This window comes from Equus przewalskii, chromosome 7 (genome assembly GCF_037783145.1).
Source record: "Equus przewalskii isolate Varuska chromosome 7, EquPr2, whole genome shotgun sequence".
Classification (NCBI taxonomy): Eukaryota; Metazoa; Chordata; class Mammalia; order Perissodactyla; family Equidae; genus Equus; species Equus przewalskii.
In genome coordinates, this window is record NC_091837.1 from 77,704,203 (window position 1) to 77,826,375 (window position 122,173).

At 42.9% G+C, this 122,173-nt stretch overlaps 1 protein-coding gene across 25 annotated transcripts; it reads left to right on the forward strand.

The window, feature by feature from the left end:
- The first annotated feature begins 5,681 nt into the window (after nucleotides 1-5,681).
- ZNF532 (zinc finger protein 532) lies at nucleotides 5,682-113,600 on the forward strand. Of its 25 annotated transcripts, none has more exons than XR_011542076.1 (12): nucleotides 6,431-6,658; nucleotides 8,197-8,278; nucleotides 8,363-8,472; nucleotides 53,056-55,418; nucleotides 66,401-66,582; nucleotides 70,723-70,899; nucleotides 76,785-76,947; nucleotides 80,660-80,941; nucleotides 103,716-103,805; nucleotides 104,797-107,543; nucleotides 109,586-109,733; nucleotides 111,613-113,600. XR_011542076.1 is itself a non-coding variant. In XM_070627776.1 (12 exons), the coding sequence occupies exons 4-12, from the start codon at nucleotides 53,073-53,075 to the stop codon at nucleotides 112,105-112,107; spliced, it is 3,996 nt and encodes a 1,331-aa protein (XP_070483877.1). In that variant the 5' UTR covers nucleotides 6,431-6,658; nucleotides 8,197-8,278; nucleotides 8,363-8,472; nucleotides 53,056-53,072; the 3' UTR covers nucleotides 112,108-113,600. The 25 variants fall into 25 exon arrangements, 22 of the variants coding, with proteins under 22 accessions (XP_070483893.1, XP_070483884.1, XP_070483886.1 ...); XM_070627776.1 differs by having other exon boundaries at nucleotides 107,431-107,543; XR_011542077.1 differs by having other exon boundaries at nucleotides 6,434-6,594.
- The last annotated feature ends 8,573 nt before the right edge of the window (nucleotides 113,601-122,173 follow it).

Below are 122,173 nucleotides of genomic sequence, written 5' to 3' on the forward strand. Positions count from 1 at the left end.
CCCTCTGCAAAATTTTTTATTTAGTTGTTCATAAAAAATCAGTTTTTTCAGATATGTCATCATTGGAACAGGATCAAGCATCTACCCTAGGCGGCGGCATGTTAGAAATAGCTGTTCTTTTCTTTCAACAGTAGAGCAATCCTCCCACATCGTGTAATTTATTCTAATACGTGTTTCTTCAAATCTACAGCAATATTTTCTAAGCATCTTCCAACTGTTTGCTGACAAATGAATGTATTTTATTTTGCAGTCTATTTTCTGGTTATTATTTTCATATTTTAACATTTTTTAATTTATATTTGTGTTTTCTACCTTTCCAGAAATAACTAAGGTCTCCCCAGTGATACGTGGCTTTTGGCCTTTTGGTCTTAAATAAATTTATTAAATTTAGCAAAAACTTTAAAGTATTTGACCATCTCTTATCTCTAAATGTCATTGAAAAAGAAAACCCCTATAGGCATGCAATCAATCTTGATGTTCTGAACACCTAATTTTGTTTTTCTTCTTCTCCCCAAAGCCCCCCAGTACTAAGTTGTATATTCTAGTTGTAGGTCCCTCTGGTTGTGCTATGTGGAACACCGCCTCAGTCTGGCCCGATGAGCGGTGCCACATCCGTGCCCAGGATCTGAACTGGCGAGACCCTGGGCCACCGAAGCAGGGCGTCTGAACTTAACCACTTGGCGCTGGGGCCGGCCCCCTGAACACCTAATTTTTAGGTGCCTTTCTGTATGTGATGGCACTGGGGAGACCTCAGTGAGCCAAAGTATTATTGTCCCTGACCTCACAAGTTTCTTGTCTCGTGGGGAGAGAGCCAAATACACTTCAAATCCCATGTGAAAAAGACAACTTAGGGACACGTGTCAGGGCCACCGGTACGCAGCTTGTATGTATGGGGGGAGGTCAGGGAAGGCTTGTCCAAATGCGTGACATAAATTTAGACCTAAAGATACATGAGAGTTAGTTAGAGGAAGAAGTGCAGGGAAGGGTGAGGAGAGTCTTCCAGAAAGAAGGAACAGCAGTGTGAAAACCTGAGTGAGAACAATCAGATCTCACTTGAAGAACAAAAAGTTCAACAAGACTGGATGTTGGAATGTGGGGAGGGAAGGGCAAGGGATGTGGACAGGCAAATGGTTGAATCATGGGAGAGCCTTCTAAGTCACTTTTACCGAGTCTGGACCTCATTCTAAGGCCAATGGAGAGATGTGGAAAGGTTTGAGGAGACAGGTGACAGGATGATACCTTTAGAAAAGTTTCTAGAGTTTTCAGTGCGGAGAATGTATTGAAAATTGGCCCGTTTGGAGAAATGGAGACCGGTTAGTGACCACTTCTAAACTGAGGTGATGTGCCAAAGGTTGACTCCGGGTGATGGATATGGAGAGAAGGGATTGGAATCAACAGATGGGAGACAGAATCCACAGCAGGTGGCAATGGAGTAGATGAGAGAATGGAGTCAAGGGAAATGGATCTGGTTTGGTGGGTGTCTGGGGCTGTTTCCTGGAAACAGGCTCTGGACACTCTGCAGATACACCTGTGAGGGAGTGAGGAGGGCAGGATTAGGCAGAAGAAGAGGCTGACCCACAATGCTATGTTGACTAAGGCCTCAGCCAACCCACAGGGAGCTCTGGAGCTGGGATGGCCCTTCAGAATTGGCTCAAATTAAGGCAAGAAGGCCAAGCTTTGTATCTCTACATCAGCAGACATCGGCTGCTCCCTGGGAGGGGGTATAAACTTGGATGAGACAGTTCCCAGGAACTGGCACAAGACAGCAGCCAACCTCATTTGCATGGAGGGACTCAGCTGTGAGTGGTGAGCAGCCAATAATCTCAGCAGCCATGGGATAGGGGTACACCTTGAAGAGAGGTTCTAGACAAAGCTCTATAGTATCCCCTATGGTGGCAAGAGATCTATGTTTACTTTGAGACATGCTTACTTTTAGGTGCCTGTGGGTTTATTATCCATTTCTTAGTTCACAAGGAACTAGTTCATTTCAACTATGGGATACACAAGGCATTGTGCTAACTGGTGTGGATGGTGGGGGTGCTGGGGGGGGGCGGCAGATGCAAAGAGGAAGATTCACATCCATAGTGCCCAGGGTGCCTCTGTACTGCAGGGGACCAATAAACTCCCTTCTTAGGCAGAACTAAGTCTCCATTTCCTGCGTATTCCCTTCCCCTTAAACGATTAAGCCTGATTGCTTTTCCTTTTCTCAGATAACTTTTTAGCTTTCTCTTCTTTCTCTTCCCTTCCTCTTGGATTTAGAGAGTAGGAAACAAGCCCAAATACCAGTTCCTTTCAAAGAAGCCCAGACGTAATGTAAAATTTAGAAAGAGTTAGAAAAATCTTAGAGTTCTTAACAGACCTTGTCCTTTGGCCCTGAAGATGATTCTTTGCTGGTAGCCCTACCCCATACTTCTGGCTCTTCTTTGATTCTCTTGAGTCCATGAAACACTTTCTTCAGTCCCTACCCTTCTCTTTCCTCGGGCAAGGCTGCCTTTCTAGCATTTAGACCTCAAGAGACAGTGAGAGATAAAATAAGTGGATCCATCCAGTAACCAGGACTTCGGAGCTCACTCAGATATCTAGGGGCCTCTGGAATAATGCCCAACTTCGAACAGTTAAATCAATTAAACAAGGAGGCCATTAGATTGAGGTGGCTGTAATGAGGTGGTGGCCTACATAAGCAAACCATAATCTAAGCCCGTAAATACCTCAAGGTTACGAATTTGAAACGCTATGGACAACCAATCACAAACAGCCAATTGGGCTTTAATCGACAGCCAATCAAATCATTTCCTTTCTTTGCTTGCGCCTTCTCTGTCTTTCCCCCTGGCTCCGGTAGGGGGAGCGCTCCCAACCGCTTCCGGTTTGGCGCTGCCCTATTCCATCCCAGTTTGCTCAAATAAACTCTTAAAACTTTTAATACGCCTCAGTTTATCTTTTAACAGAACACAACCCCCACCCCTTCAGGTCTCTGAGTAAAGGACCTTTGCAGACATTTCCAAACTGAGGATTGGAAAAGGGGAGGAGGCTTTGCTACAGAAAATCTGTGATGAAATCACTGACGAAGGATAAGGAGAATTGTTCCCTAGACCTCCCCATGGTCTATTTCTGGCAGGCTAATAATAATTTAAGTCTGGTTATGATTTCTTTCAGCATTTCTTTCATGTTGTCAGAAAAATACAAAAAAACCCATCTCATTCTATCAATATTTTGATGTTAAAAATAAAAGATTTTTTTCCTTTTCTGTGCTGGCCACTCAGCTACAGATCTTTAAATTACACTGCTAGTGTCGAACAGCGTAAAACTTCCTTTAAAAACAAGCCAACAAATTTAACATATTAAACTCCATAAACGCCTAGGCCTCGCTTAGTTTTCAGCTAAAAAATGTGTAGCTCAAGTCATGGGGCCCTCAGTTTAAGAGTGGTTTGCAAGGCCTTTTGATAGTGAGATAAAGAAAAGACTTTTCTTTTTGTTTTCCTTCTCCTTTCCCTCAAGGAGCACACCTTTTGTGTGCTCTGCCTAACAAAGGAATTTCCCAGTTTCATTGTGGAATTTGGAGGGAAAGTATGATGTGTAGACTGATAGCAATATGCGCCTGCAAAGCGGCTTCAAACCACAAAAGGATTAAAAAAAAAAAAAAGCTGGGATTTTGCAATACACTGATTGGAGGATAATGTAAGACATCGAGAGTTAGCAATAAAAACAGCAACAACAAAATCCCAAAGGATTTGGAATTCCTTTAGTTTCTATTTGGCATAAGAATAATATGATTTCTTTGTTCTGCGGTCTCTTATCTACAGCACTCAAATAATAGTTTATTTCATTCTTGCAGTTGAGTTACTTCTATTGTTGCCCAAAGCAGAGTGGGGCCCAAGATAGCCTTACATAGGTGGAATAATAGACTAAACTTTTGTATTGATTTTTTGCAAGAGGGGCAGTGTCATTTTTTTTTAAAAACTTACACTAAAAACTTTTTTTTCTGCTGTGAAATTCAGTGATTTCGCAGAATGGATTAAAATGGGTGCTGTACTTGTAACTATTGGTCTATCTGGCAAAGGGGTTTCTCCGAAATCTTTATAAAAATAGAACTGAGATAATTTGCAAGAAATTATTATCTTTTACTTTTCTGGTTGTTTATGGTTTTTAAAAGCAGATGCAATGTTATCTGTTGCCATTTGTACAAATGATGAATTGTGCTTTCAAACTAATTTCTTCCAGCCAAACCTTGACCAGAACACTGAGCTTTATACGAAGCTCTGCTCAAAAAGTATTTGGCATTATGAAGCCATGCGGCAGTTCCACCACCGAAGACTCTTTATGAGAAGCAATCCAGACTTGAGTTTTGGTAGTACAATTCTTGTGACCATTCAAACACTGCTGCCCTGTGCTTTCAACGCTTAAGAGAAGGGAATGGGGGAGGGGCAAGAGAGTATTTTAAGTAAACAAAGATTCGGAATCTAGGAAACCTAGGATTTACTACAGTATGTACAGTATGAAATTCCGTATATTGTAATGTGTGTAGCTTATCAAGATTTCAGATAAGCGGGTCCTTGTATACCGTTCAAAGCATGTAGTGTTTTTATATGCATATTAATAAAGGCCCACCTTTGGGAGAAGAAAAGGCCTCCTTTCAAATGAAATCAAGCCCAGGTACAGCTGAAACTCAACCCACAGAGTACCGGCACTGTTTTCAGGCTAAAGGATGAGAGTTTCAATTTCATTATCTTGTAACACTGATAAATGTGATGCCGTGGCTGGCAAAATTTGCAGATTACATAGGTCTTTCTAAACACATTTAAATAGATGTCCCAATTTATGTGCCCCTCCAACCAATTTGCTGGTTGAAATTAAAGACCAACAACTCTTCTGTGAGACAATCACTCGGTTCATTTACATGAAAAGTCTTAAATAGCAAAAAATTCTACTTCCAATTTACATCATACAGTGTCCCCATAACAGAGAACAATGGCTTCCTCAATGGAAGTTAATGCAAAGAAGAGGCACACTGAGATTTAAAAACTTTTCAGTATACTTTGCAAATATTAACCAATTAATCTAATTTAAAATAAAATACTCAGAAACGCTTCCTAGGCTGGGAGTTTTCACTGCTACTCCAGTAATACTAGAATCTTCAGAGTCCATTCAAACAGGAGTGAGCCTTTTTAAGAGGTTATGGTGACATTTTTGCAGATCCTTCCATTTTGTCCTATTTCCAGGGTAAGCACAATTAGCTTGACATGGGGTTTCTCTCTCGCTTTAAAAAACCTTTCAATGGAGCGCATGTCTGAATCATGTAGGAACCAGGACACAGGACTGGATAAATAGCATGCCTGATGTGGTTCTAATGTGTTGTCTCGCTCTCGGATGTGTTAACGATTATGCACCTTTGTGGTCCTTACGGGGTTTATAAATGTATCTTTCTGCATTCTGTAGGCTATGACCACCTGCTGTATGTACAATACGTGCTTGTTACATTTTTGTACACCATCTCCCTTCTTGAATTTAAAGACCTAGCTATTACATCTTGTTTACTCAATATCATTCCTCCATTTAAAAAAAAAAAAAAAACTACATGAACTGAACATGCCATGTTCCAATCTGGCCCCAGTGGCTTTTTCTCTGAAAGCAAAACGTGTGTCTTTTACACCAGGGCTTTCTCCCCACCCCAGGGGGTGTCTTCCATTCTTTTGTGGCTCAGTTTAAGGCGAAAAGGGCTCCAAACCACTAACTGCACAGAAGAGAGCCCCTTCTTCCACCTCCAGGGAGAATTTCAGATTAATTTCTCTGAAGATAGCGTGCTCTCCTCTTACTTATTTGCCACCATTACGAGGATAACAAAACACCACCTTGGCTTCAAGATCCTGGGTAGAGGCTCACGGGCTTTTTCAACCATCTTTGGCGAGGCCTTGCTTCCTTCCACTCGAGTAAGTTGCGGCTTGGGGCCATGGCAAGGACTGGGTGAGAGCCTGAAATGTCGTTGGAAAAAAAAGCAGCCCTCCCTCCATCCCCTCACCACCACCACCCCGCTCTCCGGGGCGAAGCTGCACTCCAGCAGCCCCATATGGGCGAGACTTGGCAGGGCTGCGGGGCGCCTCTTCCCTCCGCAGAGGCGGCTCCGGCCGCCCGTCCGCGCCCGCCGGCCGCGGGGCTTCGCGCTCTCGCCTCCCCGCTCCCCGGAGCCTCCCTTCCCCCACCGGCCGCCCCCTCCCCCTCGCCCGCGCTCCCTTTTGTTCGCTCGCCGCTCGGGCCGCGCCGCCGCCGCCCGGGCCCGCACCCGCAGCCGTAGGCCCCGGCGTGGCGGGCCACCGCCGCCGCCGCCGCGCGGCCTAGAGCGCGGCGCCCGGGGAGGCGCGGGGCCGGGCCGGGCGCACGGCGAGGCCGCGGCGGCGGCGGGGCGGCCCGGGAGCGGGGGCCGGGCGGCGGCGGCGGCGGCGGCGGCGAGGCCGCTCCACCGCACACGCACACACAGACCCCGGCCGCGGGAATGCAGCTGACACGCCCGTAACATGGAAGCCGCCGCCGCCGCCGCCGCCGCTCCGACGACAGCAGCAGCAGCCAGAGCAGCCGCAGCCGGCGGCGCCGCGCTGAACAAAGGTCATCCGAGCTGCGGCCCAGACGCCCGGGCTTGACCGCTGCGAAGGCCAACCCCGGGCCGGGGGTGGGTGCGCGCCGCCGGGCGGGGGGCGCGGGCGCCGGCGAGAGCGAGGGGCGCGGGCGGGGAGGGCGAGGCGGGGGCGCCGGCCCGGGCCCACCCGGGGTCGGGGCGAGCGCGGGAGGCTCAGGCCCCTTGGCCTGCCCGCCGTGGCCTGTCCCACCCCGGCCCGGGGGACTGCTGGCCTTCGCGCCCCGCCAGCTTCCGTGGGGGGCCGAGGACCAGCCGGTGTGCTAGGCCCCGCAGGTTCCGAGAGGGGGGCCACGTGAGCGCAGCAGCTCGCCTCTCCCCCCTCCAGCGCGGCCGCGCACAGAGAATTTTTCAAAGGCCTCTGTCCCCCTCTTTCCCACCGCCGCTTGACTTGCCCCCCCACCCCACCCCAGGCGTTCCCAGCTTTCTGCCCCGAGGGGAAGGGATTTGGACTGCTCCCCCCAGGTGCTTGAAAGAAGAGAAGGTCGGAGGAGGAGAAGACTGGGGGGGCTGGTGGTGGTGGTGGTGGTGGTGGTGGTGGTGGTGGTGGTGACAGGGCTCGGAGAGAGAGGAGAGGGACGGGAGGAGGGGGCTGGGTGGGGTGGGGGTGACAGGCAGAGAGGAGCCTGGTCAACAAGCCAGCAGCACTCTGCTAGGAGGCCGAGGCCGGCTCCTGCAGCCGACGCAGCCAGTGTGGAGACACATAGATTGCTTTCTTGGGGGCTCTTTGTCAGCCACCAACACAGAGAACACACACTGACACACACGTACACAAAGATCTGAGCCGGGTTGTGGGAGGTAAGTGGGGGAAGGAGAAGGAGGGGGAAACAGTGTCTGCGGTGGGCTTTGGGGTGGAGGGGAGGGGGGGATGGGCCCTGAGGGGCTCTGGGTGCTTGTGAGGTGAGCATTTCCAAGACTGTGTGCTTGTGTGGTCGGGGGCGACACACGATGACCTTCCCCTGCGCACGAAGACCTAACAGGGAAAAGCCACCCCCAGCGAGATCCCCCCTGTGCTGATGATTTTCAGGGACTTGTTGGCAACTCAGCGAGGGTTGCCATAGCTTTTTTATGTAGGGTGACCAGAACCGGCTGAAACTGGTTTGAGGCAGATCAGCTCCTGAACACAATGCAGTCACTGAGCTACTACAGTGGGATAGCAGCTTCCTCCCTTCATGGCAGCCAAAAGCAGAGGAGCTTGCAGGAAGGTACCATCCCAACACAGTATGTGAACGCACACTTAGACACCACACAGCACTGGTACGTGACTAATGGAGCCCTAAAAGATTCTGTGTAGAGAAGATGGAAAGAAATGTGCAGGTTTGCAAGGTCTGAGATTACTTGGGCTTTTCCTGCCTTTTTCTTTTGCTTAAAGGATGGACAAGGAGCTGAGATTTATGACCCTTATTAAAGAAAACAATGTGCCTTGCTAGGGTGGGGACACTTCGTTTATGCAGTCTCTCTTTCTCTCTCTCTCTGTTTTTAAGAAAACAAAACCAAAATGAACTGATGGCTTTGTGATGGTAGTTTGTTTGTTGCTGGAGAATGCTACTTTGCATGCTTTTTTTCTCTTTCAGGGTATGTTCTGTTTTGTGCTTTTCCTTTTAGAAGCTACTAAAGGGTGTTGGGGATACTTCTGACTATTATGAAGGCCAAAAGGTAACAATATTGTTCTAGGAAATGAGCATAAATGCATTCCAGTGATGCTGTAAGGCATACATGCTGTCTTTTTTTTCCTTGTAGGCCTGTTGACTGGGGCTGCTCTTAACCCTTTCATATTTGCAGAGAATGCAACCGTGTGACAGTAACTGAACATTGGTCCAAAGTCTTTCCAAAAGGTCAAGGTTCACAAGGTGAGAGAACGATATTTTGAGCATGAATTTAAGTATTTATTTGAAGCTCCATTCAGGTACAGACTGACAGTGGATTGGTACCCTGGAGGTAATATTGGGTTCAGGATGGAGAAGAAATACTCTCAATGTTATCCAAGTTTAATGGGATTAGAGTGACTTTATGATGGTATTGCTGTCAAGGCGAAATCAGAATGACTTCATTAAATCGCATATGTCGAGTCATTTGGAAGAGTCAGGCCTGGAAAGAAGCAAGTTTAAAGAATGGTAGGCGTCAGGGCCTTGTGGAGAATGCAGTGTTTTGCATAAGATTAAAGCAGTACACATGTAGCTTTTCCCCCTGATGATTACAAGAAAAGGAAGGACTTCACCGAATCGAGACAGCGTAGTCACCTTTTTAGGATTTGAGGAGTCTGCAGGTAGATTTCCCTTTTGTGCATTCACCACCTTTCTTTTGCCTTGCTCTCTGTGTTGACCTGAAAGGTTTTTCACTCCGAGTCAAGTGGTGGAATGGCTTTTATTGATTTTGGGGGCTGTTGACGGTGAGTTTGCCATTGGATTATTTGTGGCATACATTTTAATGTGGAATACTAATGCAATACCAGGAGGAAACCGGGTCGTCTGGCTTCATCTGTGAATAGATGCCAGTTAACTCAAAGCTTTACAGAGGGGATGATAGAAAAGTGTCGAACGCCTTAAAAGATTGTAGTTAGATGTGAGCTGGCATTTTTATGCACCCTCCAAAACCAGAGGCTTTAGCTGAACAGAGAGAAGAAAGCAGTAATGAGTTTAGGAAAGTGAAGAACAAAGGCAGTGGGAGCTGACAGGGGAACACTAAACATTTTGCCTTGGGGTTCCTTGTGAAAAAAACCAGCAACTTCCCTAAACAGGAAACCAGCCGCTCCAGAATCATCTCCAGGATGATCTCAACAACTCATGGAACGAGTTCTGTCTCCTGGTTTGGTAAAAGTACAGTCAAGAGGAGCTCATAGAAGACATGATTGAAAAGAAATGTCTCCCCTGCTTTGAAGGGGGGGTTTTCTTCTCTTTGCGTTCAGCAGAATGGTCTTTTCAGAAATGCCATGTATCTTAGAATCGGTTAAGTTGTGTGCTGGCAGTTGGTGGGCAGAGTAACTGAGTGAAGGGTGTCAAGTATGCAAGGGTTTTTATTGTTAGAAATATTTTCATGTGATTGCAGAGTGTCCACTGTTTGATAAAACTGGCAAAAGGGGAAGAAGAGTGCATGGTTAGCTCAGAATGCTCTGTGCAGTATTTAATAGAGATAAATGTAATTGTGGGCTGATAGACCAGTAAATAGCTTACATGATGGAACAAAGTTCTTTACAAATCACTGTGCTAAAATTGTTTTTCAATTCGACATCATTTTTGACTGCCAGAGGTTCTGTGTCTGAGTGTGGCGGAAATCTGCTTGCAAAGCAGATCCCAATCCATGTTGCATGATATGCTGCTCCTGCTTTTCTGGTGCCAACTAAAACTCCGATGGCTAATGTGATAAACCTTAATTAGCTTAAGACAGTAAGCTGTTTTATAATTTAGTCCTTCACTCCTGTCTTTAGAAAGTCAGTGATTTTTATTTAACTTTGACAGCCAATTCCTTGCAATGAATATTTCTTGATATGTTTAAAGCCCTTTGGGTAAGGCATTGCATGTCGCAGAATGTTCTGGTCTACTCTCTTGTGGTTTTTAGCTTTGTTACTTCCCCTCCCCCAGGGAGGCTCCTGGAAATAGCATTTGGTTTGCATTTAGGCCAGTCTTTCCAGCTGCAAATGCTGTTTGAGGTTGGAGAGCTGGTTCTCTAGGGCGGCAACCCGGGGCTCATCTTGGATTGAGGTTTGTCTCAGGTAGCAATCTCCTGCCGAGGTATAACAATGTAGCAGGCCCAGGTCTCCCGGAGAGCAACAGACAGTTTTCTGGGCTTGGGAATGAGAGTGTGGAGAATAAGCAACAGTGTTCTCTCTCCTGGAAGAGCCAGGAGGGAACACAGGGTGGCACCCACACTTGGGGCCAGGCCCTGTGTGTTGCTGTTGCCACTGCTGCTGTGCTGTGCGGACAGCCACGCCTGGAGCCTGGAGCCCAGCGCCTGGTCGGGATTGCCTGCGGCAGTCTTCAAGGAGGACAGGCAGGCCATCCGTTCTGGAGGGGCCTTGTGTGGGTTTGGCTGATGAGGGGGCACTGGAAAGAAAGTGTCACCGGCTGTTGAACCTTTGCTTGTTTTTATCATTTGTGTACGTAGACTCATTTTTTCCATGTTAAAAGAGCATTGGATCCAGGGCTGTTAGAACTCTGCCTCCTGGTTCAGGAGCACTTTTGCTTTCTCCCTGCCCCCCTTTTCTTACAAAGAGATTGCTTGCTCCCAGCCACCTTGACTCCTGTTTAAAGGAGGATCTAGGAAGGAGGGAGCTAACCTGTAAATGGAATTTTCTCCTTACACCTGTGATTAGGATGAGTTAGAATTTTAGGATTTGTAGTCTTCCATCCGCCTCTATTTCTTCCCTTGAAATGCTTTCTTGGGCTTGGCTGTGGAGTGCAGTGTGTCTTCCGGTGGTTTTTGAATAACCTTTCCCATATCCTTGGTAGAATTCCATCTAGCTGTTCACAGCTGGAGCAGAGGTTGCCCTGATGTGGATCCTCACAAAGGTTGCCAATACAGGGGAAACTGGAAGTATCTGGAAAAGATATGGGGTGCCCCCTCTCTTCCTGATCGTTAGAATACATAACAACAAAACAATAACAGCGACAGTAAACGTTAAGGAAATCCACACCTTTGTGTTAATTACATTTAGGGGATGATCTTTAACCAAGTCATGATTAAATAATTCACTTTTTAAAAAATTTTTAAATTTACAGACAGTGAAATTTATTCTGCGCTGTATTTCTCTGGGTTTTGACAAGTGTATAGCCCAGTGTATCCACCACCACTATCGACAGGGAATGGTTCCATCACCTCACGAACTTTCCTCCTGCTGTCCCTTGTGGTCAGCCTTTTCTCCCCACCCCAGCCCCCTGGCAGCCACTGATTTGTTCTATCCCTATATTTGTTTTTTTCCAGAACGTCATACAAATGGCTTCTTTCACTTAGCAAACTGCATTTGAGATTCATCCATATTGTCGTGTGTATCCATACTTGTGTTTCTTTTTTACGGCCCAGTTGAAGGCCACTATATGGATGTACCACAGTTTCTCCATTCACTGGCTGAAGGACGTTAGGGTTGTTTCCAGGTTTTGGTGATTGTTAATAAAAGCTGCTATAAACATTTGCGTACAGGTTTTTGTCTGAACGTAAGTTTTTATGTCTCTTTGGTAAATACTTAGGAGTGGGATGGCTGGGTCATTTGGTAAGTATGTAAGAATTAGAAGTGTGAATGAAAATAAATTCAGCTCGTCATAGCTCACAAAAGAAGATCTAGCCTTGTCAGCTGCAGTTGGACTTTCCAAGGGAGAGATTGTAGTGAACATTGTCTGAAGACACGTGAGAGACGATCGTGATAATAGACCACTCAGTAACGGGATGACATGCTTTATAACCCATAACTAATCGGAATTAGCGAAAAGTGGAAACAGGAAACTGCAAGTGGTAAAATATCCTTTATTTCTTACAGCAATTATTTTTCATCTCTTCAGGAACAGTTGGCAGTTTAATTTTTCAGTTATCTTCAGGTTCAGTAAAACACTGAACGATAATAGAATCAAAATTTTGGAAAGTGGCACCAAAGGTCTTTGTTGATCTTAGCTGCATAATCAACTTATTATTATAATTTGTCTGATTTATTGGCTACCAAAATATTGGTGAAGTTATTATTCAGCTTTTATGTCTTCTGAGGGTATGAAAACTTTTCAGCAATGTCAAAGCAATGAAGTAGGGAGATTTTGGAAGCAGGTTTTTCTTTCTTTCTTTTTTTTTTTTTTGAAGATTTTATTTTTTTTTCCTTTTTCTCCCCAAAGCCCCCCGGTACCTAGTTGTATATTCTTAGTTGTGGGTCCTTCTAGTTGTGGCATGTGGGATGCTGCCTCAGTGTGGCTTGATGAGCAGTGCCATGTCTGCGCCCGGGATTCGAGCCAACGAAACACTGGGCCGCCGCAGCGGAGCACACAAACTTAACCACTCGGCCACGGGGCCGGCCCCCAGGTTTTTCTTTTTTAGAGGATAAAGTAATAAAATAGCATTCAGGATTGGGAAGAACAAATAGACTAAGGTTATGGTGATGTAGAGGGAGGAGAGCCTGGGAAGTGGGGAGTGATGTTAATTTGGGGATTATTCTGTCCACTTAACAGACACTTACTGAGTAAGTTTACAAGCACCAGACCTTGTGCCTGGGCACTGGGGGTACGGAGGGAAAAGGAATCCAGAGAAGAAAATCTAGTGGGAAGGAGCCTACAGATGCTATGATAGGGATGGGACTAGGCCACCTAATGCCAAGTGTCGAGGGAGGAGCCCTTGAGGAGGTGGCTTCTGAGCTGAAGTGTGAAAAACCAGTAAGAATATGGAAGGCGGGCAAACACATGGGGGAAGAACCCAGAGTTGATGGAGCAGCGTATGGAAAGGCACTGAGAGAGCTTGCTGTTGCAAGTAGGGGTGCGAGAGTGGGGTGTGGGAGAATAGAAGATGAAGCTAGGAGGCTGTCAAGGGCAGACTTCTGAAGATCTTTCTATGTAGTTTGAGTGTGGGCAGCATAGGCAGAAAGACTGACTTTTAATGACAGAGATCCTGGGGCGCTACCGTGAGGATGGAATGGAGGCTGTTTGGGCTGGAGGCAGGGAGTTCAAATGAGGGGACCGCTGCAGCAAACCAGTAGAGAAGTGGAGGGCTTGATCCAAGGCATTGCAGTGGGGATGGAGTGATGGGCAGCTTCTGCTTAAGGGGTGGGTGTGTGTGGTCGTACCTTATTAGCTGTGGCGAATGGTGGAGAGGGAGGAGCAGAGAATGCCTCCAAGGTTGCTCACTGAGGTTTCTTGGCTGCTGGTGGTTTCTGTCTGTGATACTGCATTCAGAAGGCAGAATAGATTTGGCAGGTGGAGGTGGAGGGGCTTGATAACAGTGAGTTTGAGTTTGGGTTGAGCTGTCCAGGGAGGTGTCCTTCGCCTCCTGCATCTTTTTGGGTGGGAGGCTTAGATTGGGAGGCGTTAGCATAAAACAGAGATGGTAGAAGAAAATTGTAAAAAAGAACTGAATTTGGGATCCCCTAAGATAATGGTTTATATAGTAAAAACTATAAATGAAAGAGGGATGCTGAAGAACTTAAAATACATGCTTTAGAAAGTCAGATGGCAAAACATTTCCAGAAAGGTAGGAGGTGATGGTAGGAGCTAACACCTGCAGACACTGCACTCCAGTGGCGGGTATTTCCATATATTTAATACTGAAACAGTGAGATGAGCTGTATCCTAGTATCTCCATGGTGCAGGTGGGGAAACTGAGATAAAGATCCTGGCCAAGGTCTACCAGCTCATAAATGGTAGTAGAGGCAGAATTTCAAGTCCGCTTCTCACCACTGGGCTACTCTGCCTTGGCGGAGCACAGGTGGTGGACAAGGGGAAACCGTGGAAGGTGTTTAAGGGTGTGGAGGAGCCTGAGAGAAGCCACAAGTAGGTGCTAGACAGCAAGGCCCTGATGATACTCAGATTAGAAGTGGCAGTTGAAGACGGCCCAGGTGAGAATATGTAATGGAGACGTTTGAGACAGTCAAGGGCCCTTGTAATTAGCCAGCTTGTCCTGATTTCAGTCATCATGGAGGGAGGAGAGTCTGTATCTGCGCCAGCGATGGCGCTAGAAATAGCGTTTCGCAAAGACTTAAACATTTTTACTGGGCACTGGGGTGAGGACACAAATTGGAAGGGAGCAGGAACAAAGAGATGTCTTTGTTTTATTTATCCTTTAAAAAGGATGAGAAAATCAAAGTAAATTGAAAGTGGTGCTGAGAAACATTTTTTGTTCCAACGATAAATACAGTTGAAAGAATTCTTTGAGTCCCCTTCTGCGGACGGGAAGTTCTGAATTCTGCCCGCTTTACGATGAGGACGGAGAGCAGATTCTGCGTAGTCTAAATCTGGAGACTGGAGGAATTTTTAGACAAACTCTGAGTGGCCTTTTTAGCTGTCCCAAGGATTCCCTATTAAGTATCCTCTGGTCGATGGTCGTTGGGGTCTGAAAATGCAGGTTTTGTACCGTTTTGTTTTCGGTCAGATATTATTACAGCTTTACATAATTAGAGATTCCGGGCGTCCTGAAGGATTCACAGGGACCAAAGGATAAAATGAAGGTGGTAGTTCTTGAATGCTTCCTCAACTCAGCCTTTTCTTTTGGGGATACATACTCCTGCTTTTCAAAGGCTGACTCATGGGTCTGCTACTGGGTATTGATTTTGATAATTTTCTTCTGTGAGGAACAAATTCTTTCTAGGGATCTGAAGAATAAGAATTGTTGAAAAACTTATCAGATTAGAAAATTCAAAGACTACTGTTTTTTGTTTGTTTTTTTCAAAAAGATCACCTAGCTGGAAATACTTCAACTATTTATGGTTATCTCCTCATTTTCTACAGTGAGCCAAAATGGGAGAGAGGGGTCAGCAAGTACTTAATAGGTTTGGAACTAGAACCCAGCACTCGGACTCCTGGTCTATGGCTGTGTCCATCATTGCGTTCTCTCTGCCTTCCAAAATTTGTCGTGTGTGTTTTGATGCTGTATAAGCCAGCTCATATTTATAGTCCTTATACTACGTGAACCTGAAAACATGAGTTACTGCAGTTCAGCCTCACACAGTCCTCACTGATAAGCTGGTCCTTAGCAGTTGTGATGGTTTAATGTAGTAAGAGTGGGAGAGGTAGTTTGAGGTCTCTGGCTTGAGCGCTGGCTGTGCCTAGTGTTCTAGTTAAATCTGGGTGCTTAGGCCGTGGAGATTGTTACTTGCCTTTGCGTAGCTCTCAGTGTCCTGCCACGGACTAGCTGTGGGCCCTTGAACAAGTTACTGAAATTCTAAGCCATACTTGCTTGAGGGTGGTTATGAAGATTAAATGCACGGAAAGTGCTTAGCAGAGTGTCTGGTACGTGGTAAGTGCTCCCTGAAGTCTTAGCTACTCTGTTCCTTAGCCTTCCTGTTTCAAGAGAAGGGTCTTAGCCCTGACATTCTTTTTTCTGTCTTGGAGCGTGTTGTTTCTTCTGTCCTACCTTTTACCTCGTTTGTAAGGAGATTTTTTTTTGGCCGTGAAAACATACACAGTGAATGTCTCCTGCCTTGTCTGTAGGTTTTCCGTTACAGCTGCCCCGTATCTGGTTAAAAGTGGGTGAAATGTGGGCAAGCGGAGTGTGCTTGTTCCTACTTGGCTGTACTTCCATTTCTAGTTGGAAAATCTTGGATGAATTTGTAGTTATAATCTTGTGCTTCAACTGTCTTGGCTCCTAGAAAAATTTAGCCCAATCAGCAAGTGGCTGTAGTCTAGATTGTCTGTCTATTGGTGTAATTTATGGTGACCAGAGTTTTAAAAACAAATAACTTGATTGTGAAATATGGCCAGTTAGCTAAAGCCTCTGCTCTGTCGCTGTCCCCTGGCCGCTGCTTCCCACGCTTGCGTGACTGTGACCGGGTATTCATACCTTGCACACTGGGATTTGGTGACGGTACACTGTTGAGTGGGGAAGGAATCCAGGGATCTCTCTGTCTAGAACTGCTCTGTCCAGTGTGGTAGGCACCAGCCATACTCTGCTATTGAGCGCTGACCATGTGGCTAGTCCTGAGATGAGCTGTAAGCAGAAAGTACACACCGGGTTTTGAAGATTTACACACACACACACACACACACACAAAAGGATGTAAAATATCTCATTAATGGTTTTTTATATCGATTACATGTTGAAATGATGCTATTTTGGATATTTTGGTTAAATACCATTTAGTAAAATATATTTCACCCTCCCCCTTTTTTTGCCTTTTTAAATATGACTACAAAGGAATCTAAAACTCTGTATGTGGTTTTCATTCTATTTCTATTGGAGAGTGCTGGTCTGGAATGTTGCATGGACATCTAAATAGATTTAGCAGTGAAGTTTCTCTGGTGCCCTCCAGTATTCAGAGAACTGAGTTAGGGTCTCCTTGTTAGAGAAGCTCATTATCCCCTAGTTGGGACCTTTTTCTCTCCCAGGTGTTCCTAATTCATCTCTGGATTACAGGGTCTAGACAGCCATGCCAGATTGGTGTCTGCTGCAGAATGGAAAGGGAACCAGTATTTATTGCAAGTTTATTGTATGCTAGATGCTTTGCACTTACTGTCCTTTGTAAGGTGTAACTCACACTCCCAGTGAGAGAGGTGAAGTGACTGGCCGAGGATTGCACCACTCGTGAGTGAATGAGCCTAGATTTGGACCAGGGTCTCTCTGGCTTTGAAGTTGTTCCGTGGTTCTGCTGCTCCCTACGCTTTTCCCAAATAAGGGCTCCTGCTTGCTGCTGGTGCCCTGTACCTGTTGCCCAGAGTCCTACAACTGATTCTGGGTGCCCCTCTTGTCAAGAAGGCACTCTCATACTTCAATTCGCATACACATTGCCTGGGAGATCTTATTAAAATGCAGACAATGATTTAGTAGGGCTGCCTCCAAGATTCTGCATTTCTAACAAGCTCCCAGGTGATGGTGATGTGCCTGCTGGTCCATGGACCACACTTTGGGTAGCAAGGGTCTCTGCTGTTGCCCTTGGTTTTGGACCCGCTGCCTGTACTTCCTGAGCTATCTGATTGTCCAAGCCTTGTCCGACTCTACAGGGCCTCACCCTCTGGCTTTATGTAATGCCAGTGAGTTCAGATGGGGTCAGAACTGGGCCTTGGTCATAGATGCCCAGTTCTGGCATGAACACTGGTTTCTGGGTTCACGGGGCTCCTCAGTTTATTCCTCTTCCTGTATTACTTCAGCTTTATTATCTTGACCCCTTAACACCTATAGTCTAGGACAAGATAATTTTGATATTGAGATTAGATCTGGGAGGTACTTGGCAGAGGTACCCATTATAAGTCATTGTCATGAAGACTCGCAGGCCTTAAATCAACACTTAAGAGTGTCTGCCTGTTTGGTTCAGGGATTCAGCATCTAAGGAGAGATGAGGGCCCTGAGCTTTGGCCTGCTACTATTTCTGCCTCCACACCTGACCAGGAATTGGGGTGACTTTTCCTTAGAATGGGAGTTCTAATGAACCCCGTCACAGAGCAGAGTTGAAGAATGGCTAATCAACATCACATGCTTCCTCAGCACAGAATGAAGACAGCCACGTGCAGTCCCTGGATCCAGATGTCTGGGGAAGGTCACCCTGGGGCCTGGGCCAAACAAGAAATTGACTTTCAGGAAGGAGTTTGGTGTATTATGTGTTTGAACCGTAAGAGACTGGGCAAAACTTTAGTGTGTTTTTAAATTTGGGAATGCACGTTGATTAAATAAGCTGGAAGGATAAAATGATATCTGTTACATGTGACAGTTTACCATCCCCATCTTTCCACAAGAAAGCCCCATTTTATAGAAATCTTAGTTGAATTTTACATCTTATTGGACATTGGACGCTGAGAGTTGTGTAAAAATGAATCTGGCACGTTGGATGTTATTTATTGTCAGCTGAATCTGTCAGCTCCCTGTTTTGTGCAGCTTCCTGTGCCTGGCGTGGTGGGAGTATCTGCCCTGTGCCTGTGATTGTGGCTGTTGTGGAGTCAGATTGCTGGAACCAGGGTGGGGTGGGGCTGGGGGAATAGGGACAAGGCTGGGCCTTTAGGACGTGCAAGGCCGTGGGGCCAGCCCTGGAGAACGGGTTTGGAACTGTGGACGTTAATCTGAGTTGAAGGTTAATTCATAATGTAGTGGAGTAGTGAGTCAGAAGCTTTAATGGAGCATGCCAAGAGTCAGGGTAAGTGAGGAGTCAGAGACTAGGCTGATAGGCATGCGGAGAAGGCAAAGCAAAGGCCGATGGTCACAAGTCTAGTGAACTAGCAAGAAGCAGGAGAGCACAAGGAGGTGGAACAAATGGGTGTGTGGGAGTGCAGCACAGCAGGAATCGGGCATCATGAACGGTCTCTGTGCTCCCAGGAGAGGCCTAGGGAAGGGTTATGGAGTGAGTGAGTGAGGACAGTATGAGACACCAGTGCCAGTGATCACTGGAGACCTGAACCAGAACCAGCCTTACTGGCAGCCTTCATGGAGGATGGTGACTGAGGACACCTGTTGCTCAGGTGGCTGAGTGAGGAGTATGGATTGGGAGAAGCAGTAGCTCCTTGTAGGCAAGATTCACATGGGAAGGTGTTAAAACACTGGATTATTTGGGGTGTGTGGGGTTTACAGAACACATGAGCAAGACACAGTTGTTCCAACTAACACCGAAAGAAAGGGAGCTGATTATAAGGCCATAGCTGCTGCTAGGAGGACTGGAAACCAGGAACTCAGACGTCATCTTGCACTGAGCTTACTCTGTACTCTGTTCACGTCCACGTCCTCAGTGGTTTCTTCGTTCCTCTCCCTTGGTAGAACTAAATTCTCTTGCCTGTGCCCGTGGTGAATACGACTGTCCCCCAGCCCCTGTGTTTCCACGTCCTCATTTATACTACTGGTGGACATCGTCTGTATTTCTCAGTCCCATATCCAGGTCTCAAGACTAAAAATCTAACTTGTCCTGGTCTTGTCAGCTGTGGCTTGGAGGGCAGGGTTACTGCTGACCCTCAGTGGGTGACAGGAGTTGTCAGTGGGCTTGTGAAACACTGCCCTAGGGCTCTACTGCAATAGGTCATAAAGGCAAATGCCATACAGCCTCAGCTATCTCTGGTGTCCAGTCAAGGCATTCCTCATGTTACAACGTGGTGCCTTTTAGACAATGTCATTGTAAGAGCAAAACCTGGTGGCTGCCTTTGTTCAGACATCGGCAGAACCATTGAGTGAATGGGTAAAGGCCATGAGAAATGAGCTGTGCGTGTTTACTAGCTAAGTTTAACACGGTGTAGGCAAAAAGGAGGCAATGACAGGAGGGCTGCCTTTTTATAGAATGTGCTCTTCTTCATATATGAAAATGATGTTGTTGATCAACTGTTGGTGTTTTTCACTGGTAGGGATGGATTTTCATCCCATCTTTCGCCTGTTCTCCTTACAGCCTGGAGCACAGAGTTGCTGTATGATTACAGTGTTTTGGGAGTGCAGTCTCTAGCTTTGCCTTAATTTATTATTGTCAGAAAATAACTTACCCATAGGTAAATTGAATTTGTGTCCTTAATTTTTAGCACTATTTTCTGACATGCTCATTTGGATTCTAAGGGTAGAAGTGGGAGGAAGAATACAAAAAAGGAAAGATTGGATCTAAGTAGAGGTTCTGATAAAGATAAATTTTGGGGGGAATTGTGAAAAAGGAGAGGGATGGAGTTTGACAAAATGGGAAACTTGTTCTGAGGAGGGAAATAATGGGGAAGCTTAACACTTGGCACAGGAAGAAAACGTGTTCAGAGGATGCTGAGCATAGCTTTCTGGCTAGGACAGAGATTTTGAGCCAGGAAATGATGAAAAAAAGAGTTCCAAGGAGGATTAGCTGAAGGTTGACTTGGTCACTGTGGGAAAGTGCGGCTAAGGAAACTGTGTCTATTTGAAGCCACTTTTGATTTCTGAGTGGTTAGGCCACATAGCAACCCTGACAAGTGGGTGGCCTGAACCCGTTTGATGCCTGTGGACCTTGAGGCTCCGAGAGATGAACGGATAGGCCCAGGCTTGTGAACTTAGGAACAAATAAGTTGCCAGTCAGTGTTGGAGCTGGCATTCATACCTGGGTCTTTCTGACCTGAAGTCTACATCCTTTACCATTCCTCAGTATAATAGCCAAGGAGCCTGAGCTCTTTTGAGTGTAGAAATGGAATCTTTTCTCTATTTTCTATTTACTCAAAATCACAAAAACAATGGTTAGCTTTCAGTATTTGCTCCATAAATGCATAGCAACTGCTGAGTGTCTGAGTAATGCTTTGGACTGGGACACTGGAGGGAGGAAAGTTGGCCAAGTGGCTGGCGGAATTGTTCAAGCCTAATGTTTAGGTCTCATAGGTACACAGATGTGTATTTGAGGCTTCTCTCAGGTGGGTAGGTATATGTGTGTATGGATGTATGTTTGGGGCCCCTCATAGGTCTATATCTCTTTGGCAGAATGCAAGTCTGGTTTATCTGGCCTATGTTAATTTGGGAAAGATTAAACACATAGTTTAGCACTTGAGTAATAATTAGGCTTTAATGGTTTTGATTTAGATGACTCAATAGAATTTTAAAATTTTGGGGCTGGCTTGGTGGCGCAGCGGTTAGGTTTGCACCTTCCGCTTCTCGAGTCCCGGGGTTTGCCGGTTTGGGTCCCGGGTGTGGACCAAGGCACTGCTTGGCACGCCATGCTGTGGTAGGCGTCCCACATGTAGAGTAGAGGAAGATGGGCATGGATGTTGGCTCAGGGCCAGGCTTCCTCAGCAGAAAGGAGGAGGACTGGCAGTAGTTAGCTCAGGGCTAATCTTCCTCAAAAAAAAGAAAAAAGAAAAAAGAAAATTTTTTTGTTCCTCTAATTTTGAGCATTAGGATATTGTTGACTCCTGGTGGACTTTCAAATTTAGCTGTAACTTCTTTGGTTATGTGGTGCTCAAAAAATTTGTCCTTAGAGTCTGAATCTGCTCTGCTTCTTGGAAGACCTTGCTGGACTGCCTTTCTGCAAGAGGCACGTAGGTTAAGGATGCTCTTTATTATATCCCATGTACTTGTTGGGACATCTGACGGCGTCTTTCTTATCATCACCTTTTGGGGAGCATCAGTTATGGCTTAATTCCTTCTATGGCTTTCTCTATGCTAGAATCCTATTGCTGGTCTTGTTTTGATGTTATAATAACTCACGTTAATAAGTACTTCTCATATTCCAGATATTGTAGTAAGCACCTCCCTGATTGTTTTATTTAATCCTCACAATAGCTTCATGAGGTAGATCTTATCATCTCCATTTTACAGTAAAGAAAACAGGAGCTTAAAGAAGTTGAGTAACTTGTTCAGAAACTTGTAACTTTCAAAGGGAAGAGCCAGGACTCACTCCCATTTGTCTTACTCCAAAGCTCATGCTTTTAACCACTACAGTGTACTGTGGTTTATAGGTAGGTGTCCTTTCTACAGCTGGCTGGCGGCAGGCTCAAATATCTTTGTGGTTCAAAGCCACTGTTTCTGGGTCAACCAATATTTCTCCCATTGTCAGGATCCATGAGATGTTTCTTGCTTGCCCAATGACATGGATGTGACTGTGGCTCCTGAAAACAGGTACACTGTAAGAGTTACCTTGCTCCCTTTCCTGATTTTTCTTCCTTTACAGTACATGTGTGTGCCTACTTGTGTGCCTGTGCATTTTACACCACGAATAGCCTCCTTTCGGCAATACATGTAGAACCAGCCGGACAACGTGTTTATAACCATTTCTGTGGCACTGAAGTTAAGGCGGAGCCCCTTTAGAAAGACCTATTTATTATTTTTCCTCCATATTTGGAGATTCGTTCAGTCGTTCTTTCCTTAAGTCATCTTTGGTTGATGCGAACGTGCCCCTGGAGAGGAACTACCAAGAAAATCATGGAGTTAAGAGTTGTTCAGAAAAATGGGCAGGAAGCATCTGCCTCACACTCTACTCTAGAATGCACTCCTGGTTCCTGATACTGCCTCTCAAGGAGAATAATTACTTAAGCCTCGTTTCAAGTATGGCCCAGAGATGTCTTGCTCCGAAAGCCTCCAGCATCAAATGAGCTTGGGTTGCGCTCCCAACCCTGGATCCCCATAGTGAAGATTCACACTGGAAGTTCACATTCGCTCTTGAAAGTTCAGAGAAGCCTTGAGCGAGGAAAGCTCTGTGTGCGCGCGTGTGTGTGTGTGTGTGTGTGTGTATGTATGTGTGTTTAACCCAGCATTTCCCAAATTCCTAGACTGTAGAATCCCTTCTTCCCCCTTTTTGGTGGAAAGTTTGGTAAAAGGAGGAGCATTCCTGGGTGAACATCGTTCCAAGCTGTTGGTTGTCTCTGATGAAATTACTAATGAAAAATGAGAGAGGGCCTTGTGAGGAATATAAAGAAAGCTTCCTCCATTCTCCTTTTAATATAAAGTAGTGATTGATGAAATGATGTAATTCATTCTCTTTCTCTGTGTATTTCTATCTACTCCAGGAAGAGAACTGTTAAATGAGTTTGTTTTAAAAGTCAACAGCCAGTAGGCTTGCTGTGAAATGATAACCTTGGGAGATGCTCTCCATCATATTTCATGAGGGAAAGTAGTCCTACAGTTCATAATTCCAAAAGTGTTTGAAGTGAGATTGGTATCTGTGAGAATTGTTTAGTGATTAGGCGATGGCATCCTTTTGGAATATAAGAACAGTTGTGATGACCATGCAGGGAGCCCTGATGTCCACACCCTTCCTCCTTGGTGGGAGAAGGGGCAGGGGTGAGCTGGAGCAGTGACTGCCACCATCTCCATGCTAGGAGAAGGCTCTGGTGTGGATGACTGAGGGGAGGAGGTTTATCGTGATTTTAGGAGGATTGGGAGGAGGACAGGGTGATAAGCGGAAAGCCTCTGTTCACTTAGAGCAGGACTTTTCAGCCTCAGCACTACTGACCTGTGGGGCTACGTAATTCTTCGTTGTGGGGGCTGTCCTGTGCATTGTAGGATGTTTAGCAGCATCCCTGGCCTCTACTCACTAACCCACTGGATGCCAGTAGTGCCCCTCACCCCAACCAAGTTGTAACAGCGAAAAATGTCTCTAGACATTGCTAAATATCGGTGGTGGTGGAGGAGGAGGGGCAAAATTGCCCCACTTGGGAATCACTGACTTAAAGCCTTGTAGCAAGGATGATACTTCCAAACTTTGGGTAGTAAAAATTCCAAAAGAAAGACCTCGGAGGGAAGCAAGCAAGCGAGCGTCCTTGAGCTGTGAAAACCAGAGAAGTGCAAGATGCCTTCAGCTACGAGTTTTCTCTTCCATGTTTTCTAATGCTGGATGTCTCAAAAATGTTTGCAAATGTTTTATTTAGTATTTCAAATAAGAACAAATTGCTGGTAAAATGAATGAGAAGAAACAGCAAATAGAGCTGCTGGTTTCATTGGAGTGTTTCAGGGACAAAAGCTTCTGTGCAGGATTTAGGATTTATGTGCAGAAATTTAGAAGGCTTATTCAGATGACAAAGGAAAATTACTTTGAAGTTCTCCTTTCTATACTCAAAATATGACTCCTAATTTAGAAAATCTGTACTTTGCTTTAAGTTAGAATTGTAGAGATGCTACTAAAAAGCGTGGTATTCGTAAAATGCTAAAGGAATGCTTCTAAAGCATTTATGAGGTTTACTCCGAAACCAGGAAGCCTTTGTTTTTAATACTTAGATGGGTAAGTAAGTGATTTCTTAGTTTTGAAATACTGGAATTCACCAAACATGATTCATTTAAAAAAAAAAAGCAGTTTATATCTAACTAATAGTGGAGAAATTTAGAAGTTTTTTTCTTGCTTCCCATCATAAAACTATTTAAATAACCCACTTCAGGCAGAAGCTGTAATGAATTTTCCTGAAGTTTATTAATGGTGACAAGTTTAGCCCAGACCCTTTCAGTATTTCTATCAACTCATGGATGAATTAGTAAGTTGCTAGCACAAGGGCCTTTTATTTAAGAGAATGTATATCTAGTAGGAAATAGAGCTTTTACAAAAGTACCTTTGACAGAATTGGCAAGATTTATGATTTTTGATTATCCTTAAGTTCATAGGAAATTTAAACTTCTGTCTGCTTACCTGTAAATATGAAATTTTGAAAATGCAGACCTTACTTAGGTGGCTGAACTTTGAAAAACATTTTCCCCCTGTCCTCCATCCCCTGACCTTTCTAGATTCAAGCGTCAAAATGTTTGGTGTGCATCCTTCTAAGCCTTTCTATGAATCTTAAATATCTAGAAATTTTACATATTATATAAGTAAATGGAAAAATGTGATGTGCTTATTTTTTCTTTTTAATTTTAATTTAGTTTATGTATTGTTTTATAACGTGATTTTTTTCACGGAATAGTGTATCTTGATTGTTCCATATCAGTATCTATAACAGCTCTACCCCACTTTCAATGACTGTAATACTCCATCAAAAGGATGTACCATAAACAGTGTGAATGTATTTAACACTATTGAGCTGTATACTTAAACATGGTTAAGATGGTAAATTTTATGTATCTTTTACCACAATTGAAAAAAAAGGATGTACCATAATTGATTTAATCATTTCCCTATTGATGGATATTTACATTTTTTTCAGTATGGTCATGCGTTGCCTAACAATGGGGATACTTCTGAGAAATGTGTTGTTAGGTGATTTTGTTGTTGTGTGAATGTCATAGAGTGCACTTACCCAAAACTAGATGGCGTAGCCTGCTACACACCTAGGCTGTATGGTACTAATCTTAGGGGACCACCATCGTATGTACAGTCTGTTGTTGACCGAAACGTTGTTATGGGATGCATGTCTTTATCACAAATAACTGTGCAGCAGACATTTTTATACAGATACACCTCACTTTGGAAGATTTTATTTCTTTGGTTTAAAATACTGTGCCCTAAGATCAATGGCATATTGTCCAGAAACAACAAATAGGATCCTTGCCCTTTTTTTCTTTGGGAGTGACTAAGGAAAGAGCAGGTTTTTTTCTTTCTGGGCTTTAAGAATTTGTTGGTTGCGGGAGTGCTGTTGGAGAGTGAATCCATAGTAATCTCCTTAGCTGAAGGTTTCCTTTCATTAACTGTAAACTCAGTGGGTGTCGGGACAAGCCCTTGCCCTGAGCACCTTTTTACTGTCACATACCAGATATCAGCAGAGATGGTCAGCCTGGGTAGATTACCTGGTTCCCAAAGGTGAATTCTTGGAGGTGAAATGAAGGACACCTCCAGGGAGAACACACAACCAGATAACCGGGTTCTGATGGCTGGGTTAGGCGGCTTATTCCTTAACACAGCTGGTGGGGGTCGGGGAGGGGAGGCTGAAGAGGCCCTGGGCAGAGCCGAGCTGTTCGAGTATGTGTGCATAGTTTGGTGTTTGGTAAACTCTTACTTCTGTGTTTGAGTCCTTCTAGCAGAGCCATCATTTTGGAATGCTAGCCTGAGGGCTGTCCTGCCCTTTAAATTACGTTCTGCTTTCTAAAGAAAAATATGGGACAGGTATTTTTGGAAGCTTTGTATATTCAGTAAGTAGATATTCCACTGTTCAAGAACCTTAGCATTCATGGAAAGTCAGCACAATTCTTTTATTGATTCTAGAGCAAGAAAAAGAAAACCTTGGTTATGTGGCTCGACTGGAGTTGCTTCATTTGGGTGTGTTTGATGCAGGCTTAGTCGCAGGGTGATCCAGCACCCTGCGTCTCTTCTGCCTTGGGTCTTGTGCCTTGGGTCGGCCGAGATGATCTGGTGGGAGAAGAGGAAGATAAAGAAACTGTGGTCTGCTGCAGCAATGGGGGGGACCTGTCGCCTTCCACCCGGACCTCAGCAAAAACCCACAGAGCAAGGCCGAGCCCCCAGGCTTGAGCGCGCAGGAGTGTCTGTGTCATTCGGGACCAGCCAGCATAGCTTGTTGGGGTGAAAGTGTCCTCTTCCCAATCCTGGTCCCTCTGTGAATGCTGGAGACCACGCTGAGCTGGGGGCCGAGCTGTGGTCAGTCCCACTTCCTGAGGAAGTGAGTGAGGCGGCCAGCTTTGTGAAAGCTGCCTTACCCAGGAGTCCCACAGGGGCCAGAGGAGTAGAATCCCATGCAAATTGATTTTCCTTTGAGCAGCCCTTTGAAATTAAAGGAGCCCTTCACGAGTGATCTTTTTGTTAGATTACTGCTATGCTTTCAAAAATTCTTTCTTCCCGCTCCACTGTTCTAGTTGTCCTACTGTGGTTGGCCTCTACTCTGGGAAATCAGAACATTGAAAGAGCAGAACTTGATGTCTTTCTATACAGGGTTTTTTCTGGGATTATGCTCTGATATAAGTTGTGAAAACAATATATTTTAAAGGAATTTAGCCACTTGTATAAGAAAGCACAATCTTCATGGGATATTTAATTTTATACAAGCAGCTCAGGATAAAACTCCTAGGTAGTTCATTAATAGAGGAAAATGTGGGAAATTGGGCATTTTGGAACTTGCACGTGATTTTAGCAAACTACAAATGAAAATCAAATATAAACCAGTTAACACCATGTGAATGTGTTCACTTCGAATGTACCCTATCACGGGTCAATATCACGTATTTTCTGCTTTTGTACATATGAAATCAAATAGTTTCATTTTGTTTTCTTTTTAAAAATGAGAATGTATATGATTCAGACTTTTCTTTCTCTTTTCCCCCATCTTCAGCATATTGTGGACCATATTTTCTCTTTCCTCGATTTTCCTTTCCTTCTTCCCAAGAATTTAGGTAACGCATAAAAGTAAAAGCCCTGAGCTTAGCTGGTAGAAGTGAATAAACTCTTCCTAGGCTCCCTGTTTGCAGATAGCTGCCGCACATAAAGAGGGGTGCTTGTTCAGGGCATACCTTACGTCCACTGGAGTGTCTTTTTTTTTTTTTTTTGGAAGATTAGCCCTAAGCTAACGTCTGCTGCCAATCCTCCTCTTTTTGCTGAGGAAGACTGGCCGTGCCCATCTTCCTCTACTTTATATGTGGGATGCCTACCAAAGCATGGCTTGCCAAGTGCTGCCATGTCCACACCAGGGATCTGAACCGGCGAACCCCGGGCCACCGAAGCAGAACGTGCACACTTAACCACTGCGCCACTGGACTGGCCCCAAGGGAGTGTCTTTCTTGAGCTGTATAGCATATATCTGTGTTGTATCTTTCACTTTTTCTTCATATTACTTTTACTTGCCTCTTCACATATATCTTTTACTTTTTTCTGTAAAATACAGTTGTTGAGAAAACAGCACTCACATTAACTTGTACATTCTACTTAAAAGGACATTTTTCCAGAAGTGAAGCAGGTGCTTAAGAAATATAAACTCCTAAGTAAAATTAAGTGCTCTTGTCAGTACCTAACTGTTACAACCTGGGCTTGTCCAAACATTTGCCTTCCTTCCAGCCAGAGGGCAGTTACTGTGTCCAGGGCTCGTTTCTTCTCTGCTCTTTTTCACTGGAAGGGTGGTTATTATTCTTCAACGACTTCTAGTTATTTTTTTGATCTTTAACTCTACCTGGTATCTGGTTGCTAAAATCCCCGTGGCTCTGAATTTCTCTGTTAAAGGAATTCTTTTCTCCTTCCCTTCCTCTCTTTTTTGAGAAATTTATGAAAAGCATAACATGAGTTACATAGCAAATGCAGTTGGCTCTCCATATCTGCGTGTTCTGCACGCTCTGATTCAACCAGCCATGGGTAGAAAGGCCTACAATTCTTGCGTCTGTACTGAACATGTACAGGCTTTTTTTCTTGTTATCACCTAAACAATACAGCATAATGACTATTTACATAGGATTGACATTGTATGAGGTATTATAAATAATCTAGAGATGATTTAAAGTGTACAGGAGGATGTGCAAAGTTATATGCAAATACTATGCCATTTTATATAAGGGACTTGAGCATCCTCGGATTTTGGTATCCGGGGGAGTCCTGGAACCAATCCCACTTGGACACTGGATACCGAGAGAGGGTTGGCTGTATGACCTGTATTCTCACCAGCCACTGTTTTAACTGTGAATGTCTCTTCCTATGCATGTTCTGTCTGCCTCTCCTTCTCTCTGTTCCACCCTTCTTTTCTCCTCCTTCCCTCCTCTTCCTCTTTCTCTTTCCTCAGACCTCTCCCTCCTAGTGGGTAAATGGCTCCTTCCTTTCTTTCTAGAGGGACCTGGCACCTTTGTACTTATGAACATTTAAAAATCACCAGATAAAACATTATGCTTTATAAATGGGGTTAAAAGTTCTCTTATACTTGGTTTTCGTTTGTGTTTTTGCATGTGTTTTAAGACTTTTTACTTAAAATAAGAATTTATTTGTAACATGTTTAACTCAAGGTACCTTAGAAGGTTGACTTGCTACCTGATTTGTCTTTCTGACCAAGCCTTTTTTTTTTTCTGAGGAAGATTAGCCCTGAGCTAACATCTGCTGCCAGTCCTCCTCTTTTTGCTGAGGAAGACTGGCCCTGAGCTAACATCCGTGCCTGTCGTCTTCTACTTTATATGTAGGACGCCTACCACAGCATGGCTTGATAAGCAGTGTATAGGTGCTAACCTGGGATCCGAACCCACGAACCCTGGGCCACCAAAGTGGAATGTGCGCACTTAACCACTGAGCCACCGGGCTGGCCCCTGACCAAACCTTTGTTTATTGTTGACCATACCATTTTCCTTCTCATGCCAGCATGATATGATATTAAGTGCGAGCCTAAACCAGTTTGCCTCTCTCCTGAAGCTTGATGAACTTCTGGGTTCACGCTTTCCTTGAGTTGGGGGAAGTAGTTTATTGTTTAGGTAAGATTTCCTTCAGGCTAAGATCTCTTAGGAAAATGAAAGTAAAAGACTAGTGAAACATCAGGCATGTGGATAAATATAGATCAATGTTATCCATAGGCAAGCGTAGTTTACTGTGAAATCAAGAGTATGTAGTCTGTTGATGGAATGACAGGAGTTGTACTTTGAGACATGTTAAATGTGGTGGTTATGATTTAAGAGCATGAGTAAATGATTTTAATGTCTCTGTTTCCCTCGTCGTTCATTTCATCATGAGTTAAAAATATATCTTCAGAATTTTAAAGCAAATGGGTGAAACTCAACACTGTATGTCTTAAAGGTTATTTTTTGAAGTGTTCTTAGTGTTGCAAGAATTCTTGAAGAAAAGTCTATCTTGTGGTTCCTTGCTTTGGCAAAATCTCTTTGGAAAATATCAAAATCTAAAAAGGAGACTCTTGAACAACTGTATGTGTTGAATTAACATGGACGCATGTCTGTGACATGATGGAAACATGCATAGACATGGAAAGATGTCTGTGATATGTTGAATGTAAAAAAGCCTTTTATGTTAAAATTATGCATGTGCATATGTATTTATGCTTATGCATGCATTCAGAAGTCTGTAGCCCAGATGATGTCAGAGCTCATCTCTGACGAGTGGGCCTCCTGGAGACTTTTGCTTTCTGTTACTTATATTCTGGGTTTTAGAGCATTGGCAAAGAGCATATACTATTCTTAAAATGAAAGTGTTTTAAAAATCCAGGAATGAAGGAGAGTGAGTTTGAATAAATGGTAGCTTGTTGGCTAAATAAAGCTCTTTTTGAAGATGCTTCCTGGGCATTCAAGTTAAGAGTGATCTTAATGGAATGTTCACATGGAGATTTTGAATCTAAGGGATTATATTGGCTAGAAGGTCCCTTGGGTGTATGAAAGAGACAGAGGAGGTGGGAAGCCGTTCCTGCAGCAAAACTCATCCAGGAGAACTCAAGGTTCTGTTCTTGGTGGACGGAGTGGTGGCATTCCTGCCCTGTCGTTTCTGCAGTGCTCAATACACAGAAAGTCTTAAGGAATGCTTGTCAGTAAACTGAGAGCGAGGTGGTCATTCCAGGTTATCAGATCGGCGACTTCTGATTTGTACTTCAAAGAAAGAAAGAATAATTAGGAGTTTCTGTGAGTTACTTTAGACATTTATGAATCTTTTCCTATTATGGAGTAAGTTAATGGTTAGCTTTCAGAAATGAGATAATTGGGAAGCTGTACACATTTTTGGATGTAAGTGCTGATTATTTAATATATTAGAACTGCTTCAAGAGCTGGCTTACCTGTGAAATGGCTGGCTTCAGTATTCTGTTTATCTTTAAAGGGTTTGCCTTTTGCTTCTCATGTCTATAAGCCAGAGAGAGCAATGACTGTGTGGGGTAGAATGGTGGCACGTTTTTACTGAACCGTGGATCAGCTGGGTGCCTCCAGAATATCCTGATCTTTCAGGAAAACCCTTAAAATCTTCACCAGGTCTATTGTGGCTCTTTCCTCGTCCTGTGTTTACTGTCATTGTTAGTGAGATAGAAGAACCATTTCCTCTGATCCCAAACTCAAACCACTTAGAGAAAAAAAAGAGATGCTCCATTACCCATCTCTGTCTTGCCGGTACTTTCTTAGTAGATTGCTGTTGTCTTCTTGTTCTTACAGTCCATCGTTTGTTTTATCATTCTCAGCACTTTTGCAAAGAAGCATAACTATGTGATTTCCATCATAGAAAGCTGTTCCTCTGTTTAGGAAGGGTTTAAATCATAAAGTACATGAGGATAATATTCTTACTAGTCAAATCCCGTAAACCGTGGTCATTCTGGGTGTTAATTTCTGAGGCTTTAGGAGTATTGACCTCCTTATTCTTCCTCAGGAATTAATTCATCATTTGCCTTTTCTTCAGTTTGATCCTCCTTTTACCACTTCATTTCCATGGAACTTAACGTATTCTTCATTTTTCAGATGCTCCTTGGCATTTTAGGAACAGAACTAGCCTATCAATTTTTTCTAGATATCCTGGCAGTTCTATCTAGGTTAATATTGTGCCTGACCTGGAATATCCTACAAGTTAAGGTTTGGAGGGCTATTGGAATAGTAAGAGATGCACTGTGGGACTTGGAGAGCAGTGACTATCCCACAGAAAAGGCCAAAAGAAATTGTGCCCACATGTTCCTCCTCTTCCCCCACATCCCTGTGTCCCAGGGCCAATGAGCAGAGGCTCTAATTGGGCTTTGCTGTGTAAATTGTCACTGAAGTTTGACACAAATTGGCTTGCCCCACTTGGATTGTTTAACAGGGTGCCCCTCATAGCCAGTATTGGTGGCGGCCTACACAGGAGTAGACATCTTTTCTGCTTTCTGTGGGGGTGTCTGCAAATGAAGAGACTTACTTCTTTTTTTCTTTTTTTGCTGAGGAAGATTCGCCCTGAGCTAACATCTGTGCCAGTCTTCCTCTATTTTGTATGTGGGTTGCTGGCACAGCATGGCTGCCTATGAGTGATGTATGTCTGCACCCGGGAACTGAATCTGGGCTGCTGATGTGGAGCTTGCTGAACTTAACCACTAGGCCACAGGGCTGGCCCTGAGACTCACTTCCTTAAGGCAGCATTTCCCAAAAGGCACAGAATACCTCTGAGATGCTCTTAGAAGAGAAAAAGGGTCCAGAGGTCAAATAGAGTTGGTAAACATTTCATGATTTGTGATTCAGAATGCACATTACTATATTATAGATCTCAAAAGGGAGTGGGGATAAAGATTTGGGGAAGTCTTGTGGTAAAGGAACAAGTTTAAACTTTGTTTAGCCATTTGACCCTGGAATCTTCCTTCCCTCCTAATATCTGTAAACAGAACACGTTTTGGGAAACAGTGATGTGGAGATGACTTGGTGTGTTGGTGCTCCCTCTCGCCAGCTCAGCGGTCTGTTGCATGTGCCTCTTCTCAGCCCCACCAGTGACGTCATATTAGTTGCCTGAAATGTATCATGGTGGGAATATTTAAATCATGGAAATAGGTAAATGCTGAAAGTAGGGCTCCCCATCCCTCTGACTGCTGGTTGTTAAAGGTTGCTCTTTAAAGGCTGATATTGATCAGCCCATTTCCTTAAAGATGTTGCAAAAGGATACCGGATATTAGAATACGTTTCTAAAGATTTTATTTTTCCTTTTTCTCCCCAAAGCCCCCCAGTACATAGTTGTGTATTTTTAGTTGTGGGTCCTTCCAGTTGTGGCATTTGAGATGCCACCTCAGCACGGCTTGATGAGCGGTGCTGTGTCTGCGCCCAGGATTTGAACCAGTGAAATCCTGGACTGCTGGAGTGCGTGAACTTAACCACTCGGCCATGGGGCCGGCCCCTAGAATACATTTCTGAAATCTTTAATTTTTGATTCATTGTAACTTGTCCTCCCTGGTTTTTTTTTTCCTTGAGGAAGATTTGCCCTGAGCTAACATCTACTGCCAATCCTCCTCTTTTTTGCTGAGGAAGACTGGCTCTGAGCTAACATCTGTGCCCATCTTCCTCTGTTTTGTGGGACGCCTGCCACAGCATGGCTTGCCAAGCAGTGGATAGGTCCACACCTGGGATTTGAACCAGCGAACCCCAGGCCACCAAAGCAGAACATGTGAACTTAACCACTGTGCCACTGGGCAAGGCCCTGTCCTCCCTGTTGAGTGCAGCAGGTTTTTTAAAAATTGTGGTAAAACATACATAATGATAGTTTTCGTTTTAACCATTTCTGAGTATACAATTCAGCGACATTAAATACATCACCTTCAACAAAACTTTTTTGTCACCCTCAGCAAAATCTGTGAACCAATAACTCCCCCTACCCACCTCCCCCAGCCCCTGGTAACCTCTATTCTGCTTTCCTTCTCTGTGAATTCTCCTCTTCTAGGCACCTCAGGGAAGTGTAAAGCAGGGCAGTTTTCTGTGGCGTGGCTGCTGTGACCCCGTGGATCCCTGGCGTGTGGGGTGGGAAGCTGGGGGCAGAGGGTTGCAGCCCACGCCTGGGACATCCCCAGTCAGATGCATCTAAGTGGATACCTTTGTATTCCTTCCCTCTGCACAGTTTTTGGTCCTTATTCACGTGTCTTTTTCCTATAAACTGCCTTAAATCCTTCCATAGAGATATTACATAAATAAAACAACAACACATGATGTACATAAATATTGAAAAGACTGGTAAATTGGGTGGATTGAAGCAGGTTGGGATTAATCAGAGAGACGTGTCTTCAGGAGCCTTTGAACAGGAAGCAGATGGACTAGGCTGAGGAATAGAGCGCGGGAAGACAGACAGCAGAAGAGCACGTCGCACGCTGGGGGACAGGATCCCAGCCCCCTGTGACCTCGCGTTGCGCATTTTAAAATGGGCAGTGTGCATAGCTGTGGACATAAAAGGCCACACGGGCTACATTCTTCAAAGGGCCCTGGTTTTGTTCTGGGATCAAGTCTTAAGTCGTAAGCCTTTTTCTTTTTTCGTTTTATTTCTCCCCCCCAGGGCTTGAACAGAAACACAAAAAATTCTTTGGGTTGGAATTTCTCTTTGTTACTGGTCCTGGTCTAAGGGGGAATTGTTATTAACATTTCATAGTGCTGCTCTTAGATTTGGTAAGTGTGATGGAACGGTTCAGCTGTTTTTGAATTAAATAATTTTACAGGCTCTGTAGTTTTCTGGAATATAGATAATCTAAAAGTAGTTGAATGCTGAAAGCTTTTCTTTCTCATCCCCGCTTTTTTCTTCCCTTTATTTTAGATATTACTGAGCAACAGGGTCTGCTGAGTGCATTGAGGTTGGGAAAAAGAGAGCTAAAAAAGAAAAATACGTTTAAAAATTCGGAGTATTCATGAAACCTAATTTTGCAATAATAAATGACTATTTCTGAGTTTTCAGTTATGTAACATTTTCTGACAAATAATGGAATTTGCTGTATTTCACTGTAAACAATTTTGAAACTACACGAAATGCAGTAACACCCTAAGGGTTACAATTAGTGAATGGTTTTCTTACTGTGACAGATTTGCATTTGCATTAGGAAAAGCCATGAGTATGTTTTATGCATTTTTGGAGAAATGAGGCTTGAGGAACAGAGTTAATTTTGAGTTGTTTACATTGAGGAAAGAGATGTGAAGTTAAGATTATTACTTAACTCTTTTTAACAATTTTAATTTTTTGTCAAAGTAATACATGTACATAGATTTAAAAAAAGCAGACAGTATTTTCCAGTCCGCATCCCTGTAAGCACTTAATTTCAACTCTCTGATCTGTTTTTCCATTATTGACTTCTTATTTCTAACCAGCAGACTTACGCTGCTGAATTGGGGCTTCTTCATTTTGGATATTACCTCCTGCCTGTCTTTTCTGATAGAGGTAACCGAGCCTGGCTGTGGAGGCAGAAGGTCTAAGTTCTTGTCTGTCCTCTGCCATTTACTGGCCATATGTCCTTGAGCAAAACATTTAAACTTTCTCTGCCTAATATATGTAAAACAGGACTAATAATAATAATAATGGCTCCCAGGCCTGCTCTTAATGTTGCAGGGCCTGGGGCGAGAGTACAAATGGAGACCAGATGGCTAAATATTTAAAAGCTATAATAAAATATTTAAAAGATATATTTAAATATTTAGAAGGTATATACCATATGCCTAAATATTTAAAAGGTTTAAATCAAGCTGTATCTATCGCTCGGCCCCTGTTCCCACCCAGGGCCTTGAAGCCTCCTCTTAAGGGGTCTCCCTCAAGACCCACATCTGAAGAGGTCCTCAGCCTTGGACCCGCCCTGTGAGCTGAGTGACAGCAGGAGTCTGCTTGGGCAGGCTTGCTGGAAGCTGGGCCTGGACCCACTGAACCCAGCCACAGACCGAGCAGCTCAAGCTTCCCAGGCAGCCTGCATGGGTGCAGTCTCCATCCAGGATAGTTTTCTTGAACTTCCCCACGCCTAACTTGTCTGACTGGAGATTTCCAGGCAGTTGTAAGCACCTCCCTAAACCCGTACCTTCCATGCAAGGGGCAGTCAGGGTGCAGGCTGTGATCCCCTTATGCCACCTCCCATGTCACCTGTCTCCTTCCCATAATTCCCATTCACTCAACCAGTTTCCAAAATTAAGAAAAAATCCCCAAACAGAACTTTTCTATGAGATTGAAAATTTAAAAAAACATTCTCTGTGTTTTAGTACTTTAGATAAAGATTTAGTACTTTACATAAAGATAAAGTTGTCTAAACACAGACCCAGGGCCGAGGCTCCTTTGGTCTGGAGGCACAGGGCCCGAGTGCCCACTGGCTGTCTGGGGTCTCACGCAACATGTGAAACTCAGAACAGGGCCCACGGCGCAGGGAGCCACACGCTGTTTGCGGTGCATCTCACATTCTTGGAGTTCTGCAGTTTTGCTGTGTGTGGACTTTTTTCATTTGATGTGTTAGGCTGTCAGAGGTAGAGGGTTGCCAGATTTAGCAAACAAAAAAATACAAGATGCCCAGATAAACAGTGGAACATACTTCTACGAAAAGATTAATCGTTGTTTATCTGAAATTCAGATTTAACTGGGCGTCCTGTATTTTCTCTGGCAGCCCTGTGAAGGCCCTTTCAATCCCAGACTTGGCTCCTTTAGTCTTGGGAGATATTCCTGTATTTTTTCTTTGATAATATCCTCTCTGTGTTTTCTGAACACTCTTCTTAGTCGGATGTTGGACCAACTGGATTGAACTTTTTATTTTTGTGCCTTTTCTCTCCCATTGTCCGGATCTCTTTTCTAGTTCTATTTTCTGGGAGATATCCTGATTTCCTTGACTATTTTTTTTCACCTGTTTTCTCTTTTATTTCAGCTGTTAGTATTTATTATTTCTAAAAGCTCCTCCTTGTTCTTTGAGTGCTTCTCCATAACTTCCTGTTCTTTTTTCTCTGAAGATACTATTTCTGTATATTTATATATATTCTTCCACTCTTGGCAGAGTTTCTGTCCTCTTTTCTTTATTTTACTCTTTTGTTTATTTTGTTCTATTTCATGCTGGAAGCTTTCTGCAGATCTGGCGATCCTATTTGAGGATGAGGCTGTGAAAAGCTGGTCAGAAGCTCTGCTTGCACAGGTGAGACCCGTCTTTGGGGGGCTTTTCTGTGGTTATTTGTGGCGCCGCACTCTCCGTTGAAGGATTCTGCAAACCAGCATCTGGAGTCTTTCCACTGGAGCTTTCGTTTCTTAGGAGACTCGCTTAATCTCCTGCCTGGGGAATAAACTTGGCTTGTAGCCTCAGGAGTGGAGGAAACGGAAGGCCAGGCTTTCCGCTCATACCTCACCATGGAGGCTCGGAGCTCGGGCCTCGCTGGCTTGGGTGCCCCAGAGAATTTCCTTCTTGCCCTTGCTGAGCTGTCCCTATGTACTGACTGCCCTCCGTCCCCGTCCTCAGCCCCTCCCCACTCCTCCTTCCGTCTTTGGTGTCTCCTTTGCTGATGCCAAGGCCTGAGCTCCCTTCAGGTTCCTAGGACTAACCGTCCTCCCTCTGCACGGCAGCCTCGCCTCCTGCAAGCTCCTGGGACGTAACTTCTCCACCTGCTGAGCCAGCTGCCGCTCCACCGTCCTCTTCCTTTTCCCAAAACTTTATTGGTGTCTTACGTTGGCTTTGACTTCGTTCTCACTGCCCCGTCCTTGTGGGCATATAATATATATGCATATTTTTGGTAGCAGCTTTGTTGAGGGGCAGTTCACCCTTGTATAGCGCAGTGGTGTTTAGTCTGTTCACAGAGTTGTGTAACCACATGCACTGTCAATTTAGGACCTTTCCTCACCTCCAAAAGCAACCCCGTCCTTTCAGCTATCACTCCCCACTTCTCCCAACCCCCCAGCCCTAAGCAACCACGAATCTGCTTTCTGTCTCTCTTTTTGCCTATTTTTGTCTTTTTAAAAATAATGTTACTGTCCTATTTGTAGGATTTCAGGAGGGAAGGGAAAAACTCCTGAATTCAGTCAACATTCTTTTGTGGGAAGTTCTTGCCATGTATAAAATATTAAAATCCAAAAAATCTGCCTGTTTGTCTATTTTTGCATTTCGAGGATTAAGTACCCTTTGACAGACATGGGAATTTTACTCCGTATTTTCTCTCTCTCTTTTTGCTTTTTTATTCCCTTGTTTAATGTCTTCGTTGACCTGAACTTCTGATATTTTTGAGCTTGGAATTGCCAAGCTGAGATCGGTGGCCTTGATGTCCTCTTGGCTTCTAGCAATTTTCAGGTGTCTGAAGAGTGATTGTACAAGGGTAGCTGACTTGGGAGCTGGAAGCCACCTTTGAATCCAAGCCCCCAAGTGTCCTGTTGGTTGAGGAAGTGGGGGCTGTGTGTTTGTGAGAGTAGATAGAACTTGAGTCACTTAATAGATCTTACTCTCATGCATGTACTGTTTGGTCAATACCTGCCTTGAGAGAGCGTCGCTCTGGACAGTTTTAGAAAATGGACTTTTGGGCTCTGACTGAACCAGGCAGAGAGAGAAGACGAACACACAGACAGCAGCATCTGTTACAGATGATGATGAGTACACCTGTAGGAGTGGAGTCCCAAGTTAGCATGGCCTTAGGGATGTCCTGAGTGGACACTAATCTCTTCTTTTATTGATTTATTTATTTTTTGAAGATTTTATTTTTTCCCCCTTTATCTCCCCAAAGCCCCCCCCCCCCAGTACATAGTTGTATATTCTTGGTTCTGGGTCCTTCTAGTTGTAGCATGTGGGACACTGCCTCAGCATGGTTTGATGAGCAGTGCTATGTCCGTGCCCAGGATTCGAACCAACGAAACACTGGGCCACCTGCAGCGGAGCGCGTGAACTTAGCCACTCAGCCATGGGACCAGCCCACTAATCTCTTCTTGTAGATGCTGCCGGGGAGTCCTGTCCCCATCTCTTATGAACCTCCAGGATTCCTGTGTTGGCTCTGCACCTCACCCCTGGCTTTGACAGCCTGCCAGGCTGTGGTACTCTCCTTTCCTACCGCCAAGGTTGCCTCCATTCGTCTTTCCCTGAAGAAGGGGCACCCACTCAACTTTCCAGAGAACTAGGTGGCTCTGGGTAGTCAGCTCTGCACATGATGAGGACTTCTTGGTCCACTTTTGCTTTGACTTGTCTTTAAGCCTGGTCTCTCCCTTCCTGTTTTTCCTCTCGCTTCTCTTAGAGTGTTGGTTTAGGACTTGGGTACTGCTCCTCTGGATGGGGGCTCATGGCTAGGAGGATTATGTTGAGGGCTGCTCGCGTGGCTTTCATCCACCCATGTCATATTGTGGCTGCTCATGTGGCGCTCAGCCCTCTGTGGGGCCCAGTCTGTGAGCCGGCGCCCTGTGCAGCTGTCAGTCAGTGTGTGAACATGGTCTAGAGGTGTGGGTTGGGCCAGGGTTAGGCACTGAGCAGTAGAGATCGCAGCCAGGCCTTGGTTATGCTTGACTGGGAAGACAGTTTCGAAAGTAAGAGGAAGCGTCCTGGGACAGTCAGAGAGACATATTGAGGTATTGTGCTTTGTGAGTTGAAATTTTGCTGCCCTTGAAGAGAGAACTGCATTCTTTCCCATGTATAAACTCCAGGTGACCCTACCCAATGGCTGATACCTAGAGTAGGACTGGAGGCACATTCACCTTCGGAAAAAGGTCATACATTTTGAAATGATAGGAGATGTAAGGAACCAGAGCAATCACTGTATGAAGTGCCCAAGAATGCCCCTCTTTGTCCTTTTCCTCCAATCAAACCATCTTCACCTTAAGACTACTTTACTTTCTCATCTCAAAAATATTTATTCAGTTCTCCTTTTTTTACTATTTTGTTTTTTTATTCTAACAAATCAAAGAGTGGAAGAAATAGTATTTTAATGCCTATGTGTTTGGTGCTTTCCCTGTAATTTGTTTTCATATATATAACAACCCTGTAATATGACTGTTATTATCAGTTCCCATTTTAAGGATGAGGAAATTGAGGCTCTTCCTTCAGAAAAACCCGAGGAAGAGGTTCTTTATACTTGGCTAATGGAGTTGGCTGATGGAGGGTGTGTGTGTGTGTGTGTGTGTGTGTGGCAGGCATGCTAGGTCCAGGAATAGCATGGCCCAAGAAGGAAAGGTACATCTGCACAAGATACTTGCAGGACTGCAGCAGAGCAGGTTGGGCTCTGATTGGAAGGGTCTTTGGTGTCAGGCCAAGGAGTTTGGACTTAATTTGCAAGGTGATTTGAGGATTTTTAATAGACGGGAGTGACATATGAATAAAATGGTGTTTTAAAAAGATAAATCTGTCAGTTCTGAATGAATGAGAGGATGGAGAAACGGAGAATGGGGTGTTGTATTTGTCTAGATAGAAGATAGTGCTGTTGAGTTGATTCCAACTCCTAGCAACCCTGTGGACAGCAGAGCGGAACCCTGCCCACTCGTTTTTGCATCATCCTCTCACCCTCTGGCGCTGTATCAGACACTGCTTTCCTGCTATTCACAGGGTTTTCATGGCCACTTTTTTCAGAGGTGGGTATCCATGTCCTCCTTCTTAGTCTGGAAACTCTGCTGAAACCTCTCCACCATGGGGGACCCTGCTGTTATTTGAAATGCTGGGGGCATAGCTTTCAGCATCACAGCAACACGTAGCTGCCACAGTATGACAACCAACAGATGAGTATTGTGGTTCCCTCACTGGAAAATGAACCTGGGTTGTGGCAGTGAGAGAGCCAAATCTTAACCACCAGACCACCAGGGCTGGCTAGATGGAAGATGAAATGGTCCAAAACTAGAGTGACAGGGATTATAAAGAAGATGGATGTAACATTGCCAAGGAAAATGGACAGGACTTGGTGAGAGAGAAGAATTAGAGGTGAAATTCTTAGTTTGGGTACTTGAGAGAATAACAGTACAAAGAGGAAGTCTGATTTTGAGGAGTGATGGCAAATTCACTTGAAGATATTTGAAGTGATTATGGGATATCTGATTGTAAATATCCCCCAGGACTTTTACTAGATATCTCATGAAAAACAAAAATCAAGTTACATTTGGGGACAGTTCAACTAATTACTTTTTATTCCTCTGTGTATCTTCACTTAGTAATAGCAGGTAGCATTTTTGCTTTTATTTTTTTACATACTCTTCATAGAAAAATTAAATGTGTATAGCTAAGATGATAGATTGTATATATGTATTTTATCACAATTTTAAAAAACATATTACCTTGCTCTGTTTTCCCGTGTGTGGGTCATTAATTACATTGGCTTTTCGATATATGTGGATTTTAGTGTATGATTGGGAAATTATACTGCATATAATTTATTTAAAGGGAAACAGTAGTTCCCATTTATGGTTGTTAATTTTGGGAATGGCAAAACCCATATTGCTATTGTATTATGGAAGGAAAGACTGGCCTTGTTAGAAGATACTTGAAGGATGGCAAGAGGAGTAAATGATTCATTTCTTTCTGTGGTACTGTACAGCCAAATCTTTAAGAGGGACCTGCTTTTTATAGGATGTTGTCTCATATATTAAACTATCAGTGTTCCAGTTGTCATGTTGCCCACCACTGGGCAGAAAGAGAAACCAAATAAATCATTTATCATCTCTGGCCACGGATTGGGGCTGACTGTAGTAGTGGAAGATCATCTCAATCATTTTGTGTGCAGAAAGCATGGAGAACGCAAACTTTTGGAAATTCTATTTCTAATAAACTTTGGTTTAAAAGTTGCTAAGTCATTTTGATTAGTCTGTGACTGACCTTGAGTGAGCTTATTGGTAAGAGGTTCAAATGGAAAATTAATCTCCACGTATACAGAGTAGAGATTGTTACTGAAACATTTTAGGAATTATTTCTGTTTATAACACCATGCGCCAACATTTTTGGAAGTAAAAGGATTGTCGTACCCATCTTCTGCTCATCCCAGCTCCCCTCTTTGCATGTTACTACTCCTCCACTCTCTGAACTAGTCATTATCTCTGTCTTACTCACTTAAAAAAAAAACTAGAGTCCGTGCTTTATTTAGATTTCCTCAGTTTTTACGAAATGTTCTTTTTCTGTCCCAGGGTCCCATCCAGGCTGTCCCCTTACATGCAGTCATCAAGTCTCCTCGGGCTCCTCTTGGCTGTGACCCTTTCTCAGACTTCCCTTGTCTTTCATGGCGTTGACAGTTTTGAGGAGTACTGGTCAGACACTGTAGAATGTCCCGCCATTGGGCCTTGTCTGATGTTTTCCTCGTGGTTAGGCTGGGGTAGTTAATGGGTTTCTGGGATAATGTGCCGTTCTCATCACATCAGGGGGACGTCCTATCCATATGACCTACTACTGTTGATGTTGACCTTGGTCACCTGGCTCAGAGCATGTTTGTCAAGCTTTTCCACTGGAAAGTTACTCTTTTCTCTCCCCTTTCCACACTCTCTTCTTTGGAAGAAAGTCGCTTAACAAGTGGAGAGTTCTTCACCTCCGTAGGGGCAGGGTATCTCCATAAGTTATTTGGAATTCTTCTGCACAGCAGATTTGTCTGCTTTTCCTCATTTATTTATTCAGTCATTTCAGTTATTTGTGTCAGTACGTACTCATGGATATTTATCTTATACTTTGGGTTATAATCCAGTAGTTTTATTTGTTGCTCAGTTGTGCCAGCTGGGCCATTGGGAGCTCTTTCAGCTGCCCTTTCTGTCCCTTTGGCATGCCCCATCAATGTCGTTTCTTTTGTTTGGAGCACTTTCTTGCTTTCTGGTGCTCCAAGATGCTTTAGGCTCATTTTGTGCATTTTCTGCCCAGTCCTAGAATCGGCCATTTCTCCAAGGAGCCGTGCTTCCTCTTAGAGGAGGATGGTGTTAGCTAGTGCTGGGTGTCCTTACGTTTGGTCTTTGCCAGGCATCGCACCAGTTCTGGGTTCACCTTCTCACAGACTCACTTTTCTTCTTTTTCCTGTTGAGTCTTTCCGCAAGATTGCCTAGATTTGGTTTTTATAGCTGTCAGATTTTTAGAAGACTAGATCAATAAAAAATTATTGTTCCTTAGATGGGGAATTAAGCTGCTTTGTTACGCAGTCTGAATTCCAGTATTGACACTGCGTAGGAATCTGGCTATAGATTGAATTTGGGTCAATAGTATTTTTGGTCTGTGATTCATATCTTTTATTACAATTTCCAAGAATTTTACAGATTTATGAACCTTAGGGAGATACTTAAAAACTTATTAAAATTAAATTTTGAGCATTTGGTTTCATCAAGGCAAAATAAACAGATGAAACAAAATGGACTCAGGAACTAGAGATTTGCATTTATTGTTCCTACTTTAAGGATCAGCTTAGATCGTAGAGAACGCCACGGGTAGTGAGATAGTAAAATGAAAGAGATTAATTGAAGTGTAGGCAGCTGGAGCAATATAAAATTCACATCTTCAGGATATAATTTCTTCCCTATATTTGTCCTTTATGGGAAACCCTAAATCAGAACCACTTTCTTGCCTTTAAGTGTGGGTAAACTGTAGGCTGAAACGAATATACTTCTTGTCTCAACACAGGTAGAGGTAGACGTTATTTTTTTTTCTGTTCTCCACATCACATTAATTATTGATTGGTTTTTTTTAATTAACTAAGACTCAAAACTTAGAGTTTTATATAATTCTCAGAGCTCCCCTGGGGAAAACTTACCTGCAAGGGTTCTGAGGGTTTGGAGAAGCACGGCTCTCAGGTCTCACCTTTTTTTTTTTTTTTGGCGAGGGCCGGGGTGGGGGTGGGGGGGGGAGATTAGCCCTGAGCTAACATCTGTTGCCAATCCTCCTCTTTTTGCTAAGGAAGACTGGCCCTGAGCTAACATCCGTGCCCATCTTCCTCTACTTTATACATGGGACACCTACCACAGCATGGCTTTTGCCAAGCGGTACCATCCCCCGATCCGGGATCCGAATCTGCGAACCCCGGGCCAACGAAGTACAATGTGCGAACTTAACTGCTGTGCCACCAGGCAGCCCCAGGTCTCACCTTCTCTGACCTTCTGCCCATCTACGAGGAGGGAGCCCGGCTTCTTCAGGGCACAGAGGAGCTGGAGTCCTTTCAGATAGGATGGCCACGGTTGCTGCTGCTGCTGCTGCTTGTGGGAAGTTTGCACATTGCAGAGAGCTGTGTCCATGCAAATTTGTAATTTGGTTGTGATTTGGGGGCTGCAGAAATCAGCTGGGCTCAGGTGGGGATGTTGCCGCTGTGCCTCTGGTCTGGGCGTCTTCCATGTCCTCCGTGGTTCTGACCTGATGGGTCATTTGTGCCTCAGCCTCTAACTCTGATCCTGACCGAGGCTCACAGCTCAGCCTGTATGGGTTTTGGGTTGGACCTCCCGCCCCGGCCCCTCAGCACCAGCCCTCCCTCCTGAGAGTGCTGCCCACCAGGCTTCCTGCCTTCTCTTGCTCAAATCTGGGTCCTCTGTGATGGGGAAGGTCAGGGATCCAGACCGTTCTCTGCAGTGTGGTCTTGACTGTTGGGCCAGGTAGGCCTCCTGCCTGGCAGTGGGATGAAAACAGTAGGAACATTCCTTGAAATTCTCTGACCACTGGCCATTCCTCGTTTGAATTTTACGCTTTCTGTGCGATGCGTTTGATTATGACAGCGTTCCCTCTAAAGATCACTCTTCCCGTCTCATATCCCTGGGGTTGGGTGTATGCTGTTAGCCTCATTTTTTAGGTGGAAGTTTTTCTGACACAGAGAAGCTAGAGAGCAAAGGGAGCGTGGGTGCTGGTGTGGAACAGCGCCGGAACGGGTGTTGTGCCCTCCCACCTGTTGTTTGCGTGTCGTGTAGCTGGGACATTAAAAGCTCATTCTCTTCGCTATGGTTTGTCTATAGAAACTAGTTTACTTTAGGGAGCTGTGTGGATGGGTTTTGTGTGTTCTTGCTTATTAGTTAAGTGACAAGAGTGTCGCTCGGTAAGTTATTTCATAAAACTGCAGAAAGTGCTAAATAGGAAATTCACCGTCCCCCTCCATGCGTTCATTCATCATGCAGTGGACAGATATTTCTTTTACAACTAGTAAGCAAACCATATGGGAAAAAGTTTAAGCTTTTTAATAATAACATAGAAATTGGTATATAGTAAGCCATCTTTTTGTCACCTTAGATGTTAGCTAATTAATATTTAAAAGTTGAGTGCTAGGATACGCTTTAAAGGAACTCTAGTGCATAATGTCAGCCACAGAAATTGGTGCAGCCTTTTGGGAAATCGTTTTGGCGTTTGTATTCATGGATCAGAAAAAATGAGTTGTGGTTAGGTCAAAATTTGGAAACTATTGCATCCCTCTTTTTGGAGATTTATAATATTCATCAGCATAATAGAGGCTGTCCTGTCCTCCCAAAAGAAATCTGTTCAAGGTAGAAAAATCCAGCATTTACTGATGTATTTCAGTCTTGTGTTTGTGGAAAGCCTAATAGACCCTACAGAACTAGTGTGTGTGTTTCGTAGTGTCTCTGTAAAATGCTGCCTGAGGGTTTTAGTGTTTGCCTAGAGAAGGAGGATGTCAGTGACATAACACAGACAGGACGTGGGGGAGAAACAGGTTGGGAAGGAACACGAGGGCTTTAGTTTAAGTTTGACGTACAGTTGGGAGAGCCAAATAAAATATAAAACCGGCAGTTGGAAAAGTGGCTCTTAGGGCTGAGTGTAGACATGTGTGAGTTCTGTGAATATAAGCAATTGTCGTGGTCACAGGAGTTGCTGAGTTGCCTTTGAACAAAGCTGGATGAGAGAGTCTGAAGGGACCCCTGAGGGGAGGAGGGGAAGAGCAGGGAGTTGGCAGGAGCGGTGGGCTCCGGGTCGTGCTGCGGGGTCCACGAGAGAGGCAGGGCGGCTGGAAAATGCAGCTCTGCTGACAGGCCAGCGGGAAAGGACCAGGCACGGAGAACAGTCGTGGACCGCTCAGGGAGCCTTCTAGCCAGGAGGCGCTTGCTGTCTTTCACTTTGTGATGACAGCATGCATCTTCATTTACCTTTTTATTTTGAAATAATTTTAATTTATAGAAAAGTTGCAAAACCAATACAGAGAGTTTCCATGTACCCTTTACCCAACTTTCCCTAACCACCTTGCAGAATTATAGCACACTTATCAAAACTCAGAAATTATCGTTGGTGTAGTACTACTTACCAGATTACAGACTTTACAGTCAACGCTGTGTCTTCCGAAGTTCCTTTGTTAGTGCCTTTCCTCCCTGCCCTCTTCAGCATGGTCATGTTATTCTCCTGTAACACAGTTAGGTTCTTTCTTAGAATTGGTCTTTCATTTTGGGTCTCCCTTCATTTCTGGTTGCTTTTTTTTTTTTTTTTAAATTATGTGCAGTAAAATTCCCTGGGTTTTGACAACTGCATAGAAGTGTGTATCTGCCCCCCACAATTTTGATACAGAACGGTTCCATCAGCCCCTGAATCCCTTCCCACAGCCTGGATTTGAGCAGAGGCTTCAGGAGCATGGATTGCACGGCACGGGGAGCGGGAACTTGCAGGATTTGTCCCAGTGATGGAGAACTCAACTGTGAAGGCAGCATGCTGAGGAGAGAGAGCACCAAGGGTAGAGTCGCTAGATTACCGTTGGGGAGGTCTCTTTATGCCGGCATCTAGAGGTGATGGGAGTGACCAAAGCACAGGAGAGGGGCCTCCAGCTCACAGCGGAGATTTGGCTTGGAAAGGCAAGATCTGAAGGCAGGAAGGGCGTGGGGAGAGGTCTGGGCTGATGCCTGTTATCTTTGAAGTTGACTGCAGAGAGCAAAAGGCGTGGCGGAGGGGAGAGGGAAGGTTAGAAACAGCCTCTGTCCCCTGGCAGGGTGGGAGTTAATCAGGGAAAGAGGATTGTGGAGCTAAGTGATATGGGGGTTGTGGGGGCTGGAGAGCCGGGTTTGCTGCAGTCTTCTCCCGAGGATCTCTCAGCAGCTGCAGACCCTGAGTGGGAAAGCAGAGGAGCTCTTTATGGCTGAGCTTTCCTTTGACCTCTGAGTGCTTGGAGCTAGGGGATGACCTTCCTTAGAGAGGGGGTGACGTGAGAAGTAGGCCAAGAATTGCAAGTTGAGCTTCTGGAAAGGCTGAGGTTTGTAGGACTGTTTGCTTATGTGGAGGGCACGCTCCCTTGGCTTCTCCTGAAGGGGAGGGGGAGAGTGGGTGGGGGGGGGAGGCTGGGGAGGCGCCTGTTTGTACAGCCTCAAGGGAAAAGTGGAGAATAAGCCCAGGGAAGGGCTGGCCGGTTTTATTCTTGTTTCCAAGGTTATGTCCTGCTTACGTGACTTTGTGTTTATATTTCCAGAAGCAGCTTGAACTTTCACATCTGTTACATACGCATTCATGCGTTGCTTGAGGACTGGATACTTCTGAAAAGTGCATCTGTCAGGGGACTTCGTCACTGTGTGAACATCTTAGAGTGTGCTTACACAAATCTAGGTGGCCTAGCCTGCTGCACACCTAGACTGTGTGGTAGTCATAGGAGCACCAGCATATGTGCGGTCCGTCGTTGACTGAAATATCCTTAGGCGGTGCATGACTGTATTTCAGATCAGGAATATTAGGTATTAACTGAAGAAGAAAGACTGCCTTGGCCAAGGTGTCTGTAAATCGATAATTGATGCCATTAGGATTTAGTGAAACAAGTAAATATCTAGATGGGATAAGAGCAACTGTATTTACTAATTTCTTGGTAACTCATACAGGATTAACAAAACATGTATTCTGCTCTTTCCACCCTACGTATGAACTGTCCTTTCACACACTGTGTGTTACCCTGGTGTGGGCTGTCTAGTGAAGAAAGTTCTTCTGCGCTCAGCGGGCAGCATCGTCAGGGCCCCCCAGAGAGCAGTGCTGAAAGGTGGGAGGGCCCGGCCGCTGGGCAGCTTAGTGATGCTGCGTGTCACACTGCTCCCTGTGGCTGGAAAGGAACCTTTAGACGTACAAGGTGCGCTGGCCTGTTGTCAGGATTCACTCAGGGTCTGATTAGTGTGGAAGATGAAGATAAAATGAGCAGTTTTCTTTGGCATTTTGTCACTTGCGTGGGGCCTTCTGATGGCATGTGATTCTTAAGAGGTTCCTTCCGTAGCAGCATTGATTGTTGTTTATTTTTCCTCATGGTGAAACACACATAGACGTTCACATATATATGTATGTGTGTGTGGTGGTGGTATTTTTTTAAACCTAAGTGCTGCCACTTTTGGAGCTGGGTCTCCTCCTTTCCCCTTCCTAGAGAGAAGCTCGGGGCAGAGTTCTTAACAGCTGCTCCAGAGATGCAGCTGATCGGATTTTTTTTTGAACTCCACGAAACTGACATCTGTTCCCAGCTGGTTTCAGAAAACTGAAGAAGCCAGTTTCCCCGTTTGGGGGAAAAAGATGTGATTTCTTTTCTTTTCTTTTTTGATTGAAGAGATGTAACGATAGGAGAGCCCTGAAAAATCCTAAAGATGAAAAAGGGATTGGTGATGGAGGAAGAGCCAAAAGTTTGTGTAATGGTAGAATGGGAAAAGCATTTGAACGTAGAAGGCCGGGCTGGCCCGGTGGTGTAGGAGTTAAGTTCGTATGCTCTGCTTCGGCAGCCTGGGGATCGCTGGTTCAAGTCCCTGGTGCAGAGCTGGCACTGCTTGTCAAGCCATGCTATGGCAGGCGTCCCACACATAAAATAGAGAAAGATTCGCTCAGGGCCAATCTTCCTCAGCAAAAAGTGGAGGATTGGCAGTGGATGTTAGCTCAGGGCTAATCTTCCTCAAAAAAAAAAAAAAGAAAAGTACAAGGCCAAAAGAAACCAATCCTTCTGTCTTTCCTTAAAGACATATAGAAATTGGGAATGCTGGTTCATTTTCTATGAGGAACAAATTAAATGTGAAACATTGTGTAGTATAAATGTATGTTATAAGAACATTTTATATTTGAAAGAAAGATAAGGATAGAAACGTGAATTAGATTCGTTAATCTGTTGAATCATTTCTTTAAAAAGAGCTTCAATGGCCAGATAGTGCTAGAAAATAATGATAAAATATAGTCTCAAAAGAGAGTAACAGACCTTGTATTATTACAGAAGTTTTATGGAACATTTGTAGAATACCATCAAGGTGGTCAATAGCTTTTGATTTGTTTTTCTTTAGGATTATTAAGATTTAGAGTTTATTGATTTTCATTTAAGAAAATGTTAGTTTCTCCATTTACATGGGGAACCTGATGTGTTTTCCCCGCTCAGACTGACCTTTGCATGTTGGGTTTGGAGGCAGAACCGTGGCTGGGTTTGGGCATGTCTCTCTCACTTGGGGGTTGTTTGAGATTGGCGTTCAATGGTTTAGTGACGTCTGAGCCTTTTATGCTGTCACTCTCCAGCTGGAGATGGGGAGACGGCTCCGTGAGGAGCGGCTGCTTTAATTACAGGGTCTAAGAAGTATGATTAAGGGGTGAATAGTTTTTTCTTAAGTGTTTCTTTTGACTTGGTAACTTTTGACTTTTGCCAGCAGAGATGAAATAGCTCTCTATAATTTTAAGCGGCTTTGGTAGGAAAGGAAGTGTTTTATCTGTGTCATAGGAGGGAATAAAATGATAACGTGACAAACTTGAGTTCTTTTAATTTCCTTTTTTGTAAACAGGCCTGGCATTTTCCCCCAGATATTTTCAGTGTCTTTGGGTGAAAGAACATTCTACGTTAAGCACAAATGCCATTAGTGAATTTCAGGTTATTTATATGGCGTTTAGTTTAAGTTAGAAGACTGTTAATGCCTTTGAAGTAAGGTGTGTTTTATGGAATAAATGAAATGGAAGACGTTCTTACCATAACGAAAGCTAATTCTGTTTGAAAATCAAGCTGTTGAGGGAAAAGGAAGCTAAAATGAGATCTTTTTATATTATCTTTTAAAAGAGAAGACAGATTTATTTTTGTAATATTTTTAGGCAAAAGAATCTATTTTTAAAACAGTAGTACTTAGGAATTGGGGTGAAAAATGAAGGAAACTGTCAAATATAAACATTTCTCTTTGTACTTGATATAGATGAGAAATGAAGTGGGAGTTAGACAGTTTTTCCCCCCAAGTGGAAAATTTGCTCTTGCCTTCCAGAATGTGGGAAGGGAGAGGGTAATAGGACAGTGTGATTGTGGGTATGAAAACATTTCCATAAACCAAAAAGAAGTGTGGCGTTACAGAGAGCGGTATTTATTACATTAATTATACAAGCCCGGGGAGGAGGATTCCCCCCCCCCCCGACCAGCCGCTCGGTGGTCTCGGCTTTCCGACAGCGCACTGTGCTTTCACGGCTGTTGCGCCACTGTGCATTTTCAACTTACGGTCAGGATCGTTTCCGCTGAACCGGGAGGGCTGACTCATAGTTTTCTAAAACACTGCTAATTCACTCTTACCTCTTCGAAATGTCCGGTTATTTCAGCCCTGGGTTCACCCTCAAGAGAAAGTATAAATCTTAGGTGATGCAGAGAAGTGGGAGAGCAGGGTGTGTGGCTAGATTTCTACAGAGAAGAGTTGCTCCTGCATCGGGAATGTCTTCTCAACTCTTGGAGGTTCCTCTCTGGGGTTTTCCAAGCCTTAACTCTGCTTTAGTAGTGTGGATAGGAGAAGATACGGGCGGTCTCCACCATTGACTAAATGATTTAATGCTGCTGCTGTATGTGAGCACCTGTGCGTTGATAAGTCACGCAGCTCCCGGCTACGTGTAAACAGGAGAAGACAGTAAAAATTCTCTGTTGATCTTCCACGTATTCGTAACACCTGCCAGTTGCACTGCTGGTCTGAACTGCCAGTCACTCAACAAGTTTTGTTTTGTGTGGTGGTCTTTTGTCATTTCTTGTGCTTGTGTCCTGGGCCTACCACCTGTATTTGAATCGTCTTATGTTCCTTTTCTTTCTGAACCAGCTGCCCTCTGGGATGAACGATGTGAAACCGGATGATGTCTTTTGCTCGTCTCCATTGTAAGGAGAGGGCAGATGATGTAAGTCCCATGTAGCTGTGAAGAAGGGATGGAGGGACTTAGGCGGAGCCCAGTTACCACTGGGGACTTCCAGAGCCTGGGTCTAAACTTTGGATAAGTGGTGGCATTAAAAAAACCACCTTTCAGGGGCTGGCCGGGTGGCACAGCAGTTAAGTTCGCACGTTCCGCTTCGGCAGCCCAGGGTTCACCGATTCAGATCCCGGGTTGAAACATGGCACCGCTTGGCAAGCCATGCTGTGGTAGGCGTCCCACATATAAAGTGAAGGAAGATGGGCACGGATGTTAGCTCAGGGCCAGTCTTCCTTAGCAAAAGGAGGAGGATTGGCAGCAGTTAGCTCAGGGCTAATCTTCCTTAAGAAAAAAAAAGAAAACTTCCAAGCCCTTTCTACTCTGGTGGGGGAGTTTGGGGGGTAGTTCATGGTTCCATGTCTTGAGTTCTCTAAAAATGGTGATCTGTCTACAAACTTGGATCAACATGGTTGGTAAAGATAGATCATAGGGTTGAATGCTTTGCTAATGGTGGTTTTATTGAGTGTTCTTTTGTAACTGCAACATGATACTTGAAAATAAAAGTGGTGACATTCAGGGATTATTCCTAAGTGGGTGGACTCTAAAGTGGATATATTATCTGACAGATGGATTTTTCATTCTCCATATTTTACAGTTTAAATGTTCAATTTCATTTCTTGGCCGGGGGTGGGGGCAGATATTTTTCTTTTTCTTTTTTTTTAAGATTGACACCTAAGCTAACATCTGTTGCCAATCTTCTTTTCTTTCTTCTTCTTCTCCCAGTACATAGTTGTATATCTTGCCCCCCAGTACATAGTTGTATATTCTAGTTGGGAGTTCCTCTGGTTGTGCTGTGTGGGACGCCGCCTCAGCATGGCCTGATGAGTGGTGCCATGTCCATGCCCAGGATCCAAACCGGTAAAACCCTGGGCTGCCGAAGTGGAGCATGAACTTAACCACTCAGCCACAGGGCCGGCCCCTCAATTTCATTTTAAAAAGAAAATCATAATCACAAACTTTTGCACTAGGTATGACTTCTCGTAGATATTTTCACATCGACGTCAGCTTAGAAGTGTTGATTTTTGTTTCGTCTGCTTTTTTTGTCTTGGCTGTAGTTTGGTGTTGGGGGTACACTGTTCCTGTCATGTCCTGCAGGCATCTGTCTGAGAAAACAGTGGACCACGGAGTCTTTTCTGTAAGCTCAGCAAACCATCTAGAGAAAAGTATGCGGGACTTCTTTAGACTTGTATTAACTGAGACATATGTGAATGGAAGGCGATTTATTCTTCAGCTCCCATTGAACCATAGTGTTTATTTCATCTTCAACAATAGTTTTTCCCACCAAATTCTTAGAAGAGTTTGGACGTATCCCAGAGGGAGTGAATATGTTGAGAGTGTCTTAGCAGCTGCTGATGGATTTGTAGTTTCTGTGAGTTTTCACAGGTATGGCTATTGTTGCCTGAGTAAAAATTCTACCTTGACCCTTGTATAGTTTCTTTTACTAGGAATGCCTGATCTTTTGCAGATTGTACCAGGAAAAAAGTCATTAAATACTTCAATAAAATGTGGAAGACAACTTCTCAGTGATTTAAAGCAGGTTTAAAGGAGGAAGGACATGGTAAATGTTGAAGAGCAGAGTCTAGGAATATGTATCTACAGATCACTTAGGCTAATTCTTCCATTGAAAGTTGCCCAAATGCGCTGAAACCTCGTCCCTTCTGACACTGATTGTTGCTTCCTAATCTCCTTACTTCCCTATTTTTCATTCTCCCTTTTCCCTTCCTTCTCCCCTTCTCTTCCTGGCTGCTGGCCTCCGTCTGCCACAGAAGGAAGGAACAGGCCCAGAGAGATTCCCTCACTTCCTGAGGGTCTCAGAGCTAGCGAGTGCCAGAGCTGGGTCTAGGCCCATCCTTCTGTTATAAAGCCAGTGTTCTGATCCCTGACTTGTGGTGTGTTAGTTATTTGGCATTTATGGTGTAGAGGAGGGTGAGACATTGCCCGTCTTCAGGCAGCTGACAGGCTAGTAGGGAAGAAGAGACAAGTACACACACATGGTAGCTCATGCTAGAAAATAAGAAAATCATAAGGTGGAGTGCTCTGGGGGTCCAGGGAGGAGAAAGATCTCTCTCACAGTGGAGGTTTTATCTGATCCTGACAATCACTTGTCCTCTGCACGTGGGATGAAGGGCCCTTTTTAAAGACCCCAAGCCTTTCATGTGTTTCTACGTCGTTCATCTTTAGTAATGGCTGTGACCGTCCATTTTCCTAAAACCCTCCATCTTCCTACCATCCGGGGTTTTGTGGACATTAATGGGAGCACTTCTTCGTCAAGTGTTATCCACCGTGATCCAGCCCAGGTGTAAGAGAGAGGACCTTCTTTCTCGCGGGCTCTGTCACGTCCTTGGGTCCATGTTGTCACACGTGAGGAGTGATTCCACGGAAGGGCCTGTCTCAGCTGCCGCAGCTACGTGCACAGCTCTGTTGGATGAGTGGTAGTTAGGAAACAGCTGTGTGTTACCTTAACCACTAAACCACTGAACCAGGAGGAAAACGGAGGGGATGCTGTACTTTTCTGCCGGGAGAGTATTTTTTAACCTAACATAATAAAATTAGGATTAGATAAAAACTGATGGAATCAGCTGATGGAATCAGTTACTTAGGGGTTTTTTTAAATCTTAGGTAGATCTTTATTAGCTGTAGATATCCTTTGGTGGATTGGAATACTCATTTTTTCTATGGTTGAAATGAAATCTGTAGTTGGTTTTTTGATTGTAATGTATTTCTTTTAATGTGATACCCCAAATCTGATGTTGAGTATAATAGTGATAATTTTGCCAGTAGAATTAAATGCTGTCAAGATCAAAATATGTTTGGAAGTAGCTTTTTATGAAGACAGTATCATGAACCCAGTGATAAATGACATATTTTCTAGTTGTTACACCAAAACCTGCTTTTCATACTGTAACAGTTTTGAGCAACTCCATTTGTGTTAGAGAGGTGCCACGCGGGTAATGCTGCACAGCGTTTTGAAGGAATTACCTTGAAGCTATAATTATCAAGGCTTTATCTGTCTTCACTTTGACTCAGAGTTCTGTGGTTATAATAAGTGCAGTTATTGACTTCTTTCTTGGTGATCATCACTATGTTCATGTAAATCCTAGAGGGATATTTGTCTCATCATTACAAAATGTTAATTGCTGATGGAATTATTTTCTGTTTGTTTAACAGAACATCTGATCAAATTCATGACCATGGGGGATATGAAGACCCCGGACTTTGATGACCTCCTGGCAGCATTTGACATCCCAGATATGGTCGATCCCAAAGCAGCTATTGAGTCTGGACACGATGACCAGGAAAGCCACATCAAGCAGAACGCTCATGGAGATGACGACTCCCACACACCATCCTCTTCTGACGTTGGCGTCAGTGTTATTGTGAAGAATGTTCGGAACATTGATTCCTCCGAGGGCACGGAGAAAGATGGCCACAATCCCACAGGCAATGGCTTACATAATGGGTTTCTCACAGCGTCTTCTCTTGACAGTTATAGTAAAGATGGATCGAAGTCCTTGAAAGGAGATGTGCCTACCTCAGAGGTGACTTTAAAAGACTCAACTTTCAGCCAGTTTAGCCCCATTTCAAGTGCTGAGGAGTTTGATGACGATGAGAAGATAGAGGTGGATGACCCCCCTGATAAAGAGGACTTGCGTTCAAGTTTTAGATCGAATGTGTTGACCGGGTCAGTGCCCCAACAGGACTATGAGAAACTAAAAGCACTTGGAGGGGAAAATTTAAGCAAAACTGGAATCTCTACTTCAGGCAATATAGATAAAAGCAAAGTTGTGAAGAGAGAAACAGAAACAAATTCTATAAATCTGAGTGTTTATGAACCTTTTAAAGTCAGAAAAGTGGAGGATAAATTGAAGGAAAACTCTGAAAAGGTGCTTGAAAACAGGGTCCACGAGGGGAAGCTGAGCTCCGAGAAGAATGACACCACCCTTGGTGGGGTCGCGCCATCAAGGACAAAGCCATCCTCCAAGCTTTCCTCATGTATAGCTGCCATTGCAGCACTGAGTGCTAAAAAGGCTGCTTCAGACTCCTGTAAAGACCCGGTGACCAATTCACGGGAATCCTCTCCGTTACCAAAAGAAGTAAATGATAGTCCTAGAGCCATTGAGAAGTCTCCTGAATCCCAGAGTCTCATCGATGGGACGAAAAAAGCATCCCTGAAGCAGCCAGATAGTCCCAGGAGCATTTCAAGTGAAAACAGTAGCAAGGGATCGCCGTCCTCTCCCGCAGGATCAACACCAGCAATTCCCAAAGTCCGCATAAAAACCATTAAGACGTCTTCTGGGGAAATAAAGAGAACCGTGACAAGGGTATTGCCAGAAGTTGATCTTGACTCTGGGAAAAAGCCTTCTGAGCAGACGGGGTCCATGATGGCGTCTGTGACGTCACTTCTGTCGTCTCCAACGTCGGCTGCCGTCCTTTCCTCCCCCCCTAGAGCGCCCCTCCAGTCGGCTGTCGTCACCAACGCAGTTGCCCCTGCAGAGCTGACCCCCAAACAGGTGACCATCAAGCCTGTGGCAACTGCCTTCCTCCCAGTGTCGGCCGTGAAGACGGCGGGATCTCAAGTCATTAATTTGAAGCTCGCTAACAACACGACGGTCAAAGCCACGGTCATATCTGCTGCCTCTGTGCAGAGTGCCAGCAGTGCCATCATTAAAGCTGCCAATGCTATCCAGCAGCAAACTGTCGTGGTGCCGGCATCCAGCCTGGCCAATGCCAAACTCGTGCCAAAGACTGTGCACCTCGCCAACCTTAACCTTCTGCCTCAGGGCGCCCAGGCCACCTCTGAGCTCCGCCAAGTGCTAACCAAACCTCAGCAGCAAATAAAGCAGGCAATAATCAATGCAGCAGCCTCACAACCACCCAAAAAGGTGTCTCGAGTCCAGGTGGTGTCCTCCTTGCAGAGTTCTGTGGTGGAAGCTTTCAACAAGGTGCTGAGTAGCGTCAACCCAGTCCCAGTTTACATCCCCAACCTCAGTCCCCCTGCCAACGCGGGCATCACGTTACCGACCCGCGGGTACAAGTGCTTGGAGTGCGGCGACTCCTTCGCTCTGGAGAAGAGCCTGACTCAACACTACGACAGACGCAGCGTGCGCATTGAAGTAACGTGCAACCACTGTACCAAGAACCTCGTTTTTTACAACAAGTGCAGTCTCCTTTCCCACGCCCGTGGGCACAAGGAAAAGGGAGTCGTGATGCAGTGCTCCCACTTGATTTTAAAGCCAGTCCCAGCAGATCAAATGATTGTTTCTCCGTCAAGCAATACTTCGGCTTCATCTTCCGCTCTTCCGAGCTCTGTGGGAGCCAGCACACACACTGTCACAAAAATTCAGTCTGGCATAACGGGGACAGTCATATCGGCTCCTTCCAGCACACCCATCATTCCAGCTATGCCTCTAGATGAAGACCCATCCAAGCTCTGCAGGCATAGTCTGAAATGTTTGGAGTGTAATGAAGTTTTCCAGGATGAGACGTCACTGGCTACTCATTTCCAGCAGGCTGCAGACACGAGTGGACAAGTAGAGTATCACTTACGTTTCAGTGTTTTGGTGGTGAATCTGTAGACATGTGTGCTCTCTTTGATGCCCTTGATTTTAGCAGTGGGAGCTCAGTTAAATGGGGGGATATGTGTGTGTGTGTCTCTCTCACATATGAGAGAGCAATGATTGTTTTCATAGAATAGAACAATGTTGAAACATGAGTCTTACTTAAAAAACAACTTTTGGAGAAGGTGATTCTTTTAGACAGAAAGAAACTGTGAGTTATGGCACCTTAGATTTAGGGTAAGTAGAGTTCTTAATTGCCGGATCATTGGAATATATGTCAGAAGTCTGAGATCTAGCTAATTACAGCATCATCTCGTTGCATTAAGTGTTCAAGTCAGGCTGCATCACCAACGTTCTTGAGTTATTAGCGACAATTTTGAGATTTTAAAAATTCCTGTTGTTATTGATAATTACTGTTCTTTATAGTTAAACACACCTAATTGGTACCCACTTTTATGACTTGCGTGCTTGCTTAAGATGTCGGTCCAGGAGTATTTTCAGTAATGTTCTTTACTGTGATGAATTTAAGCTACAATTGGAAAACCCATCTCCATTTAAAGAGAATTTTTGTTTTTTGGGGTGAAGTGTAGGTTGATGTTGGGGAAATACATTTCACAGTGGGCATCAGTAAGCGCTTCTATTTCTATCATCTGCTTCTCTCCACAAGGCAGTTTTTGGCCAGGGAGTAAATGTGTTCTACTAATATAGGATGCCTATCATTTGGAAGTAACTGGACATGTTGAATGATACTAATTCAGGCTAGAGAGACCACATGATTTATCGTCCAAACCAGAAAACGTGTGAAATTGGAAAGGGGCACTACTTTGAGCTAATATACTCTGGCTCAAACTTCTGTTTTATGAAGCCCCAGGGGTAAACTGATCTTTCCTTTATTTGCCTCCAGTATCTTGTTAAGTAGGAGGTTTATGCTCTGCTTCAGACGTCTAGAACTGTCACCGTGATCAGTTAGTTCCCCAAGGGCGACTACTGAATTATGTTCTTTGAAGATTTTGAGTTTGGGGAATAAAAGATCAAGAATACCTCACTATTGTTTTTCTCTGGGTTTTCAGTTTAGTGGAAATGCAAATGATAAAGAGTTTTGGGAGCATTCTTGCCTCACTGGATGTGAGATGTTCTGTTGGCTTGGAAAGTAGAACACTCAAGGAGAGAGAAGGGGCTGGCTGGTTCAAGAAGCCAGTGATTGGCATAGCTCTTCCAGCGTCTGCTAGTGATAGTGTGTGGGTTCTGTCTGGGTCCCTTCTTATCTTGTCACCCGTCCATCAAAAGGGTAGTATTTCATTCCCTCTTAAAAGGATGCAGTTGGAAAAAAAGCCATTTCTTGCCTTCTGTTTGTTCTCTGGGCTTGTTTCTATACCTGCTGGTATTTTGGGGCGGGGGGTGGTGGTGGTAGACTGTGTCCTGGCTTTGGTGTTCTCACCACCCGCTCCTGGCTCACGTGTGCTGGTCGGTATCTGGCATCTGGCTGCCCTCAGATACGTCTGTGCTCTTTGAAATCCCATCTTCTCTAGGAAGGAAGAAGGACATGGGTGGAAAGGTAGGAATTTTCTTTCTTCCCTGTATTCTGGTTTTTGTTTTCTGTTAACCTTTTAGGCTCAGCAGCCAAACTTGGGTCCACCAAGGGCGAAGCTCTTCCCCGCAGGGAGGCCGATTAGCATCTCTTGTTGTGTGTGCACTTGCTTTGCCTTGATCTTTTGTATTTTGCTGGGACAAGTATATAGCGAGACTCACCTTTTTCCTCTGAAAGAATGTACCTTAACTTTGGGGCCAAATAGACACTAAGCCGCACATTCACCCTCTATTTTATTTCCTATCTGAGTGTCCACTCAGCTCGCTGAGAAGAGTATATTCATGGAGCTTCGGCTGCCCGCATAGCCAGACACCACCAGGCTGGCAACAGAAACAGGCCCCATGGTATGCCCTTCCTGTTGCTCATTTCCCCTTCTCTTAGTGAAATCCTTGCCCAGAACACCCCCCTCCGCAATTTCCCATTCCTCTCGCACTGACCCAGAGGGTTCTGGTGCAGACCCAGGTGGGCAGGCTGGCCTCTGGCTCAGCAGCCCAGGCTGCACATGGTCAGAGGAGAGGCTGCCACTTCTTCAGCTCTCTCAGTTTAGTTAACCCCCCGCAAGGCTCTTCCACCGTCCCAGAGGCCGGTAGGATCCTTATGGCTATCGCTGTGCTAGCCTCATATGTAGTGGAAGCCAGAGTGGTCCTCCCTGACGGTCCTCACCTGGCGTGGCATCAGGTAGTGGTGGGAGTGGGAGGTGGGGCTGAAGACAGGAGGGACAGAAGAGAAGAGGAAAAATTCTTCATCTTCTCGAGTTTGCCCTTCACACGACCGTTGGCCAGTTTACAATTTGTGAACTTAAATTTGATTGAGGAAAAAACCCACCTTTATAAACTATTTCCTCTCTGAGAATGGCATTTATAAAATTTATAAGTTTATAAAATTTAGAAGTTGAACTAATGCCACCTCAGGTACCAGATTCTTTCCGTAGCCCCTTCTTTCCTCTGTAGTCCCCTGCATTCCATGTATTTAAAACTTCTACTTTACAGTTCTCCTTTGTCTTCCACATTTTTGCTAATTCCCTGGCGAACTGAGAAAAAGTAGACCACCTCGAATTTGTAACATCCGGCTCTGGCTGTTCTTTCTAGAGTGGGAACCCAGGGCCGTTGAAGCCCTTCCTGGCTTTTCTGAGGTCTGCCCAGGACAGGGGGACAGGGTTCCTAGTCTGCACAGTCTTAGAGAAGCATCCACAACGGATTCCTGAGTTGACCTTGCTGCTGAAGGTCAATACTGAAGGTTAAAGGATGTGACCTCAGGACCTTAGCAAGACTGACAGGTCCACCACCGCTTGCTCATTGCCTTTCAGCTTTTGCATTTACGAGGCCCAGAGGAAGGCGTATTACTGCACTGCGGCAGGACTGCTCTCCCCTTCCTTCCTCCTGCCCACCTGCTACTTGCAGTTACCATGATAATTTTAAATTGACCTGATAACGCTGGAAGTGTCCGGTGCTGATGTTCTGGGTCTTCCTTCTCAAATCATTCAACTTTTAAAATTAAACTTTTTATTTGGAGATAATTTTAGATTCGTGTAGGAAATAATACATAGAAATCCTGTGCACCCTTTACCCAGTTTCCTCAATGTAACGTCTTGCAAAACTGGAACAGTGTCATAACCAGGATGTTGACATTGATGCAGTCAATATATAGAACATTTCCATCACCACAAGCGTCGCTCATAGTGCCTTCTTAGAACCACCTCCACCTCCTTCTCACCCCACCCCTGGCAACCACTAATCTGTTCTCCATTCCTATAACTTGTCATTTCAGGAATGTTATATAAATGGAATCATACCATGTATAACCTTTGAGATTGGCTTTTTTCACTCAGCATGTAACTGCCTGAGATTCATCCAGGTCCTTGCGTATATCAGTGGTTTGTTCCTTTTTATTGCTGAGTAGTATTCCATTGTATGGTTGTACTACAGGCTGTTTAACCATTCAGTCGTTGAAGGATGTCTGCATTGTCTTCAGTTTGGGACTATCATGCATCACGCTGTTATAAACATTTGTGTACAGGTTTTTGTGTGAACGTGTTTTTATTTCTCAGGGATAAATGCCCAGGTGTGCAATTGCTGGCTCATATGGTAGTTGCATACTTATATTCTTAAACTCCTTTCCAGAGTGGCTCTGCAGTTTTCCATTCCACTAGTAATATATGAGTGATCCAGCTTCTCTGCGTTCTCGCCAGCCTTTGGTGGTGGTGTCATTTTTTGTTTTAGCCATTCTCAGGTGTGTGGTGATACCTTGTGGTTTTAATTTGTGTTTCCCCAACAGCTGATGATGTTGGACGTCTTTTCACATGTTCATTTGCCACCTGTACATCCTTTTTGGTGAAACATTGCTTTATGTCTCCTGCCCATTTCCTAATTCGATTTTTTTTTTTCACTTTTGAGTTTTAAGTGTTCTTGATATATTCTAGATACTAGTCCTTTGTTGGATATGTGGTTGCAAGTCTTTTCTCCCAGTCTGTGGCTTGTCTTTTCATCTCTTAACAGGTCTTTGGCAGAGCAAAAAAAATTTTGGTGAAGTCCAGTTTATCAGTTTACCCTGTTATATCTTGTGCTTTTGGTGTCATGTCTAAGAGCTCTTTCCTCTAGATCCTGAAAACGTTTTCCTATGTTTTTTCTAAAAGGTTTATAGTTTTATGGTTTACATTTTGGGTTAATTTTTGTATAAGGTGTGAGACTTGGGTTGAAGTTTATTATTATTTTTTTTTGCCGTGCACATCCACTTCCTCCAACACCGTTTGTCCAAAAGGCTGTCTTTCCTCCATTGAGTTGCCTTTGTCAAATATCAGGTGGGCGTATTTGTGTGGGGCTATTTCTGGGTTCTCTGTTCTGTTCCATTGATCTGCATGTCCACCTGCTCAAGTACCACACATCTTGATTACTGTAACTCTGGAATGTCTTGAAATCTGGTAGACCAATTCCTCCAACTTTATTCTTTTTTTTTTTCTTTCCCACATGATATGCTTTCCTTCACTTCAAGAGTGTTATTTTGGGTATTTGAAGAAGCAAGATGGAATGTCAACATTTGCCAGTTTGATTAAGAAAGCTTGTATTCTTTTTTTTTTTTTTAAAATTGGCACCTGGGCTAACAACTGTTGCCAATTTTTTTTCTGCTTTATCTCCTCAAACCCCCCCTGTACATAGTTGTATATCTTAGTTGCCAGTCCTAGTTGTGGGATGTGGGATGCCACCTCAACATGGCCTGATGAGCGGTGCCATGTCCACGCCCAGGATCTGAACCCTGGGCCGCCTCAGCGGAGTGGGCAAACTTAACCACTCGGCCACGGAGCCGGCCCCCAACTTTATTCTTTTTTCTCAAAATTGTTTTTAGCTATTCTAATTCCTTTCCATAAAAATTTTAGAATAGTTTTGTCTGTATCTACTAAAAGTCTTACTAGGATTTTGATAGGGATTACATTAAACTTTGTATTAATTTGGGGGAGAATTGATATCTTTATGTTGAGTGTTTATTTCATTAACACAGAATGTCTGTTTATTTAGATCTTCTTTTCTCATTTTGTAGTTTTCACCATAGAAGTTTGGTATATATTTTGTTAGCTAACTCTCCCCTCTCCTCCCTTCCTTTTTGTCCTTTCTAGCAGTTGTAGATGATATTGTATTTTTCAGTCTTCACATGTTCATTCCTCATATATAGCAATACAGTTAATTTTTGTGTATTTATCATGTATCCCTTGACTTTATTAAACTCATTTATTGGATTTAGGGTTTTTTGGTTGGTGGATTATGTTGATTTTTTCAGATGTTGAACCAGCCTTGCATCTCTGGAATGAATCCTACTTTATCCGACTGTATAATCTTTTTTTTTTTTTTCCTAAGGAAGATTCATGCTGAGCTAACATCTGTTGCCAATCTTCCTCTTTTTTTGCTTGAGGAAGATTGGCCCTGAGCTAACATGTGTGCCAGTCCTCCCCTACTTTATATGTGGGTTGCCACCATAGCATGGCCATCCAGTGGTATAGGTCCATACCTGTGATCTGAACCCACAAACCTGGGCCGCTGAAGCAGAGTGTGTGAATTTAACCACTATGCCACAGGCTGGTCCCTGTGTAATCTTTTTATACTTTGTGAATTATATTTGCTCATATTTTATTAAGGAGTTTAGTATCTATATTCATACAGGTTTCTTTTTTTTGTACTGTCTTTGGTTTTAGGTAGATTAATGGTAGCTTTCTATAATGAATGAGAAGTGTTCCTTCCTTTTCTATTTGCTGGAAGAGACTGTATAATTGGTGTTAGTGTATCTTTAAGTGTTTGGTAGCATTCTCCAGTGAAACCATCTGGGCCTGGCGAGTTCTTTAAACACCCGCTAGGCTGGTGGAGGGACTCATCATTTGGTAGAGGTGAAAGTCCCACTTCTCTGCTGGCCTCTGACACCGGTTGGGCAGGGGTGTTGGGACACGTTATTACATCCTGTAGGGGGTGGAGATCTGGGCTCCACTCAGACTTGGCATGGTTGGCGTGGGGCCAGCGTTTCCTATGGTGTTTGGTTCGCTCGAGTAGAGCAGTAATTGTCTACGAGTTTTCTCTTTTGCTGGCCTCCCCCTTTCCTGGTCCTTTGGCTGGAGATAGCGGGCTTCTGTTGGGGAAGCTTGTCTACCCATGGGCGTTTCTGGGTTGCCAGTTTCTTCAGCTCCAAATTTGGGCTGTATGAGGCAAAAAGAGATCCAGAGAACTCATCGCTGTGTCGTTCCTGAGGTCCCTAGGCAGCCTGCCCTCCTCTCTCTACCTTTCAGGCCCTTTTTATGTTTGTTTTATATATAGCACTCAGGATTTTTAGTTGTACTTCGTGGGAGGAATAGGGAAAGGTACTTCTTTTCCATTTTCCTGGAAGTAAAAGCTTCATGCTGCTTGTTTACACACCTGAGTGTAGCTGTTCTTTCTTCAAGGAGAGATTCCCTGATTATACTGCCAGCCTCTTCCTGAGGCTTCCAGCCTGTGCATCTCAGTTGTTTCTGGAACTAGGCTTCCTGGGAGCACAGTGTTCCTGTGGCTGCCCGAGTCCTCTCCTTGTCTCCTTTCCCGCCCAGTGCAAATGTCCTTTTTCTTAGCCCCGCCTGTAAAAGCTGTTAGGAATGGGGTGAGACTCTTCTTTTCCCTTTCACATCAGTTGAGTCCAGCCTCCTAAGGCCTCAGCCTTTCTCTTGAGAGCAACCTTTTCTTGGTTTAGGCCAGTCACCATCTTCCTTCTCCTTTTGTTTTTCATTTTCTCCCCATTTATATCTTGACTCCTGTTTATGGTTCGAATGGATGCATTTCTAAGTTTTCCAAGGCTGCGTGTTTGAACCCAGCAAAGGATCTCTTTTTCTGTTAAGACCGTCTGCGGCTGTGCCGCTGCATCTCTTTCTATCACCCCATAAATGCATGTTTAGCTTCTTGAGACTTTGCCAGTATGTGATGGGATAAAGTAAGGTTTTGGTGGCTTTTGCTGAAGTCTACCTTGCCAGTTACTCCTCCTGTTAGAAATGTTCTGTGGACAGTCTATACAAAAGTGACAATTGTCACAGAGAGTCAAAGTGCCACTTCCTTGTTAACTGGCCCCGTGCTCAGCAGTCTACCCAGTGCAGGTCTCTGGAAGAAGCTTGGAATACATGGGCTTAAGGCTCTCTTCATCCTGCACTCCCCAAGCCTGAATCCGAGTCATGGAGTTCTGTCACACTCTGCTGCGTGATATGGGAGAGGACCCTGGGCCTGCTTAGGCTCAGGTCAGACTGCCCTGCCTGATCTGCCCACCCCGCAGAGGAATGAGCAGCTCAGGGAGAGGGTGGATGGCAGAGCATCTTTAATGGGTCATTCACCTTCCCAGCCACACAGGGCCAAGCAGTGCAATAAAAATGGAGCACGTGGGACTTTTCACGCCAGTAAATCTGCCCTGGCTGTGGGTTTGTATTCCAACCTCTCTGCTTAATAATCCCTGCTTTGGGGCACATTGAGAAAAGGAGTAGATGGAGGGGCTGGAGAAGCTTTCCTCCTCTCCATGAAGTATTTAATAATTGATATTTAAATGTATCGGAATGTCATTGCTTCACCTCTTAGTAAAATCATGACTAAATTTAGCCAATTCAGGTTGGAAGTGCACGCTGTAACCTCTTAATTGGTAAAATCAGTCTTCTTCCTGTAGAATCTCCGTCAGCCATATAGATTCAGAGAATGTTACAGATCCTTTGGTCAACCCCTTTATTTTACAACTGAAGAAACAGTTAGAGGCAGACTCAGGACTCAGGGCAGGGTTTCTTTTCTGCTGGTTCATTATTCTTTCCAGTTTGTCAGCTGACATCCTAAGATACAGACGCATAGGATTTTGCAGTTGCAGGGAGCTCAGACTCGTGTGAGAATGGACCCCAGAGTTGCAGCCAGCTCAGCTGCAGCAGTGCAGATAAGGTGGCTTACCTGCAGGCCTCCTCACCTTTAGGGATTGCTGATTCAGTTTAATTTTAGGAACTTTCTGGGCATCGTTAACACAACATACCAAGTATATTAAGTTATTTTGAGCGGCCCCAGCCAGCTTTCAGCTCTAGCCATACTCTGCTCAAGCAGCTTCTTCTGGAAACCATGGAGCCCACCTCACTTCTCTCACCCACCCGAAATATTATTAGCTGGAATATTATTATCCTCTCATTCAAAGAGAGAAATGTGGGAGTAAATACAGTCTGTGCGCATGAATATATTAAACTAAAGATAAGATCTTTATCCAACGTGATTCCCCAATGACTGAATTCTCTCATTTCAGTAATTGCAAAATATGGAAGGTTGTTGTTTTTGGGCTGTAGCTGAAACTGACTCCCGCTTTCTGGGTGGGTGAGATGCCTCAGCCAATGGAAATGGCTGAGTGTGAAATTGTATAGCTGGTCAGTGGTTGGGGGTGGGTGGGGCGGGGAGGGGAAAGGCTCCAGAGCCCCGCAGGGCCATAGAGGACCTCCCTGCCACACAGAACTCTTCTCCTCTCCAAGAACTGGCATGAGAGAGGTTGGTAATGAAATATTGGTGTTTAGGTGACCCTGTTACTCTAAGACATTTTTCATAGTCTTTGCAATGAGAGATTTCTTTCGTAAAGAATACCTGATAAAATCTCTTCTTAATTGAATAATTTTGATACTTATTTGAGTTAACCTGGTAGTAACAAAGCCCCTTCACCCACCAACATGTCCGTAATTCTTTATATAGTTAAAACATAACAGACAGGAAGGAAGGAAGAGTATATAAGTAATTCATTGTGAATTTTATATGTATCATGAAGGATATTTGTTAACATAGCTTGTTGAGAGATAAGGTGAAAATTTTTTCAGCTTTTAGGGAACACGTACTCTGTCTCCTTTTCCGATTTTCTTTTTAATTTTTGTTGCTGTTTTTGCTTATTATAAAAGTGGTATAACCACATTAGATAAAAGAGAAGCTGTAGAGGGAGGGGAAATCGTCACCTATAATCTGAACACAGTGGTCATCACTGGCCTTCGGGTGTGTTTGCGGCTGGTTCTCCCCTGTGTAAGTGTGTGTGTTCATCCTTACAACCCCGACCCCGCTCCTCTCTCGGCCCCTCCATCACAGAGCCCAGCTCCAATGCTGGTTCTTCCACTTCATCACTCTGGGGCCTTGGCAAGGTTCTTAACTTCTCTAAAACCTCATTTCCTCATCTGTAAAATGGAGATAATACTACCTACTTAATAGATTATTGTGAGAATTAAGTGAGATGATCTACTGAAATTTATTCGTTTATTAAAAGTAAGTAGTTCACCACTTGGCTCCTGGTGGAGCAGTGCCAATACATAGATATATATACACTATAAATAAAATGTTTTTAACTTTAGTAGTATGGAAAATAGTGGTTTTATTCCTAAGTAAGTGCAAGATATTTTAAGATGCCTGTGAAAATTCAGATATAATTCACTGCCTGGAATTAATGACTATGTGGTGAAAGTAAACAGAGAACTTTAGTTCAAAGAAACAGACGATTACCTGTGATAATGTAGATGTCAACAGGATCTTATAATTAATGAATCTGTTGATTGGTTTTCCTTGCTGTGGCTTGCTTTAACCTCTGGAATATGTGTTATTAGAAAAGGAATGCTATTTTTTAATGATGCTAACCTCATCAAAGCTGCCTGTAATGTTCTTATTTTGTGATTGTAATAAACATTTTATGGGATAAAATTTGTATTTTAGTCCTTTCAGGAGAAAACCAAGGCAGAATTTTCAAGTGAGTTTCAGATTTTTTTTAGTCTAAGTTGCTCAGAAATTTAAACCTTAATTTTTGGGCTTTATTCAGAAGCTAAAAGAATAAGAAGACTTTTTAAAATTTTGTAGTTCTGTTGTCAATATAAAAGATCATTTTAAATCTTATCTAGAGTCTATATTTTGAGGCTTTCTTTAACTGACTTTAATACGAATCATACATTTTAGAAGCTAGTAGGTATTTGTTGCATGAAAGTCCACAGAGTGTTCAAACACATTTTATCTTGTGCTGTGTTAGGTTTAGTTTTGGAATGGAAGTAATAAGTCCTCAGTTTATATTTACTTTAAGTGTTTTGTTTTTGTGTTTTAAAAATATGCCACGTTCAGTGCTTTCATGTTAGAGGCTGAAAAATAGTGCGTTTCAGTTTTTGCTGGTGAGTTAATGATGGAGAGCCTTTGCCAAAGAGGATTTCAGTCTTAATTTTATTTTATATGTGATTAGATTTTAAGCTCTATAAAGTTTCAATTTAATGTCTAAATTTATGTATCTGAACTGGAGTTCATTGGTTTTAATTATAAATCATATAATGGCCATTTCATCCATTTAAAGACTAATTTAAGTGCAAAAAAGAACAACTAATTGCTGTGGCCATTCTTTTGCATTCCAGTATTTCAGATTTCGGATGACTGAAGTGACTGGAAAAGGAAACTAGATTCGCCTCTAATTAATTTTTAGTATTTTGAAGAAAGTTTTTTCTGAGTTCTGGGAACTGTGACTGCTGTCAAGGTAGATGCCCATAAACTTGTAATTATACATTAAAATTGACTTGCTAATGTAATTTGCAGGAATTCCTCTTCTGATACCTCTTTTTGATTAAACGAAATGCAAAAGGTAGCAAAATTGGAACTCTACCTGAAGCTGACATTGTCTTTACCTAATCCTTGAGGATGAGCCTGAGTATATAGTTCATGTTATTTTTATTTCACAGGGTAAGGAGTGTCACATGGAACATTTAACTTTCAAGTTTGCTTTTTCCTTAGGATTAGAATCAATTATAGTAGTATTTGAAGTCACAATGTATAGTTATTTTGAGGTTTCTTAACGAAGAGTCTTTGCGTATTAGAAAATAACTTCGTAGGACCAACCCTGTTTCCCGCTTTGGTTTATTTAGAAGACTTGCACCATCTGCCAGATGCTGCTTCCCAACCAGTGCAGTTACGCATCCCACCAGAGAATCCATCAGCACAAATCTCCCTACACCTGCCCTGAGTGCGGGGCCATCTGCAGGTCGGTGCACTTCCAGACCCACGTCACCAAGAACTGTCTGCACTACACGAGGAGAGTTGGGTTTCGGTCAGTATATCCTTCCCCTGCGTGCAAGTAAAACTTGTTCACTTCGAACCACACGTTGTTTTGAATGGTCTGTGCACAGTCTTAAGGGCAATACAGTGATACCTCGATTAACAGATCTCTGGGAACGTAGGTCGTCTGTGGCAGAGTTGGTCTGTTTGTATACCTGTGGTCCACACAAAGCTGAGGGCAAATGGAGCCCGTCTTTCTAGGCAAAACTGTGCACATGGCAATGTTTGGCTTTGATGAACTGTTAGAGCTTTTTCTTTCTGCCCCCTTTCTAGCAATCTCCTGTTGTCATGCTCTCTGAATTTTAACCCTTGTAAGGATACCATGCATTTCTGTACCTCTTAATACTTCTCTAATCAAACAGAAAGGGTGCAATGCTTGCTTTTTTTGGTCATGTTGAAGCATCAAGTGTGTGTCCTTATCTAACTTCGCTCTTTGTGCAAGAGTCTTCCTCCCCAAATAACCTGCCCTTATTCCTTCTCCATCACCTGTGTCCAGGCTTCTCCCTCGTCTCTACACGTCTTAAGTATGACCCCTTTTACTGCTCTCTAAGAGTCTCAGATGTGTCTTTTACACTATCTGGGAAATCTAATGTTTGTTTAGCTAGAACTGACGATGGTGTTCTTGAACTTTATCCTCCACTTTGTGACCATTTGAAATGCATTCTTATGCCTTTTATCTTTTGACCCAATGACAGTCCACCAAGAAAACATGTCATTGGTACGTAGTGTCTTTGTTAATAGAGGTATTACTGTATTGTATATTTATCTTAAAATAAGTGTTTGGTTGCTTGGTAACTTTAATGTTAGACTATTAATACACAGTAATTTTTTTTTTTAGCTGTAACACAGTTATGATGTTTTGTAAAAATGAGGTCCAGTTGGTATGATTTGATGGTTTTATGTCATTTAAATTTAGATTATGGCATCACCAATTCCAAGGCGGCTCTGTCCCTTTTTGTAACACTAAGAAAGATTTATTTCACATCTTTATCTCACGCGTCCAAATCTGTGATGCACAAATGCTTAACGGATTGGGATCTCCCCTAGTAGAAAACTTTTGGTTTGGAAATTAAGAAACCAGTTTTTTGTACCAGTTCTGTTAATTGGATGGTAATTCATGTGTTCTCTGTGCCATGGTGCCTTGTCTATAAAAGAGTGTGATGCCTATTTCCTTCTCCACTGGGATGGTACAGAGTAAAACAGGATAATCAGAATGCATGCTCCTAGTGCTTAGGAGGAAACTTACACACGTTGAAGGTGCCTTTGATTTCATAAAATACATACACAATGATGCTTTGGTTCTTAGCCCATATTTTGAAACTGTTATTACTAGATTCTTTGTTTATAATAGAAAGCAGTTCTACAGCATTTTCTGAGTGCAATTCTTTTAACTGATGCCAAACTTTCCTCAAATGTTTACTTTATTTTTCTGATATAATGAAAGTAAACTTAGGTTGGAATGAATAAAGGAATTAAGACTTCTGCAATTCTAGCTGTTCACGGTCTTTTCTAAATTAAAACTGAAACTCTGCAGGCCAGCTAAAGTAATCAGCTCACTTGGAAAAGCCCATCCCTTGCTTTCTTTTTTTTTTTTTTGGCTCCATTCACGGACTTGCCTAAATTTGGTGCTTTGAATTTTTACTGAAATTTTTGTGTTTAGAATAGATTTTTTTCCTGTGGGCTTGAGACTTAAAAGAGCTATAAAAATAATGTGTTTGTGTATTTTGAAGTTTAGTTCGTGTTTACCTTTTTACACGATAGAAAAAAATTTGGCCATAATGTTTTTTCCTCCTGTTTCAAATAATGGTCCAGTCTGATTTTTAACTGGGCCCCAGCAGCCTGTGGGCCTTGTAGGTCTTCCCTTCCTTTCGGGGGCTTTAGTTTTTTCAATTTTTTCTTTTTCTTTTTTTTCTTTATTTTTGAGCCGGAGTGTCCCTCTAGCATTGCCCCCATGTCTTACTCTGTCTCTTCCTTAGTCAGTGTACCTCTTTCTCTTCGTGATCATATTGCATCTCCCAGATGTTGAGGGATCACTTCTAGCTTCTGGTTAATTTGGTGAAAGTCAAATATTTCTCTGAAGTTTCCTGCTTCGCAATCCCATTTTATCTGCATCTAGAAAGGATTATAGGATGGCTGGTATACCGCGAACATGTTTTTAAAAATTAAAAAAAACACTTGATCGGTACCCATAACACAAAAGACTTCAGGTATATTAAATACTTATTAATAGACTGGGGTTTTAGTAGCATTAGGATGCTGTGTGAACCCTTCAAATTCTGCCTTCTAATGTCTGTCTTATTTGCATTCTCTATGGACTTCTGTTGCTCCTGAACTTTTTTTTCCACTTGTAGGCAGATCTTTTACAACTTTCTCTTAAGTTCTTTTCAGACTCTCTGCTTTCTTTCATCACCTTCAGGAGGGTTTTCCCTTGGCCTCTGTGATGCACTTTGCACCCAGTAGCCCCCTCCTTCATCAACTGTAGATGCTTTGACTTCCTGTTTATTTTCTTTAGGATTTCATCTTCCTCACACTGCAGGCAACTTCAGACAAGTAGCTCTTTGTTTCTTTTTGCCCTTCTTGGTCTTTTGCCCTTTGACCCTTGGTGGGGAAAGTCTTTTGTTTATAATTTGTGATAGAGAAGGTCCTTCCGTTTGGTTAGTAGCTCATCTATTTTTGTTTTATGTAATCTTCCTCTTTCATAGGGATCATACGCTTGTAGAGTTGGGAAGGGCTAAGATCTTGTCCAATTCTTCTCATTTTACAAATGAGAAATCAGACCAGAGAGGATCAGTAAACCTGTTCACTGTGCTTGGGGGGCTTTATTGCCTAAAATAAGAGTTCAGGTAGTAGGATAGAGGAGCTTTCCTTATTTATTCTCCGATTGTTATTTAGTGTTTTTAAAGTACATGCTGCTGAACATTATGCTTTAAGTCATTTAAAATGCTAATGCATTAATTATGATTTTTATAAAAGCTTCCAAAGCTTAATGTGGCGTGCTTTATAGAACATATAATTCAGAGCATGCCGCTCCCGCATGACTTTGAAAGCATCTGCATGTTGGAAGAGAGGCTCTAAGAATAGAAGTACCCTAGATTAACACAGAAGTCATTGAACACCGCCTCCTGGAAGGTGGTCCCTGTCTGTAGGCTTCCTCCCCAGGGCAAATCTCACATTCACATCCAGGAACACATCTGTCAGCTGTTTGAAAAGTGCATCTCTAGAGTCTATGGAGAGACGACTCACAAAGAGTTTTCAGGTGTGACAAAGGACAACTAGGTCATCAAATGGATGGGTTATAAGTGTTGTTGGGAGTCCTCGCATGAGAAAGATGAAGTTGGGGAGAAATGCATCTTGAGTTTTAAAGTTTGTTTCTATAGGACTAGATTTGAGCAAGGAATGAGCTAACGATCAAATTCTTAGAAATTCAAGAAGTAAAGAGGTTAGCTAGAGAGGCAGTTGATTTAGAGATGTTGATTTTTCAGAAGCTTATAATTCATGTCATTTCTTAAGTAAACATAAGCATACTTAATTTATTTTCCAGGAGATGCACACCCTAGGTGGTTGACCTTCTCTTCCCTATGGGCCCCCATAACTTCCAGAGACATTAACTGCCTCAGTGTATACCAGGAAACAGTTGTCATGACTTTGGAGCTAGTACTCAGTTGTTCCTCTCCGCCCCTCTGTTGATGACATGTAGGATTAGATAGCGAAGATTTCTTCTACTGGAAATGCCATTGGGTATCGGGGAGGGGTTGGAACCTCAGAATCCAGCATGCAGTCATCTTCTCCAAAGCCAGGAGTCATCGGGTCTTGCTGTGTTCCCAGTCTTGATGTGGCCCCCCATGATCCACTGGTCTCTCCACAGTCTGGCGTCTGGACATTCATTCCTAGAAACTTTAAAGATGCTCAAAAAACAGACCATTTGAGTTATTTTTCTTCCTCATGATCTTCCTTCTTAAATATGTAAAAATAATCTAATCTGTTATAAATAGAAGACAAAAACATACTTCTGAAAAGCCACTAGAAACCCAAAAAGGCTGTTAATATGCGTTCACTTGACTCAAGTTTTACACAGTTAAGCTACACGTTGAATGGTCTGGCGCTAACAACTGTGTGTTTGTTTTTCTAACAGATGCGTCCATTGCAACGTTGTGTACTCTGACGTGGCTGCGCTGAAGTCTCACATTCAAGGCTCTCACTGTGAAGTCTTCTACAAGTGTCCTATTTGTCCAATGGCGTTTAAGTCTGCCCCAAGTACACATTCCCATGCCTACACACAGCATCCTGGCATCAAGATAGGAGAACCAAAGTAAGTCCTACTGCCTTCTGACCTGGACTCCACCACTGTCTTAGGAATTTAGACGAGGTAGTAGCTCTGTGGAATAAACTTTAAGATAGGGAAAACTAAGCTGCTGTGCAGATTTTGATGCTCTTTGAAGTACAGCTCGTAGCTACCTAAAGCTTTCAGTTCTTTCCGAGTGAAGTCGTCCCAAAAATGTCACTTCTTTATGCTTTGGTTATCAATTTTACTAAACAAGCGAATATTTACCAATTCTGTTTTTTTCTTAAGATGATTTTAACAAGCTCTAGGAAAACTGTAAAAAACTGTCATCTTTCAGTTTTTCCATAGTTTCTATCTTATAGGATACACCTTCCACAGTAACATTTATAAAATGAAGTCAACTTAAAACACTGCTAACTGAATTTAACTTTGTAGCCAATATAAGGCCTTGATTAATAAAAGTAAATTTCATTTTTGTCTTAATCTTGCTCTTAAATGTGTCAAGTTTTGCATTGTTGAGTCTTTCCTAATGAAGTGGAACTCCAGCAGACGCTTAATGGGCTGCCTGCCCGCAACAGAGGCAGGTTAGCCAAGAGGAGGGAGCGTGGGCGCTGGAGTCAGAGTCCTGGCGCCCGCCACCCGCTGTGTGAACTTGGACCAGCACCTGCCCTGTCTCAACCTCTGTTTTCTCCCCTGTACAGTGAGGGTAATGCTTACGTCCTAGGCTTTTGTGAGGATAAGGGAGACGACATGTTTCAAGTGCGTAGCATGCAGTCTCTATTCTGGAGTTGGGAGGGTTCTGTAGCCTTGGTTCCTTACACGTTCCCTCCTGTCCTTGTGTACGTGTACACAGCACTGGGTTAGGTGCTCATGGGCTGTTCATTTTATTCCTGTATTATTTATGGGAATGTGGAATTTGATAATTATGTCAGGCCAGATTTGCTGCCTTAAATCTGTTGGTGTGTTTTTGCCCATAACTCCATCGTCAAGGAAGTGTCGGGGGAAGATATGCAGATATGCCATATTATGTATATCTGGCTTTTATTGTAGCATTTAGTTTTGGGGAAATGTTATTGTCTGAACAGTGTAGAAATGACCCTGCTTACTAAAAACTGATAAAATGGAATTTCCTTCTAATAGGACCTTCACTCTGATCTTTGTAGATACTCAAAATGAAACAGTACGATCAGGGCTCCATACACAACTTGGTGTCTTGACTCTGAAGACAGATGTTAGTGGATTTTAAACAGTCTTCAACATCTGTGGTAGTAAGGCTTCTGGACGCTAACACAGTCTTTCCCCCCAGTGTATATAGTTTTTGATTTGGTTCTTTATTCAAATAAATAAAACTTTATAGACTGAAGTGTGTATGAAATCTGGAACAGTAGTTGTTATCTGGGAAGATAGGGCAGCAAATGATTAAAATAAGCTAAAACAATATTCTTCAAATTTGACTAACATATAAGGAAAAATCGTTCCAGTATTTTCTTAAAATTTTTTTAGTACAGTGGTTCCCTAACAAGTGCCAAGCCTAAAGATAGGCACCAACTACTGTATTTTAAACTATAAAACTATAACCAATTTTGAAATGAAATGCAACAAAACTCCCAAACCTCGAGCTTTGTTAACAGCATTGGTTCAGGGTGATGACGGTGCTTGGCTGAATCGAGTCGTGTGCAGCCAGGCCGTGGCAGCAGGTGCCGCCCTGGGCTCTGTTGTGGGTCTCACCTGTGCTCATTAGAGTGCACCTTGAGAGCACCTTCCCTTGCCGCCTTTCTCTCCTGTAAATCCTTCCTTCCTGTCCGGGGCTGGAAGGCGTTTGGCCAACATTTGACCCAAAAGCTTTCTTTTGACGTGAAATCCATCTCCTTTCTCCCCAAAATAAATAAGTAGTGCCCTCTACCTTGGAACCTCAGGCACTGAAATCTCCTAGTAGTATTTGGTTAACACGTAATTATGTAAGTGATTTGCATTAATTTTTAAAGATCAGTATAAAAGTAATCCCCCCATCTTCCTTAGCAAACATAAGATTCTCTGAAAATAGATCTGTGAAGTCCTGCGGTCGCAGCACCTCAGTTCGGGAAGCGCAGGAGGCTTCTTGTCTTACAGACCGTTGTGTGGTGTTTATTAGGTACCAGGTACTGTTCTGGGGCTTTGTTTCTCGCTTTCCAGCGTGTGGTCACACGTGTTTCCCTGCTGTCTAAAAGGAAGCTTGGGACACACTTGAATCTTTTCTGGGTAATTCGAGATCATTTGGAATGTTCGTTACTGGATTTTATGGTAATGCAGTTTTATGTCTATTTTTATCTTTTCCTTGACATCTGATTAGCAGCAGTTTCTTTTGCTGCCTTCGGCTTCCTTTTATTTGCCACTTTGAATGTACTAAGTGGGGAAATGAGAACTCCAAAGTTAAGAACTGTATAAGAGAGTTTTTGGAGAGGTTCCTAAGAAATAAAACATGCGAAACATGTGCAGATGAAGCTGAATTTGAACCATGGCCCTGGGATTTCCACAACATCAAGCGAGTTCTCTGAAGTCTCTGAGTCTCAGTGTCCCATCTGTGAAGTGGCAGTAGTGTAAATTCACCTCAGGGAGGTGTGGGGTCGGATGATATCCAGGACGAGTTGATTCAGTCAGTGGTAATGGAGGAGGTTTGTGGCAGCAATTTCAGAACTTAGATGCCTTGATTCGTTTGTTTTTACATTTGTTTCAAGTGTAGCAGTCTGTTCTGGAGAGTTTTGGTTGCTGTAATTTGGACATAGTGTGGGTATTTGGTTTTAGCTTTCTATTTCTTCTTTTCTTCCTCCCCCACCCCTTCTCTCCAGATCCTTTGTCCTGCTTTGTTACAGTCTAATGGCCCCGCTGTTCACTCAGTCTTACATACAGGATTAAGTCACACTTTTAGGTTTGACTTTCAAAGCCCTTCACAACTACCACCCCTCCCCCTGCCATTCCCAGACCCCTGGGAATCCAGCCGCACCGACTGTCTCCCTCTTCCCTCCCCGTGCTCTGCCGTGTGGACTCTGCTGTTGTGCAAACTGGTCTCACCGTCGTCAGTGCCTTCCCTCGTCTCTGCGTGGCTTTCTCCCTGTGGTTTATTTCTGTTGTCGTTGGAGAGTTTGCTCCATCTTCATGTTCTATCCCTGTCTGTGAGGTTCATGGCACCTTTATTTGGACTTGTTTTTTTTTTAACATTAGTGCCAGTTTTTTTATTTTTAATAGTTTCTATTCTACAGAAAGTTTGGGAGAATACTCTCAAGAACTCTTGAATCCCCTTCACCCAGATTCCCCAGTTATTAGCATTTACTACTTTTGCTCCATCATTTCATTCGTGTGTGCGTGCACGTTCTCTCTGTCTTGTATTTAGGAATAATGGGGCATTGTGACGTAAGTATTTGAGTGTGTTCTGCCCCTCCTCCCAAAAAGGACAGTCATGTATATTACCATCATTTAGCCTCTCAATCAAGAAATGAGTGTTGATTACATATCTGTCCAATTCATAAACCCCATTAAAATTTCTTGAATTGTTGAGACCCAATGTCTTTTTTTTTTCTTTCTTTCTTTCTAGTCCAAAATCCTATGTGGGAGCACATTTTGCGTTTAATTGTTCTGTCCCATCAGTGTTTTTATGCTTGGAACCATTGCTCAGTCTTTCTCCCTCTCCTGTCTTTGGCTGTCCACTAAAGGTTACAAGCATTTCATTCTGAGGATGCCCCTCCCCCATCCGTCACTGCTTTCTCGTAGCTGAACTCGGGACTCACGCTCTTGGCAGGAATCTTCTCATCTTGTCACATCGGGGGCATGCAATGCCTACCTGTCCTACTGGTGGTGATGTTAGCCTCCGTCACCTGGTCAGGTTGGTGTCTGCCGGATTTCTCCACTGTAAAGTCACTGTTTCCCCCTGTGAATTTGTGAGCAGCTTGTGGGGCGGTGTTCTGATATCACACCAACTGTTCCTCAGAAAAATGCCTGAGTAAATAGATTATCTCCTGTTTTATGCTTTCTTTGCTATTAAGTCGAAGACAAAAGATCAAAACAAACAGAACCCCTCCCTAAAGGAATGTAGCCTGAATAAAATGAGCCATGCTGTTTTTTGTGAAATAATTATTTCTGAAAATGTAAGAATAGAATCCTGAGACAATTCTTAGCCTGGCTGGTATTCTTAGTTCTTTTCTCGAGGCTATTCTTTTTCTTATTGCTATATGCTAATTATAGAAAAACCAGAAAACGTAGACAAGCAAAGCAATAAAGGATCCGTGTGTTATCATCCAGCAGAGATGATGACAGTTACATGCCTCTGTTTCTTTTCGACACCCTTTGAAAAATATGATCATGTCATACATGCTCTTTCATTACCTGTTGTTTTAATTTTCATGAAAATCTTTCCATGTCATTGGTAGATATCTGCAACATAACTTAAACATTTTTTTACATAGTTGTTCTTAACTACATATATCACTGGGCATTTGGGCTATTTCCAACTCTAAGCTGTTTCAGACAGTGAGGAAATGAACATCTTTGTCGCACCGGGTAAAGTTGATGATGATGCCTCATTAAGGTACCACTTTGAGCTGATGATGAAGTCCTGTAAAGCCTTGTCTGGTCTTAAAAAATTACCTCCTGTCAAGGGTGCTTGCACTCTGTGCCAAAGTAACTAACATGTCAAGACCTTGTACAAACACGTGTCACTCACTCCAGTTAAATTTATAAATCCTATGTAGAAAGAGGAAAAAAAGTTAAATCTGTGATTTTTGACTGAAAAATACAAAGTGAAGTTTGCCGGTTACGTGGAGTGTTCCCTCAAGAAGACCCTGAGATGACAGTTGGTTTCAAGAGTCAGTCTGTCCTTAGCTGCGGTGTGGAAATACCAGTGACACCTCATCTTTCCCTTTTCCATCTCTGACTTTCACCTGCAGTCAGTGTTTCCCTGCCATTCTCCTCAGCTGTTCACTAGGAGTCTTTGTGCCTGTTCTCCCAGAAGTTCAGAGGAGACGCAGGCGTCCACAGGGCCTCCTCTAAGACCAGGATGACCTCAGCAGTTGAGGAAAGGGTGACCTGCTGTGGGTAGATGTGCTCACAAGGACCCAGCAGACCCACTGGAGGCGACGGTCAGTGCCAGGGGAGTGTGCTGCTTTCGTCCTCCAGCCCACTCTTGCCTGAGCTTCGTTGGAAGGTGTTGATGGGTAGAAGATTCAGATCCTCTGAATTAACTTAGGGAGGCTGCTTGTAGTAACATAGTGGGAACAGAAGTGGTCTGTAGTGGACAGTGAATATTTTAAACCATACGAAGCACAGTAGACATTCAGGTGTTGACGCAACAGTGGTGTTGATTTTCCTTTCGGTTTCTGTATTTCCGTGTATAATTGTTGACTGGTGTAGTAGGGCTTTCTATGTGAAAAGTAGGTCCAGGAACGTTGACGTTCAAGTGGGAGGTTGCTACAGACTCTAAAATCTTGGAACAAGTAACAGCTTGTTCGGGCATTGGAGTTGAGTTGGGCCTGCTTAGTTCATTGGTCAAATTCTTTTTCAAGTTAGGGTACCACTATTGAGCTGTGTTCCTTGTCTGATCTTAAAAATACCTCCAAAAAAAAAAATCAAAGATGCTTTTGCTCTATGTTAAAACAACTGTCGAGTAAAGACCTTGTAAAAACTTATATAGCTGTAGACCTGTGAGTAGGAAAATGGTCATTAATTTAGACTTATAAGCGAATATAGTTGAATGCATCTCTACCCAAACTGTTATGATGGATCTGCACTTGAGTGATGCCAGCTGCTTTCAATAGTTTGTTTCAAAACTATGATGTTTGTGTGTTCTCACTGCTTCTGCTTGCTGAATCTTGCGATGTGAAGCAGTGGTTCCTTTGGCTTGAGAGATGAGGGCTGACTGACATTTCCCTGCACTTCTGTTTTAGAATAATATATAAGTGTTCCATGTGCGACACTGTATTTACTCTGCAAACCCTGCTGTATCGCCACTTTGACCAACACATCGAAAACCAGAAGGTGTCTGTTTTCAAGTGTCCAGACTGTTCTCTTTTATATGCACAGAAGCAACTCATGATGGACCATATCAAGGTGTGTACACATCTATTCTGTCCTTTAAATGAATTGCAGATCCATTCATTGGTCGTATATCAAGGATGAGCTGCAGATTACGATAAAGCGCCTGTGCTGTCGAGGGAGGGAGGGATGCTGGTTGTTGTTAATGAGCAATTTACAACATCCTGTCATCGTACGTTCACTTGACTGAGAGAGGCTTTTCATTCCTGAGTCCTGATCTGCATATCGTGAGAGAGCAGTCGGTGCAAAGTAGCAAATGCGTGCCCTCATTTCAAAAGAATAATAAAGTAATAGGGCTCTTTTTTTCCTACACATGAAAATAATGCCCGTGCAGTTTATTTTTTGAGAACTTGGTGTTGTATAGGATTTAGAAATAGACAGGGACTCTGATGAATTATGTTAATTCATATAAATATTGGTGTGTTTAGAAAAATGAAAGTTTCCCCCTTGAAATTATTTAAGCAGTTAAGTTTGCATTATAACTGATGCCCCTGGATCTCTTACTCTTTTTTTCCTGTCAGGGTTGCATATAAATTGACAATGAAATGTCCAGGATACAGCACAGCTTCTGGACCCTGTTGGGTGTTCAGTTAATGAAATGAATAAATGTCCAATTTAGACAACCCACTCTCCAGCCCCCAGAAGGAGCACCTAAATCTCTTTGCAGCCTTTCAAGCTTACTGAGGACAGAGCTGAGTCCTAGTCTCCTAACTGTCCACTGTGATAGGTTAAGCAATTTTATTCCTGTGTCATTAGGAGATAATAGCCATCAGCTCTCAGAGATTAAAGTGACATTTTTTAAAAAGAGAAACAACGGTCACAATATTATCATGAAATTGATCTCTGTTTCTCTTAGTTTTTCTCTTTTTAAATGGATTACACAGAAAAGGTTTGTTTAAAGAGAAAATCAAGTCTCTAAATTATTCTGGTCTCATGTTAGTTAAATGAATGGATTATTAATCCTTGAAATGTCCTATATTGAATGTGTGTGAGATCACTTAGTGTAACTGCCTATTGCAAAGGGCTTAACGTCCCAGCGGGTGTGCTCGTTGCAGGCCAGGTGAAGGCAGCTGCGGTGTGGCATTACCAGGGTGAATAAAGTGCATGGGAGATCTGTTTCATCATTCTCACTTTGTACAGTACAACAAAATCCTCTTAGGATATTTTAAAGGCTTTCACTAAAATTACAAAGTTACTTTGACAATAGGTATTTATTTAATGAGTGATCAGAACAAACTAAAAACTGTGAATAAAAACATAGGGAATTGGAATCAGACCCAAATATTTTAACATACTGTATATGGGGGGGTTGAAAGAAAAGTTGCTCCTTAAGAGGCTTTTAAGGTATTTGCTTTCTCATCTTTGCATCTATAAGTGGGCTCCTCGACTTTGGTTAGGGTCTTCCTTGTGTTAATAGTGAATTTGGAGAAATACAAGGTTCCAAGAAAGAGAGACTGAAGAGGACTGGTAAATCCTGTGGCCACAAGGAGGAAAGAATTGTTTTTATTCATCCGAACCTTGACAAGACTACATTGTATGAAAACAGTTATGTTCTCATTTCAATTATATTCTATACATTTTAAATATTATCCTGCATTTATGTGTTGGAGATGGGTAAAAGTAAAGATAAAGTTTCACGGGCACCCTGTTTTGTTTTTTTATTTTTAAGGTTTGTACCTCTCTCTTGTGAATTTATTTACATTAAGCAATGTAAATAAATATCTATGCTGTTCAGTTTTTCATGAGGAAGGAATTAAAGGAAAGTAGAACAGGGACAGTGTTTTTCCACATACATATTCATCTAAAGGTAGATCTTTATTTGCCCAGTTTAATCCAATCTGTATCGTTTCTTTGTTCTGCCAAAATATACATTTATTCACTATGTAGGACCCCTGTGCTCCATGTTGGTATTTACATTTAAAATAAACTTCCAGGTTAGTCGATCAAGTTATTTATTGTTACAGGACCTAAGGAAAAATCACTTTTAAAAGAATTAAGTTGTATTTCTTTTATTTAAAAAATGCTTTTGTTTTTAACAAATAATCCTACTTTTACTTACAGTGTGAAAATAAAATGAATAAATAGAAATTCTCATTTTAGCACACATTCCATTTCTCTCTTTCATCATGGCAGAATTTTTTGCCACTTTTCTGTAATCTCTGTAGCATGAAAGGTTGTCTTATAGAAGAATACCTTAATGCTTTATCCTCTCTTCAACTTTTTTATTAGTAAAAATGTATTTGCCTAGAAACTTAGGAAAAGTTTATTGGAAGATTTTGGGGGTTTTTTTCCTTTGGGTTTTATATGTTACAAATGTAAAAACTTGGCTTCTTTTTTGAAAAAGGCCATTTAAACACAGAAGCCTCTGTCCTGCATGGTGGAGAAGCAGCCAGTACCCAGTTGTTGGCTATCAAGAGATCACATCTCGCCCTAGATTTTCTCTTTGCAATAGAACATTAGACATTCCGCTCAGGCCCTTTTCACAGACCAGTTTAACGATTGATTGTCTGGGTGGACCTTGCAACCTCTGCTCATGAGAAGATTATGGAACCCTTTTTTGCCTCTGGGGTAAGACAGTATTGAAGAAGGTTGGCCGATTCGTGGCACTGTTCAGAGAAGACCTTCCGTTGAGAAAGTGTGATGGGAGGATGCTGAAGGAACAGCTTCTTGCACACTCAGTGTGAGCTGAGATCTTCACAGTGTGAGTGTCTGTGACCCCGGAGACCTAGTTGTGCCAAAGCACGTTAGGAAACACGTGCCATGCTGTGTCTTTCTTTGGCTTCAAGAACTCGGAGGCTAGCTGCAAGCCTGAATACCGAGAAGAGACAAATCGTACGTTAAGGCTCCAGAGACTTATTTGCTTCCTTTTTATTTTTGGTTTTTGGATTCCATGCTTCTAGAACACAAACAAAACAAAAACCAATATGAGCTGGTCTTTAGAATCAAATTACTCTAATTTTACCCCAGTAGAATTTTGAAATCCTGTGAGTTTAAGTTGAAGATAGCTTGTTGAAACTATTATGTTAATGATAATAAACAGCTGAGCAATTTAAAAAGGCTTTTTGAGTGTCTAACTGTTATGGTTCACAAATCTGGGTGCCAGTAAGAAGGGATGGTTTGGGATGGGGTGTAGGGAGATTAAAATTACAAACCACAACTCCCCACCCCCCCCTCCAAACCCAGCAAAATCCCAGACTGTTAGAAGTATTCCAGGAATGTGAGAGGCATGAAAGGGAGAAGAAGGTTTGCTGATAACACGGTGGTCTCAGGCGGTTGTTAAAGTTGGTTGGCTGAGGGTCTTGAGCACCTTGCAGTATGTTAGCCTGTTGAGACGTTTCCAGGTAGATGGGAACGTGAAACACTCTTCCCCAGAAATGGTCTGTTACAGAGAGGACTCGCTGTGGTACACTGGGGAGGGCAGAGTGCCAGGAATAATTTGGATTCAATACAGAAGTTTTTCTTTAAAGAATTTTAAAATGGCACAAGCAGGTTTTTAAAAATTATTTGGAACTAGAAACATATCTAATAGCAATCGTAAAAGTTAATACTCCTCTATCCCTTTTTAAGTGTGTATTTTATGTAGGTTTTCTTCTTAATATATTAAAAAATATTTCTGAATGAATACAAAATTGTATTGAAGTATCGATAACGTATCAAGATAGTCCGCATGTGCTTTCTTTTAGTGGTGTGACTTGTGATAGATATTTCGTTTCTTTTTGTAACATAGTCTATGCATGGAACATTGAAGAGTATTGAAGGGCCTCCGAACTTGGGTATAAACTTGCCTTTGAGCATTAAGCCCACAACTCAAAATTCAGCAAATCAGAACAAAGAGGACACCAGGTCCATGAACGGGAAAGAGAAATTGGAAAAGAAATCTCCGTCTCCTGTGAAAAAATCACTGGAACCCAAGAAAGTGGCCAGCCCTGGGTGGACGTGTTGGGAGTGTGACCGCCTCTTCACACAGAGAGATGTTTACATTTCCCACGTGAGGAAGGAGCACGGAAAGGTAAGAGTGGAAACCACCCGCTTGGTGTTAAGGAGGAGCCCTGGACTGACGGGCCTCCAAGATGTGGGTACTTGGCTCGGCTCTGTCAATCATTAGTAGAGTGACCTCGAAAATCACTCAGTGTCTCTGAGCCTCAGTTTCTTTGTCTATAAAATGGACGTTTCCAAGTCCTTCAGTCTTGTCCTGTGATGCTGCTAGTAATTGCCTTCACTTTGCTAATAATAGCCTTCATCCCAAAGCCTGCAGTGAGTCAGCCACCACAGTCGTGTTTATAGCTGAGGAAACCAAGAACAACGGTAAACCCAAGTTAGAAACGTTTTCGTGAGGCTGGTCCGGTGACGTAGTGGTTGAGTTTGTGCAGTCCACTTTGGCGGCCCTGGGTTCACTGGTGTGGATCCCAGGCGTGGACCTACACACCACTCATTAAGCCATGCTGTGGCAGCGCTCCACATACAAAATAGAGGAAGATGGGCACAAATGTTGGAACAGGGCCAATCTTCCTCACTTAAAAAAAATAAAAAAGTTTGAATTTACTTCTTAGCCTTATGACAAATAAGGCAGAATGCAGGAGAGAAAGAAAGTGGATGTTCTGAAAACTGCTAGTGGCATTTCTATGACTTAGGTGATTCTTCCTTGAGTTTGGTAGTGGGAAGAGGGTCCTTATCCTTAAAACACCTGGAAGAAGCTCTGTAACTCAAAATCACTGAGAAATCTGCATTGTCGTAATAAGCACACATCTCCAACTGATGAGTTTTTCAAAATGCTCATTAGACTTAATAAAACTAGCAAAGTTATTTTTCATATTATTCTGACTTTCTCAAAGTTGGTTTGTTCCGGTCAGCATCCAGAGAGAGTCTTCATTGCATTTGGGTGTTGTATAACTTAAGTCTCTCTTATTCTATATCAGCCTTCCCTTCATTTTATTTTATTTTTAATGTGCTGTTGATGTGTTGAAAAAATGGGGTTATATATCCTGTAGATTGTCCCGTGAACTTCTGAATTTGTGTAATTGCTTCCTTTTGACATTGTTTAACTTGTTTCTCTTTATCCCATAATTCCTAGAAATTTGATTAGATTCAGATTGAATTTTTTTTAGATAAGAATACGTCATAGGTGCTATGTTCTTTTTGTATCACACCCCGAGGCACTTAATACCGGTTTTTCCCACTTTTAGTGAGAGTAAGATTGATTAGTGGCTTCAGAGACACTATACTTTTAAAGAAACCATCTTAGGGGCCGGCCCCATGGCTGAGTGGTTAAGTTCACACGCTCCACTTCGGCGGCCTAGGGCTTCACCAGTTCGGATCCTGGGCATGGACGTGGCATCGCTCATCAGGCCATGCTGGGGCGGCGTCCCACATAGCACAACCGGAGGCACTCACAGCTGGAATCTACAACTGTACTGGGGGGCTTTGGGGAGAAGAATTAAAAAAAGAGAAGATTGGCAACAGTTATTAGCTCAGGTGCCAATCTTTCAGAAAAAAGAAACCGTCTTATTGCTTTAACTTAAGCCAATAAAGCCAAATAGTTATCCTTGCGGAACCAGTGTAAAGATTGCACAGAAATTGGTTTGCAATTAGAATGTACTAGATCCTTGGAAAGTTTGTTACATTCAGTGTTTTAAGCATTACTTTGTAATCTCATTTATTTATGCTGTTTATTTGAGCTACTCGTGAAGCTAACATGTTTTGCCTTGCTACCATCCAAATAATATAAACTTGTCTTTGAGCATCAATCACAATGGTTACAAATTGCGGAAAGATGTTTTTATTATATTTGGTCTAACTATACTTAATTCAGTGTCTCTTCATGTAAAAATTAGTTATTTATAGAGTATATATATATATATATATATATATATATATATGGGTTTAGCAGCCCGTTGCTGATTTAATCATCTCAACTGCAGCCTCCCCTAATAGGCCATGGCAACTTAGAATATTTACTGTAAATGCTGGATAGTTCTTAAGGGGCAACACTTGGTAAATTTATTGTGTAAACATGCTACAATAGTTCTCTCAGAGCCTGATGTGATTCTAGGAAAAGCCTTTTCTTGGCACCCAAACTGGATTTCACAAATGTTAAAACGGAGCAGATCTTAGTAATTATCTAGCATTCCAGTCCTTTCATTTCTTGTACATTTGAGATTTCTGTAATAGTCTTGGAACATTTCAGAATTCTTTCTTTTCATTTTTTTTTTTAAACTATTTTTCTCTTGCCTGTCTGACAAGGATTGGATCTGGAATATACGATGAGGAGACAGCTCCAGGAGAGGTGACGGGATGAAATTTAACACCTAGACTGTTTGCTTCAGGACAGTATTGGGGAGCCTGCTCCGGACTGGAGGCGTGTGCAGGCATGCTGTGCAGCGTGTGTGCTTAGGTTAGAGCAGCCGTCCATCGCGGAGGAAACGTTTGGCTTAGTAGGATTTTAGGATTAGCTTTGAAGAAGTTGAGACTGCCTTTTGGAATGAGGCACATCGGATTAGGTTACAATTTCAATTCTGTTCGCTCAGCCTCCTGAAAGGGCTAAAGGGAGGTGGGGGAGGGAGGGAAAGAAATGTCTTTATAAGCTGGTGAAATGAAAAGAATGTTGAACTCGAGTCGGAAACCAACGTGTGAGTTCTCCCGTGCCGAATCAGGCAGGACCCTGCACTTCCAGACGTCCCGCCTGCAAGACGTACGTGCATCTACTCCATTCCTCTCTCCTGTCAGAATGCTCCCGTCCCCTCTCTTCCGTTTAAACCCCAAACTTCAAATCTCCTACCCTCCATCTTTCTTCTTCCGTTCAGGCAACCAAGCAAGCACCCCACCGTCTCCACTTTTCCACTCGCATTTCCTCCTCAACTGACCGCCCTTGATATTCAGCCTCACCTTGTAACCACACCCACTTCACTTGTGACCTCGTTGTTGAGTCCGTTAGACTTTTTTCCATCTTTACCTTGATTGACCCCACTGCAGTATTTCACGTGATTGGCAGTTCTTCCTAAAAGCATTTTCTACCCTAAGTGTTGAACGCCGCGCTCTCCTGTGTTTTCTCCTGGTTGCCAGAACATCCATCAGGTTTCTGTCCTGGAAACATTTAACACTCTCTCTGGGAAATTTCAATTACTCTCATAGCTTCACTTCCCATATATGTGTGCAAATTACTTTCAAATCTCAGCCTCCTACTGTGGTTTCTTGCCTGCGTTCCAGTCCCTGAAGTCCAACTACCTATCAAGTGTTTCAGCTTCTTGGATAATTGCCAGAAGCCGCAAGCCTGTCCAACGCCCCTCCCCCCAGGCTCCTGCATCAGAAGCTTGGTGTCCAGCTCGACTTGGTGATTCTTACTTCTGCCCAACCCTCTCCTCCATCCATCCATTTAATACCCTTTAGTCCACCCATTTATTTACCTTTGTTCAGGCAACTATCAGTTCTTGCCTGGAATATTGTTCTCTGTGTAGCCAGAGAGGGTTTTCTCAAGTGCAGCTCTGATTGTGCAGTGTTGTGTCTCCGTTGCCCTCAGGGGTCCGGTGGCGTATGGGTCTCCTTTCATCTCCCCGTTTCTCTAGCCGGCTCTCTCATGGTGCAACCAGACAAACTCAGCTACATTAAGTGCCTTACCCGTGGTTTGCTCTTTCACCCCTGGAGCTTTTCAGGTGATGTCCCATTAGCTTGAAAGGCCGCACCTTTTTGGTGACTGCCTTAGTTCTTTGGGTCTCAGCTTAGATGTCACCTCATCTGGAAAGCTTTTCTTGGTCCCCTTGGACGGAATCAGTCCTCTTCCACAGCAGCATGTACTGCCTTTATCCTGACCCTTGGCGCTGTGTGAAGGGTGCCTCCAGTCTCTCTCGTCAGACACTTTATGCTTTTTTTCCTCCCTTCAGCTCTCATCCAGAGAGTGTCTGGGGGCTTGTTTCCCCAGCTCCTGGTAAGCCGATAAATATTTGTTGAAGGAATGAATCATGAATATGTGCTGATTTGGAGGACCTAACCACTTGTAACCTTAACTTCCTCTTCTGTAAAATGGGAGTAATATGTGCTCTAGTGACCACACAGTGTCCTGTGTTGTTGGTATCTACAGGGAACTGTATGTGAGGTGACGTGCAGCCTCCAACCCTTTTGGGCTTGAGATGAGACAGAAATATGAAATTGTAAGGGATTTGAAATTGTATTTGGCTGAGAAGAATTGCTTACTTCCACCAGGCCAGAAGTGATTGGAAAAGTCTGATTTTGGTGGATTACCCGGTGAAATGCTGCTGTGCAGTGTGACAGTATGACAGTAAATGTTGTGAACCAGTGAACTGTGAAGCTATACTTCATTTCAATACTGTAATCATGCCTTAAAAACAAATATGTATGTGTATAGAGTAAGTGAGGGAATAAACACATTCTGCCAACCACAGGACAGCAGTTACCTTAGTGTTATTTATAACCAGTACAATTATTATTTTGGTAGAGTTTGGAGAAAATATTTTAGGAGTAAATCCAACTGGCGTAAATTAAAATTTATGTCAAGCTCGTTCACTGCTACTTTTTTTAGATGGCCTTTTTTGGCTTCAGTAATTGTTTCTGACCTTTCTTCCTGTCCTCAGTTCTCATCTAAAAAATCTTTACTAAGAGAAGTATTTTGTATGGAGTTCCATGTTGAAGATATTCAGTAGCTTTGTTTTCAAGATTCAAAAACCTAGTTCCAGCCATGCTAGTTATTCAGTAGCCAGCTTCTTTATCTCTCTAATGCATATATATGTTTTTTACTAATACTAATCCAGTATCCATTTTCAGTGGTTTTTAATTTTTTCAATAATTTGTTATAATCTGATCTTAAGTCAAATAATTTACAAAATTTTGACAAATATTCAGTAAAAACTTATTAAAAATATTATTATTCAAAACCCTACAATCTGCTGAACGTTACTTTAGCTATTTAAAAAAAAATAGTTAAAGCAGCCATATTTTAAAAAGTGGTTGTTATAGATATTCTATACAAAGAAACCGGTAAAAAATTGATCACTTCCTGAAGTTGGTGTCACTGCTCTGTTATGAGCAGGTTCTGGCTGTCCTTTGAAATCACACACTCTTTGAGGATAGGTTCTGTGTCTGTGGGTTATTTTATCTCCCGTGGTGTGTAGCACTGTGCCCTGCACGGTGTCTTCGGAGTCACCGATTGGAGCAGGTCTCCTCGGATCGTCACTTGCACTTACGGAAAGGGCCCTTGTGAGTCCTGAATACATAGGGGCTGAAGTCTAGGTTCGGGCGTTAACTAGTTTTCTGACCACAGGAATCCTTTTACCTTCCCAGTCTCCATGTTCTCAACCGTGAAGTCAGGAAGATGAGCTTGTCAGTATCGTTAACCTGATGATCTCCTGCGAGCTATGAGCCCTTCCCTAGACAAACAGACAAATACACAGACTTTTATATACGATTTTAGGAGTCACCTACCTCCTGACGTTCTTCCTTGGTTGCTCTAGGGGTTATCCACGAACCTCAAATTAGGATCCCTTCGGCAAGATAATACCTGAAGTCATTCTTACAGATCAGACGTTCTGCAGTTATGTGATCTGATGGTAAATAAAAAAGTAAAAGTTGCCTGTACTTGTTCAAATCTTGAGAACTACAAGGTGATCTATGATAATTGTTTGTAGTCATTTGCTCGTTTGCTGCCTGATATTCCTACACATCAAGAAATCATTACTGAACTTTTTATATAGAAAGATCATAAAGCAGAGAAGATTTTACTTAATTATGGAGCTCAAATGCCATCCAGACGAACTCTACAAGACCTTTTGAGATTCTTCCTGGGTGTAGATGTGGTCCAGTTCCTGTCTACAAGTTGGGAGAAGCCTGGGGTTTTGGAGCCTGGCAGACCTGGGTTTGAATTTTGGTACCATCACCTACTAGCAGTGTGGCTTTGTGAGGAATAAACTTCCAGCTTTATTTTACTTAGGTTTAGAATGGAAATAATAATAATGTTCACCAGTTGGGTTCTTTTGAACGTTAAATAAGAGGCTATGTATATAGCACAGTACATAGCAGACATTGGTCTCTGTTTCCTCTCTGTGTCCTAGAGTTTTAAAAATTAAATTTTGCTTTAAAAAAGCTCACCAAAATGAAAGGTTCTTGTTATATAGACATTATAAGTCACAACATACGAATATGTATTTTTCATTTTCATTTTGAAGTGATTTTAGACTTACAGAAAAATTGGAGAAATAGTGTGGAGTTATATATACCCTCCACCCTACTTCGTAATGTGGACATCTTACATAACCATGGGGCGTGGTCAAAACGGGGGCATTAACAGTGATACAGTACTATTAACAGATCTTCGGTCTTTAGAATAATTTAACCGGTTGTCCCACTAATGTCCCTTTTCTAGTCTTACACTCAATCTAGGATCCCACTTTGCATTCAGTTGTCATGCCTCCTTCGTCTCCTCCAATCTGTATGACAGTTTCCCAGTCTTTGTCCTTCGTGATGTTAACGCTTTTGAAGATTATTGGTTATTTGGTAGAATGTCCTGCAGTTAGGATTTGTCTGAGGTTTCCTCATGATTCGATTCAGGTTATTCATTTTTGGTAGGGATATCACAGAAGAGATGTTATGCCCTTCCCAGTGCATCATATCAGGAGGTACATGATGTTAACGTGACTCCTTCTTGGTGATGTTAACCTGGAATACTTGGTTGAGGTGGCGTCTGCCAGGTTTCTCCACTGTGAATTGCTATTTTCCCTTTGTAACTGTGTCTTGTGGGGAGATGCTTTGAGACTGCAAATGATCCTACTTCTCATCACAATTTTACCCACCAATTTGAACATCCATTCTTTACTCTTGCCTGCAACAGTTATTACTGTAGTATTTGCTTAATGGTGACTTTCTGCTTCCCTTACTTATTTTACATTTATTAATTGGAACTCATTGTAAGGATGAGCTCAATTTTTTATTTAGAGTTAAATGGACTTATGAATATTTATCCAGTGAGTTAGAACCCATGACTATTGTTATTCATTTTTTTGCTCAATTTGTCCTAGATTTGGCCTTTGGGAGCCCCTTTAAGTGGATGCTTGTTTCCTTTCAACATACCCCATTTTTGAGCACTTCCTTGCTTTCTGGTGTCACACTTTGCTCCTGGGTCATCTTGTATTTTCCCTGCCCCCAGCCCTGCAATTAGCCGTTTCTCCAAGGAGTCTGATTCCTTTTATTGAGAATGATAGAAAACGTATATTTTTAAGAGACTCTCTATATATGTATTTTGATTATGACTTAGCATGGGAAACTTTAATTGGGAAAATAGAATGTGGGTGGAAAAAAGCAACAAGGCTCAAAGTGGCTTCTCAGTTATCTAGTGTGAGGTAATGATGTATTTGGCAATTAATATATTTTTTGTTACATGCTTTTGGAATTAGAATAAGCCAAAGCTTGTGAAATCTATCCAATTTTTGCAGGGAATATTCAAGAGATGTTTTGCAAAATATGAAGGAAAAGGATACGCACAGGCAGGTGTTTTCAGGAAAATTATGTACTGCGTAATGTTTACAGTTGACCAAGAGAAAGTGAAAATACTCAGCTCCTATTTTACTTCTCCAAGGAAAGTGAAACCAACATCACTAAGGGGGAATGGATGCCCAAGAAAGAGGGCAAGTCCCTAAGAAAGGGTCTAGCTCGTGTAAATAAGTTCCCTTTCCGTCTTTACATGGGGCTAAAGGAGCTTGCAGGTATATTAATCCTGGAAAATGAGGTGCGACCCAATATTCTACTTGTCTAAAAGGAGAAAGTTGGGAAGACTGAAAATTTCAGTCAGGTAATGTTATTCTGACCTTCTTGGGCCTATTTCAGAGAACAGATTGTTGAGTAACTTGGTTCTGAGCAATAGGAAGAAGAACTTAGTGAAAGCTAAGAACAGCGGATTCCACGTAAATCTGATTTTCTTTTGTTCGCAGGGTACTTGGCGGTGGGTAGAATAACACCACAGATAGAGTGACTGGGTTTCAGCCTGACTTTTGACAGACTCTCTCTGCTAATACTGTTTTGTACAGGATAGCACAAAAGGTCCTGGGTGAAATACTGATTTTATAGCTGACTTGGGGCTCATTGCTGTGTCGGAGAGAAAGCTTCCATTTTGGATCAGATTTTACCCAACATTTCTATATCAATGACTTGATTATAGGGAAAGAAGCTGGGAGGGATTTTACAAGGTAAATCTTAGTAAGTGCAGAGCTTTTCATTTAGGTTTTAAAAAATCAAGTGCACACATATGTGGGGCAGGTAGGCTGTAGCTTCCTTATGTGGAACACAGGCCGGCTGTATTGACTATCTTAATACAACCCATCCTTCTTTACGGCTCCCAAGATAGCACTCACATCAAGGAAGCTAAGGCCCTTTGATTGGGAACCGTATCTAGTTAGTGGTTCTCAAAACTTGAGTGTGGTGTGCATCAGAACCTCCTGGGGGCTTGTTAAAATACTCATGCTGGGCCCCACCCACAGTTTCTCATTCATTGGCTCTAGGATCAACCTGATAATTTGCTTTTCTTACAAGTCTACACTTTGAGCATTACTGGTTTACCCTTTGTGGCAGTGAAATCCCCTAAAGCCCATTTATTTATACAGTAAAAGTGTTTTTCTTGCATGTGCAGAGTTTGTTACGGGTTTGAGCAGTTCCCTGGGGCAGCTGTCCTTCCGCTGGTGTCCTTCCATGTATGTCATCGGCCACAACAAGTCATGTGACCAAACACAATTGAAGTGTTTTCCTCAGTGTGCCCCAAAGAGGGGGGATAACAAGTAATGTTTATCACACACAGAACAGTGGCTCCTGAATCTGAAATGATGTGCTCAGGTTCTTATTGCACCGATTTAAGATGGATACTGACATCCTAGCACTCAGAGGAGGATAACCAGGATGGTGAGAGTCTGGGGTGCACGGGAGCTTTGAGAGCTGTCTTCAGATACCTGTCTCCTCCATGTAAGGACGAGTGCATGTTAATTCTAGGGGAGCTGGAGCAGTGTGTAGATGAAATACCTGCCTACCTGTCATTGGGATTATTCAGGCAGTGGCCAGATGTCCCCCTGCAAGGGATGGAATAGAAAGGCTGCCATTCAACTCGTACTGGAATTAAATGAAAGCACCTGTAGTGATACATGCAGTGGTGCCATAGCAACCAGGAGGTGGGCATTTACATCCAGTCACGGTCTGAAGTCACTCCTAAAACCAGCCATCACTCTAGAGAAAGCATTATCTTTTCACAGTTGATGTAATTTGTAGATTGAAGCAGAACATCCAGAAAGAAGTCACGTGGCTACCAGTGGAGCAGTGAGTCCAACACAGTGACTGCAAATTAGAATCACCTAGAGAGCTACCATCCCAGCACACACGTGCTCCCGAGGCCAATTTCATTGGCACCGCTGGCGCTGGGAGCTGGCATCAGCATTTTTAAGCTCCCAGGTGGTTCTGGTGTGTAGCCAGGGTCGAGAACACTGGTTGTCACCAGGGATCTGCCGTGGACCTTTCCTCCTTGCTGTGGCCCTCACTCATCTGAAGCACACACTTTCTTGGTCTGCGGTGCAGCAAAGGCTGACCCCAAGTGCATTTGTTTACGAGACACCGCCTAATGATCGCCACCTGATGATTGCTGTTGGGGAGGAATACATGTGACACAACTCATGGAAAGTCCAGCGTTAGTGAGAGAGGAGCAGTTGGGCCCAGAGTCTCTGACATAATTTAATGCCTAATTATAAATTGTTTTAGAGTGTCTCAATGTTTGTTTTCAACAAGTTTGTAAACCCTTTAAGATAAGTCCACAGAGCTTATCTCCTGCTTTTGCCGTACTGGGTACAGGAGACTTGGAATACTTGCTAATATTTAGTGTTTTCTGTTCTGAAATATACTTCAGCATACATACTCAGAGATGTAGGTGAAAGAAAGGGCAGTGGCAGAAAAGGAAAATGGGAGAATGAAATGATGAAAGAGTCTGAGAGATTAGCAGAGCTATTTGATGTGAGTCTGCTGTCACGTGCCTTTTTGACGGTGAGTTTCTTATGTTTTATATATATTCTCTCTCTCTCTCCCTGTGTGTGTGTGTGTGTGTGTGTGTATGTATTTTTTTTTTTAAAGCACCCACCCAACTTGGATCCTAGTCATGCGTATAAAATTTATGGTAGGGCATATTTTTTCCCCTTAATCTGGCACTTCTTTAGAGAAAATTGTGAAATAAAATATTACATCTCCTTTTTGTTTGTCTTCCTACTTTACCGTGGTGATGACCATTAGTTAGGGGTATGAAAATATTGTTCAGATCGCACAGTGAATTTGCCAGATGGCTTCATTTTCATTCTTTTAGCATTAGTTAGAGCTCATTCTGTTTTCATTAAGCCTGTATCGTTTGGGAATATGGAAAGGTGTTTTATTTAATCTCAATGTAGGAAGAGAATAGATTTTTATCCTTCTAAAACTTATCTTTTAGCTATGGTGATATTAACTCTGCCAAAATCATATTACCCTAGCAACAGGTGAAGAAAAATCAGTTTCTCATCTTTCTGACTTAGAACTTTTTGTGATTTCTCAAGGTTTTATGAGAAATGTATTTAAATCGGTTGCACGTTCTGCCTACTCCTGGCCGGTTGTAAGAGAAGGATGGCTTCTCACTTGGTTCTATGTTTGGCATCAGATGTGAATCCAAGAGTTAAAAGGCACATAAGTTAGAGTTTGTGCATTAATGCTTTGTGCTAGAAATGTACTTCATTGCTAGTTTTATGACACTTATTTTTAATTTTGGCCACTGAAATTGATATTTCATTAGTATACTTCAATCTATTATTATAATTTGTATTTTATTATAATTTCATGTTTTAAATTTTATAATGTTTTAATATATTTATATTTCATATATTTGTAATTAAAATTTATAATTATACTTTAGTATATTTTATTCTATTAGATATTTTATTAGTATAGTTTACTATATATAGTTTTATAAGTTTTCTATGTGATTTAATGAAAAACTTTTTTTGTAAAAATGATGTTGTAAACTTAGTTTGAAGCATATTAAAATACATATCTATTGATGATTTTAGTAAATTCTGCTAAATTGGAAGGTGGAATGGCAATGATGAGGACAGGGATCAAGGGGTTGCCATATGGCATGCACTATTTATTATCTCGTTTATCCCTGAAACAGGCTCATGAGGTAGACGCTGTTACTAATCCCATTTTACAGACGGAAAGGAGGCTTGGGGGAAAGGTTAAGTAATTTATTACTGCAGGTTCTAAGCTTGTAGGTGGCAGAAGTGAGATTCCAGCCATGACTCCTCAAGCACTGTGCTGAAGGGCTACTCTTTGGAGAGTAGAAAAGCTTGGTATTAGAAAAATTGCTTAATTTTAGCCTCATTGAATTTTTCAATGGAGATATGGAACAGTTCGTGAATATATGACTTTCCATCCATCGTCACTTTCCTTTAGGCGTTCAGTCTTGGTTAAAGTTGGTACCATCCTTGCATGAACATGTGTTTGTAGTTTTGGAAGAATGTTGAGTGTATCGGTCTTATTCCTCAGCTGGGAACTGATGTTTTACTGGAGTGAGTCAGTTCTGGTTATTAGCGCTGCAGCGTCATTAACACGTAGATCTTCCGGTGGGGTCGTGGGGTGCTTTGAGGGGCCTGTATTTCTTAGACTGCCTGGGATGTGTTTGGGGGCTGAGGGGATTGTAGCCAAGAGTGGGCTTCCTGGGAGACAGAGGGTCTTCCTGCAGAAAGAGGGTTTCAGAAATCTGGAGAAATACACAAGAGAGAGGCCCCTGCCTGACTCCAGGCATTATCTTAAATCCGAGGGTCTCGAGGGAGAGAGTATAATCAGAATCAGAGTTTTGTCTGATGGTCTGGTTGTGGGCGGTTGAGGTGTGGAGAAGCGGGTGGGACCTGGGCAGGCAGATTCCTCAAGGTAATGATACCTTCACACTCACCCACGCTCCTCCTACGTTCCTCCCCTTTCTTTGCCCCTTGAAGTTCTGCTCTGAAGGAATTAATTTAGTTGACAGCTGAGGGATAAGCTTTTTAGGGTATTCAGCTCTTAATGCTGAGAGTTTATAAAAGCTGCCTAACGGGAAGATGAGAGTGGAGAAGAACTTCAATTTAGGAGTTAATATATTTTTTTAAATAGGTAGAAAACAGCAAGTTTTTTCTTCGGCATTTCCTTCCATTTAAAAAATTTACTTTAAAAATTGCTTCCTTGATAATAGTTTATAATTTATTTCAGTTAAACTATTTTAGCAGGCCGGTTTTATATTTGACTCCTGAAGAACTTGGGAAGCCCCGCCTTCCCAGTTCTGTGCACTGAAATAAAGTTAAAGGTGTAGAGAAGGAGCTGTGAGATTTGGCACTCTAGGTTCAAAGAAGTGAGTGACCAATTTCCGCCTCTGAAATTTACTGTGACTGTTCCATGAGGGGCAGAAAATAAAGAAAAATAAAACCTTTCAAGAGAGATTAATAAGTTATTTTGAAAATGTGACTCAAATAAGACTATAAAATAGTCCAAATTTTGGTTTTAACCAAAGAGATCTTTTTCAGGTTCTTATGAAGATTTGCTCTTAGGTGTGAAACGTTTATATCTAGTCCAATGTCTATTGCAGCCATTTTAGGAGACATTTTTCTGAAAACTCACCAGAGGTTTTTTTTTACAAACAAGGTTGAAGGATTTGAAATATATATTTATATATACCCAGTTATCTGGTCTAAAGAAAAGGTCCTTACTTTCTCTATTAACTCCATTTATTGTCATGGTGTGCACATTTTCTGATTATACTGTATGACAGGACATGTTATTGCACATTCCATAACCCAAAATCGAGGGACGTGCAATAAAATTAATAACATGAAGTAGTAGGCAAATTTGTTAAGTCCAAGTAATCAGGTCAGTAGGCCTGTTTCCGAAAGTCTGTTAGGATTTAGGGACTGGTGGGGCTAGAGCTGGGCTGCTAGCGGTCCCAGTGGGGGGTCCCCAACAGAATCAGTTGCCATGTGATGAGAAGCCGAGAGATTAGACCCACCAGCAGACAGTAGAGCTTTGTGGTAGATCCCCAAACAGCTGCCAGTGCCTCTCTTGGCAATACAAGTCTGTCTGTCGTGGGTGGCCCCTCCCTGGTGTTTAAGGAGGAGTCCTGAAACCATGGCCATCTCCCCCCGCCTTCTCCACACCCACTCCACCATGCCTTTTCTTGTGGTTCCTGCAATATGGAGCTGTTGTAGTCCCTTCACACACACCATATTCCTCCTTGTCTTTGCCACTTCAGCTCCCTTTGCCTGGAAGTCCATTTCCTTGCCTCCTTGCCTGGTTAACTCCCATTTGGATTCAGCTAGTCTTGGTCAGCAGGAGTGCCCCTGTCCCCACTGCACCCCCTCTGTATTCTTCTACACGCCTCTGACCACCGTTATCCTAACGCCCATCTTGCGGGCGTCCTCTCTATTTTTTCTGTCTTCTTCAACAGATTGTAATCTCAAGGGCAGGGAGATCCAGGTGAGTAAACGCAGGTGCTCAGTCAGTGCTGGGGAAGGAATTCTTCACTGTGCTGTGGCCTTCCGTGGTGTGCGGTCAGTTAGGCGTCTGGACCCTCATTGTGCCCGGTCACTCTCACTCCTTTTTGTAACCATAGATTGCACCTGGAGTTTTACCTGGCCACTTGGCAGATGCAAACCTTTGGCCAGAATTACTGGCCAAAAGGGAGTGAATCAGTGTGGGCTCATTTAAACAAGTGTTAGAAAATCACCTGAAAAATCATGACGCTCCAGAGACCAGGTTGTATCCTTGCACTTGAAGTGCGGCTCGTCTGGTCCTCTTCTCTGAGAAGTCAGTCGCCTGCGAGGTGTGCACACAGCGCCTGGTTAGAGCTGGGTGCTTAGCACCCCCGTGACTAAGATGTTTACAGACACTCCGGCATCTGCAGTGCATTGCCCACCAGGGCTGCTGTTAGTTTGGAGTCACTTCCTCCCTGGTCTTTTCCTGTTTATCTCTCGAGGCTTGGGAGGTAGAGGTTCCCTTGACGCTGGGCTGGCGCTGTTGCCAGACAGGAGAAATACGAGACTTGGGCCGTCTCCATCTGTTTTGGGTGACTGTACCGGCACTTGCTAGCTTAAGAACATTTCTTATTAAAAACATTGCCTGCAGCCAGGGACTTACTTCGCTCTCTGTCCCAGATGGGCAGTTTTCCTTCTCTCGCTTCCACTGCCCCAGACTGATGTCCCCCGACATCAGGATTGCAGGGCGTTTTTCAGAATTGAACCCTGTACCAAAGGCTGCCTTTGAACGCAGGAGTCCTTCTCTCGGCCTCAAGGTTGGGGTGTGGGTTTTTAAGCAGTCACCCCAAGTAAAGAGTGAGAACAACCTCTTGTTTGGCTGGAGAAGAGCCAGAGCCCAGGGAGAGACTGGAGTGAGGAGGAGGATTCTGTTTAATTTGTTAATTCAGCAAGTCCACGTCAATGCCCAGTATGTGCTACACACAGAGCTGCAAATGAAAAGAGTTGGAAGGGTTGTTCAAGGGAGGAGGGAATCCGCGAGTTATAGCTTTTCTTCGTCTTCACTCAGCCAAGTAAGTGCAAAACTGGAACCAACACCAACAAGACAAGAAACACAGAAGAGCCTTTCAGGAGCTGTCTGACGTTTGTTCTCACACAGGGTGTAGACTGGCTTCCCGGGAACTCACCCCCGTGTCCCATGTGCCCCACCCCCAGATCTGACGGTTGCTTATGCCCACCAGCAGTGCCTTGTTAACATGGTTTATTGAGGCAGCTGGGAAAGCTAATAGATGACATGGGATGAAGGAGAAAATAAGCCGTCATCAGTCAATTTTAATGTTAGTGTTTTTGATATTTGTGCTTGCTCATTACTTCTTAGAGTGATCTACAGATTTCCTACAGATCATCTGATAACAACATAAAAACAGTGATTATCTTTAAAAGGGATAACTAGTTCCTTTTTTTCTTTTGATTTGTGGAAATAATCTTAGATTCTACTTAGGTCTTCAGACAGTATATTTTAATTTTTTATTCTGTAGTAATACTTGTCCTTTTCTTTTATAAAATAGTGATTGTAGGGAAAAATCTTTCACAACAACCCCTGTCCTATTTAGATTGTTTTTTAATTACAAAGGGCCAGCCCTGGTGAGCTAGTGGTTAAGTTCAGCGTGCTCTACTTTGGCAGCCCGGGTTCGGTTCCTGGGCACAGACCTACACCACTCCTCTGTCAGTGGCCATGCTGTGGTGGTGGTTCACATACGACAACAGGAAGATTGGCAACAGATGTTAGCACAGGGCAAACCTTCCTTGGCAAAAAAAAGAAGAAAAAGGCAAAAAGTTGTATTAAAAATCAAATTAGAAGGAAAACATTCTATATATTCCTTCCAGTGGTCCCTTGTTAAGCACTAGATTCTCTGGGAGCAGAAATAATAGAGAACTAACGTGTTGCCCATCTGTAGGCATACATTTTAGGAACCAAGAGGGCTTAGAAGATAGGAGAGACCCTCATATGTAGAAGAAGTGGGATGAAACTGAACCAGACCCAGAAGAATTTGGCAGCAGAGATTTTTTTCATACTTGTGTGGTCTTTGATTCCTGAATGTCGTAGAGTCAGTGAAATACAGTGGCGCACGGCCCACAGCACCTGTCAGGTGTGTTTTTCTCCTTGTGAATTGTGAAGGAGAGAGCACAGTGATGAATCAGGATTTACTGTGTGAGGGCCTTTTCTGGAGTGCAGGCAGGAGGGAAGAGACCTGGGGTCTGTTCAGGGTCTGTCGCGGGACCCCCAAAGCTCTGCTGAATGTCACCACTGGTCTGCGGGGGTAGATGCAGAGGTCCCAGGCTGGCAAGTGCCCGTGGTAACCTCGTGACGCCCTGGTAGGCATCTCTAAGTTTCATCGTCGTGATTCTGGCCTTTCTTTCAGCACTTTGCTTTTCCTGTTGCCTGAGTGTCTGATGGCTCTGAGCACAGAGTCAGGGGGTGGACGTGTTTCTTTCCCGTCTGCTCTGGGTTTGGCATTTTGTTATTCTGCATTTATCTCAGTTCCGTGTCTTATTTTTTCAGTTGTACGATGTCATTGGCAAACCAGATGGTCTCATAACTGGAGAGTTAGGAGACTGGTTTTATTTATTGTTGTTTTAAAGAAGCATAGCAACAAGCACATACTTGTCTTTGCAAACACTGTTCATTTCAGAGTTGTCACCTCAGTAATCTAGACATGGCACAGTGGCATTGGCAGAACTCAAGACATGCTGAGCATGTCCCATGAGAAAGAAACCCTTCTCCTTACTTTATAGTTACGACTAGTTTTTACCTAGAAGGGTGACCTACTTTGTTAAATAGATTTGGTTCTGAGTGATTGAGACTTGGCTCTCTTTTCTGTAGAATGTGAGGCAGTGGTCTAAGGGTCAGCAAACTGGGGGTCACAGGCCAGCCACCTGTTTCATAGCATAGCCATACCCCTTAGTTTACGTGTCATTGTCCACGGTGGCTTTTGAACTACAAGGTGGAGCTGAGTAGGTGCAACAGTGACTTCATGGCCTGGAAAGCCTAAAATATTTACAGTCTGGCCCTTTACAGAAAAAGTCTGCCAACCTCCGGTCTAAATTTATTCTCTGTGTTTAAATATTTCCCTCAACCACTCAGTTCCAATTTGTAGAAACTTGGATGGTTTAGTAGTTAAAAATTATTTTTCTTGGTGCTTTCACACGTATGTAGATTGCGTTTCCTGTACTGCGCTCTCTGAATGCTCATTTATTTGTATGTTCTGAGATATGGTGAGACTGGAACTGGAAAATCTCGCTAGTGTCCTAGATAGTAAATTTTTTCAGTAAGGACTTTAGAATTTATGACCCACAGTATTCCAAACTTCAGGGGAAGCCTCCTTGCTGGTGTAAAAGACCAGTTTCTAAGAGAGCATGGGTGGTTTGGGTAAGCAGGTTTATTTCTTATGATTTATCATCTGTAACTGTAGGTAGTATTTACATAAAGGGAGCAAAAGCTTTCCAGTTTTGTGGGTACATACTGACTATATTCGGATCTAACGTAAATAGATGAATAAACTTAAATACCTAGGAAACGTTAGTTTTATTTACCCTGGTGAAAAGTTTCAAGAATGCTTAGAGTGAAATTATACCTTTTATTTATTTAATAGGTGTGCTAATGGTGTTACATATTTCTTTACTGAATTTCTTTTTTTTAAGTCAACTTTATTGAGTAATAATTTATAGGTAGTCTTAGTACATTTCTATTCTGCAGAAAAGCTAATTTGTTTTCTAGGAGACATATTAGACTATAGATTTTTAAAACCTGTTCAGGTTATCAATCTGTGCTATTTCTTTCTTTTTTTTAAGTCTTTGGTTTGTCTGGGTACTTGTGTGTTACAGGAATAATGTGCAATTCTGAAGCCATTGAGAAGAGGTCGTCCATTCATACCTTGGGAATGTTGAACTTTTAACCATGTTTGTTCTTCTGTATGCACCTTTCTTTTATTCTATAAACATTTATCAAATTGCATAGTATTTGTTATGGGAGAGTACAAATAAAGTGTAAAGTATAATTCTTGCCCTGCAGATGCTTACAGTTGGGTAGAAAAAGAAAGCAAAAATATTTTAAAAGCTAAAACTAGTATGAGCTGGGTGTAAAACAAGAGTCTTAGAGGAATCACAAGATGGTATATAATTAAATATTGAATGAAAGGTGCTTTCAATTCAGGTTTCAGCTCAGTACTTGTTGAGGCCCTGTGAATAGAGTGAGCAATAATAAAATGTAGTCCAGCCTTTAAAGAGGTCACAGGAAGATATAATGGAATTAAAAATTAAAATTGCTTGTGATGCATGGAAGAGAAGAATTGGATTTATATTTAAGGAGCAAGGAAGTGGAGATTCGAACACCACTGTTTCATGGGGTATTGGCAGGGTTTGGGAGATGCCAGGAAAGGCTTCACAGAAGAAATACTACCCACAGAGGTATTCGGAGAATGCACAAGAGGAATTCGCCCTATGTACAGAGCAGAAAGAAGAGCATGTATACAGTAGAAACCAGCATGACAAGCTAAGTGACTGTCAACGAGTAGTTCTGGAGCGTGATGTGCTCGAAAAGGTATGAAGGCAGATTGGGATTGGTGAGGTAGGCAAGTCCAAAGGCCCTCCTCTCTGAAGCTACTGAGAACACCAGATGGGTTTTAGGCAGAAGAGTGACACACTGACATGTGGGTTTCTCATGTTTTGCTCTGGTAGCTGTGGGATATGGGTGGAAAAGGAGAGGCTGGCGGCTGGAGAGGTCAGGAAGGCCCACCAGGGAACTGAGAGGTAAGCAGCCCAGAGGGGTGGATTGGGCCTCAAGGAGAGGCAAGGCTGTCTCAGAACAAGGGTGGAAGGTATCGTTGTCTTCAGAAGATTTGAGTTTGAGTTGCTTTGAATGGAAAGTTTATAAAGTCCTTGGAGACAGAGTCAAAATGATGGGTTGAGGATTAGATTGTGGGCAGTCTCAAAAGCCAAGAAGTTTGGACCTTGCCTTACACATAAGGAGAGATGGTGAGATGAAAACCCCTTTGCTTCTGAACACATATACACTGTCCTCTCCCATTACAAGGGGTAACTCTCTGTCCCTCCGTTTATAGCTCTGTCCAGTCCCTTCTTGGCCACTGGAGGATGTCACAACAATACTTGTCCCCTCTCTCCTGCACCTTAGCTTTTCCCAGATCCTTCTCAAAATCATAAAGCTGCCACAGTACCTCTTAGGGTAACAAAACAACCTGCCTAACCCTGCTTCCTCTACTACCTTTTTTCTCTGCCTCCCTTTACAACAAATCTCCCTGAAACCGTTTTCCATCCTTGTACCCCCTGCTTTTCTCCTCCCATTTAGGCTTTTGTCTTACCACTCCACCGAAACCACTCTTGTCGAGCTCCCTGGTGACTTCCATGTCATCAAGCCCAGGGGTCTTGGCTTTCTCAGTTGTCATCTTACTTGACCTGTCTGAAGCACTTGTCTGCTAGGTCCTTCTTAGTGCTTTCTTTTGCTAGGCTTCCAGGATACTATTTTCTCTTGGTTCTCATCCTGCCTCACTGATAGCTCTTCTGTCTTTCCCATCTTTCTAGCCTGTAAATGTTGATGTGTTCATTTATTCTCAGGAAGTTCTCATCCAGGCCAATGACTTTAAAAGCCATCTAGATCCTAATGACTCGCAGGTTTATATATCTGGTCTGGCCCTCTCCCCTGAGTTCCAGACTTGAATCTAACTAGCTATTTAGCAGCTCTACTTAGATCTCCAGTGAGCTTCTCGAATTTAATATAGCCAAAACCTAACTCTTGATTCCTCTCCTTTCCTAAACCTGCTTCTTCCCTACTTTCCCAGTTAGTGACTGGGAACTATTCTACCAGGTGCCCAGTCCAAAGAATTTGGAGTGATACTTAACCCCTCCTTTTCTCTCCTTTGTCACCCACGTTCAGCCCATCCACAAATCCTGCTGGCTCTCTTCCTTTGAGATATATACCAAATCTAGCCGTTTATCATCACCTTTACTTTCCAAGCCCGGGGCATGTAATCTGTCCCCTGGATCATTACAGACAGCCTGTGCCTTGGTTCCCTGCTTCCACACTTGGCAGCCAGAATGACCCATCTGAAATATGCCGATCATCTTAACTCCTCTGCTCACACCCTGGAGTGTCCTGCCGCTGTGCTCATGGACGATCCAGAGCCCTCACCGTGGTCTACAAGACCCTCTAGTCTGCTCTCTGGTCTTGCCTACCGTTCTCCCCTGCCCTCATGTGTAGAACACTGCAGAAGGGATGTGATTGGGCAATTCCCTGGGGAAACACAAATGGCTCAGGAATGTATGGATCGATGTCCAACATCACTGAGCATTGAGGAAAAACAAAATGAAGTGCAGCGTAGTATTTTACCTATCACGTTGGCAAAGTTGAAGAGCGATAATCCAGGGTTGAAGACTCTTGAATCAGCACCCATTTAGATCTGTGGTGTCCTTTGTGAGGACAGTTTGGCAAGAAGTGTCAAAGAACCTTAAGATTTTTGGCAATTTCTAAACTACAAAGACTACTTTCAGGAATTTATACAAAGGAAATAATTGGTTGACTACAAAAATTTTTGTCTGTAATTACTGAAAAGTTGAAACAATCTAAATCATTAATAGAAGATAGTTAAATTATGGTCCACTTATACAATAGAATAGTATGGTGTATTAAGAAGAATGTAGAACCATCAAGATACGCGTAGCTGTGTGTTATACAAGTGAAAGTACATCATGTTCGAAATCAATATGTATAATATAGATTCACTCTTCTAAATACACATGAATATGTATATTCAGAAAAGAAATGGGAAGGCTGTATAGCTGGAAGTTGACTCTGGTTACTTCAATTGGTGAGATTAGAAGTAGTCTTTAATTTCTCTTTTATTTTGTAATGAGCATTTGTTACTTTTATAATTGGAAACAATTAGAGAAAGAAAAGGCTGCAGAAGAAATGAAGGCGGTAGCATCTAGATGTACCGTATATATTTCACTTTGAAATGGAAGCTGCCGGGCAGGAATTCCTTCGATTTCCTGGTCCCTTCCTCACCCACCCGCTGCTGACCGTACTAAGCATTGCACCTGTCTCTGGAGGGGGCCTTATCTCCACCCCTCAGGAAGCCTTGTTCTTCCTCCCGTCTGAGTGCCTCCCTGCTCACTGGCTCATTGCTCGCCTCTGTCCTCAGCATGTTCATTTTTACAGGCTCCTATCAGTATTTAAACAGGCTCGTGTCTCAGCCTTCTTCCAAAACAAGCAATGCGTGCTCTATGTCCAGCACTTTATTCTAAATTTGTTACTCTGTGATTACTTTGTAGAACTTGCTCATATTTTTCCAGTAGATCATTGTGTATTCAGTTATTCTTTCCTTTATTCATTCACACAATAAATATTTACTCAGTATTTTCTGTATGCTGAATGCCAGGAATATAGAGATGAAAGATTCACAGCTTCTATTTTTGGGGCGCTTACAGGGAAGTGAAATGTGTCCTGAAATAAAAATAAAATGCCAAAAACTTGGGGCCAGCCCCGTGGCATAGTGGTTAAGTTTGTGTGCTCCACTTCGGTGGCCTGGGTTTGTGGGTTTGGATCCCGGGTGTGAGCCTATACCACTCGTCAGCCGTGCTGTGGCAGCAACCTACATATAAAGTGGAGGAAGATTGGCACAGATCTTAGGTCAGGGCTCATCTTCCTCAGCAAAACAAAAACAACAAAAACTTTTAGAGTTCAGACTTTTTCTTTGGAGGAAGAGGTACACTGTATAAGTAGGTGTTTTATCTGCTAATTGAAAATTTTTTACCTTAATATCGTTAGTCATTAGAGAAATGCAAATTAAAACCACAGTGAAAGACCACTAGCCACCCTTTAGAATGGCTACAATAAAATAAAATAAAATGGTCAGACAATGTGCTGGGGAGGTTGCAGAGCAATTAAGAACTCATATCCGTTGATGATGAAAATGCAAAGTACAGCCGTTCTGGAAAACAGTTTGACAGTTTATTATTTAATTTACTATATCACTTAGTAATCCCATTCCTGGGTACTTACCCAAGAGAAATAAGATCATATCTTCACACCGAAACCTATATGTGATTGTTTATAGCTTTAAAATTCATAATTTTCAAAAACTGGAAACAACCTAGATGTCCTCCGCCTGGTAAGTGGGTAAACTGGAGTATATCCATAGCGCAGACTACTACTCGGCAGCGAAAGGGGTGGCCTGCCGGGCCACAGGGCAGCGTGGAGGAAATGCACGGCTGTCAGGCCGAGTGAAAGAGCCAGCCTCAGAAAACTCCCTGCTATGCCATATAGCTCCCTTTCTATGACAGATAGAGCAAAACTAGAGGGTGGAAAACAGATCAGGTTGCCACGAGCAGGGTTTAGGAAGCGGGCTTGATTATAAAGGGGCTCATGGGGATTTTAGGGCGTGGTGGAACCGTTCTGTGTCTTGATTGTAGTGGCAGTTAGTAAGCATTTGTCAAAGCTCATAGAACTATACATTAAAAAGAGCAAATCTTACGTTTTTGTAAATTATACCTCAGTAAAGCTGACTTAGAATTTTTTTGAGGCAACAGAAAAAAAATTTTTTTGATATGTACTATATTCACACGGTTCAGAAATCCCAACATTATGAAGCACTACAATGAAAAGCCACGTTGCTACCCTTGGGCCTCATAATCACTAAGTTTCTTATGTATCTCTGTGCAGGTATCGTCATAGATGGTTCTCATTTTTACATCTTTCTAACGCAGCTTATTAATATTATTTTCTGCACCCGTTCTTTCTGCATACCATATGTATTATAGTTCTTTTCACATCAGTGCATTGAGATCTTCCATTCTTTTCTACAGCTGCGTGACAAGAATATTGTTGTATGTGAGGGCATATGCTTTATTTAACCAATTCTTATGTGACGGACCCAGATTTTTTCCCATCTTTTCCCGTTATGCACAGTGCTGCAGTGAATAACCTTGTACAGTCGGTTTTGCTATAACACTGTTGAAAACACAAATTTGTTCCAATGCAGTAGATGTATCAGGAAACAATTGGAGCATGACTTGAAGCCCGAGTTTGCTCACATATGATTTCATCCCTCAGAAACACTAGGTTAGCACAGAAGACTGTGGATGGAGTTGTGTAGGAACCTACACAAAACACACTCATACACACACCTCACACTTCCACCAGCGACCTCATCTCCCCATGGGTTGAGTAACGTCACACCGGTCCACACCTGGTGTTACAACTTCCCTCCTACCCTCCAATTTCAGATAACCCTCCTGCCACCACTTCACAAAAACTCAACAAGCCACAACCCTCTGATGCCCAGTTCCACAGGCAAACTGCAGGTCTTTTTCAAGGTAAACTTTATCTATGTATTTCTTAATCATTTAACATGCATAAAACCATGCTACTGTTTTTATTAAATGTGTCACTGACGGACTTGTTGAGTGTTAGGCCCCTGACTTCATTTTTACTGGAAGCCCTGAGGTTTTATTGCCTGATTTTGCATCATGCAGTGGTACATAAACACGTTATATATATGTTGTGTTATAGCAGGACTGTGCCATATGTGGGTATATCTGTAGAATAGATTCCCAAGTGAAAGGGTCCAGAGTTTGAGGAGTTAAATTCTGGGGATTGCTGCTATGATATAGTTGGTTTGGTTTTTTCTTTTGTATAAAGAACGTTATGATAGAGCTGAAGAGTGTGTGTCAGCATGGTTTGGGAATAATTCCACTCCCTTTAATCTTAGACTTGTGGGTGTTTCTGGATGTGTGATGGCCATTAAGGAGGCCCTTTGCATGTTGGTGCAAGGCAGATACCTCCTGGAGGCGGGGATCTCAGGAGAAGCTGGAGACGATGTGTGAAGTTGTGACGATTCTCCCTCTGACTTCTTCGAAATCCCCTGACACAGAAAGAGCCTTTCAAGCCAAGAGACAAGAAGGGACTGGTTGTCAGAATGGGAAATGTCTGATTGTGAGAGAGCCCATGCATTCCAAGACACATTCACCAAGTGTCATCCAAGTGCTTTCCGAGGCATTTTAGATCACGCAGCTCAGCCTAGAGCCCATGGCTAGGGCATTCAGAGCAGAGGAATTTGGTAAGAGGAACCAGTGCTTGCTTTCTTAGAGGATGTGAAGATCAAGGAGTCAAAAATTGGAGATTAGGGAGAAAGTTTAGGAAGTGTTCCCAAGTGTTTGTTTTATTTGATATTTTATCTAAAGTTTTACAAAACTTTTCAGACCCTGCCAGCTTAATAGTTCACTCTTTCTTTAGTAAAGAGTGCTATTTGAAAGCAAACAATAATTCATAACAGAATAGAAAAATATATTTCTTTTCTGATTTTAGGTAAATATGAAGTCTACTCAAGGCGCTGATTCCCTCGAGATCAGCTTACACTGCATTGGCCCCAGAAGGAAATAAATGACCTTGAAAGCCTTGAAAACATTGATGATAGGCTTTACATTTTCTTAATGCTGTTTTTTCCATTTTCATGTGATTTATAAAAATTGCCTTCTGTCTCATAAAGTAGTATCAACTATCATAATATTGAAAATATAAGTTATGAAAATCAGTAAAGCACGTTTAAATAAGTTAGTATTTAAAATTTAACAAAGAAGAAAGTCACTTGTTTTGTTAGCCAATGTGAACATGGCAGGTTTGAAATGGAAACTGGTGTTTAAACCTGTAATTTTCTTGTCGTCAGTGATTTTGAAACTCTGCTCCATTGTTTTGGGATTGCACAGTTCATTTCTGCATTTTTTTATAAAGATGTTGAAAAAGAAGGAATATCTTACACATTGTTGACTCTTTTTGAAAATAGTAATTATTGATTCAGCTAAACTGCTCTTCATTTAATTTATTATCTACTGAGGATTTCTTTATTGATATTTCTCTTAAAACTTTGATTTTATATTAATATAACTACAGCATAACAAGAAATAGAATATTAAATCCTTCATCTTAGAAAATCCACTTCATGTTTCTCTGAGGCCTCTTGCCCTATTATGTGGCTGGAAAGATAAATTTCTGTTCTCTACGTCCTTTATGATTATTTGCTACAACTCTCTTGCTTTTAGAAAGATGTCTTGTGCGTGGACTCTTCCAGGTGATCTTAACCTTGTCCATCTTTTATGCACAAAATTCCACGGGAATTAGAATTAATAGATATTTAAATACCTTTATTGAAGCATAGCAGAAATATTCATGGCTGACTATTATTTTCTTAAAGCTTTATTCTCAAGAGACCTCTTATTCATTCTATGGCTACATAAGTGCTAATCCGGGAGACTGGGGATGGTCTGTTTTATGCAGTCAACAGTTTTCTGAGGGAGTACCTTTGGGAGAAGGGGCACTGTGTCTCAGAGGCACTACCTGGTTATTGGCTTTGTTCTCCCTCTTTTTTCCCAGAGACGACTCTTATAATCTGGGGTATCTGTGCATGGATCCCAGAGGCAATGTGCTTAGGAAAACAATAAAAGCAACCGTAGGATTTTGGTCTTTAACTTGGAGAAGCAGCACACTCCTTTGCCCTTGTCTAGATTCAAGACCCTTTGAACGCCTGCTAGACTGATTTGCTTTATAAAAGACAGTACTTTCTACTCTTTTAGTTGAAACTTGGTTATGTAACTTTACTATTATTAATAAAAGAACTTTTATTGAGGATGTCTCTGTGTCCCAGGCACCCTTTCGTCCCCCCGTCCCCCAGCACCCTCTGAGGAAGGCGCTGTGGTGACGCCCACCCTACAGTCTGGGGGCTGGGTGTCTGTGGAGGTTGGGAAGCTTTCCCCTGTCACATGATCTGTGAGCAGTGGAGGCAAGGAGACAAGTCCCAGCCCGTCTCTGGGACTCCAGAGCCAAACTCTCAACCACTTAAACAGATTTTCCTAGAAGGACACATTTGTCAGGTGATCAGTGTAAAAATAATTATAAAAATCTTTATCATTTCTTTATCACTTAGCTCACAGTTGCTTGTCTCTTATTGCCAAAAATAGGAATGCTATTTCGCATGAGAACTTACTTCTACTTCAGCCTTGTTTTTCATGAGGGTTGAGCCAAATTTTGTTCCATTCATGAGGCTGACAGTTCTTTCTTGATTGAATTTCCTTGTGATGTGACATTATTTAATTCCAGACTGCAGTGCACATCATCACCAAAGAATTTGTTTTAAAGTTAACCCACTAATTTTACTTCAAAGGTTCCACATGGGAATCTGTTGAATTAACATAATTATGTCTTAGCAATAGCTAAAGAGGGAAACTTTTAACTTTGATTTTATATCTCTCGATAGCTTTCTCTCGCACTCTCTCGCTGAGTTCCCCCCTACCCCGTATACAAATGCGCTCACACACCCAACATACACCACCAGGCAATCTCCATAAAGTGGTTTCAAACTTTTTTGTTCTTGAGATAACCAAATGATGTTATTTAAAACGAAAGACCTTCTGGCAAACTCTTTCCTCATAGAAGGAATAATTACTTAATCATTAGGGGGAAAAGTTAAAATGTTTAAAATTAGCCAGAGATTTAATTTAAAATGGCACATTGGCAAGCTTACATATGCTTTCTAGATATAACACTAACTCATTGGGTGTTTACTGAAGAATTATGTTTTCGTATGTTATCTGCTTTTTTAAAAATAACATTTCTATCTCTTGCAAAGAAAATTTAGGTAATGTTTTCTCTTCAAATATCTGGGTGTTTGTGTTGAATCAAAAATGTAAGTGTTTTTGAGAAAAAAAAAATACATAATTTTTTACTCTTCTGATAAAGTTTACCCCGTTCTCTAGAAAGTAGCCCCTTCACGATTACCCCAGCCCTACCCTCCCTTTTTGTTACATTTTAAAAAGAACCTTCTAGTTTGGTTACTGTGTTGTTAAATAAGCATGATTAACTTAAGCTATCATGAAAGACTTCTTAGTTTTTAAAGCGTTTCTGGTTTTGTTCTCTCAGTGACTTTCTCTCTCCTTTCTCCTGATAAAGCAAATGAAGAAGCACCCTTGCCGCCAGTGTGACAAATCCTTCAGCTCCTCGCACAGCCTGTGCCGTCACAACCGGATCAAGCACAAAGGCATCAGGAAAGTTTATACCTGCTCGTAAGTCGTAGTTTCTAATGTGGAAGCACAGTGAAAGGAGTAAGCTGGAACTTCTCCAAGGTTTTTCGTATTTTGCCATTACTTTCTGCTCCACATCCTCTGCTCCAGTTTATAGATTTTGTTTCTTAAATATATTCTGTTTTGACATACAGTTTCTTGGTTGTAATGCTTAAAAATACTAAAGTAAAACGGAGCAGTTTCTTGCATACCCTGTGTACATTCCTATGTTCTTATCTGTTATCCAGGCGTATGTATTTTATTACTGAGAATTTTGGAGAAGTGATTGATTTCCAGGTGCTTTTTGGTCTCTATACACACAGTGAGTTGCCAGCATCGGCGGGCTGATTTGGCTGGTTGATTTACTCCGTGGTTTGGAGCAGGCCCTGACAGAGCCCGGTCATGGAGTCAGTCCTAGGCTAGACCATTTGCCCCTTGGCTGCAGCCCACCACCTAATGCAGAGCAGCCTTTTCTCAGCACACACTGTTGGACCGTCATAGCACTCAGTGCATGGTCGTGTGTGACTTCTTTGTGTATTTGAAGATTAGAACTTGTTATATTATGGTTAGTGAAAAAGCTTTATCACCCATTCAACTAGAACATGCCGAAAGTGAGTTGATATAACAAGGTCACTTACTTTAAGGCGCTTCTCATAAAAGAGAGAGGACTAAAAGACCCAGAAGTCATGTGGCCAGTGTGTAGCGTGTGACCATGATGAAAGCAGGGCTCCGTGTACCATGTGGTCAGGAGGCGGTGAAGCTTGGCTGTTAGATCAGTGGGGTTTTACTGTGTCTTGGTTGGTTAGGGAAAATTTCTTGGGTAGGAAAATAGGGATGTAGACTCTCCTTCAATGACATTGAAGCTGGGAGTGATTCCGATGAGATGAGAACATTCCGTAAATAAAGTCTGTATGTTGAGACCACACTGAAAGCATCAGAGAATTTAGAAGGAAGCCCAGGACCGAGCAGATGAGAAGGAAGTCTGGCGAGGCCTAACCCCTCATCTGATGGGTTTTGTCTATTTCCTGGTGAAGTCAGTGTCAAGCAGTAAAATGGGATTGTCCGGCTCCTTTCGTTTGTTCTTCGGTGTCGGTACCGGCTCCTGTCACAGCCCCTGGAGAGGATCTCTAACCTGAAATCATCAGGGTTTGGGACCAATCATTATAACATCCTCAGAAGCCTTTTCAAAGGCAGCAGATATGGTTCAGTGTCAGACCGTGAGGGACTTGTCATCCTCCTTCACTGTGATCTTCTTGGTGTCTGCCTTATAGTGTCTGTAATCACCAGGGTCATTAACTTTTTGTTTACCTGTTTTGGACCCTATTAAGAAAATGGTAAATTCATATCTTCTAAAAAAATTGTATTCATAATCTACAGGGGATTTTTGCACAAGATGAAATGGAAACTTAAATAATTGACCTGCTTTGGATATCTGTTCACCATTTTCTGTGTTTTAATCTACTGAATGAACACGTGTTTGAGTGCTGTGGTTATAATCACGCATACTGTGTTTGTGTTTTGATGCGGAATTTGACAGGGCTGGAGCCCCGTCTTCTCTTCCTGATGGCAGAGTGGCCCAGGATGGTTACCATCGGCAGGAAGGGTGAGGGAGGGACCTTCTTCGTATTAAGTGCCTCTCATGATGCAAATTCTGAAGGAACACTCTGAGTCATTGTAAAGAAAACTTTTGAAATTTAATATTCTCCTTTTTAAAATTAAAGCCATCTGGAATTATGAATTAATTATGAATACTTTAACCAAACCTAGAAAATAAATATTCCATCTGAACCAAATTAGGCTGGTCCTGTAAGGACACAAAAATTGACAGAAAACTCTTTACAAAAGCTGCGAAATTGTTTTTCACCAATTGGAAACTATGATTTATAGCAAGATGGCTATTTCGCTTTGGACCTTTGGTCTTCATACAGGTCATCTTGACCCTTCAGAGTGTACCGTCGGTGGTGAAGGTCTTTCAGCGACAAGTACCTTCTTCGGCATGAGTTACTTTTCGGCAAGTAGGTTATCTCCCTGTCTTGGCTCCACAGGCACTGCCCCGACTCCCGGCGTACCTTTACGAAACGGTTGATGCTGGAGAAGCATATCCAACTCATGCACGGTATTAAGGACCCGGACTTGAAAGAAATGGCAGAAGCCGCCAACGAGGAGGAGACCGAAATAAAAGAAGATACCAAGGTCAAACACTGCACTTGATCTCTTTGTAGTAAAAGTGTGTCAACTTGCTTTTCCCATGTGTTCTTTCCATTTAAATTTTCCTACAGTTACACAATTTTAAAAATTCAGGGGCTGGCCCTGTGGCCGAGTGGTTAAGTTCGCGTGCTCCGCTGCAGGCTGCCCAGTGTTTTGTCGGTTTGAATCCTGGGCGCGGACATGGCCCTGCTCATCAAGCCACGCTGAGGCAGTGTTGCACATGCCCCAACTAGAAGGACCCACACGAAGAATGTACAACTATGTACCGGGGGACTTTGGGGAGAAAAAGGAAAAAAATGAAAAATCTTAAAAAAAAAAAAAATTCAGACTATGCATAAAGGTATAAAATAATGGGTAATCTCCCTCTACACCCATTCTGACCTTTCATCTTGCTCCTATTAGGTTTCTTCTATATCCTTCCAAAAACAGCTGTAGGGATCTCTTTACATTTATAGATTTTAAAATTTTATGTTGACTCATGGAAATTGTCTCTTAGCCAGAAGGAGTGTATAAAGCTAGATTCTTTTTCATTGGCAACATATCGGTTGTGAGAGGTACCTAATAAAAATTGATTCCTTTCAGCTTCTCTTTGTAACGATAAAAGATAGCATGACAAATTCGTGCCTCGTTCTTACACCAGTGGATAGTGAACTTGAATCAGACAACAGGATACGTGATGACCTGTGTAAAGAGGTGTGTGTGCAGGTGCTTTTAGAGTTAAAGCAACAGTTGAGCAGACGTTGTAGAGACGTCTTTCGTTGGCACTGTGCTGCATCTGGAATGTACCTGGTAAAAGCGGCTGTGTGCTTCAAGGAGTTAACCACTGAGTAGAGCCTCGTTAGGATACAAGTCAGACTAGTGTCGCATTGAACTGTAATCCCTTCCCTCGAGTAATGGCGGGGGCGGGGTGGCAGGTGAAGTAAACAGTGTAGGTGCAGAGGCAGCTTCTGGTCCAGGCCGCATGTGAGTGGTGCCCTGTGAACAGGCCCGAAAGGGAGTAGGGAGGAGTGAGTGTTCTTTTGGCTTGGGTTTTTGGAGAGCTAGAAGTGAGGGGATTTGATGTGGGTCGGACCTGGAAAGCTGGAAAGGAAAGAGGAAGGCATGGCCAGCGGGGGAAGGGGTCTGCTGATGGCGAGGGGGCAGGAAAGGGCAGTCCCTCCAGGTGAGTCCCCAGTGGCTCTCCATCTTAGTCAAAGAAAAAGCACAAGTCCCTGACATTTTTTCTCACACAAGGTGCTTTTCAGTCCGTCCGCCCCCTGCCTCTCCCTGGCCTCGTGTCCGCACACAGCTGGTCACCTGCTCCAGCCCCACTGGCCTCCCTGCTGTCCCCTGAGCACACAGGCCAGCTCCCACCTCGGCCTTTGCACGCACAGCTCCCCATGTCTGGACCCTTCCCCTGACGTGGGGGCACATGGCTCGCACCATGGCTGCGACAGGCCTCTGTTCGGATGTCAACTATCACCAAGGCCGTCCCTGACCGAGCCACGTGACCTAACAGCCATCCCCCTCTCCTGTGTCCTGGTTTGTTCCCGTGTGTCTGACACACTGTAGATTGACTCCTTTGTTTTCATCCTGCTCCACTGGAGCCTCCCTCCCGTGAAGGCTGGGGCTCGTTTGGTCATGCTAGCCCACTGGCCGGAGTGATGCCTGGTCACACGGGAACTCCGCTCACTTTTGCGGGGTGGATGAAAGGTGTGAGCATGGGGTGCAGTGGCAGACGCGCAGCTGTAAGAAAACCCAGATCCCGCAGCTCCCAGGACACGTCTTCCCAGCGGCTCTGGAGTCCGAGAGAGCTGATCGTTTTATCACCCACACAGCAGACGGGTTTCAGTTGTGTCATCTGTTGTTTTTCTTCTTCTCAAAGGTTCCCAGTCCCAAGCGGAAGTTGGAAGAACCAGTTTTGGAGTTCAGACCTCCCAGAGGAGCAATTACTCAGCCACTGAAAAAGCTAAAGATAAACGTTTTCAAGGTTCACAAGTGTGCTGTGTGTGGCTTCACCACCGAAAATCTGCTGCAGTTCCACGAACACATCCCTCAGCACAAGTCGGACGGCTCGTCCCACCAGTGCCGCGAGTGCGGCCTCTGCTACACGTCGCACGTCTCCCTGTCCAGGCACCTCTTCATTGTGCACAAGCTGAAGGAGCCGCAGCCGGTGTCCAAGCAGAACGGGGCCGGAGAGGACAGTCAGCAGGAGAACAAGCCCAGCCACGAGGACGACGCCGCCGACGGCGCGGCGTCAGACAGAAAGTGCAAAGTGTGCGCCAAAACGTTCGAAACGGAAGCTGCCTTAAATGCTCACATGCGGACACACGGCATGGCCTTCATCAAATCCAAAAGAGTGAGCTCAGCTGAGAAATAGCCACTGACCTCCCCACGGAGAACCCCTGTCCACATTGGAATAAAAAGGACATTTTTGTTACAAGAAGTCTGCAGAATAATCGAGTTAACAGTCCTGTCCAGGCTGTTGCAATATACTCTCCTTCAGTGTACCTTCACCTCGTCGTGTATGTCCTCGATGAGTATTAAAACAGTATTTGAGTTTAAAAGAGTTTGTATATATTTAAATGAATAACTTTTTATACTCTTTGTTACATGTTTGTATCAGTATTTAGTGGAAATTTTTTTTTTTTTTTTTTCTTTCCAGGTTAGAATTTTTCTTTTTGTACTGTTTCTTTAAAACAGAGTTCTTAGTAACAGGGGCAGTTCCTGAATTCAAATAAACCATTTTGTATGTTACAGATTTGAATGGGTTAACTAATTACAGGCTAAGATAATGCCTTTTTTAGTGTTTTTAATTTTTAGAATTCACTACATAAATTGTAGGTGATTGTGGGTCTCAAAACACTAGGGACTTTTAAGTGTCTTAGCACCATCCTCAACGTGCCTGCTCTAAGTCTGGGGGTGCGCGTTTCTGACGTGACCGCACTCCGCGTGTGGCATTTTTTCCAGGCCACGCCAAACAGTGTTTAAAGCAGCCTTGCAGGTAGCTTCTTTCCCGGTGGTGGATAAAAACTTAGGCCAGAAATCCAGCAAGGAATGTGGATTTCCTTAATTCCATCTTCGAACGGGAGGAAGGGTATTATTCTAAAGGGAAAAAACGGGGGCTGGCGGTTTTCTGAGCAAATTTGCAAGGCTGGCTTATAGAGCACAAGGAGATAAAGTTACGAAAGGGCTGGACTACTGTAAAAGTTACAAATATATAGTTAGATCAATAGGTTTATATAGTCAAGTTTTTGTCATGTAATTTATTAACTATTACAAAGACACAACTAAAGATATCGAGTATTTCTCTGGCTCTTGACAGGAAAAAAAAAATCACAGTTGACTTAACCCTTTGCTGTCTAAAGAGTTGGCGTTTCCTGTTCTGGGTGCTACTGCCAAACGTTCTGGTACTTAGAGTTGGGATGCACAACTTCAACCACCGACTTATCGATGCAGCCGCCTGCGCATCGCGATTGGCCGTTCAATTAAGCACTGAGCCACCTGGGTTTAGTTCGGTCATTTCAATAAGTATCTTTCATATCAGTAGTTCTGCTTTATTGAAGTGCAGCAGAGGTACTCTTCTGTCCCTTCCGTTTATAGTTCTCTGGGAGAGTTATATTTTTTGGGTTTCGTTTTGTGTTTTCTTTTGCATTTTATATCTTGTATTTATCCCTGAACATGTTTTGTACTTTTTTTTTTTTAAAGAAAAGAAATTCTTTTGTGTATATATAGATACTTGCATGATATACTGTAGTCAACGTTCGGTTCCTCAAAAGGTCTTGCTGCTGTCAGGTGTGGTGCACTACATCCATCATAACTGTATTAAACACATTTCATATGTAAATAAACTTGGGACATTTGGCCCTTGTGCTTCTGTGAGAGAGTTATTGATGGTGGGTCTCTGACGTTTTCATGAAGTTTAGGAAGTGATTAATCACAGGGACAGGCTACAGGATATTGCAAAATTCTTCCCACTCAGAAGAAGGGCATATTCGTTCTCATTAGCAATTGGCGGTTTTGTCACATTCTTGTTGACTCCTATCAGTCCATCGGTATAATCCGAGGGCATGATTAAGTGTTCCTCAACTTGAAATTCAGTTTCTGTTACTTGTTATATTTATACTTGTATTTCCCTAAGTTGTATTCATAGCACTTTCCTATGTTTCTGCATTTGAACCTTGCAATAAACCTGTGCGGTGGGCTGCACAGGTCTTAACAGCCTAGTTCTACAGTTGAGGAAGCTGAGCTCAGATAAGTTCTTTGCCTAAGCCCTCATAGCTGGGAAGTGGCTTTGCATCTTAGAACCCAGATATTCTTGCTCTAAACCTAGTGCTCGCCTGTGTGTTCATGTACATATTGACAAATACTCACTTATTCAACAAATAAAATGTATGTGCAAAACACGATACTAGAATTTTTGTTTGTGGCACTAATGTCTTTTATAAGATAACCGGAAAGTCTGTCTAAAACACCCAAAAATGCTTGGTAATATGAAATTAGCATCTATTAAATGCCTAGTTGAGCATCCAAGAAAGTTTTTTAAAAATGCCCACAGGTCCAAGATGAAGAAGAAACTGAAATACAGGGTAGAAAAGCAGCATACCATGCTGTAGCCCTGGGAGGAAATTCGGATGGTTCAACTGAAGAGAGAATCGGTGTACTGGAAGATAGATCGTGAAGAAATTACCTGGAATACAGCACAGAGATAAAGAGATGAAATATATGAAAGAGGTTAGAAGTCAAAAAGGACGAAATGTGAAGATCTAACAAGTTTTATATGAGTTCCAAAAGAGGGAATAGAATTTAGGAAGGGCTAGCATGGAAGATTCTTAGCCATTAATGAAAGACATGAATATTTGGGTTAACTTGGTGAATGCAGAACAAAAATCCACACTAGGACTTGTGAATTCTATGCAGTCTTCATTAGCTGTAGATGCTGTGTGGTTGTAGATGTGGGCATTTGAGAAACGGGACCTAATCAGATTAAAGGCAGAAAACGGGCCTGCTCAGTGAGTTCTTAGGAAGCCGATTTCCTCTGTTTAGTAGGGAGGTACGAGCTGAGGCTGACAGTGTAAGCTTGTGCCAAGTTGTAAAAAGCCTTGAAGGACAGACTAAGGGGTTTGTACTCTGATAGAGATGAGTTATTTGGACAGGGGAGTGACATAACCATATGAATTGGTGACAGTGTTTAGAATGGGTGGTGGGAGAGTGTATCAATCAGCATAAGTTATGCTATAGTTACAACCCTATATCTTAATGACTTATGACAAGACTGAGTTCTTGTTTACATTTGATATCCATTGAGGGTTGACTGCGACAAGTGCCATTAAATGCTCTGGCCCAGAAGTGACAAGGGGTCACTTCTCACAGCTCATTGGCCAAAACCAGTTACATGTTCCTATGTAATCACAAGGAGGCCAGGAAGAGTGATTCTACCATGTGCCCAGAAGGCTGAAAATACTTGAACAGCATAAATGACCATCACAGGAATAAGGTGTAAGTCGGTGTGGCTGTGGTGCTAATGCAGTAGTGCATGTGGGCGTGCAGACTCGACTGAGGAGAGGAGGCTTGGAGAGAGGCTGCAGTTGTGGGTGGCATTTCAGAAGTAGTATTGTGAGGATTTTGTGTGGTGGGATACAGAGAAAGAGGATAAGTCTGATTGGAAAGTTCAAACCTAGGTGATTTCTGAAATAGATTTTTTTTTCAAGGTTTAGATTACTTACATAGAAATATGAAAGAGCTAGTTACGGGGAAGCTTGTGCTTTAGATATACATACGAGATACGTTCTTGTTTGAATGCGTCTGGTTGGATGATGTTATTTTATCAATAACTGAGTAACAGTGATGCATAAAGAAGGATGCCAGCAAGGTGATAAGAACTTATAACATGAGAAAAAGGAAAATGTGGGCTTAGACTCCATGGCATAAATCACTTCTTCCTCCCAAACACATTTTCAGCAAATTCCTGACTCCTACTCTAGTAAGTATTCTGAAGAACAGCTGTTCCACCCTAAAGCCCTGGTGGGTGCTTCTCTCCAGGGTCAGTGGGCTGGTGAGTTCCATCCCAGGATCTTTGACCAACAGGGAGATTTCCTGTTGGAAACTTGGGCCAAGATTAGTGTATTATTTCATGTTAAAATATTCATCATGCTGTGAGCATTGTTTTTTAATGCCTACTTGGAAGGGGATAAAAGGAAAATGTGTTTGAAGAACTTCATAAAATATGACTTAAAGGAACCATTCATCTATCCCAAAGAATGGTCTGAAAATAGAGAGGGGTGTGCTGAGTGTGGGATGCTATTTATGCCATTTAGTTACACGCAAACACACACACACTTTGCAAATCAGATGCTCTAAGGATCCCAGAGTGTAGCTCTTAGTGTTAAGCATGCATCTTCTAAATAAGGAACCTAGACTTAGTTACCTTAAAAACATGGCTCCCGCTTAGGCATAAGTCGTTCTTTGCTTAAATGGATCCTTCAACCTTCTTGTTTACTTGGAGTTTCTTTTTGCAATTAGGGGCCTCACATCCCTACAGAGTTAATCGTAAACCTTTGCTATATGACAATGTGAACTTAATCTCTGCAAAGAGCCTCTCTTCTGATTATTAGAAGCTTCTGTACTAGCCAGTTGTACTTCTGTAGTCACCGTCACCCCCAAACCATTTATTTTGAATAGCCCAGCCTTGGTCCACATGATTTGGGTGTGAGGCTGAGTTTGAGACTTGGCTACTGTCAGTCTTCCCTGTAAAAGAGAGCATTCTCTTTTCACATCCATTTTCCCCTCCCTGCTGTCCTGATTTTGGTGAACATTTTAGTAAGGACTCAGTACATTTGATGGTAAAACTTTCATCATCTTAGCCTATATATTTCTGGGATTTTGCTCACTCGCATTTGCTGCCTTTGTTGGGAAGGCAGATGTGAGGGAGCCCAGCATTAGATCCTGTGTGAATTAGGGTTCTAGCAGGACATGATAGCACACTAGAAAATGTTTAAAGAAATTAAGGGCCTATATATGGAGCTGTGGGCTGGAACAAGGGATGTTGAGGCACCCAGGGACTAGCATGGTGGGGAGCCGTTACTACCCTCAGGTCTGCCGAGAGGGGTGGAGTTGGAGCCTGGAACAGGGACCTCTAGATGAGAGCCAGAGCCAGAGACACAGTGAAGCCAAGAGGGTGTGGGAGGGAAATGACAAAGAAGCTGTTTCCTCACACTTGAAGATTTCCTGCCCACACCTCCCACTGGCCAAAGCCAAATAAAACCTAGAGGACAAGGAAGCCCCAGTAATAGTCTGTAATGTCCATGAGCTGGGCACAGCACAGGGTGAATGATGATCTCGGGTACCGGGTGGGAGACATGATGCTCACAGACACCCAGCACGCGCTTTTGGAAGTATGTGCTCTATACTGGTAATATTGCCGATGTGCATTTTACCCCTGATAGGCAGGCTGTTAGCTGGAAAAGTGTACTCTAGAATCCACATTTACCTTTTCTTTCTAATTACCTTACCAGGTTTATCCTGGAATTATACCCTTTCCCTAGTGGTTATTTTTACTTAAGGAAACAGAATAGCATTTCCCAGAAAATATTCTTTGCTAGTTTCCAAATTCAATTTATGAGGTTAGTTCTGACTCATAAAGCAGCACTATTTATAATGTTTCATAGTATTTAAAGGAACTGATTATTCAATTTGCTTTGCTATTTTATTGCAAGCTGCTTATCCTTGAGCTTTTCTACAGCTACAATTGTAAATTACACTACCATGGCAGGTCTGTTTCTCAACACAATCCTTTGCAAGACTATATTTTTATCTAAGGGAGAGCTATAATTATAGTCTGCCATTCACACCTCCAACTCAGTTCCAGAAAGTGTGGGTTTAGCCCAAGAGTAATTTTCTGACCTTCAGGTTAAGTCAAATTTAATTGGATTGGTTATTTCTGGATAATAAACATTTAGTTGATGAAAAAGAACAAGGAAGGCATAGATCTGATTGGAGAGGATGGTGCGATGTTGACAAGAGTCGGGAGAAAGCAGAGTGCAAGGGCCAAAGGGAACGACTCTATTTGGGAAGGGTAGAAGATATTTCTCCAAGCAGGAGTAGTGGACCTTTATCTTGATTTTGTCACTTCAGCATCTGATCCCCTTCCAGGATTGGGGAATCTGCCGTTGTATGAATCTCAGGAGGAGAGGGATCTTGCTTCCTACTCCAGAACCAAAAGGTCACTCTTCATGACCCCTAGCCGCCTAATGTCAGGCATGGGATGACCAATACGTGGCCAAAATGATGCTCTTGCTTTGACTCTCTAGTAGGTGATACAAAGAAGCAGGGACAGTTTAATTCATTCATTCTAGTGGCGTGGTGGCAATAGTCATAGTGATTGTAGATGGAGAGTGACCTTGTGAATTGCACTGGTTGGTCAGGGAAAGGGAAGGACCAAGATCTGGGAGGAAAGAATGTGGACATTCCTCCGCATCTCTGCTCACTGGGGAATCAGTCTGCCTTCAAGGAACCACCGAACCATCTTGAACCTAGGGAGTGCTGACATCATGGTGGGACATTCCAAAGCTCAGCCTCTTGCTTCCCTCTGAATAAGACACCAGCCAAACAACATGACACTATCAGTTATTTTAGAAGAGACTTACCGAGATAAGCAGAAGTGTGTGCCTTTCAGTAGCCGTGAGGCCCCAGCAGACCGTCCGTCCCCAGCATCCGGTCACTTCACCAACCTCACCTCCTACCACTTCTTCCCACCTCCACCTCGCTCCCTCCTATTGTTCCTTTAATACGCTCGTCACATTCCCTTCATGGGACCTGGCACTTGCTGTTCCCTCTGCCTAGAATGTTCTTCCCTCTGTAGTTATTCCCATGTGGGCTTTTTTTCTTCTTTCCAGTTGGCTCAGAGAGCCCTTGCAGGTCACCTGACTAAGATGTGCCCGAACCCACCAATGGCCCACACCCGCTTCACTGCTCTCCATTTCTTTACTCTGCATTATTTCTCTCCCTAGGACTTATCACTCCTGACGTTATATGCTTATTTGTTAACTGACTGCCATCCTCTGGATAAATGTCCTGAGCTGTTCCAGGAACACTGCCTGCTTTCTGATCTGCCATTTCCTCTCATTGCAAGAGGCGTTTTCATTTTGCAGCCTGAGAGCAGCAGATATTAGTTACATTTTCCCCATCAGCTTGATCCTTATTCTTGTCAACAAAGACAAATCCTTGTTTTCTCAAACCCATTGCCAAACGATGAGAGGCCTAATGCTCTTTCCTTCCCCATAGAGCTAGTTACGTGAATAAAATGCCTGCGGCATTAATAATAGCGTCAGCTAGCTGGTTGCTGCTGCCTCAGGAATGATGAAGACCTGCTTTCAGCGAAGGAAGGTGTTATTTATTTTCGTGTCCTATTTTTACACCCGGCACATTGCCCTGCATAAAACAGGTGCCTACAATGTCTTCATAAATCACCTGAGTCTCCCTGAACCTTGACTAGTCATAATTTTATTTCTCAGGAGTTGGGACAAATTAGTGGGATCTTGAGCTATTAATTACACAAAAGTAAGATTCTCTTTTTTCCTTTTTGTTTAGATAATATTTGAAAATCATTGTAGGTCGGTTTTATTACTAACGATTTTTTTTTTAAAGCCAGAATCAGTCACTTTTCAATTTTTTTTTCTCCCCAAAGCACCAGTACACAGTTGTATATCCTGGTTGTAATTCCTTCTAGTTCTTCCAAGTGGGACGCCGCCACAGCATGGCTTGATGAGCGGTGTGTAGGTCTGCACCCAGGATCTGAACTGGAGAACCCCAGGCCACTTAAGCTGAGCACACGGAATTAAGCACTCAGCCACAGGGCCAGCCCCACTAATGATTAACACGTGGATATATATTCTCATTATTTTTTTTCTAGTTGAGAAAAGATGTATTTAACACTGAATTATAAAGCAATATTATTCTTATTTTTGATAACTATACACCATCAACAACTGTCTAGGAAATAAATCCAGATTTCAGAGGTTTTTCTGTTTAATCACTCCTAAATATTCAAATTACCTAAACTTCCTGTGTTTTCAATCCTCCCCCTCCCCCAGCTTTTTTTAACATAGAGTCAAGCACAGGGCGCATTTGGAATTGCGAGCTCTAATGCTAACGAATATTTTTTGTGACTCAAGAGCTCTAATGTAATACTGGGAAACAACTGTGCGAGGTAGGCTGATCTTACAATTTTATGATTTTACAGACGGGGAAATTGAACCAGCTTCTGACAGAGCCAGGACTTGAAGCCTGGTTTCTGGTGCCAAATTAAGTTCCTTTTTTAGTGCAAGTTATTGCTTTCTCTATATAATTCCAGGTTGGATGTTCTCTTTCATTTTTTGCACTGAACTTTCAATTTCTCCTTCAATTTAAGAATATCCTCCGAGGTGCATCATAACAACCAAGGCGTTAATGGCAGAAAATAATTTTGAAGGTAAACTCAGAGGTTGGAGGGGCAGAGAAGACCTTAAAAGTCGTTTGTATCAGGACCATCTGATGCTAAATCTTGTAACACCCACATGCAACGTTCAACCACTATTTGAACACCTCCAAACTTCGAGACCTCTATACTATTTGCAAGAGCCCAGGTCATCTTTGGGTACTTTTGACTATTAGAAAGTTCTTTATTATTGTTTTAAAACTGCCCCTTTGTAACTTGGATCTAATGGCCTGTTTTTTCAAGGACCTATTTGCCCAGTAGCACTTTAACTATTTCAGCTGTGTGCCTGAATCTTTTTTCTTTAGGCCAATAACAATGACAGAGAGTAATAATAAATTACCACAATAGCTTCTGTTTATTAAGGGTTTACTACAGGTCAGACACTGCAAGGCCTCCTTGTATATACATTATCTGGGTGTCTGGTATATATATTATCATCTGCCAGGTGTAGTAACTGTTTAGAATATAAAGATAATAATAGCTAGTATGTTTGAGTTTTTATGATGGGCCATTTTAAATATAAGTATTTTAAATATATTAGTATTTGAAATACATTATTTTAAATAGTATTTTAAATATATTATTTAAATCTTAAAACGATTCCAAAAGGTAGAGACTATTGTTATCCTAATTTTCCAGATGAAGTCATTGAGGTCGCGAGACTGCCCCAGCTCACAGGGTAGTTATTTAGTGTCAGCTTTGGCTCTTGGCCGTTACATAGACCACCTCCAGGAAAGCCCAGGTAGATGAAAAGAGCACAGCGCCTGCCCTCATGATGCTTCCAGGCTGTAAGGAGGGAGGAACGCAGTGTAAGGAGGTGAAGAGAGGATGCGAGGCGATTAGGGAGCATGGAGAACTGACACTTATCCTCACCCAAGGGGAAGCCCAGGGGAGCTTCCTGGAAGAGTCAACACCTACTTAGAAGAGTAAGTAGAGTAGGTAAGTAATGCCCAGGAAGAGGCAGGCTTGGGGAAGGACAGTGGGGACAGAGGTGACAGCATGCAAGGAAGGGTGCTCTTGTCTGAATGTGTCCTCCCAAATCCATATGTTGAAATCCTAACCCCCAGAGATGACATACTGGGAGGTGGGGACTTTGGGAGGAGATCAGGCCCTGAGGGTGGAGCCCTCATGAGTGGGATTCATTTTGTTATAAAGGAGACCCTACAGAGATCCTTCACCCCTTCCAGCCGGTGAGGACACAGAGAGAAGGTGCCAGCTATGACCCTGGAAGACGGCCTTCACCGGAACAGGACCGTGCCAGCACCTTGATCACAGACTTCCAGCCTCCAGAACTGTGACGAGTAAATTTCTGTTGTTTGTAAGCCACCCAGTCTGTGGTCTTTTGCTATTGCAGCCCCTACGGACTCAGACAAAGGGTATCGGTCTGGGATGCTAGAGGCTGCTGGGAAGCCAATGAGCAGCAGGAAGTACAACTGAGTCACGGCCAGCCACAGGTGTGGACGTGTTCTGGCAGTGTAAACAAGATTTGCATCATATTTTAAATATAGTTAGGGAGGTGACTATTTAAAGAAAGCGTTTCTGGAAAGAAAATATTTACACCGGGAGAAATCCAGAGCCACACATTTTACATTTTCTTAAAGTAGATGAACACCGTTACGCTGGTCTTTTTTTGTCAGCATCATTTCCTTTCCAGGATGCGTGTTCTAAGCCTCCATGTGAGGATGCGTGTGCTTATATGTAACACAGCAATACTGTGGCTTTCCATGGGGGAGTTCACCACTCCCACACCTATGTCGCATTCAAAGCCCAGCAAACACATTAACGGATGCAGAAAATATCCAGATGATCATGGAGAAGCCTTACTTTGCTTATCATTTATTCGAATGTTTTATAGGTTGGATTCGTAATCATTCTTGGGCAAAAAACAAATATTGCCACTTAGCCTCCTCTGCATACTTTTTAAACCCAGAGATATACACAAGCCCGTCTAACTGGAAAAAATCTAGCCTTC

Bases quoted from the DNA above. Each gene is read 5' to 3' on its own strand.
- ZNF532 (XM_070627783.1), top strand. From the start codon at position 53,073: ATGACCATGGGGGATATGAAGACCCCGGACTTTGATGACCTCCTGGCA. The intron at 80,942-103,715 runs GTAAGAGTGGAA...CTCCAATTTCAG, and splicing joins TGAGGAAGGAGCACGGAAAG to ATAACCCTCCTGCCACCACT. The intron at 109,734-111,612 runs GTCAAACACTGC...TTCTTCTCAAAG, and splicing joins AAATAAAAGAAGATACCAAG to GTTCCCAGTCCCAAGCGGAA.